General features: G+C 39.8%; 3 protein-coding genes across 3 annotated transcripts; all 3 read right to left on the reverse strand.

The window, feature by feature from the left end:
* Positions 1–3,227: 3,227 nt before the first annotated feature.
* On the reverse strand, positions 3,228–17,164 carry LOC117344033 (sterile alpha motif domain-containing protein 9-like). Its single transcript, XM_033906631.1, has 4 exons — positions 16,916–17,164; positions 16,617–16,712; positions 14,205–14,288; positions 3,228–13,217 (listed from the first exon to the last, which is right to left on the reverse strand). The coding sequence occupies exons 2-4, from the start codon at positions 16,681–16,683 to the stop codon at positions 9,208–9,210; spliced, it is 4,161 nt and encodes a 1,386-aa protein (XP_033762522.1). The 5' UTR covers positions 16,684–16,712; positions 16,916–17,164; the 3' UTR covers positions 3,228–9,207.
* Positions 17,165–24,823: 7,659 nt separating this feature from the next.
* Positions 24,824–58,040, reverse strand: LOC117344034 (ATP-dependent translocase ABCB1-like). The gene is made up of 25 exons (XM_033906632.1): positions 57,831–58,040; positions 55,885–56,314; positions 54,801–54,949; positions 54,094–54,390; positions 53,123–53,294; positions 52,612–52,736; positions 51,412–51,589; positions 51,029–51,253; positions 50,184–50,309; positions 49,202–49,405; positions 48,476–48,808; positions 47,378–47,405; positions 46,747–46,892; positions 46,010–46,180; positions 44,511–44,612; positions 43,824–43,901; positions 42,952–43,035; positions 42,235–42,438; positions 41,280–41,380; positions 40,810–40,950; positions 40,257–40,413; positions 29,756–29,953; positions 27,878–28,084; positions 27,527–27,673; positions 24,824–27,251 (listed from the first exon to the last, which is right to left on the reverse strand). Exons 2-25 carry the CDS (start codon positions 56,197–56,199, stop codon positions 27,048–27,050), a joined length of 4,092 nt encoding a protein of 1,363 aa, XP_033762523.1. The 5' UTR covers positions 56,200–56,314; positions 57,831–58,040; the 3' UTR covers positions 24,824–27,047.
* A 9,983-nt stretch (positions 58,041–68,023) lies between these two features.
* On the reverse strand, positions 68,024–72,062 carry LOC117344035 (sepiapterin reductase-like). The gene is made up of 3 exons (XM_033906633.1): positions 71,437–72,062; positions 69,752–69,904; positions 68,024–68,573 (listed from the first exon to the last, which is right to left on the reverse strand). Exons 1-3 carry the CDS (start codon positions 71,972–71,974, stop codon positions 68,455–68,457), a joined length of 810 nt encoding a protein of 269 aa, XP_033762524.1. The 5' UTR covers positions 71,975–72,062; the 3' UTR covers positions 68,024–68,454.
* Positions 72,063–106,130: the final 34,068 nt, after the last annotated feature.

Raw genomic sequence — 106,130 nt, forward strand, 5'->3', positions numbered from 1 at the left:
GGACATTAAAGATTACTCTCCCTTTAGACACTCATTTCTGGTATTTCGTAAACGTCTTATCCACATAAAGTGTCAAACACAATGACACTCTTGTTTTTTATTACCTCTTGTTGTATTGTGGGTTGTTTTTGGGAGAGTTCTCTTTATCACTTGGTATTGGTGATGTACAGTCCTTTCGCTTTGTTTTGTTAAAATATATGTCCAGTGAATGATGAGTATATATTTAGTTTGTTTGCATTGTTTTTTTGTTGTTGTTTTTTCGTTTTGTTTTTTTATTATTATTATTTTTGATTTTTTTTGTTTTTTTGTTTTTGTTGGTTTTTTACTGTTATCTTGTGGGGAAATATTCATAAATAGACAGAAATACTAATCTTAATAAAACTGTTTCCTATACATCTACATTATATACAGTGCAATCAGTAAACTTTCCTTACAATTCTATATTACTATCGATACACATCTTCCTCTCGCACCTGAAATCGTCCATCAACGTTGTCCTATTCTCTAACATAGTTTGTCTGTTTCATACCACTTTATTGCCTTTAAAGTTTCGATTAACTTCTGAAATATTTATTATAAAATATGTATATTTAACAATATTTTCGAGTTCATATTTTGTCTATCTGTGTTCAAATAAGTTTTTCTTTTAAAAGGATGAATTGTTTAGAGTTTGTTGTTGTTTAAGTGAAAATAATCTTAATTTTAACGGTGTACGAGCATTCGTTTGTGCTTATAATTCTGTGAGTCTATAGTTAGCTTAAAGAAAATTAGATTTCTTACACCATGTGTCAACTATTTAATCAAGCCAATCGGTCAACTTTAGTGTTAGATTCCAAGTGGACATAGTAGCATATACAAACAAAATGTCCTTATTTGGACATTTTTTCTTATTGTTATTGAATTATCTTTTAAATTATGGATTACCACAGATATTCATTAACCTGTCAGAAAAAATATGTCTATTAAAGCGTCCTTCTAGAAAAGGTTTTAAATACTTTTTCAAACTCTTGACCGTTATAAGTATTACAATTTTTCTTTACTATTATGCCCGAATATGAGTATCCATGCTCCATTGTGCTATTAGTTTTTTTGTTTTTTTTTTATCTATGTAAGCTTTATTGTTTTTATAAATTATTTCATATTCACCAATCCGTCTTCCTATTGGCGTTTTGCTTTGGTTTCTTGACATCCTAGCATTTTTTCAAATGATTTTTAATACTGCATAGTTATTCTTTATGCTTCGGTGTGTTTGTATTTAGTTTTGGTAAGGTAGGGAGTCGGTGTATTACATATATTTTGGCATTATGATGCTGTTATTTTAACCATGTGTGCATTGTCATCCAAATATATATCATGGCTCGTCAACATTCGTTTATAAGGCGGAGAATATTTATAAACGCAATATTTGTCTTAATTGGTATATTTTTGCTCTCATATAATGCCATGTGTAACTTTAGTTCTTATTTTAATGTCTAGCGGGGTATATCTACCCTGATTGATATGGGAACATGTATTATCTTCAAGGAGGTAAAACAAATAGGAAATGACTAAGAAGAAACATTGAACTAAAACACTTTAGCAACGGCAGTTATATATAAATGATTGAGCAAGAAACCCTACTCCTACTGGGAAATGACGAGGTATTTTATAACCCTTACCCTAATATCTTATACATTAAAACCTGTACTTGATGTCAGCATTGTGTAATGATCTACATCCAATCGTGTCCTGTGTTTAACAATAGAATACTGACACTCGTCTCTGAGTGCATGTTACATAACGATAGTATATTTAAAGAGAACTTTATTAATTTTATGAGTTGATTTAATGAATCATAAAGGAAAGATCAGCTGCTCAAAAAAGGTTTAATGCGACTCTTAATAGAATTGAAAGAATAAAAGCATGAAATTTATAGGTGATATTAGTCACATGCCTGGTAATATATACCACTGTATGATTGATATAGCAATAATATCCCCCAGACACTCCAGTACGACTGTCAATATTGACATTGCTGTAGACAAATACTGGGAGGGGTACATGATATATGATAGGGTAGGTAAGTTACATAAGATGACAAAAGTCTTTGATATAAAAAAATATATCGGTGATATATATGGGTTTAATTGATTGAGGAGAGTAGGGGAGGTTTAATGAGAAATATTTGGTCAAATGACGATTCCATTTAGAGACAAGATATTGCTACAGTCGTTGTATCGATGACGTCACCTATTCTTATGACGTTTGTTCCGCCATCAAGCCTCTTCCGTCCGTAACAAATTTACATTATAGACCTGTGAGAAGCGTCTGAAAATTTTGATGGAATTTTGCAGGAACCTTCCATGACCATCGATCAACATAACATTGTGAATAATAAGGTCTTAGATTGGTAAGAAAAATCACGTGGTCGGGCAAATGACCCCCTACCTTTTCACATTCATGAAAGGCAAGTGAATTACCACGTTGCTACGCGGCTATCATATATACAATCGAGAAAATCACCCCGAGAGTTTGCTATTTCTCTGTCACATCTACAAGGTAGGGGGTGACTATTTTTTCTCTCGTCATCCTATTTCAGTTGTTAAAATTTAAAAAAATTGTAATGCAACACAATTTTGATGTGGCGTAGTTGTATTGGCGACGAGAAGATATTAACTTCTTGCCGTGATGTCATTGAGTTTTTGCTGGGACCTCAGTATATCCACCACCTTCTATCTGCTATACCCCAGGTGGTGAAAGAAATCACACCCAATTGGAAGGCAGAGAAGTCTTGTAAAACGGGAGACCAACCGGGGTGGTGGGAGGAATATCAGCTGGCTGCCCGGCCCGACTGAGCAGTCAGGTCATGTGACCGATACACCCGTTTGGCCTGAGGACAGCTAAGTCAAACGTTGTTTTTTAAAGTATAGTTTCCTGACAATAACACAAAAAGAAAGTTCATAATTTTATTTTATTCATATATATCACTTGTCATCTCCATAGAATTTATAAGAAAAAATATCGCGTGTACAATGTACATCATAAAATGATTTGATTAAAACAGTTACAATTTGTAAATTATATTGACAACCAGTCAATATTGGCTTATGGAACACTAATCCGTATTTAGTATGACCATACTATACCTTTTATACCGTATTATATGTATAGTACGTACCTCTAGCGTGTAAACGTTGCATGCACATTACCTTTTATAAAGGATCTTAAATTAAGTTTTCATTTCATGAGATTTTATGGAACGTTTTTTTTTTTTTTTTTTTTTCGAGCCTTTGTGAGTGAAAATTAAACCTTCGATAGGAGGTTATTTAAAATCTCACAGAATAACAACAAATTGCAGATAATTTTCATCACATATCTGAAATTTTGACAGGTTTTAAAGTTAAAATGTGAAGGACTTAATCACAGTTCATGACGTCACATCATTGTCCATATGAAGTCATATTGGATGTCTGATTGGCACAGCAAATGATAAATATTCGAGAGTAATTGTTCCGAAATTTAGCAGTTGTGAAACAAACATAGTTATGTGATAAACAGTATCACGTATAGGTCAATCGTGACTTTTATATATACTCCAGACAATTAACGGTTGATTTCAATCAAATACATCAATGTCACGCATCAATTTACAAATAATATAACACACATAGAAATACCAATGACATCCTTCTGATGTCATCAAAAATGTTTGAATTATGAGACAATATATACTCGAATTATATTGCATTTAAAGTAGCAAGTGAAGTAAAATATATGCCTACATGCTCTCTCGCAGTGTCAATTCAATAAAATTGTTACCTGTATGAAAACAAATGTAAAAAAAAAAAAAAAAATACAAAAATTTTATCATTTCCATAATACAAACATACAACATATTCATTGTACATATTCCATTTTTTTAGATATATGGCCATGTAAATCGGTAATATAAGCATTGTTCTATATTAAACATTTATATTTTCACTATACTCAGACTCAATGAACCTACCTACAGTTGTTAGCTCAACACATTTTTCAATCAACTATATTAAGTGGGTGTGGAAATACAATTGTCATGCGTAAAGATGGGATAACCTCCCCTTGTTTCAAGTACTATTTGTACAATTCTTATTGATGTGCAGTTTTTGTATGAAAATTTATTTGATTAAAAAAATTCATTAAATTAGTAAATGAGTTAAATATATACATTAGAAAATGTCATAATAGCCAAAAACAATATACTGAAAAACAAAGTTACGTTTTTGCGTCATTTCGTTCAATAAAAATGTGAAGCATAGGGAAATTTGAGCTCCTCAGCGAAATACACGATGAACTTCTGATGAGCCTTCTAATGCTTTATGTTTCAATTGAAGAAACAATTGCAATATTTGGCACAAGGTGAAGTGGCTGAGGATTTAGTGTCAATGGTTGATATGGCATCTTCAATTGAAAAAAAAATAAAGAGGATCTGGGATTACCTAAATCACCAATCAGCCCAAAAACAGGCACCGTAGCTGACTCAAAAACATATGAAGACATGACAATTAATTTTTTTTTTTTTTTTTTTTTAATTTCTGGTTCAAGGTAATTAACCTCTTGTTGATAACTTGATTGATTTGTTGGGAGTTGCACAATGGAAAATACATTGAGTATGCCGTTATAATTTGAAATATTGACAATCAAAAGACCATTATCTTGTCAATATTGCAATATATAGGTCGGTTTAGAAACAATACGTTTATTTTTAAGAATTAAATATTGTGATGATAACAGGCTCATAAAAATGGGATTCTGGAATAAAAAATTTGATCGACAGCAAAATTTTAATTTAAATTGTAAACTAAACGTTTTCTATTAAACACAATATTAGACAGGTGAAAGATAAATGGTTACTTCAGATGCTGATGATTGGTACAAATCTATATGGAATGATAGTAATGATATGAACGATTACAAACTGAGAAGTTACAGGACTATTTAATCGGAGCTATTACCAGATTCATATGTAAGACTCGTTAGGCAAATGAGAGTACTTTTATATTTTAGATGTGGCTCTCTACCTCTAGCAGTGGAAACTGGCAGGTACGCCAAACCTGTGATTCCATTAGAGGATCGTCTTTGTAAGATATGTACAAATGTAAATAACTGCATAGAGGATGAAATAACTTTTAATTGAATGTAATGTATAAAATGGCATGTAGCAAATAATATAAGAAATGATTTTAGCAGTTTCGATAACACCGATAGATTTAAGTTTTAATGTCTAACGAGGAATTACAAATTCCACTTGCAAATAATTTATATAACATGTACAGAAGACGTAGCAGTCTATACTAATGATAATTCTAAATAGTGTCTTGTAAGCCATGTTTGGCTGATTATCACATATAATTCCATTTTCTTAAAATTGTGACTTTTTTACTTAATTTGTTAGATATAATAACGGGGTAAATCATTTTTTATTTCCAAACTTAATTTCACTACTATACATAACAAGAAACTTGTATATGTCCATGCATACTGATATATATATGTATATCTTTATTATGCATGTCTATATATTATATCCAATACTACTTTAAAGGCTTAATGTTTTAATTCAGTAATTGTAAAAGAAGTCATTTAATCATTATGTATATGGCAGTACGATTTCAGAGAGTTTAGTAGGTAGGGACTGTCCCAATCGCCTGCTCTCTGGACTGGAGTGAAATTTTTGAGTCCGTGACTGGTTTTATTCATCTAAAAAAGTCATGGTAATAGTTCTTTTTAAAATATCAATATTGCATATTCTATTATGGTTAAGTTGACTGATCCCCGATATTAAACTTTGTTTTATACTTTGTAACTATATACTTGTACCATGTAATTGTGATATATTAACACTTAGATAAACAAATTGATTGAATGATTAATTGATTGATTGATTGATTGAGTATTACAGGTGATAACGGCACATCAAAAAGTGCGAGACTGTTTGATAATATTAAGTACAATACAATTTACAATGAGTTGATAAATAGAAATATAATTAATGAACATACGAAAATGTTTTGAAAACATGGGAATACTGTTATCTAACATGAGTATACTTCAATATTTACTTACGCAAATCTGCTTATGTAAGCTAATTTCGAATAATAAAAAAAAGAAACATTAATGGTATTAATCACATCTGTTTCCTTAATCGGACTAGAAGGTCTGCAAAACATATATCGTTTGTTAAAGTGTGATACTTTCATATGCACATCGAAAAGGCTAGCAACTTTCGAAATACAGCGTGTTGTAAATATTTCCATTTTGTTCGTCTTCTCTAGTCGGCATTTCAATAGAATGTGTACAAGGTCCGTAATGAGAATAAAAATGCAATACTTGACAGGACTAAATAAACCAATGATACAATTACATGGTGTTATGTTGAGGTGTAGCAGATGACCCAATGGAATATTAATTGGTTTTACGAGTGTATAGCGATATACTTTGACTATGTACATACACTGCCATACCTCCAGAGTATCCTACACACAATAAAATGATGAACGAATACTCCTATCACACGTGGGTAAAATTATGAAGGATATGGGTCATCGCACCTTGATATTGAGATGATCATCTCTTGATATCTCTAGCACATCATATTGGTTAGGATAACAACTAGTCACACCATATCATAAACCCCGGAAATATGTGCGTATATCACCTTTATGAGATATAGCATTAATTTCTGGACCCGTTTAGACGGCACTGAAATATTTGTTACAGTCTATGTGTATATGAGTTTACCCTGGTGTGTGTAGCACATTTTCAGATGTTTTGGGGGCTAAAAATGAAATTCGGTAAAACTGATACCTACGTGGTGTTCTTGATGCACATAGTACGACTTTGTATCGAACTGAAACTGGGGTCAGTTGATTTCATTTCACGAAACTTAGACCCGGCATTCAACCATATTTAATCTTAATTCAAATATAAAGACAACACTTAAAATATAAAGTTTTAGGATGGATAATGCGAATTATAGATAACTCAAGAAAAATGTCCACATGTTCATGTGATCGAAACAATAAAAAATGATGAATCAAAATGAATCAACAGTCATTTCAAATTATTACGAATAAATGTAAATAGATAAAATTGTAAAATGTTCTAAAAATACAGATTTGGAATTGTACAAAATCCACAAGATATTAGTAATTGCAGCCTTAAACAGTGAACAAATATGAAGAATATTTTACCTGTGCTCAGTCATAAATACAAGGATACAAATTGAAGGTATTGGACTAACAACAATTGAAGCATTAAGTATATACATAGTAAACAAATATACAATACATTTCTGAGACCATCTTTGTGAAAGACTTACATCGTAAGACCCTTAGAGGTCTTAGATAATGTCAAATTAAATTATTGTCAAATAAATGTAGCAAATATGTATCTAAAACAACTATGTAAGACAATTATTGGAAACCATTAGTTTTATATCATTAAATAAACGATTTATGAATAATTGTGTACCAATGTACGATACGACGTATTTCAATGTACTATCTAGAGAATCTTGCTATTTAACTTCAATACATATGCATCTTGTAAATAGCAACACTAAAAACGCGTTAAATATACAAAACCAAACACGAAAAAATAAGGCTGTGATAATAGTTACTTGTCATCCATTATAATGCCATGCAGATGAATGTTAATTTGGTTTCGTTGTTTAAGTGGCATTTACCAGATATAATTAAAGAAAAATGTTATGCCATGATTGATACAAAAATGATTATTTCATTAAATCAATGTATACATTAACAGATTGCACGTGGAAGGTCTGGCGGCAACGGTGAAATTGTACATTTGCACGATCTGGGAGAATGGTTGATATTCAAAATGTGCACATATATATAGCACATAAACAACAGGCACGTCAGAAATGTACATAAAGGGGTTAGAATTAGGTAAATGACCCTCCCTCACTAAAACACTTTGTATTGATACATGTCAATTTTCATCCGTATAACGTCAATATATATGTGTGTGTATCCTACCTTATTATACAGTTAAAGTATGGGGTTGAGGGAGGTAGCAAGTTACTGATTTCTGGAGACCAGGTCTGGATAGGCATCGTCGATTGAAACCAGCATTGCTCAACACCATACTTTAACCGTTTTATTATACCGATTCAAACTGGAAAGATATTTTGAACTAAAAAATGCTTGTAAAAATGGGCTTGACAATGGAACCATATGCAACCAGGAGGAAATAAAATATACAGGCTGCGGTGAATTTAATTTTTTTTAATACCGCAAGAATAACTGGATGACTGGATTTGAAGTAGTAAATATTTCATCGTTGATGATAATCTGGTTTCGAATGGGTCCGAATACTTGATATTATAATAAATCCACCTTGATTCCAAGCGCATCTTTTTAAATGTGATACATGATCGCATTGATCAACCTAGCATCGTCTCTATTCTTTCAGAATAGCATGCAAATAACGTCGAGTTCGGAAACAACTCGCCCAAATCTCGTGTCGCTTGGCAACTGACGGCGTTTCCAGCGTGGTTTAGTTCAACAGGGATATGTAAGGTCTCAGACTAACACCGGACTAAAAAACAGCTAAGCGAATTTGAGCGGTATAACCGATTCAAACAGTTACTTAAATATAGAGTAAATAATGTAGCGGTATATTTATCATATATGTTCATGATATAGAGTATAGGTTTGGATCTATCAGTCATGCTCGTCATGCTCAGTATTCCTGTCGATATTTTCCAGTATGCTTATTTCGGACACTGCTGTCTTTGTATTGCAATCGTCTTTACACTAATTTATGTTACTTTATATTGCTTTGTTAAAAAATCCGCCCTAAAATGTATATGAACGGTCACTATGATGTGTATTCTTATAAACAAACAACTATATGATATAAGATTGGACAACAAGAGTCGTCAATAGAAGATGTCCTGAGGGTAGGGGAAAAGACTTGTACCGGCTACCCACACTGCATGATTCTGAAGTGAAAAAGTAATTGGCATAATCTTTTTTCTTCCTTTAACCAACATGTTTTCCTTAATTCTCTGTTTTGACACTGCTTAACTGTCCTTCACAAAAGGGAACTTCATGATTTGTCAGAGTGTTAAAAAACATGTACATGTATGAAAACATTATCTGCTAAATTGTTCAACTTTCCGCTTTATGAAAACTAATTTCGTTGAGCCAAATCTAAATCACATTAGGATGAGGTAGGGTTTTCAACGAGAGTTCCACAATTTCTGCATTTTCGAGCCCTTTCCCTGCTGAATATCTCAGTCTTCCCATCACAATTGAAACACGTTACTTTTGTCAACTTTCTAACATTGTATGCTTGTAAACCATTTTGTAAGGTGAACGCTAGCACGAATTCAACACGAACCCCTGCATTGCAATAGCCATACAGTTGTTCTTCTGTTCTGCTCGGATGGAAGAAAACAATAACTGGTACATCGGTATTCCCCTCTATGTCGAGAAGGATGTATCCCGTCCGTCGAAGCACGTTAGGGGTTTTTATTGTTCCTTTCAAGAGCTGTAAGTTCTCAACAGGTGTTTCACTATCAATAATGTCCAATGCCTCCATTCGTCGGAAGTTCTTTCCTGGTTGCAGACACCCGATCCCTTGTTTTTCCCCCAGCCATTCCCTGGGTGATTTAGAATGCTTGATTTTGGTATTTATATTTTGAAAGTCCTTACTTTTCAATGCCAGTGCTTCCTCAATGTAGGATATTGCATTTTCGTTGATTCCGTACACACAGAGGAGAATGAAAAGATAGAAAGATGAATATGGACTATGCAGCAGTTTGTACCATTGTCTTACCTGCCTCAGAACCTTTTCCACTGGGTAGAGTTTGCGTTGTTTCGGATGCCTGATGACATAAATCCAATCCAGATAGTCGAAGTCTAAGCTCACGACAGATAAAACTTCACCACCTGTTCCTCTGCCATCCTCTTCTAAATTCCTTTCCAATAGAAGAACTACGCGATTGACATCAGATTCATCTGTTATGTCGTCAACAGTGCCAAGATGATCAGACTTTCCGTACTTGATTTTGACAGCCGCCACGACCTCTCGTCGTGTTGCTATTGTATCCGGCACCTTGATGTGATCTATGTGCGATGTAGGCATCATTCCTTTGAAAATCTCGTTATATCGTTGGACTTGTGCGTAAAATTGGGCATCGACACTGTCGGAATCAACAACATTGTGACACTGTACGAACAGTTGTTGTATCTTGGGTAAACTTTCCTTGACAAATGAATAGATCAATTCATTCTGGGATTTGTCTAGAAGCTGTTGTATTGTAGTAAACATGTAGTGACCTTTGAGAAACCTGCATATTTTCAACCGAACATCTATCTCCCCCATGCGTCCAAATGATTCCTGATAACCTGCAAAGCTATGTTTACTGGACTCTTCAAATGCACGACAACCTGTTTCCGCCTCCACTGTCATTTTTCTTATTTCTTCTTGAAACAGCATTTCGTGTTGTATAGGTTTACACTTTTGTATCCGCATCTTGATTTTCCCCAGATAAAACATACCGTACATGTGATGTATGTAGCTGAGAACGTGATCGTTCTTTTCGTACTCACTAACAGACGCCGACGTAAACTGAGACTCTTGGTTGCTATCGCATTGGCATAAACGGAATGCCTTTTCAAAGAACTCCTCTATTTTCTCCTCTTCGCGCAGTCGAAAAAGTGCATATGCTCTTCCAAGATGAGCCCAGAAGCTCGGATTGTCTGGAAAGGAGTGTGCAATTGATTCTAATACTTCGAGACGTTCCGTAAACGGCTGTTCGGAAGGTATACTTTCTAAAAGTCGTGACAGACGAGAGGTATGGCTGTGGAGAGGATTGTCAGATTCGTTCATCATTTGGCGATCGCGGTGGATGAATGTTTGAAAAATTATTTCAAATACGGCTTTTGATACCAATCCGATATCATTTTGTCTGGATTTCAAATCCAAAATGAACTGTAGCACAAAAGGCTGAAGCTGCCGTTTTGCTACATCGCTTAAATCTTGACCTTTAGTGCTTGATTGATTCATTGAAAGCACCTGTTCAAGTATTTCTTTAGCTATGAGGAAATGACAAATTCTAATGCTCTGTCGCCGTTTATCCTCCATAACAACAAATTCCTGAACACTCTGAGGAAATTGTCCAAGACTTATCTTTTTATCCGGTGGAGTTCCCAACATTTTAGAAAATACCTGAATTGGCATTGCTACCTGACCAAAAACTTGCACTAGCGCAAGATATCCTAGGACTTTTTGGAAATTTTCGAGGCGCTTGCTTTTTTTATTCAAGCGAAGATATTCTGCTACATAAGCAGCAACTCCGGTATATTCTTCCAGATATGTCACCAGTCCAAACTCTATCAGGTGGTGTTTTTTTCCTTCTATAACCTCATCTAATAGGTGTTGAATTTGATCTCTCTTTGCGTTGCTATCACAAAATCGACGGAATTTAGGACAAATGCGTTTGGCTTCCTTCGGAGACAACGTGCCATGCAGCAAAAACTGATTGGAATGAAAATGACTTTCGTCCATATGATCAATTACTCTTTTGAGGAGTAGAAAGACTACGACGATGGTCTTCAAATGCCATCGAAGCTGATCGAAGACTTTTTCATCGGGTCCATCCAGCATCACAACAACAGGAAGATTCGTTGTCCTGTAAAGCGTTGCAATGTTATCAGCTATGTCCTGAATAGATGAAGATGTATCGGATCTTATTTGCATGCATGGCGTGCATTTATGTAAATCCCAAAGGATGTTTTGTCCAAGTGTGGTTCCTCCGGCCCCCGGCGCATGATACAACTTGATTGTACCAGACTGAATTTTTTCTAGGAAATCTCTCTTTATTGTGCTGAGAATGTCAACGAGTAGGTCCCTTGCTTCGTAGAAATGATCAGGACCATAGTCATAGTAAGCCTGCCAGCTTAAAGTCCCACCCTTAAAGAACAGCCGTTCCTCTTCTTCTGGTTTATTTAGATCAACCCAGTCCGTTCTGTAAGGGCTGTCACAGTACAAAACATGTAAGTTCTCTTTGAAACTGGCTGCCTGAGATTCACTGATATCGGTGACGAAGGTACCATCATCTGTCGGGAGTGTATATTGTAGCTGCTTTCCGCTTTGAACTCTACCTATGTTTGTTGACAAATCATGAAGTACATGCTCAAATTTTTCTTGAAGAAAATAATCGGGATCGATTTGATCAATAAGAATTCTATGTTCACTTGGTGGACTTCCCACAATAACTACATTTGGTAGAGGCCTAATGTGGAAATTTATATTTGACAAGACCTTCTCGAATTGGAAACCAGTAACTTTATCTTCTGGCCAAAATAAAACAACGGTTAATGGTAAGACCGTATCCAAATGCTCCGCCAGACTTTTGATATGCCCTGTTAATTGATCTTGAACCTTAAGATACCATTTTTTGCATTGCTGATGCGGTGTTTTACTCTCTGGATCGTGTGTTGAGCCTAGAACAAAACACCACTCAGTTCCGCATGATGTAATGTTCGGTTGATCTCTCCATGTACAAGTCATCAAATTTCGATGTTTTCTAAATGTGTCTTCCACTCTATCAAACAAACCATTTGAATGACTTTCAGGGTCGAAGTCAAACACACAGATCCAAGGTATGTTTGCTAGAGCGTTTTCGTGTTTTGTTTGGTATAATTTTGGAATCATCAGGACATATTCACTTTCGCTTTCCAGAAAATTACTAACATTGGCTAGAAAGTCATCAAATGCTGAACATTTATTCGGCTCAAACGGGTGATCTTTAATTTCACGCCTCGGCCTTTCAGAAGAACTTTTTTGGGAACGGAAAGTTCTGCATTTTGGTATCGTTCCCTCATATTGAGGAGAGGTCTTTTTATCTTGAAGTGGTTCATTTGATCCTGTTTTTGGAATCTTACCCTTTAACTTTACATCTGCAATTCCCTGTTTTTCATATTCAAGATCTACAAACCACTGATTGTTTTTATTTGTTAAACGTAATGACGAGTTTGTTCGCCTTAAAAAATCAAGCATAGAAATACCCATTACTTCTTTAAAAGGCATCCCTTTGCGTTGTTTGAAACATGTCTCTAAACTTTGTAATTTCATCGGAAGTTTTCTGGGGGTTTCACGACTCTCTCCATGTGATACCAGTATGTCTTTGAGTATTCCTAAGCATTCTTCTTCGTGTGGATGACCTGTCGAATATACACATACATAACGTAAGTATTGGTACAAATCAATATAATAATGTTATTCAAGTACAATAGGCGTGTGCACACGAGGAAAATATTCATTTACAAAGGACTATCAAATGTACAAATGCTACTAGCATTCTAATTGGTATATGTTAGACGTGGAAACTGCTCCCGTGATATCACTAGCCATCCACCTCTGGTCGCGAGTTCGAAACCCACTCGGGGCAGTTGCCTTATACTGAACGTAGTCCGAGTTTTTGTTTCTCCTAGTACTCCGGTTTCCCTCCAACCACCTCGAAAACCTGGCCTTAAATGTCCTTAAATGACCCTGGCTGTTAATAGGACTTTTAACAAAATAAAAACCAAACCAAAGCTCTCCGAACTATCTCCTCTCAAATACCATTACTAGGTCATACGTGTTATATGGCAATCGAATGAAGCAGACGCTAAGGATCCTAAACTACCATTGGTTGCTGTATGAAAACGTGCTATTAATAGATAGATATCACTAACTGTAATCGGTCAAGGGTCAAGTGAAGGGAATAACGTAGACTTCATGAAAGTGTCAACAACTGGACGACCCAACCTTCAAGATATCAGAAATTTTATTGACAAAGAAAAATAAGCCAATTGGGAGCGGCTGCAATTTAAGTGTAACAATACCAGTGATGGTAAAATATTTTTCGTGTGAAAGAACAAAAATGCAGGCAGGAATTACAAGGAACAAGGCAGCTTGCAACTTTGCAAAAAGACAAGACACTATATCAGCAAACAACTTTTCGATTCAGTAGCCATTTTATATGTTGATACATCATTCTGTATCAATATAGTTGATTGTTTAGAGGCGAGGTATCCGGAATAAACCTGAAGTCAAGAAAGAAAGTTTTGCAACATGAACGGTAAGTTAAATCACATGATAGTCTTAATAGTTTATGATTGGTTAATAGAGTTCGTATGAAATAAGAATATTATTAGAAATATCCATACCTGATTCCGACGAGGGACCAACTTGATTGATGGTTAAGTAGTTGTATTTCCCTATCATTACGACGCCCTCAGCTCCTGCGGATCCTGCAAAAGACAAAGAATTCTCTGGCGTGATTTCATAAATCCTATAGAGGATGGTAACCAAAATCACATAAACATATTGCTATAATTGACGGATAAATTTATTTTGACCCTAAGTATCAGGATGACTTGTTGCTATTGTGGTTGGTCTGTCGTCGTCTGCTACACGTCCATTACATCCACTGCCCGCATTGCATGATTTGTAAGAACTCTTTACATTGTATTCTCTTATTGCTAAACTATTTTCTCCCTAATGTCTCCCTTGTTCCTTAATTTTGCCTTAGGGTGAGCGTTCGCCCTTATGAGGAAGACCCTCTAACACAAACCAACGTTTATATAACTTGTTTCTATTTGAGTTAACATTCAGATTAAACTGGGGGTTACTTTACCTTGTGATTGCACTATTCAGGCCAAGTCAGTGGCCAAATCAATCGTGGACACCATTCTTAAACTACCCAGAACACAAAGTGGCTAAAGAGGTCATTTTTTCAACAAACATACAGAGTATTGCTTAAACAATACATGACCCCTACCGAATTCTGATGGCAATTATACTGTCATCATTTATAATGATATAGTCATTTGGTGTTAATTTTGAGAATCGGGAAAGTACACAATAAAATTATAACTGATTTTAATGAAATAATACAAAAATCAACCAAAAAGAAAGCATTTGTGTCCTGAACACAACAACCCTTCCACTCAAACTTGTCCGATATGTTATGGTCTTTTGTAAAGGTTGGTCAAAATCTCAAGGAAAAAAAATACTAGCGTGCTGATAATGATATAAACCAAAATAAACAATAGTAATGGTAACTGTGACCCAACAACTAAACTCGAACCTTATCGAGATATTATGGTATTTTGTTCTATTGTAAAAGTTGATCAAAAAATAAATGAAACCACGGGAGCGTTGGCAAGAATTTTCTAAAAGAAGTAACGGTGAACTTCACCTTGGCCAAACAACCCTGAACGTCGACGTAGTCCACGATATAATTGTCCATTGTAATTGTGTGAAATTTGGTCTAAATTCATCAAGGAATTAAACAGCTGACCAGGACATTCTAAAAACAGTAACTGTGATCTTGACCCTGACATGAACTTGTCCTAGATTTTATGGTCCTTTATATTTGTTTGAAGTCTGCAGGCATTGGTTTAATTACATGGTAAGGAAATAGATTTAATTATACAATACACTTACATATAGCATAATCATTACACATTACTTTGCAATGTAATTTATTAAATGACTCATTAATTTCCTTGTCAATCATCCAATATACCTTGCCCTTTGCAAAACCATGCAACTATTGTTTACTTACAATAAGCGCATACGAAACTTTTAATTTGCAATTTCTTGGAAGTGTGTTGATGTGAAACTGATATGAAATGTGAAATTGACATCAGATGTAAAACTGATCACATGTAAAACGGACATGAGATGTGAAATTGACTTAAAATGTTACTTTGAAATGAGAGTAGAAATTAACATGAAATGTGAAATTTACATTATATGTGAAACTAATATCAGTTGTGAACTGAAATTAGATGTGAAACTGATATCACATGTGAAACTGACATGAGATGTGAAATTGACTTAAAATGTTACTTTGAAATGAGAATAGAAGTTGACATGAAATGTGAAATTTACAATATATGTGAAACTAATATCAGTTGTGAACTGAAAGTAGATGTGAAACTGATATCACATGTGAAACTGATATCACATGTGAACTGATATCACATGTGAACTGATACCACATGTGAAACTGATATCACATGTACAGATATCACATGTGAACTGATATCAAATGTGAAACTGATTTCACATGTAAAACTGACAATAAATGTGAAATTGACATTATATGTGAAACTGATATCACATGTGAAATGACATCAGATCTGAAACTGAAATCACATGTGAAACTGACATGAAATGTGAAATTGACCTAGGATATGAAACTGACCCTAGATGTGAACCTGACAAGAGATAAGAAATTGACATTAGATGTGAAACTGACATGAAAAGTGAAATTTACATTATATGTGAAACTGATATCAGATGTGAACTGATATTAGATGAGAAATTGATAGCAGATGTGAATTTGGCATGAGATGGGAAACTGACATGAGAAATGAAACTGACATGAAATGTGAAATTGACATCCATATGTGAATCAGACTGATATAAGATTGGAAACTGATATCAGATGCGAACTAATATCACATGTGAACTGACCTTAGATGTGAAACATATATAAAATGTGAACCGACATTAGACAGGAAACTGATATCAGATCTGAAATTGACAAGAAGTTGACGTATGATTACCTGTTTCTTCGCCCAATTCTTCTGCAGGAGCATCGATCATCCTTACGTTTCCCTGCTGATCCTCCATTACGTCATCGGAATGAACATAGGGTACACCTAAACGATAAATAATATACCTTCCAAGTGTTTTCTTGTGTATATCATGAACATTTGCATATGACAAAATTAAATAAAAATACATAAATTGATTTGTCGAGGAATTTAATCTTATCATTAAAATAGACTCGGTGCAAATATTATCATGATAATAGATTTATTATAATCTAATCGATAATTATACATATTGTTTCTATACTTACTTCCACAAAAACAGGTAGATGCCAAGTTATCTAACCTGATCGACACCAGTACTTTGTCGTGTGGCGTCCCGCAGTATCATACCAACATCTTAGCAACACGTTCTGATGCATTCCTGATTCAGAATAGACATTTTCGAATTTTGTCACTTGTCCTTTTTAATAACCTTCAGAGCAAATCTCTGAAGGTCTTCCTCAAGACCACAAGTCAGTTTTTCGATTCATGCATTTGACCTTTTGCATTCTGGAATACATAATTTTTACAGAATATTTCTTATTTGCAACTCAAACGGAAGTTATTCAATACGATTGAATTTATTCGGTGGTCATGAAATATATTCCTTGATTTAGTGTATGCAACATTTTGATAATAAAATAATATATAATTACATTTCTACCAGTGAAATATGGAAAATTATTCATTTTAGAAAAGTGATATTCATCACTAGTGGAAAATATTTTTCACTAGTGAACGCACTCGTAAACAATATCAAAATATTCGTTACACTCATGAAATATAATTGGTATTACTGAAGACACTGTTAGATAACTTATATGGTACATACTTATATGTTAATCATAAAAAATCTTCTTTTGTTTAAGTATATTTGATATCGTGAAAAAAAAAATTAAAATCAATTCTAAAAAGACTTAAAAGAACGTACATCTTAATCATCTTTACCACTTTAGTTTAACGTAACAAACAGTTATTCGTTTGTTATCATATCAGTATATTACGTGTCGAATCCAGTCTGTATTCGACATGTCAAGTGAACATCTATATGTCTAGAGAACATCTACATGTCTAAAGAACATCTGTCTAGTGAACATCTACATGTCTAGTGAACATCTATATGTCTAATGAACATCTACATGTACAGTAAACATCTATATGTCTAGTAAACATCTATATGTCTAGTAAACATCTATATGTCTAGAGAACATCTACATGTCTAGTGAACATCTACATGTCTAGAGAACATCTGTCTAATGAACATCTACATGTCTAGTGAACATCTACATGTCTAGTGAACATCTATATGTCTAGAGAACATCTACATGTCTAATGAACATCTATATGTCTAGAGAACATCTACATGTCTAGTGAACATCTATATGTCTAGTGAACATCTACATGTCTAGTGAACATCTATATGTCTAGAGAACATCTACATGTCTAGTGAACATCTACATGTCTAGAGAACATCTGTCTAATGAACATCTACATGTCTAGTGAACATCTACATGTCTAGTGAACATCTATATGTCTAGTGAACATCTATATATCTAGTGAACATCTACATGTCTAGAGAACATCTACATGTCTAGTGAACATCTACATGTCTAGTGAACATCTACATGTCTAGAGAACATCTACATGTCTAGTTAACATCTATATGTCTAGTGAACATCTATATGTCTAGTGAACATCTACATGTCTAGTGAACATCTACATGTCTAGTGAACATCTACATGTCTAAAGAACATCTGTCTAGTGAACATATACATGTCTAGTGAACATCTACATGTCTAGTGAACATCTATATGTCTAGAGAACATCTACATGTCTAAAGAACATCTGTCTAATGAACATCTACATGTCTAGTGAACATCTACATGTCTAGTGAACATCTACATGTCTAGTGAACATCTACATGTCTAGTGAACATCTACATGTCTAGTGAACATCTACATGTCTAGTGAACATCTATATGTCTAAAGAACATCTGTCTAGTAAACATCTATATGTCTAGTGAACATCTACATGTCTAAAGAACATCTGTCTAGTGAACATCTACATGTCTAGTGAACATCTACATGTCTAATGAACATCTACATGTCTAGTAAACATCTACATGTCTAGTGAACATCTACATGTCTAAAGAACATCTGTCTAGTGAACATCTACATGTCTAGTAAACATCTACATGTCTAGTGAACATCTACATGTCTAGTAAACATCTACATGTCTAGCGAACATCTATATGTGTAGTGAAAATCTATATGTTTAGTGAACATCTACATGTCTAGTGAACATCTACATGTCTAGTGAACATCTATATGTCTAGTGATCATCTACATGTCTAGTGAACATCTACATGTCTAGTGAACATCTACATGTCTAGTAAACATCTACATGTCTAGTGAACATCTATATGTCTAGTGAACATCTACATGTCTAGTAAACATCTACATGTCTAGTGAACATCTACATGTCTAGTGAACATCTACATGTCTAGTAAACATCTATATGTCTAGTGAACATCTACATGTCTAGTGAACATCTCATGTCTAGTGAACATCTACATGTCTAGTGAACATCTACATGTCTAGTGAACATCTACATGTCTAGTGAACATCTATATGTCTAGTAAACATCTCATGTCTAGTGAACATCTACATGTACAGTGAACATCTACATGTCAAGTGAACATCTATATGTCTAGTAAACATCTCATGTCTAGTGAACATCTACATGTACAGTGAACATCTACATGTCAAGTGAACATCTATATGTCTAGTAAACATATTCATGTCAAGTGAACATCTATATGTCTAGTAAACATATTCATGTCTAGTGAACATCTATATGTCTAGTGAACATCTACATGTCTAATGAACATCTATATGTCTAATGAACATCTACATGTCTAGTGAACATCTACATGTCTAGTGAACATCTGTCTAGTAAACATCTACATGTCTAGTGAACATCTACATGTCTAGTGAACATCTACATGTCTAGTGAACATCTTCATGTCTAGTGAACATCTACATGTCTAGTTAACATCTATATGTCTAGTAAACATCTATATGTGTAGTGAAAATCTATATGTTTAGTGAACATCTACATGTCTAGTGAACATCTATATGTCTAGTGAACATCTACATGTCTAGTGATCATCTACATGTCTAGTGAACATCTATATGTCTAGTGAACATCTACATGTCTAGTAAACATCTACATGTCTAGTAAACATCTACATGTCTAGTAAACATCTATATGTCTAGTAAACATCTACATGTCTAGTAAACATCTACATGTCTAGTAAACATCTACATGTCTAGTAAACATCTATATGTCTAGTAAACATCTACATGTCTAGTGAACATCTACATGTCTAGTGAACATCTACATGTCTAGTGATCATCTACATGTCTAGTGAACATCTATATGTCTAGTGATCATCTACATGTCTAGTGAACATCTACATGTCTAGTGATCATCTACATGTCTAGTGAACATTATATGTCTAGTGAACATCTACATGTCTAGTGAACATCTACATGTCTAGTGAACATCTATATGTCTAGTAAACATCTATATGTCTAGTGAACATCTACATGTCTAGTAAACATCTACATGTCTAGCGAACATATATATGTGTAGTGAAAATCTATATGTTTAGTGAACATCTACATGTCTAGTAAACATATACATGTCTAGTAAACATCTACATGTCTAGTAAACATCTACATGTCTAGTAAACATCTATATGTCTAGTGAACATCTATATGTGTAGTGAACATCTACATGTCTAGTGAACATCTACATGTCTAGTGAACATTTACATGTCTAGTAAACATCTATATGTCTAGTGAACATCTACATGTCTAATGAACATCTACATGTCTAATGAACATCTACATGTCTAGTAAACATCTCATGTCTAGTGAACATCTACATATCTAATGAACATCTACATGTCTAGTAAACATCTATATGTCTAGTGAACATCTACATGTCTAGTAAATATCTATATGTCTAGTAAACATCTATATGTCTAGTTAACATCTATATGTCTAGTGAACATTTATATGTCTAGTGAACATCTACATGTCTAGTTAACATCTACATGTCTAGTGAACATCTACATGTCTAGTGATCATCTACATGTCTAGTAAACATCTACATGTCTAGAGAACATCTACATGTCTAGTAAACATCTACATGTCTAGTGAACATCTACATGTCTAATGAACATCTACATGTCTAGAGAACATCTACATGTCAAGTGAACATCTACATGTCTAATGAACATCTATATGTCTAGTAAACATCTACATGTCTAGTAAACATCTACATGTCTAGTAAACATCTATATGTCTAGTAAACATCTACATGTCTAGTAAACATCTATATGTCTAGTAAACATCTATATGTCTAGTAAACATCTATATGTCTAGTGAACATCTACATGTCTAGAGAACATCTACATGTCTAGTAAACATCTATATGTCTAGTAAACATCTATATGTCTAGTAAACATCTACATGTCTAGTAAACATCTACATGTCTAGTAAACATCTACATGTCTAGTTAACATCTATATGTCTAGTAAACATATACATGTCTAGTAAACATCTACATGTCTAGTAAACATCTATATGTTGCTGCTAAGGCATCATTTACAATGCTACCTACTCATTCTAGAGGGTATATCTTACGTCTATCTTGTTGCTAAGGAGAGGCCAAAATATTAGCAATAGTTAGTTAAAGTCTTGTTTCATAAGATATATACTTTATTTATTATTTCTATACAAATTCTGATGAAAATCGAGACCTAAAATGAAGAAAGGAGGTTATTGAACACTGTTTCATATTCATATTCCTCTTAAGAACAGTCGCATCATAAGCGGACTTAAAATGGTAACTAATTTTCAGAAATCGGGATGTTGTAAACACGCTATGATTTGATCTTGGTATGTATGACAAATTTGAAATTCCAGAACCTATATCAAACACGAGAAGGTTGATTATGGGAAAGAATGCAGTTGATTATTATCAGTCAGGTCTATGCCTTTCTCATCTCCCCCAGCAGATAGAGCGTATGTATTGTATCGTCTGGCCCAATTGAATAATTCGTATATTGCGACAAAAATTTAGGATCTTATCTTTTCTGTTTGCTAAACAAATCTCATCTCCATAATGTCTTCCTTGGCACTACCTCACTTTTTATCTTAAGCTGAGCATCTGAGTTCCTGTTAGGAAAAGTCTGTTTTGGTTCTGTCCCCTGACCGAAACATACCGAACGTGTACATTTTGGCAGTGCGACGACTATTTGTCAGTATAATGTAACTGAGAGTGGTGTTCTGCTGTGTGTTTGGCCGTTCAGAATTTATTGCGATCTAGATGATATGACTTCTTAATTAAGTGATATCACATATTCAAACATTATTCATTGATGAAGTGATATTACTGAGTCGAGTGAAATCACTTTAAAATGTCAAATGTGTGAAAGTTGTTCAAGCGAAATCACTTAAACGACTAATTGATATCATGTTCTTGTAAGTGATGTGGCTTAGGAAAATTAAGAGAGGGCCATCTATTTAGTTTTCTATTGTGTGAGCACATTTATACGTGATTTTAAGTACTGTATAAAGAATTGCCACACAGAATATTAGCATTCTTTTAACAAAAACTGAAAGTTAGTAAAACTAAAATAAACAATCTGTAGGTGTGTTTCATGTTTACAAAGTGACACTTGCCATCACACTCCTTTTATACATCAAAACAGAATATTTTGTTTTGTCTCAACCGTATTTTTATCGTTTTGCACGATACATGCTCATGTGAAGTGCTGCTGTTTTACAAACAAAGCTTAATACATATATGGTATCAGCAACTTGCTTAAATGCACTGTCCAGTCTAGATTTCTGATTCGTAACTTAGATCTGATTGTAACAAACTAAATAAATAAATAAACTTTATCGAACAGTGGTAGGCTTTTTACTGTATTTTTTGTGTTTACATGATGTTCTCGTGAGTTGTGCGATCCAAAACCTTAACAATACTACATTTTATATGAAAACATTAAGATTCCCTTGTAACATTTTCTTATTTGAAGGAAGTTTATTATATGTGCATTATGTATATCTGAAGGTGCAGTGTGTGTATGTGTGTGTTTGATTAAATAGGTTGTGGTAGTTGATTCCACGAAACAGAAAACGAAAGTAAAAGTGGCAATCTGGAACTTTCTTGAAATTCCAGTCTATCTATCGCTGGGTAACGAAACCCTGTATAGTAGATTCCTTTTTGTATATAGATATATATATTTGCAAACGTTTAAAGATTAAATGGATATGATATATAACATAAGTATGAAATTCAATTCGTGTATTCTTCAATGCAGTCAAAGCTGACCCTATATCGAAATATATATACATGTGTATATACATTTGATTCAGACCGTGATTCTAATCAAACACTAGTATCACTACTTTGCTTCATTCAGATTAGTTACTTTATAACTATGCAAATAAATCATAATAACATGTTGTTCATAAATTTAAATACCTCGTACAGATTCCTCTGGTGGTCTCGTCCAGAATGACAGGGGATTTTCAAACGTCATTTCCGGTTATGGTGCAACAAAACAAAATGAGTCATTGCACATATGTATTAAGTTGGGTTAGTAAACCTTATCACTTCGTTTTCTAGTTAAAGTATGTTCTATCTGAAGTTAACAGCAGCAAAAAAAATGGCAGAAACGGTGTTGGGAGAGGTCACAGATTGAAATTACGTGTGTAAATTTTAACTTACAATCTGGTCTGTTAAAGTGTTGTCGGTGACTTACATCGGATTTTGTGCTATGTTTAATTTTATGAACAATTAAATTAATAAAATTGCATTTAGCAACCCATTGACATAACGTACAATGTTTCCCACTTCGGGAAACATCGGATCTCACCATTCTAGAGCATGTTATCGTTATATTTACACATGTCATATTTGTATTTGTGCTGTTTATCTTTGATACATACCCATCTTCAATATGTAGTTCTTGGCGATATCAGTTAGTGGACGGCCTATCAATGCTTTACTTGAGGACCTTATTGAAAATAGGCTATATTCTAGCTTTTATGTGATATCCTATGTAAAGCTACGCGTTTTTTCAATGAAATACTGGAATTCTGTGATATTTTTCATTCCAACAATTTCAATAAGCAATCTTTAATAATCATGAGAAATCGTGTATGCATACTAGGATGTAACTGAATTTCAGAATATACTTTGCCTGAAAAAAAATATGAATCCTTTATCTATCGTGGTTTTAGAGATCTGTTTGATAGTAATCATTACTGTCTATAAGAGTTAAGAGACATACCAATACAGAGTCTGAGTAGTCCGCAGGGCTATTAATTAAATATCAAGTATTCTTACTTTTAATTAATATTATACGCCAGAGTAACTCGAGTGTTAATTAATGGCGGTTGTTGTCAGTGAAGGATTTGTTTCGGCTTTTAGCTACATCTTGTTATAATAATCCAGCTTTGTGGATGTGTCTAAGCCAGCGAAGTTTTTATATACATCAATCACAGAGGAAAGCGATCAAATATTTGCACAGAACTTACACCCTGCTATTACAAATATATTTATAGAAACCGCATTTAGTCGTTATAGCCGGACAATATAGAGTATCGCTGTCTGCATTGATTGTCCTGGTGTAAAAGGAAATATATGTTTGTGTTTTAGATAGGATACATATTGATTGTTGTGTTTGAACGAGATTTACTTTTCCTTTGATAGAGAATGCTGGGGGTTATTTCAACACTAACGCGTGTTAAACTGAGATGTTGAAAGCAGGAGTTGGGAAAATGATGAGTACGCGTCATGTCAATAAGGTATCAAAATAATGTTCATAATTGTACAGGAAACAGGGCTTTGTCAATAAAGACTTTTTATCAGTGAATGCACATAAATGTATTTTGGACAATGTGTTGGGATGTAGTACAGATATTTACATGATCAATAATGTGAAGGAATGTGGGCAAATAATTAATGGAAATATATAAAGACAAATTATAAATAGTGTGAATGGATGCGAGTAAACAATTAACAAGAATTAATTCGCTCTGCTCAAACTTTTGAACGACAATTCCATTATTGCAAAAATAAGAGAATCGAGATTTAATAACTATTTTTTTATTGTCTGATCCTGATTGGAATGCATACATGTATAAATAATGCATAAACATTGTACATTTGGTATGAAAATAAAATAATTTATCAAGTTCATATAAAACCCGTTCCCCATTTGTCTGTTCCACAACTTTTTCTGGATGTCTTGTCTGATTCTGTGAGAACTAACACACATTTTATTTGGAGGTTAATGCACTAGGTCCCCTTTATGAGCCTTGTTATCTGGGGTTGATTGATTTATTAATGGTGCGTAACGTCTTTGTTCCGGTTATAACCGAGCCTAGGACACTGTTCTCAAAGGATCGCCCTACATACATCCTAAATTTCAGAGTTGTTCAAAGGTAAGAGATTCATCGGTTCACAACCAATAATGGACGGGATAGGTCACCCTTCTCTCAGACTTCCTTCACTTGAATGTTATTTGGACAAAATGCGACTTGATAACTAGATAGATGATTTATACCGGTTTCCCCATCCTTTGCTTGAAAAAAGACTTTTATGAAACCTCACAATTAGTTTCCATTAACTGTTTATTGTTAAGTTTAAACATCTTTCCACATATGTGGTTAAGGTGTCCTGACAATTTATCACTAGCCTAAAACCCTTGGGTCACGAGTTAGAAATCATCTTGTGGCAGTTGCCAGATACTGACCGTAGGCCGGTGGTTTTTCTCCGGCTTTCCTCCACCTCCAAAACTAGGGACGTCCTTAAATGGCTGTTAATAGGACGTAAAATAAAATAAACCCAGGTTTTTACGGTTTAACCCCTTATGCGTCTGATAATTCATCTGATGAACCTCTTGGAGATTAGATCCCTGAGTAAATTTTGTGCATTTTCTTATCTCAACTGTTACTCACAGGTAGGTTTTAAGTTTGACAATGTTCCATACTCATTGGCAACCTCTCCTTTTTTGTTTTGTATGCAATCTCGCACTCGTCGCTTATGAATCCTGTTTAGATGTCATCCTAAATCAATGTGACTTTCAATACAAATATCCCGTATAGATGTATGTCTTGCAACTCAATATACTGCATATAAATGGTATTCTTTAAACATATAAAATTATAAAATAAGTTCCGAATCGTCAAAATTACTAAGCAATGCCCACCTTTATAACAGCACAAAACATTACAAATACAAAAGTTACATCACAGACAAAGAACATTAGGCAAGATTACATTACATATCTAGGACGTGTATTGCCGATACAGTCTTCGGCCGGTTGGATGAAGAAGAGTCTTTCAAATCATCAAATCACTATCTTTAAAGTAAAATATGGGAGATAGTTCTCCTTGTGGTCATTTAAAAACCTAACATAAACTGATGACATTTAGAACCGCTGTACAAACTGAGAATGTTCCCAGAAGATAAATCCTTTGATAACACACGAGAAGTGGTCAATTTAGAGATCAGCTAAAATCAGACAAACGCTGAAATAGCTTCTGAATATTTGAATTCTCACCTCGTATTCGCAAAGCAATGATCAATAAAGCTAGAGAAATGCGAATGATATTTTCAAGAACTTGTATGTACCATTATCCTTGAAGATTATACATTCGATGATAAACAAGGGTTTTTAATACGACGCAAGTGTTGATTTAAGCACACTGAAATGTCACCAGATGGTAGTAAATCTGTAAAACAATCATTTAACACAAAACAATAACTAAATAAATAAAATGAGGCCGATAGGGCTTCCATCACTGAATATGCTTCAACCGAATGCTTGAATGACTCAATGTGGCTATATTGCGTTCTTTATTCTTTTTATCAGCTCGAAAACTGGAAGAGGTAATCTACTTTTAAATAGTTCATAAATGATAAAAGACGCAGATCTTTGAACATTCTTTCAAATATAATCACACTTCTGACGGCTGGAAGATCGAAATATAACCAATGGACCCAATCTAGATATAAACTAAAATACATGCTAGTGTCTGTATATTGTTTAGTCCCACGACGATATCACACATGAGGACGGTGTCGGAAACTATAAGGCTTTTTCAAAGCCAAAACTGGTGTTAAATTTATAATTCAGATCTTTTCTGGACAAGGATTATTTTATGTACGATAAACAGCAACCGCTACAAGAAAGATGCGTCCCATTCGAAAGACTTCCTAGTGCCAACGGGACATTAAGGTTCAAAAGCATTGCACGTTTCCGTAGTAAAACCAAATATTGATCACATACTTATGATAAGCGTCAGATACTTATTCGGCCTTTTTGTTGTTATGCTGGCTAAGTTTGTAATATATTCCTTTCTGGGCGAATAATTCAGAATGACTACCAAGTTCTACAACTTCACCCTTATGAAGAATGGCGATGCGGTCCGAATGTTGTATAGTTGACAGCCGATGAGCAATGACGAGGCAGGTTCGTCCGGCCCTTGCTTTGTCAAGCGCTTCTTGAACGATCTGCAACAAATGTAAATATGTATTTACGAATGAAGTGTTCTTGAAAAACGAAAATGTATAAAGCTCGGTAATCCTATTGCAGGTAAGGAGTTCGATGTATGGAATGGTCTTATGGGTTATATCTAAATTAGTGAGGGCACTCGTGTTAAACTCGATTACCCTCCATGAATTACACATGATTACTCTCCCCGTTATGTACACGATTTCCCTCTATCATATACCCCAAAAAGACCCTTCCGTGTATCGTAAAGTAAAATAAGTATTTATTATATTACCCTTTCACTTTCTGTATCCAGTGCCGAGGTAGCCTCGTCCAGCAGTAATACTTTAGGGTCACGTAGAAGCGCTCTGGCTATGGCTACCCTTTGTTTTTGTCCTCCACTGAGTTGTATCCCCTTGTCGCCGACATTCGTATCATAACCCTAAGTATAAAAATATTTCCTGTATATCAAATAACATCTTACTACAACATCAGATAGAACAATTTAACCAAATTGGGTAGATACCTTTTGTGATACAAGTGATTAAAATCTTTATAAAAAAAATCGGGATTCCTTCTTCAAACATTTTGTTTCTTATAACCAATAAAAGATGTTTCATTAGGATTTAAAACACATTTAACTCACATTTGGTAAACTGTCAATAAATGTGTGTATGTTGGCTTTGCGTGCTGCAGTGATGATTTCGTCCATAGGTACAATCCGACTAGTGTCTCCGTAAGCTATATTTTCTGCAACGCTACAATCAAAAAGGCAGGGTTCCTGGGAAACGATTCCTATCTGTTTACGGAACCACTTCAGGTTTAAAGACTTCACGTCGTTACCGTCTGCTAGCTGTACAAATTTAGATCATATTGAATTAATTCATACTTAATCAGTGTATGTTATCACTTAATAGATATCCAGGGTGTCAAATCCATTCTTAATACCATGTGATAAAGAACACATCTCTCAATTTCAAACTAGAAAATGAATGATAAATGTAAAAAGATTCAACATAATCATACGTATTCACTGATAACGATTATGGCAGTGAAGGGAGGCAACCCTTTAACATTGACATCGGTATCCTCTGTTGGCAGCAAAGGGAGGCAACCCTTTAACATTGACATCGGTATCCTCTTTTGCCATTAAAGGCAGGCAACCCTTTTACATTGATATCGGTATCCTCTTTTGGCATTAGAGGGAGGCAACCCTTTTACATTGATATCGGTATCCTCTTTTGGCATTAAAGGGAGGCAACCCTTTAACATTGACATCGGTATCCTCTGTTGGCATTACAGATAGGCAACCCTTTTACATTGAAATCGTTATGATCGTTTGGTAGTAAATAGAAGCAACCCTTAAACAGTAATCCTCTTTGACAGGCAAGTATTTAAATATCAATTGTTGGCTAACAATTCCACGGGCTTTTCACCCATGTTTAACATACTTAAAGGCTTTACACTTTACGCAAGTTTAAAATATTGTATAGGCATACATCCATGCATTGGTTTCACCAATAGTTTAAGCTTATGATCTGATAGATTAACGAATTAAAAGTTAATACAAAGCAGTGTACTAGAATCAAGTTTTGATTTTCCTTTAATATATATCAAAGGACTAAAACCTCATTAAAAAATATACAAAATATTCCATATGTGACCGCTATGGTCTTGAAAAAGGAGGACGAAGATATCATATCCGTTTTAACAAACTCGACATCTGTGACATCTTTTATGTAAGTCAATTCAGCAAACACAGAGGCCAATGTCAAGACTATAGTCCTCGAATAAATTAGGAAGCAGTGTTTCAAAGTTTATTGCAAAAATATCACTTTTAAACTTCAATGAACAAATATGAATTTATTAGGCACGGCCCATGAAAATATCTCAAATAATGCAAAAACAGAAATGACCTCATGGTGGTCATTTTATTTTTTTCAAAGTCAAAATCATCACCGATTTGGAAGGACATCCGGGGAAACTTTCATACTCTGAATCTTTTTCTTTTTTTTATGTCACACATGTTTCAGAAGAGTAAGTTTAAACATAGTGTCAGCATTTTAAAGATGAAAAGAAATATTCTAACATGTAGTGTAAACGGGAAACGGTCAAGAATATTATCAAGTTCGTCGGAATAACATACTCAATCGAGTACATAAACATATTTTTCTAAAAATATTAAGAAAACAGTTGAAAAAATTGTTGAATATAGACCCGTTAGCGTTAATTCCTATTTGGTATTTTTTGTAATTACATGTAATGTGAAAAAACTATCTACAAGTGATGTAATTGCTGATATGATCATTTAAAGATTTTGACCAATACATTATGGAACTTTACCATCAAAATATTACAATAGCATCTTCATATCATAACCTGCATTATAATTGAGAGATTTTGAACATATCTGCTATAAAATCAAAAGATAAGGTTGCCACTAAATATGCCAGGAGAAAAAGTATAAGAAACGTGACAAAAACATGTTTTTCACCTTTGTGGAAATAGATTATATACAACTTACAATTCGTCCGCTTTCTGGGTCGTAGAACCTCTCCAGCAGCTGTACCGTGGTGGATTTACCACACCCACTCGTTCCTACTATGGCCACTGTCTCACCAGGCTGAATAGTGAGGGACAGACCGCGGAGGACCTCCACTTCCGTTCTTGTAGGATACCGGAAATGGACAGCATCTAGTAGTAAACTGCCGCCAAATTTCTCCTGAAATAGTTAAAAGATCCGGAGATAAAGTATACAGCAAGTAATGCTGAAATGTTTGTAAAGCCCCAGTGACTCTCTTGAAGTAAAGGATACATAATATTGGTTAATAGTGGCTATAAAATTCAAGTTAAAACTTACGATTTGTTAAACCAGTACACTAGTTTTTGCATGTAATCCTACTTATTTTATTGACTTAACAAACAAAACTTTTTTTTAAAATTTATTTGTAAATGTTAATGAGAAAATCATACGAGTAGATCATATACAAGTGATAGTGGATCGTCTGATAGTGTAGCCCCTTAACTTTTCTACATTAATATTGAAATTACTTGGTAATGATGAGAAGACAACTACTTACGGGTAATAGTATCTCATTCATGATGTATAAGAATGGCAAGTGGTTCATACAGGAAAGATATCATGTACGCAAGTCTTGTATGTATATTAAAAAAGGTCAAGTGCGACCTTTGACCTTTGAACTTAACTGATGTTCAATCAAAATTTAAGCAGGAGTAGAACTTGATGATGTGATGGTGTCTTAATCGTAATGATAAATTAAGACCAGCAAACATACACATGGAGTGACTCTTATACTACTTTTCCTCTTTACTTTGTTGCCACGTCTCCCCTTTACTGAGTTGTCACTTCTCCTCTTACTTATGTCGCCACTTCTACTCTTTACTATGTTGCCACTTCTCCTTTTTACTATGTTGTCACTTCTCTTTACTATGTTGTCCTTCTCCTCTTTACTATGTTGTCACTTCTCCTCTTTACTATGTTGTCACTTCTCTTTACTATGTTGCCACTTCTCTTTACAATGTTGTCACTTCTCCTCTTTACTATGTTGTCACTTCTCTTTACTATGTTGTCACTTCTCTTTACTATGTTGTCACTTCTCTTTACTATGTTTCCACTTCTCCTATTTACTATGTTGTCACTTCTCTCTTTACTATGTCGCCACTTCTCCTCTTTACTATGTTGCCACTTCTCTTTACTATGTTGTCACTTCTCTCTTTACTATGTTGTCACTTCTCCTCTTTACTATGTTGTCACTTCTCTCTTTACTATGTTGTCACTTCTCTTTACTATGTTGTCACTTCTCTTTACTATGTTGTCACTTCTCCTCTTTACTATGTTTCCACTTCTCCTCTTTACTATGTTGTCACTTCTCCTCTTTACTATGTTGTCCTTCTTCTCTTTACTATGTTGTCACTTCTCTTTACTATGTTGCCACTTCTCTTTACTATGTTGCCACTTCTCTTTACTATGTTGTCACTTCTCTTTACTATGTTGTCACTTCTCTTCTTTACTATGTTGCCACTTCTCTTTACTATGTTGTCACTTCTCCTCTTTACTATGTTGCCACTTCTCCTCTTTACTATGTTGCCACTTCTCTTTACTATGTTGTCACTTCTCTTTACTATGTTGTCACTCCTCTTTACTATGTTGTCACTTCTCTTTACTATGTTTCCACTTCTCCTCTTTACTATGTTGTCACTTCTCTTTACTATGTTTCCACTTCTCCTCTTTACTATGTTGCCACTTCTCTTTGCTATGTTGCCACTTCTCTTTACTATGCTGCCACTTCTCCTCTTTACTATGTTGCCACTTCTCTTTACTATGTGGTCACTTCTCTTTACTATGTTGTCACTTCTCTTTGCTATGTTGCCACTTCTCTTTGCTATGTTTCCACTTCTCCTCTTTACTATGTTGCCACTTCTCTTTGCTATGTTGCCACTTCTCTTTACTATGTTGCCACTTCTCCTCTTTACTATGTTGCCACTTCTCTTTGCTATGTTGCCACTTTTCTTTACTATGTTGCCACTTCTCCTCTTTACTATGTTGCCACTTCTCTTTACTATGTTGTCACTTCTCTTTACTATGTTGTCACTTCTCTTTACTATGTTGCCACTTCTCTTTGCTATGTTGCCACTTCTCTTTACTATGTTGCCACTTCTCCTCTTTACTATGTTGTCACTTCTCCTCTTTACTATGTTGTCACTTCTCCTCTTTACTATGTTGCCACTTCTCTTTACTATGTTGCCACTTCTCCTCTTTACTATGTTGCCACTTCTCCTCTTTACTATGTTGTCACTTCTCCTCTTTAGTATGTTGTCACTTCTCCTCTTTACTATGTTGTCACTTCTCTTTACTATGTTGTCACTTCTCCTCTTTACTATGTTGTCACTTCTCCTCTTTACTATGTTGCCACTTCTCTTTACTATGTTGTCACTTCTCTTTACTATGTTGTCACTTCTCTCTTTACTATGTTGTCACTTCTCCTCTTTACTATGTTGTCACTTCTCTTTACTATGTTGTCACTTCTCTTTACTATGTTGCCACTTCTCTTTACTATGTTGTCACTTCTCCTCTTTACTATGTTGCCACTTCTCCTCTTTACTATGTTGCCACTTCTCTTTGCTATGTTGCAACTTCTCTTTACTATGTTGTCACTTCTCTTTACTATGTTGTCACTTCTCTTTACTATGTTGCCACTTCTCTTTGCTATGTTGCCACTTCTCTTTACTATGTTGTCACTTCTCCTCTTTACTATGTTGCCACTTCTCTTTACTATGTTGTCACTTCTCTTTACTATGTTGTCACTTCTCCTCTTTACTATGTTGCCACTTCTCTCTTTACTATGTTACCACTTCTCCTCTTTACTATGTTGCCACTTCTCTTTACTATGTTGCCACTTCTCCTCTTTACTATGTTGTCACTTCTCTTTACTATGTTGTCACTTCTCCTCTTTACTATGTTACCACTTCTCCTCTTTACTATGTTGCCACTTCTCTTTACTATGTTGTCACTTCTCCTCTTTACTATGTTGTCACTTCTCCTCTTTACTATGTTGCCACTTCTCCTCTTTACTATGTTGTCACTTCTCTTTACTATGTTGTCACTTCTCTTTACTATGTTGCCACTTCTCTTTGCTATGTTGCCACTTCTCTTTACTATGTTGTCACTTCTCTTTACTATGTTGTCACTTCTCTCTTTACTATGTTACCACTTCTCCTCTTTACTATGTTGCCACTTCTCTTTACTATGTTGCCACTTCTCTTTGCTATGTTGCCACTTCTCTTTACTATGTTGTCACTTCTCTTTACTATGTTGTCACTTCTTCTCTTTGTTATGTTACCACTTCTCTTTACTATGTTGCCACTTCTCCTCTTTACTATGTTGCCACTTTTCCTCTTTACTATGTTGTCCTTCTCCTCTTTACTATGTTGTCACTTCTCCTCTTTACTATGTTGTCACTTCTCTTTACTATGTTGTCACTTCTCCTCTTTACTATGTTGCCACTTCTCTTTACTATGTTGTCACTTCTCTTTACTATGTTGTCACTTCTCTTTACTATGTTGCCACTTTTCCTCTTTACTATGTTGTCCTTCTCCTCTTTACTATGTTGTCACTTCTCCTCTTTACTATGTTGTCACTTCTCTTTACTATGTTGTCACTTCTCCTCTTTACTATGTTGCCACTTCTCTTTACTATGTTGTCACTTCTCTTTACTATGTTGCCACTTCTCTTTACTATGTTGCCACTTCTCCTCTTAACTATGTTGCCACTTCTCCTCTTTACTATGTTGCCACTTCTCTTTACTATGTTGTCACTTCTCCTCTTTACTATGTTGCCACTTCTCCTTTTTACTATGTTGTCACTTCTCTTTACTATGTTGTCACTTCTCCTCTTTACTATGTTGTCCTTCTCCTCTTTACTATGTTGTCACTTCTACTCTTTACTATGTTGTCACTTCTCCTCTTTACTATGTTGCCACTTCTCTTTACTATGTTGTCACTTCTCCTCTTTACTATGTTCCCACTTCTCCTCTTTACTATGTTGCCACTTCTCCTCTTTACTATGTTGCCACTTCTCTTTACAATGTTGTCACTTCTCCTCTTTACTATGTTGCCACTTCTCCTTTTTACTATGTTGTCACTTCTCTTTACTATGTTGTCACTTCTCCTCTTTACTATGTTGCCACTTCTCCTCTTTACTATGTTGTCACTTCTCTTTACTATGTTGTCCTTCTCCTCTTTATTATGTTGTCACTTCTACTCTTTACTATGTTGTCACTTCTCCTCTTTACTATGTTGTCACTTCTCTTTACTATGTTGTCACTTCTCTTTACTATGTTGTCACTTCTCCTCTTTACTATGTTGTCACTTCTCTTTACTATGTTGTCACTTCTCCTCTTTACTATGTTGTCACTTCTCTTTACTATGTTGTCACTTCTCCTCTTTACTATGTCGCCACTTCTCCTCTTTACTATGTTGTCACTTCTCTTTACTATGTTGTCACTTCTCCTCTTTACTATGTTGTCACTTCTCCTCTTTACTATGTTGTCACTTCTCCTCTTTACTATGTTGTCACTTCTCCTCTTTACTATGTTGTCACTTCTCCGCTTTACTATGTTGTCACTTCTCCTCTTTACTATGTCGCCACTTCTCCTCTTTACTATGTTGTCACTTCTCTTTACTATGTTGTCACTTCTCCTCTTTACTATGTTGTCACTTCTCCTCTTTACTATGTTGTCACTTCTCCTCTTTACTATGTTGTCACTTCTCCTCTTTACTATGTTGTCACTTCTCCTCTTTACTATGTTGCCAATTCTACTCTTTACTATGGTGCCACTTGTTCTCGTTGTTATGTTGCCACTTCTCCTCTTTAATATGTTGCCACTTCTCTTTACTATGTTGCCACTTCTCTTTACTATCTTGCCACTTCTCTTTAGTATGTTGCCACTTCTCTTTAGTATGTTGTCACTTCTCTTTACTACGTTGCCACTTCTCCTCTTTACTATGTTGTCACTTCTCTTTACTACGTTGCCACTTCTCCTCTTTACTATGTTGTCACTCCTCTTTACTATGTTGCCACTTCTCCTCTTTACTATGTTGTCACTTCTCCTCTTTACAATGTTGCCACTTCTCCTCTTAACTATGTTGCCACTTCTCCTCTTTACTATGTTGCCACTTCTCCTCTTTACAATGTTGCCACTTCTCCTCTTAACTATGTTGCCACTTCTCCTCTTTACTATGTTGTCACTTCTCTTTACTATGTTGCCACTTCTCCTCTTTACTATGCTGCCACTTCTCCTCTTTACTATGTTGCCACTTCTCCTCTTTACTATGTTGCCACTTCTCTTTGCTATGTTGCCACTTCTCTTCCTTACTATGTTGTCACTTCTCTTTACTATGTTGTCACTTCTCCTCTTTACTATGTTGTCACTTCTCCTCTTTACTATGTTGTCACTTCTCCTCTTTACTATGTTGTCACTTCTCCTCTTTACTATGTTTCCACTTCTCCTCTTTACTATGTTTCCACTTCTCCTCTTTACTATGTTGTCACTTCTCTTTACTATGTTGCCACTTCTCTTTACTATGTTGTCACTTCTCCTCTTTACTATGTTGTCACTTCTCCTCTTTACTATGTTTCCACTTCTCCTCTTTACTATGTTGTCACTTCTCTTTACTATGTTGCCACTTCTCTTTACTATGTTGTCACTTCTCCTCTTTACTATGTTGCCACTTCTCCTCTTTACTATGTTGTCACTTCTCCTCTTTACTATGTTTCCACTTCTCCTCTTTACTATGTTACCACTTCTCTTTACTATGTTGTCACTTCTCCTCTTTACTATGTTGCCACTTCTCCTCTTTACTATGTTTCCACTTCTCTTTACTATGTTGTCACTTCTCCTCTTTACTATGTTGTCACTTCTCCTCTTTACTATGTTGCCACTCCTCTTTACTATGTTGTCACTTCTCCTCTTTACTATGTTGTCACTTCTCCTCTTTACTATGTTTCCACTTCTCTTTACTATGTTGTCACTTCTCCTCTTTACTATGTTTCCACTTCTCCTCTTTACTATGTTGTCACTTCTCCTCTTTACTATGTTGTCACTTTTCCTCTCTACTATGTTGCCACTTCTCTTTACTATGTTGTCACTTCTCCTCTTTACTATGTTGCCACTTCTCTTTACAATGTTGCCACTTCTCCTCTTTACTATGTTGCCACTTCTCCTCTTTACTATGTTGTCACTTCTCCTCTTTACTATGTTGTCACTTCTCCTCTTTACTATGCTGCCACTTCTCCTCTTTACTATGTTGCCACTTCTCTTTACTATGTTGTCACTTCTCCTCTTTACTATGCTGCCACTTCTCTTTACTATGTTGCCACTTCTCTTTACTATGTTTCCACTTCTCTTTACTATGTTTCGACTTCTCTTTACTATGTTGTCACTTCTCCTCTTTACTATGTTGCCACTTCTCCTCTTTACTATGTTTCCACTTCTCTTTACTATGTTGTCACTTCTCCTCTTTACTATGTTGCCACTTCTCCTCTTTACTATGTTTCCACTTCTCTTTACTATGTTGTCACTTCTCCTCTTTACTATGCTGCCACTTCTCTTTACTATGTTGCCACTTCTCCTCTTTACTATGTTTCCACTTCTCTTTACTATGTTGTCACTTCTCCTCTTTACTATGCTGCCACTTCTCTTTACTATGTTGTCACTTCTCCTCTTTACTATGTTTCCACTTCTCTTTACTATGTTGCCACTTCCACTCTTTACTATGTTGCCACTTCTCCTCTTTACTATGTTGCCACTTCTCCTCTTTACTATGTTGTCACTTCTCCTCTTTACTATGCTGCCACTTCTCCTCTTTACTATGTTGCCACTTCTCCTCTTTACTATGTTTCCACTTCTCTTTACTATGTTGTCACTTCTCCTCTTTACTATGTTGTCACTCCTCTTTACTATGTTGTCACTTCTCCTCTTTACTATGTTGTCACTCCTCTTTACTATGTTGTCACTTCTCTTTACTATGTTGTCACTTCTCCTCTTTACTATGTTGTCACTCCTCTTTACTATGTTGTCACTTCTCCTCTTTACTATGTTGTCACTCCTCTTTACTATGTTGTCACTCCTCTTTACTATGTTGTCACTTCTCCTCTTTACTATGTTGTCACTTCTCCTCTTTACTATGTTGTCACTTCTCCTCTTTACTATGTTGTCACTTCTCCTCTTTACTATGTTGTCACTCCTCTTTACTATGTTGTCACTTCTCCTCTTTACTATGTTGCCACTTCTCCTCTTTACTATGTTTCCACTTCTCTTTACTATGTTGTCACTTCTCCTCTTTACTATGTTGTCACTTCTCCTCTTTACTATGTTGCCACTCCTCTTTACTATGTTGTCACTTCTCCTCTTTACTATGTTGCCACTTCTCCTCTTTACTATGTTTCCACTTCTCTTTACTATGTTGACACTTCTCCTCTTCACTATGTTGCCACTTCTCTTTACTATGCTGCCACTTCTCTTTACTATGTTGCCACTTCTCCTCTTTACTATGTTGCCACTTCTCCTCTTTACTATGTTGTCACTTCTCCTCTTTACTATGTTGTCACTTCTCTTTACTATGTTGCCACTTCTCTTCCTTACTATGTTGTCACTTCTCTTTACTATGTTGTCACTTCTCCTCTTTACTATGTTGTCACTTCTCCTCTTTACTATGTTGCCACTTCTCCTCTTTACTATGTTGTCACTTCCCCTCTTTACTATGTTGTCACTTCTCCTCTTTACTATGTTGTCACTTCTCCTCTTTACTATGTTGTCACTTCTCCTCTTTACTATGTTTCCACTTCTCTTTACTATGTTGTCACTTCTCCTCTTTACTATGTTTCCACTTCTCCTCTTTACTATGTTGTCACTTCTCCTCTTCACTATGTTGTCACTTCTCCTCTTTACTATGTTGTCACTTCTCTTTACTATGTTGTCACTTTTCCTCTCTACTATGTTGCCACTTCTCTTTACTATGTTGTCACTTCTCCTCTTTACTATGTTGCCACTTCTCTTTACAATGTTGCCACTTCTCCTCTTTACTATGTTGCCACTTCTCCTCTTTACTATGTTGTCACTTCTCCTCTTTACTATGTTGTCACTTCTCCTCTTTACTATGCTGCCACTTCTCCTCTTTACTATGTTGCCACTTCTCTTTACTATGTTGTCACTTCTCCTCTTTACTATGCTGCCACTTCTCTTTACTATGTTGCCACTTCTCTTTACTATGTTTCCACTTCTCTTTACTATGTTTCGACTTCTCTTTACTATGTTGTCACTTCTCCTCTTTACTATGTTGCCACTTCTCCTCTTTACTATGTTTCCACTTCTCTTTACTATGTTGTCACTTCTCCTCTTTACTATGTTGCCACTTCTCCTCTTTACTATGTTTCCACTTCTCTTTACTATGTTGTCACTTCTCCTCTTTACTATGCTGCCACTTCTCTTTACTATGTTGCCACTTCTCCTCTTTACTATGTTTCCACTTCTCTTTACTATGTTGTCACTTCTCCTCTTTACTATGCTGCCACTTCTCTTTACTATGTTGTCACTTCTCCTCTTTACTATGTTTCCACTTCTCTTTACTATGTTGCCACTTCCACTCTTTACTATGTTGCCACTTCTCCTCTTTACTATGTTGCCACTTCTCCTCTTTACTATGTTGTCACTTCTCCTCTTTACTATGCTGCCACTTCTCCTCTTTACTATGTTGCCACTTCTCCTCTTTACTATGTTTCCACTTCTCTTTACTATGTTGTCACTTCTCCTCTTTACTATGTTGTCACTCCTCTTTACTATGTTGTCACTTCTCCTCTTTACTATGTTGTCACTCCTCTTTACTATGTTGTCACTTCTCTTTACTATGTTGTCACTTCTCCTCTTTACTATGTTGTCACTCCTCTTTACTATGTTGTCACTTCTCCTCTTTACTATGTTGTCACTCCTGTTTACTATGTTGTCACTCCTCTTTACTATGTTGTCACTTCTCCTCTTTACTATGTTGTCACTTCTCCTCTTTACTATGTTGTCACTTCTCCTCTTTACTATGTTGTCACTTCTCCTCTTTACTATGTTGTCACTCCTCTTTACTATGTTGTCACTTCTCCTCTTTACTATGTTGCCACTTCTCCTCTTTACTATGTTTCCACTTCTCTTTACTATGTTGTCACTTCTCCTCTTTACTATGTTGTCACTTCTCCTCTTTACTATGTTGCCACTCCTCTTTACTATGTTGTCACTTCTCCTCTTTACTATGTTGCCACTTCTCCTCTTTACTATGTTTCCACTTCTCTTTACTATGTTGCCACTTCTCCTCTTCACTATGTTGCCACTTCTCTTTACTATGCTGCCACTTCTCTTTACTATGTTGCCACTTCTCCTCTTTACTATGTTGCCACTTCTCCTCTTTACTATGTTGTCACTTCTCCTCTTTACTATGTTGTCACTTCTCTTTACTATGTTGCCACTTCTCTTCCTTACTATGTTGTCACTTCTCTTTACTATGTTGTCACTTCTCCTCTTTACTATGTTGTCACTTCTCCTCTTTACTATGTTGTCACTTCTCCTCTTTACTATGTTGTCACTTCTCCTCTTTACTATGTTTCCACTTCTCCTCTTTACTATGTTTCCACTTCTCCTCTTTACTATGTTGTCACTTCTCTTTACTATGGTGCCACTTCTCTTTACTATGTTGTCACTTCTCCTCTTTACTATGTTGTCACTTCTCCTCTTTACTATGTTTCCACTTCTCCTCTTTACTATGTTGTCACTTCTCTTTACTATGTTGCCACTTCTCTTTACTATGTTGTCACTTCTCCTCTTTACTATGTTGCCACTTCTCCTCTTTACTATGTTGTCACTTCTGCTCTTTACTATGTTGTCACTTCTCCTCTTTACTATGTTGTCACTTCTCCTCTTTACTATGTTGCCACTTCTCCTCTTTACTATGTTGTCACTTCTCCTCTTTACTATGTTGCCACTTCTCTTTACTATGTTGTCACTTCTTCTCTTTGTTATGTTGTCACTTCTCCTCTTTACTATGTTGCCACTTCTCTTTAGTATGTTGTCACTTCTCTTTACTATGTTGCCACTTCTCCTCTTTACTATGTTGCCACTTCTCCTCTTTACTATGTTGTCACTTCTCTTTACTATGTTGTCCTTCTCCTCTTTGTTATGTTGCCACTTCTCTTTACTATGTTGCCACTTCTCCTCTTTACTATGTTGCCACTTCTCCTCTTTACTATGTTGCCACTTCTCCTCTTTACTATGTTGTCACTTCTCTTTACTATGTTGCCACATCTCTTTACTATGTTGTCACTTCTCTTTACTATGTTGTCACTTCTCCTCTTTACTATGTTGTCACTTCTCTTTACTATGTTGCCACTTTTCCTCTTTACTATGTTGGGTATAATAAGACTACAAAGAGTGCCAATAACTTAACGGACAGAAGCCCTGGCCACTTACCATGACTTTACCTTCCTCGCTGGCTGTATCTATTGTCGGTTTCATCTCCATTATTTGGAAGAGACGACTGGCAGCTATCTTTCCTTTGTTGAAATCTGGTGCATAGGAACTCTGTCTTCCAATTGACAAACCACCAAAAACGACGGCAACAAAAACTCTAACGATGAGAAAAAACAAGAATTCATCACAGAATTGGATTGCAAGGTATACCTTTCTAATCAAGTCTCTTACAACCATTGAGCTTAATTCAAACGGCTTTCATGGCTAATTTATTCAATTATTAGTTGATCAATGGTATGTTCTAAACAACGCGACAAAATACAAGAAAAGATAACAAATGAAAATACACAAGCACGTCTTAACTGCATCGCTTATGGATATGCATAGATATTCAACTGAAGAATAAATACTTCCATTGAAAACCAACGCTAGTGAACATGATATTGAGATATTTATTAAGCCCTACTGAACATAATATGGATATTTATTAATCCTACAGGGATATTCTTCGTTTTCTAATGATATTTACTGTTTATGGAAGTTTAAAGCTTACTTAAACACATTTTCGAACGGTAGGTTGTCGTACTGTACAAGATACCCTCCGTAAGTGAACGCGGCAGCGTAGGCAAAGAACATGACGGCCAATGACAAACCTGACATAGCACCATGGACAAAGCTACGCTTCCTACCATTTCTGAAAATTTAGCAAAGTTCTTAATTATTCTTATTCTACAATTATCTTCTAGTACATTTCGTGATAAACAATAGGACAGTTCGTCTTCAGGTAGCCGCGCTGGTGATGTGTGGACGTTAAACTCCGTAAAAAGTAGTCTCGTTAAATAACGATATTTCAATGTAATAATTAAATCATCAGTAAATTGAATCGAGCTATCAATCTCGTTGGTTAAAAAACAAAATACCATTTCATAAATATATGAATGTATAACGAATGAAGTAAATTTATAGAGTTGAAGTTATAATTGAAACTTCATGCAAGAAGGATTCAGTTTCTGTCATACTTACATATAGAGGACGTTTAAGAACCGCTCATACTTGTCAATAAAGGACTGTTCCCGGGTAAGGGACGCCACTGTACGTATGTTGTTGATGGCCTCGCTGGTCAGCTTTATGACATAAGAAAAGTATTACATTTCTAAGAACAACACCAATATTTATAAGCATATATTTAATGTGAAACTGAAACCAGTCCGAAGAATATGCGATATAAATTCCTTGTACTACGATGGGACCTGGCACTTATTCGGAACTCACGGTGGTCCATATATGTATTTCACAACACAAATACTATAATATTATCGACCGTGGGCTGAGAATTCGTGGCAGGTGTCGTAGTACACAGAATTGTACATGCAATCTTAAAGATAAAATGTTATCAATGTGTCTTTCTAAGCAATGAACACAGGTTTTGTTGTTGTTATAGTCGACATGGCCGCAAGATGTATGGTGGGCAAATGTCATGGGAACCCGCTAGGGATCCCATGTTGCATTTGCCCAATATACATCTTGTTTCAAACAACTTTTATACTCAGAGAATGGGACCCGTCTAGCAGACGACAAGAGTGGCATTTTTAGTAAATTTATTGACGAATAACGTATTGATATGGCATTTGCAGTATAATGTATACGTTTCATGGCAGTTTTTATTAGATAATAAATAATATTTGTGTAAATATCCATCAAGCGATACCTCGTTGTTGCCGGCAATATTGTTTGTTTACATAAAACAACCGTCTGTATTCCGACACCCACTGGGTGTTATAGCCTGAGGCACTCGGTGTTATAGGCGTATGGTGGCAACTGTTTCTTAGTTTTGTGCCAATGGGAAATATTTCCTTTTATTTTACAATAAATGTAAACCTTTTTTTTTTCATTTTAAACTAATCAGGCTTGTTGTTTTTGCCATTAAAAGCGAATTTGTTACCATGGTGACCAGTACGGTAATAATACTAAAATGTACCTTTCCTGATTCCTCAGCGACGGATTTATCTCCCTTAGAAAAGCCTGTCAGTTTTTTACCATGAATAACACCTGCTGCAATCATCAGGGGCATGAAGGCCAAAACCACAAGGGTTAGTTTCCAACTGTGTATAAAGGCGATGATGATAGCGACGAAAGCAGTCGATAGGGACTCCAGCACTGACCCCACCTTGTTACCAGCAGCCTGTATCAAGTAAAAATTATGACCCAATATATATAAAAATTTTATTTTCATATAAGTACAAAAATTGTAACACTTTCTATTTTTCTACAAAAACAACAGATGATATCCACATTCAAGCGAAATCGTAATTCAAAATCAATTTTGATGCAATGAGTTCAAACAAGATATGCATGAAGACCCTTGACAAAACATACAAAACCAGGTGTTCTGAAAGAATGTGCGGCTTGTGAGTCATCGAGGGCACTCGTCATGGGAATTATCCGGGTCAAATCCAGGTGAAGTCACATTGTCAAAATGATTAATTATTTGGAGATTAAGTCGCTAAAAGAAACATGCAACTAAACCTTTATTTACTATGTAATTCATATTTTAGTTTAATTGGTACAGAAATCACGTTCCAAACTAATAGCATGCAAAAATAGCCTGTCACTAAAGTTCTATGAATAACTCTGCACCAATCTCTATAAACAAAGACACTATTTCCCCTATACTTAGCTACCACCAGATACTTACCCCCTGTACCAAGTTACTATCTCGTGCCAACCTTGTTGTAAGGGTGCCTACTCGATTCTTGGGATCGTCAAAAAATGATATGTCCTATAAAATAATCACATTATCCTGATATACTACAGTTTAGGTGTAATAAAACTGTTTTTCATATATTTGATTTGTCTTGCAATTCTTTATAGTAATACTCATTTGTTCTGGTTGTAGGTTAAACAATTAAGAACATCGAGCTGTAAACAAATTTGTAAGATAAAAGAAACTACCAAATGAAAACAAAAATAGCTAAATTCGACTATGAGAAATAATTATACATAACCATTCATTATGGGTCAATTAATGTCTTTTTTAAAGAGCAATGACAAAAATGACATGGGTAGAAAGGGAGAGAATGCATTTTTAAAAAGTGAGATGATAACTGATGATATAATAATACTAATGATACAATATTGTTAGCTACACTTCCGATACGTACACCATTTTCACCAGAAATAAAACTTGTTATATTTCCGATACGCACACCTTGTCCACCACAAATAAGACTAGTTACATTTCCGGTGCGGACATCTTGTCCGCCACAAAAAAGACTAGTTACATTTCCAGTGCGGACACAATATCCACCACAAAAAAGACTTGTTACATTTCCGGTGTGGATACCTTGTCCACCACAAATAAGACTAGTTACAATTCCGGTGCGGACATCTTGTCCACCACAAAAAAGACTAGTTACACTTCCGGTGCGGACACAATGTCCACCACAAAAAAAGACTAGTTACATTTCCGGTGCGGACACCATGTCAACCACAGACATCATATAAAGGAAAGGGTTTAACTGTTTGTATTATAAAGTGAATAAATGCTTTGATAATCACATTACTTACCTGCCATATCAGAGATTTAAAAGCCAACATCCTGAAGCGGGCCGTTAACTTGGCACCAGCTGTCGAGTAACAGACACTCTGTAGGTTAATCAAACACATACATTTTACGTCTAAGTATGATAATTAGATTGTAATGCTTCAGAGTATCACATTATATAGCTCAAATGCCATAAAAACTATTTTAAGGATACGTCGAAAGTGTAGATGTTTCCTGTTATCTTTGAATGTATTGGGAGAGTATGTTTTTCCATATTGAAGTGTGCTGTGAAGTGTCTATTTCCCAACATTCCCAAGTCCCGGTTTCATCAACCTTTACCAAACCGAAAGTTTTTTTTGTAATTGTCCGCAAGAAAGCATTATTTGATTTAAGGGAAAATCTAAGCTAAGGAATTTTCATGACATTCTGTATTGCGTTCATATAGATGTTGGGTTTTTTTTTTAAGTTTGAGGGATTTCCTTATGTTGGTGAAAGTTGGACCAGGTTATAAAACATAAACAGTATTACAATCAATACTAAAACGATACAAATAGTAGAGTAGTGTCAACCTTTGGAGTCTGTACGTACAATGAGATAATCATTAGCGTTATGGTGTCTGGTCCAATGTACCATTAAAGACTGAGTGTGTTTGTTGTGGGTATGCGATAGTACGTCTGTGTAATGGAGCGGTTATTTAGGTAGTCGCTTACCATTCCAACACGTAACACAGAGTTGCCGACGGCGATTGCCATCACGATGATTACCAACAGGATAGACTGGTCTGTCTGGTCCTCCGCTGGCATCGTGAAAACCTAAAGCAAGTTTCAAAAACAAATGTCTTAGTCTCAATGGTCAAAATGATTAAAACGTATAAAATCAACTTACATGTAATTTGTTCTTTTACACAAATATAAGTTTATTACGCTTTGACTTTCTGACACCATACAATTCAGTACTCTATAGCCTTGCTTGATGTACGAAAGCTGTTTTCAGAAAAAAAAAACCCATTCTTTTGGTACTCATGCATACGCAAATACCTGAAATGTGCAGTACGTGTGAGATTTCCGGTCTGATGCCTAACACAATAAATATTTGCTATTTCCTGCTTAACCGTATGAATGAGTATGGTCTTCTCCTGTCTTATCCAATGAATGAGTATGAACTTCTTCTGCCTTATCCAATGAATGAGTATGGACCTTTCTTGCCTAACATACTGAATTAGTATGGACCTTTCCTGCCTTACTCAATAAATGAGTATTGACCTTTCCTGCCTTACCCAATAAATGAGTATGAACTATTTCCTGCCTTACCCAATAAATGAGTATGAACTATTTCCTGTCTTACCCAATAAATGAGTATGGACTATTTCCTGCCTTACCCAATGAATGAGTATGGACTATTCCCTGCCTTTCAAAATGAATGAATTCATATGGACTTTCCCTGTCTTACCCAGTGACTATGGACGATTTCCTGCCTAACCTAACGAATAAAGACTATTTCCTGTCTAACCCAATATAATGTACTGTGCTGTATTTCATTTGATAACATTAACAACATCGATGTACGGGGACTGATTGTTATGTTGTGAGCCTCGTATTAAAGGAGGTATTCAAGTATGTTCTTTTTTAAGTCCTACTATCCTCATACTATATAGGGCCATGTACCCAAAGACTGGCCTCATTTGGTTAGTTTATATCAACAATATTAAACAAGACAAGCGGCTTTTCTAAAACGGACAAAATCGGTGAAAGGGCAGTGATCCAATATACACGCAGTTACGGGCGTGTTATTCCATCAGGACAATGCTGCTGTTCCCAAGTCTTTCATTGCCATGGCTGTCATTCACGATTGTGGCTTTAAATTGATTGAGCATCCGCCTTATTCACCTGATTTCGCTCCATCACACTTTCATCTATTTCCAAAATTGAAAAGAGCTATTTCAGGCACCCACTTTCAGTCCGATGATGACGTCATACATAACGTGGATGACATTTTGAGTGGCCAAGAAAAGTATTTCTATAAGAGTGACATTGAGGCCATTAAACACCGCTCGCAGAAGTGTATAGATACTTAAGGGGATTATGTTGAAAAATAATACAATATGTCCGGCAAAACTCAAATCCGTCAATATGAGGCTCACAACATATCAATCAGCTCTCGTAGATAAATGAAAGTGAAGTTCATCTGTCTGGAAGTATTATGCACTTACATTAAGAAACTCTGAAAAGACAATGGCAAATGCAGGCTGTATACTACCAGCTAGGGTGGAGCATATACAGGCACAAACGATAAGGCACCATTCTGGAGAGTTCATACGCAATATTTTTATGAGGGACACATTTGCAGCATCATCATCTTCATTCTCCTCCTCCTCTTCATTCTAAATATGTAACATGGAAATTTGTATTAGAATAAAATGAACTGGTATATATGGCCTACCATAATGGGTTTAGCTCTTGCATTTTATTGGCCAACCTACCCTGTAAATCACGTGCAGATATCTTAATGGCCACACTACCCTGTAAATCACGTGTAAATATCTTAATGGCCACACTACCCTGTAAATCACGTGTAAATATTTTAGTGGCCAAACTACCCTGTAAATCACGTGTAAATATCTTAGTGGCCAAACTACCCTGTAAATCACGTGTAAATATCTTAGTGACCAAACTACCCTGTAAATCACGTGTAAATATCTTAGTGGCCAAACTACCCTGTAAATCACGTGCAAATATCTTAGTGGCCAAACTACCCTGTAAATCACGTGTAAATATCTTAGTGGCCAAACTACCCTGTAAATCACGTGTAAATATTTTAGTGACCACCTATCTTGTAAATCACGTGTAAATATTCTTGTAGCCAACCTACACTGTAAATCACGTGTTCATATTTTAGTGGCCAGCCTACCCTGTAAATCACGTGTAAATATTTTAGTGGCCTACCTACCTTGTTTTGTTTCTTGTCACTTCCTTGACTTAATACCGATGTCGTTCTTTTACGATCAGTTGATGGAATGATGATATTTGATGAGGACTTTGTACCATCCACATTATCATCTTCATCAAACATTTCATGCTCCAGCTCATCAGCCACTGAATTTGGGAAAGAAATGATCTGATAATTTTTCATTTTTCCATTTTACGTTTTAAAGTAGTTTGTTGTATTGTGGTTGTTTTCAAATAATGTGATTACCGAAACGGACAAAAAAAACTGTGCATATATCTCTCATCAATTTAAAATGGACAAGGAGAAAAGAACGACAACTCATAATGACCTACATGGAATTTTCCAAATTAGAACTATAACCCCTTTATAATCATACTTGTAGTTCAAGGTCAAATATATTCACAATCAATAATGCATATATTTGGACACATCGATAGTAATATTATCGGTGGACTTAAGTCCACCTTGCATTATAATTATACTGAAAGTTGTTCAGAATTGTTATCGCCATTTTTGTTGTGATTCACATACAACAATATAACAAAGAAAACCACACACGGAACAAATACAAGGACATTGTGAAATAAACAAAACACATCTTATTTTGATCAGATCTGTCTGAGTCACATACCGTCTTCAGTGACGTCCAGCTGGTGATTCTGAAACAAAATGTTAATTTGAATTTAGAATGAAATAAGGAATATATCAAATAATGAGACATAAGCTGATATCAGGGATTAGAGAAAGTCACAAATAAAGCAAGGTTGGCAACTTGCAGCTAATACACGGCATCTGTTAAGTTCGGTTTGCAGTGATATTGTTGTACATACTGTAAAGGTAAATTTTTTGGCGTGCTCAATTTTAGCGCAAAACCAACTTAAAACAGATTAGCGAGATGATTAATTAGCACACCAAAAATGATAACCACTGCACATGACTTACTATTACCGCAATTGAAATTTAGCGAAAGTCTTCCAGGGCGGAAATCGCTAAAATAATATAATCGCTAAAATATGTACGTTTACAGCATTATTATTGATTTATAAATTTAACGGGTTTTACGTCCGCTATTACGGCTTTGATAATATCATACTCTTTATATACATTTCATCATTCCACCTTGGGCTTGAAGAGACCTGTATTCAAAGGCGGTATATACGTGTCCCACTTCTGTACATTATCTGACAAATGTTTTGAGGACTACAGTCGCATACCTTTAACAATTAAATGCTTGGTAGATTGTATTTTAATTGTTATATTTACATTAAGATACGTTAAACTTCACTTTCTCTTTGCTAAATTTGGGGTTTAAGTTCAGCTATTCTCCTGTTTGTTCAATTGAAAGAACGGCACATCTGAAATCGATTTCATTGTAGTGCTTGGTTTGCATTCAAATTGATGTGTAATACAAAGCCTCGGTGTGACTATGATCAACAAAGCACCAAAATGACGTCATAATTACGCGATTGTTCTAAGTCGAAATCCTAGCTGGGTTTGATTCACCCGCAACGCATTGCCAAACATTTTTTTGACGCTGTCGGAAGTGACGTCATGTTATCTGGGCTGCATTTATACGGTGATCAATACCATCTGGTTTAACACAGGAGTAATGGGAGACTGTCACACAGAATGTAAATACAATATATTTATTAAGAGATGAAGATATTGGCAGTGACAATGCTTTCTCTGTTGGAACTTAATGTATTAAATCGTCACTTGTCAGTATTACCTGTTGATTAACGAGATGACTGTAAAGTCCATCATTCTCCATCAGTTCAGAGTGTGTTCCCTGTTCGACTACCTCACCGTCCTGAATGCCATAGATAATATCAGCGTTACGGATGGTCGACAGACGATGGGCAATAGCAATAGTTGTCCGTCCTTCCTGGGCCTTCTCGAGGGCCGACTGTACCACAGATTCGCTCTCGTTGTCCAGGGCAGATGTAGCCTCATCCAGAAGTAAGATTTTCGGATTTCTGACAAGGGCCCTAGCAATAGCTATTCTTTGCTTTTGTCCTCCGCTCATCTGGGCACCTCTTTCTCCGACTAATGTCTCGTAACCCTGAAGTAATGTAATCATGATGTAGTGAAATATAGAACAAAACCTACAATATCACTTAAATAAAAATTCATGTTTGAATAAAAAAAGTGGTAGCATATTGTTCGTTGACATGGTAGATCAACTAAGATACTTTTATAAATGTGATTTAATCACTCCATTTAAATTTGAACGCAAAAACAAAACTGTTGTTCCTCTATTCTAAACATTCGGGGAGAATGTTAATATGTTCTTATTGGTTTTAGGGGAAAACATAACCTTCAATGACTTAGTTCTTCGTTGTTACCCAACTACAACATGAGGTACTTTAATACCGATACCTAACGTGCGTGTCTTTTGTTTTGTCTAATTTAGTTAGACTATACATAATATGACAAAGTTGTTGTGAGTACTTACGTCTGGAAACTGAGATATAAAATCATGCGCGTTGGCTTCTCGCGCAGCAGTTACAATTTCCTCCATGGTGACCTCGACACGCCCATAGCGGATGTTCTCGGCAACAGTGGTGGCAAATAGTACAGGTTCCTGACTGACAACGCCTATCTGTCTCCGCAACCAATTTACGTTTAGTGTGTTTATCTCATTACCATCCAGCAACACCTGCAATACACCAATCCTTAAAACATACCACAACAGCTTGTTTGTATGGCACTGGACATCCCAGTAACAGTCAAGGTCATATGAGTCAGGTTGTAAAGGACATAGTCGGTAATGATACATGCAGTCACCAACGAAAGAACACACAGCACAGAAAGAAATAGAACAAACAGTAATTGGGTAAAGATCATTGCGATGGCTGGTGTAGATCCAGTATGACCTCTCAATGTCCCGCACAAAGTAGGCACAATGAAAACTACATAGTCGTTACTGTATAGTTGTTCAATTTTGCGAACAAATATTTCGCGTTTGTCCAAGGCGAAACTAGTTCGCGAAAATTAAATTTCGCGAAACGCCGCCTTGTACATATTCCTGTCGTAAACAGGCGAACAATTCTACTCGCTTTTTATAATTTTATGATTCAGGGAATATATATTCGTTGGGTATTTCTTTTTTTTTTTTTTTATTTCTTTTCGCTACATTGCATACTAATGGCCGCTGATATAGAGGAATTAAAATCTCCGCGAATATTGCCAACTATGCATTAGTATTAAAACATACCAAAACCCTAAATGAAGGGAACAACACATGATAACCACATAGATAGACTAACTAACGTCTTGCTTACAACAATGGAAGGAATAAGATTTTATGAATGACATACACCATACGTAGTAGAGTGGCCACAAGACATATCCTAGAGACCGAAGTTATACATCGAAGTTTTGATTTCTTAATTTATCAGAATTAATGGAAAACATTTCTGTTTGTTACAGCCTACCTGGCCTGCATGGGTGTCGTAAAATCTCTGCAACAATTGTATTACTGTACTTTTCCCACATCCACTAGATCCAACCAATGCCGCTGTCTGGCCCACACTGACCTTTAAGGTCAACCCACGCAGCACCTGCCATCATTATAAAAATCCTGTAATTTGTTGGCGATAAGTGAAAGTTATTTTCGTGTAAGTTGTTGGCAATAAGTGAAAGGTATTTTAATGTAAGATGTTGGCGATAAGTGAAAAGTATTTTCCTGGAAGTTGTTGGAGATAAGTAAAAGATATTTTCGTGTAAGTTGTTGGCAATAAGTGAAAGGTATTTTCCTGTCAGGTGTTGGCGATGAGTAAAGGTTATTTTCCTGTAAGGTCTTGGCGATGATTAAAAGTTACCTTCATGTGAGGTGTTGGCGATAAAGGAATGATATTTTCATGTAGGATGTTAGCGATAAATGAAAGGTATTTTCCTGTAAGTTGTTGGCAATAAGTAAAAGGTTTTTTTCCTGTAAGTGTTTGTCGATGATTAAAGTTATTTTCATGTAAATGTTTGTCGATAATAAAAGTTACTTTCCTCTGAGGTGTTGGCGGAAAGGGAAAGACATTTTCCTGCAAGATGCTGGCAATAAATGAAGGCTATTTACCTGTATACTGAGAGAGCCATTTTGTTGTGACATTCACAATTCACGAAGAAACGTTATGTTCGTAAAATGCCGTCACAATGGATTTCTGACTGGCACAACCACAGAAAAGTGTTCCAGGGTATATTACGCTAGTGACATATGCCTAAATACTACATGGGTGAATTCACTTGATATCAGTTCGATTATGAGATAAAATCACATTTATATTACCTGCGAATCAGGACGTGCGGGGTAGCTAAAGTCGACTTCTCTTAACTCAATGTTGCCCTCAAAATTCTCTGGTATCTTGCCTTCTGTTGAACATGAATCTATCTTTGAAGTCAGTTCGATGATCTGATATACTTTTTGTGCAGCTCCACGGGCGTTTCCAATTATCTCCAGAGTAGGGAAGGCGTTTCCCATGGACATGGATCCAATTATTATCCCAATGAACACCTTCAATCAACAAATGTTCAATTGTTAAACCTTTCTTAATCTTTTTAATAAACACTCCATTCTTTATAACATTTCAACTGAGATTCCCTATATACTAACTGCAAAGAAAAATATTGCACCACATGGTTATCACATCCAAATGTATATGAGAATATTACCGTGACTGTGCTTCCTGGATCAAAACCACTTTCTCGATCTTGTATTAGTTTGACTCCATACCAAAAGGCGACAGCAAAAGCTCCATACATACAAAGCCAGAAAATGCCGTTACAGAGACCTACAAGGATGCCCTTCTTGACAGACGAAGACCTGGCTGTAGTTAAGTGACTGTTGTACCTGTAAGAAAAAAACAGGATGTATGTCTGGGATGTAACTGTGACATCAAAACATTAGACTGATCGTGGATCGATGATTGATGTAACTGTGACATCAAGGAATTAGACTGAGCGTGGATAGAGAACTGATGAACCTATGACATCAAGGAATTAGACTGAGCGTGGATAGAGAACTGATGAACCTATGACATCAAGGAATTAGACTGAGCGTGGATAGAGAACTGATGAACCTATGACATCAAGGAAATAGACTGATCGTGGATAGGTGACTGATGTAACTGTGACATCAAGGAAATAGACTGAGCGTGGTAGATGACTGATGTTACTGTGACATCAAAGAAAATGTTGTCAGCGCGTTATCTCCTACACTTCTTTACTCTAGTACTTCATACCTGAGGCATGGGTTCACATAAACGGTGCAGTGTGTCATGTGCCAAAAGTAGGTCACTTTAACCCATTGTGTGACCTTCGAACAATATTAAAATCAAACTTTAGAACTACCATATTCTTGTTTCCATATATGTTTGTTATATTTCAGATATTCAGTTTCCATACAGTATTATCCTGATACATCATCTGTATACACATTTAAGGTGTAATATTTTCTTTTAAATACAATTTACAGGATTCGATATCATATATTTCTAATTCAGGAATCGATATCAACATAATACTTTTAAATATGTTAAATACTAATTTAAATAAGTTATATTGTCTATTAAAAAGGAAGTTGATTTTACGCCCTAGAATGGACGATATTATTGATAAAGTTAGTCACGTTGACTCTTTGAATTTTTCTTTTTAACATCTGAATCATCAGTATAAAATTATTGATATTACTTAAGTTCATACCACCAAATGCAATAAGATAATGAATAGGTGTCATCAGATCCAATTTCATGATGAAAGGACACCACTTATCAGTGTATTATCCCTCGGGATTTATTTGTCATCCATGAGTTCTTGGCGTATAACATTGAGTAGGGGACTGTAATTCGCTGATTTGTCTTGTTAGGTTCTTACCTGTCACACTCTTTCTTCTGTCCGTTAAAGGCCATAACAGTTCTGATAGCCCCTAGCGCCTCCTCTGCAACCGCCCCTGCCTTGGAATACGCCTTAGATTCTGCATTAGCTAAGTTTCGCATAAGCTGGAACATTTAAAGTTAGTCTGTATTCAATAACGTTCTAATTTCGATGATTTGCATTCTTAGAGAACTATGTTATGTGATGATTTAGCTCGTTAGCTGCAGACGAATAGGAGGCTTTAGTTTGTTAAAATTGAGACTTGAGAATATAGAAAATATATAAAGACAAAAAATATGCAACATCTAGTTAATGCTTTGCCCAAATTAAAAGTGGATGGACAGGCACAGTGCTAATTATCAGATGTTAATCTGGCAAAATCACAGAGAGAATATGGAATGTTTGGTTGCCATGTCATGAAGGTGTAAAGAAGATTAAGTAAATTACCACTACACGATGTAATGCCCTTCCTACAATATTAACAAGTTAGTGTACTCTAATATCTACATACCCTTACTGTGCACGCCGCAATTATCATGATAAGTGGACAGAAACCGACCGCTGACAGAGCAAGTTTCCACCCAGACACAAATGCTATGATATATGCAGCAAAGAACGAGGAGAACCATTGGAGCATTGTAGCAAATTTGTCGCCGATTCCATCTGCTATCAATTGTATGTCCCTATAACAAAAAGCGTCATATGAAGTTAATGAACATTGAAACTTAATACCAGAATTACATCATGGGGAAGAATGACAACCCATCAATAAAAACAAAAGCAAACAGAATAAAGAGCTGGAATGGTTGGCTTGTATGTGTAGTGTCTAATCAACAGATAATGCCAATTAAGGATGGACTCACTTGTGCGCGAGAAGAAATTATCTTTATTATAGACTCTGGTATGTCTCGGCCAGATGATTGAACGCAAAGCCTTCATCAATATTGTATTAAAAGTATGTAAATTCAAAGTCAGATAAAGTATAGCCAAGTTGAGAATGACATCATACAGCTGTTTCTAGGAAACGTCAGTGATGCTAAGGTCTTGATGAATTGATACTTCGAAGACGACGGAAGTTCCTACATTGCATGATTTGTAAAAGGCGAATAAATTTGGAATCTTTCCTTTTATTTCTATTCTTTCTAAATTACTTTTTATTCTCCCTAGCGTTCTGTTCCCTTGTTAAGAATAAGGAACGTCTATAAAATGGTTTCTTGCAACTCTCTGCTAAGGACCGGTTCTTTTTGTTTTGTTTTTGTTTTGTTTTTGTTTTTGTCCTTATGATGTGACCGGGTGAGGTGTCATGCTACTGTATCCAAATGTGGCATTCCAGCGGGATTACACTATAAACATATCGGTGATGGACCTACAATCTTTAGATATCGTCCTTGAAAGACTCCATTGCGTTAATGGGACATAAAGCAATACTAATCAGCGTCAGATAACAAGGAGAATAACGAGTACAAAATACCCTATACCTACTCGTTGAACCTTGAACTCAACTCTCCACTCTCATGGGTATCAAACCAGCCGATTTCCTGTCTCAGGATTGACTGAAAAAACAATTGACGAATCCTGTAGATCTGATGTTCTGCTGTTACACTATAGCACACTACTGCCAGAAATATAAAAGTAAAAACTCCCACGGCGAGCAGACAGAACCAGACAGCTTCGCCTCGCAATATGTTGAATATCTCCTCGTATTCTTTCAGTTCACCAAACGCCATTCCATTGGATGCAGTAGCGTTGTCCGGCGGGAACGTTCCATTAAAACTTGATCTACAATGTATTCGATACCAAGAGATACACAGTTGTAATGTTTTCTTATGTATATTTAGTTCCATGCAGATAATAGTATGTAATTTAGGACGTTCATATAATTCCATATTGAATTTGTTAATATTTCAATATCATTGTCAAAATGGATATTTATTAGTATCCTCATATTCATGAATTAATATTTCAATATTATCTTCATAATGGATGTTTATGAGTATCCATATATGTATATTTTAATATTTCAATATTATCGTCATAATTGATATAGATATGTATCTAAATAGGTGTTAAGTGGTAAATTATATTACTTTACATGCTAATTATAAGTATCTTCAAGGCGGCCGAAGCGTCCTATGTGTACACAGTATGATATAGAAGAGACAAGGAAACAAATAGTGTTTTATACTTACATAAAAGATTTGAATATTTGGTTTAAGATTAAAGCATTGGCTACCCTCCCATAGATATACAGGTTTAGTGGGAAACCCATGCCGGCCAGGACACCACAGAGCGTCCCCAAACATAGCAACACTTTGTCCATACATGTCGTGTAGCGGAACTGCAGCAAACACAAATGTTTATTTAACTTACAAAGGGTTATACCATGCATTTCTTACAAAATAATTCACTCACTGCCTCCGTAGAGGATACACATATATATTCCACATACTATCTGCATAAGTAAAAAAGAACCGAATCTGAGTCATGTATACTGTAAGCGTAGTTATGGCCGCTTTTGTACCTGTTCCATAACGCATTTGTCAAAAATAACACAAAGCGGTCGAATGGCCTTTGCGTATGAAGCGTAAATTACCCTCGAATAAATTTCCATGTTGTTTGTAGTAAATTAAAAACGATGTGATTTGCCCATGTTAACAAACAATGCTATTAAATTAGATAACATTTTATTCTCTGGAAATACGTTTTAAAATACATATTTTGAATGCCAAGGAAATGTTATCCTGATGTTGATTGGAATAGCTGACCTTGACTTTATTTGAGATATCTGACCACTGTAACCTTGAATGAAGGTCATTGTCGTATATTTCACACATATTTAAGTGGTAACACTCCATCCCTAGATATATAAACGGTAGTAACATAGGCCTTGATGCGTGGAAAATTGTGGAAGTCGGTCGATATCGAATCTCATTGACCTCAGTCCTTATTCACCATTTCCCAAATTGTGATGTGTAAGACAAAATATGCAAGAACATTTTATTTATAATATGTGTCCCTTCCTTATTTCATAATTCGGAATCTGTTCCAAAAATCTATAACATAATTTCCAAAATAAGGAATAGAACCTCATGTTATTTCATCCGGGACATTAATTAGGAATGTGTACCCTTTTGTACCAACACCTGTTATACCTTATGTTATTGCGACTTTGTATACGGTATTATTCATATTCCAACTTTGCATATCGTACTAAATAACATTCTAACTTTGTAAACGGTAATACATAATAGTCCAATTTATATTTCAACTTACCAGCCCAAAAATCCCGATGGTTGCTGCATCACCAGCATCCTTTTCCTTTTTCGGTTCTTTTTTCTTTTCTTTCTCAAACTCTACATCTGGAATGGTGACGTGTTTCTCTAAGCCATTCTTCCTTTGTCTATGTTCACGTGACAAACTTCCACTATTAGGTACTTCCTTGTCACTGTTGACATGTTGATGAGACTGGATACCATTGTAGGTCCCCTCATCCTCTTTGTTTACAGTGTATTTCCCATGTGAATCACCATTAAGTGCAACATCTCCCCCTCGCTTAACTCCGTTTAAATCAGATCTGTCCTTCGTCATGACGTCTTGTTTTGCTGATATCTCTATGATTATTTATCGCGGATAGGTATAATATATAGTATATCAGACTCAAATGGTAAGAATTTTGCTACACGGCCATAACGTCATCTTTCAACTGTGAAAAGAAATAAAGGTAAATTTAAACTAGACACTTATGAACAAAATGCTTCGTAGATGTTAATTACATTAACAGTTATCTACCAGGACCCAGTTGTTCAAAAGGTGATTAGCTTAATCACTTGATAAGTGAAAATTTCATTTGTTTCAAAACCTGTGAGTATGTCGTCTTTAAATTATGCCAGTTGGAAGAGAATTAAGAATTACAAAATTTCATTAAATTTTGTCAAGTTAGTTCTACCAGAAATTATTATTTTAGGATCTGAAAAATGTTGTTAAAATGTTATTAGCCTAATCACCTTTTGAAAAACTGAGCCCAGTTATCTAAATCATTTAACTTGTGCAAGCCCTAATATAATTGTTTGATTGTCTAGATTTGTCCACCTCTGTAAGTAAACTGTATACGTGATCGCCATAAAGGGTATGTAATCCAGCTATTTATAGACTAACATCCAGACAATAATACTAGAATTAGACAATAGTTGGATATAATTATTGTATCACGGATATATATGATGTGTAGATCACAATGATGAAATTACATCATTCTCAATTATTCATTTAAAACATATCGATCTAAAATTGTTCCTTGCGATTGAAAAATTGTTGATGTTTGATGATAGAAACATTATATATATTAGATAATATATACACGTGAATATGAAAATATTGAACCGTATAAACACATGTTCATTACCTATGTTTGGAAATGTGCATGCATTTTCAGAACTATCTCGGATTAATGTACAAATGTATTATAATAGTGTTTACTGGCATAGGCACTCAAGGTGAGGTCTGGAACATAAATCTTAATTTCATGATTTTATAATGAGCTTTCAAACTTTATTTACAGGGTATACTAAGTATTTTTACATGTTTACTTAATTATATCAATTTGTTTAATTTATCATAATTTTTCATTTACATAATTAATATCAAACTTACATCGAAATAAACAAGTTTGTCAACAAGACGTCATATGTGGTAGTTTCAGACGGGTTCGTGGTCCAATGATTCAGTAACAAATGTCAGTGCATTTAATGATTTTTTTCTGATATGAGAGTGGTTATATCCATCTGAACTAAATTAAGATAGAATCATGCCATACAGGTGATATGTAAGGTACAATATACACAAATCTATGTTATACAATGTACACATACACGTGTCATACAATCTACACAAATACGTGTCATACAATGTACAAAAACACGTGTTATACAATGTACACAAATACGTGTTATATAATGTAAGCATTTAGGTGTTTTACAATGTACACATACATGTGTTATACAAGGAACCAACTCTTAACTCCTGTGATATACAATGTACAAACACGTGATATACAATGTGCACAAACACGTGTTATACAATGTACACATACAGGTGTTATACAATGTACACATACAGTTGATATACTATGTAAACAAACACGTCTTAAACAATGTACAAACACGTGATATACAATGTACATACTATTGTGATATACAACGTACGCTGTGAATTTAACTTACCCAATATAATTGTAGCAGACTTCACTGATAACTAATAGCAGTACAATGGTAGCTAGCCTGTTTAGGTTTTCCTTTATAGTCTGTTCTTCAACTTGTCCTATATATTAACCTCTGTAATGAACAACGCGCTGACTTTATCAAATAACAACACCGAAAAAATAAAGCATCAGTGTCCCAGAAACTTTCCTACTTTGTTAATGTAATTGATAGTGAAGGTCAGAATCTAGAACGGCCAAATGTGTGTGACATGGGTGTATTCACCCAAAACAAGAATACTTTATGGGTAGAATGTAGGACGAATTGGACACAATATGTAGGAATGTCTGACCGATAATCACAAGGAAAACAAGCATTTCCTTTGTACTAATGTTGATACGCCTACTTACAGGACTTTAAAGTATAGAGAGTATTACAGCGCACATTAGAGTAAAGATGATGTAAATTATAGAGAGTATTACAGTGTACATTAGAGTAAAGATGATGTAAATTATAGAGTATTACAGTGTACATTAGAGTAAGGATGATTTAAATTATAGAGTATTACAGCGTACATTAGAGTAAGGATGATGTAAATTATAGAGAGTATTACAGCGTACATTAGAGTAAGGATGATGTAAATTATAGAGTATTACAGTGTACATTAGAGTAAGGATGATTTAAATTATAGAGAGTATTACAGTGTAAATTAGAGTAAGGATGCTGAAGTTTAAGTATATTTAGACACCAATTAATTTAATATTTAACATGCGAAATAAGTTTATTTGTTAGATCATATTTTAATTAAGATTAAGCTAATTATAGTTTAATTTCATATACGTCTAAGACATCCGAGTGTGTTTCCTCGTACATATGGGTGAAAGTATATTCATGTTAAATGAAGATTTACAAACACTACAACGTGGCGTGATAACCCGTATACGTTGATGTCATTTATATCTGCCATGAACAGCCGATATTTTTGCGATTTACTGCACCGTTAAACTCTTTCTTCGATATATCGTTGTGGTGAGGAAACCCATTTCAGTTTTGATTTCTGTATCAATGTATATCTGTACATATATATGTCTTCTTTTTTCTGTTCACGTCTTTCTTTCTCTTTGCTTCTAAATATACATTTCTTTTCCCTCCCTTCTATCTGATTTAGTCTGTGCTAGCTTATATATCTATCAAAGATATCAGTATTTACAAAAGTTTCCAACATTTTGTCGATGTCTTATTACATACGTGTTATATATGTGAAATTTTGTTGCAAAAATATGATAAATTTAAATCAAAATGGTGACATTGCAGAAACGGGAAACAGCCTACTACAAATTTAATACTTCAGTGGTAAATCCGGGGCTGTGTAGTAAAGACCAGTGGTTAACCCAGATTCTACATCTCACATTACACGAACCGTTACGGTCCTGTAAGCTTGTCATGTTGTAAACAGAACAAAAACTTAATATACATATTATGTTATGACAGCCCGTCTATATTCGTTAAAGGGTAATACCCTTGACTGCTGAGTTATGCAGTAAGAAGCAGGTATATGATTTTAAATAAATTTCAGTAAAGCGACAAAATTGTCCGTCCCCTATCACCTGTCAGGCTACGAAATACAATATGTAGTTCCTATATTGAGCTTGAACAATACTTCAATGTTCCATGAATATACATGTATATATAGAGCATGATTTGCATATTTTATCTGTGCCATCTCAGATTACTATTTACGCTGCTGTGTCTAGTGAAGTGAGACAGCCTTTTCATATTCCATACAGGGAACATGTCGCTTTTAATATCAAATGAGGTTACTGCATAAATCCAGGTAGGATGAAAATAAGGATGATTACAAATGAGTCGACTCTTTAATACACTAGAACATATAACATTTTTAACATAACTACTTTTTTCGCAAAATCAGGACCTCTATAATCAGGAGCTCTCTGCAAACCGGCCAAATTATTAAATCCCGATGGAGTCCGGTTTGGAGTCCACTGTGCATATCGCATACCTCTGAAAACATTTAACTCATTAGGATCGATAACTCATTAGAAATCGGTTATTCATCATGACAAGTCAGTTGTAGGAATCATTTAACACCATGCAGTACCTCCTCGGGATCAGGATCTACAACTCACCCACATCAAACTTACCATATATGGTGTTATCCGTCTAGAGCAATGATATGTAGATCCCCCAGACACAGGTTATCTTCAGTAAATATCATATATAATACAGAAGTGTTACAACCATGCTAATGATACCACACGGGTGCACCCAAGCTAGACCAGTGTAAAGGACTCAAACGAGGTCATAGCAATAAAGTTACTTTATGTTTAAAGTTCGGGTCAGAAACAAGGTACACCAAGATAAGGTAGTGGAACAAAGCCATACCCGTGTCACGTGTGTGTGAATTATCGGTTAGTAGGGATGGTGGAGGAGATGGGATGATGTTGCTGCCGTACGGACATAACTTGTGGTGTTAAACACACATCTCATACATATCCGAATTTTCCAAAAACCTGTTTTATTTTTCATCCGTTCTGAGACTTTAAAAGAACAAGCGCAGAAAGGGAGGGGGTATTAAAGTAACTTTCGTCGCCTATAGGCGACGGAGATATTTGACGGAATGAATCACGAATGCACTCCATACCTAAGTTGAGTGATAACTTAAATGGGTTTTTTTCAAAGCTGATAACAACAGGTAAATATTAATGTTGTTAGGGATTCAAGTCAGGACTGTCTTCTAACTATTCCACTGTAGCTGCTGACTATTTCACTGTAACTACTGACTATTCCACTGTAACTAATGACTATTCCACTGTAACTAATGACTATTCCACTGTAACTAATGACTATTCCATTGTAACTACTGACTATTCCATTGTAGCTTCTGACTATTCCACTGTAACTACTGACTATTCCACTGTAACTACTGAGTATTTCATTGTAACTACTGACTATTCCACTGTAACTACTGAGTATTTCATTGTAACTACTGACTATTCCACTGTAACTACTGACTATTCCACTGTAACTGCTGACTATTCCACCGTAACTGCTGAATATTCCACTGTAACTACTGACTATTTCACTGTAACTACTGACTATTCCACTGTAACTGCTGACTATTCCACTGTAACTGCTGACTATTCCATTGTAACTACTGACTATTCCACTGTAACTACTGACTATTCCATTGTAACTACTGACTATTCCACTGTAACTGCTGACTATTCCACTGTAACTACTGACTATTCCACTGTAACTGCTGACTATTCCACTGTAACTACTGACTATTCCACTGTAACTACTGACTATTCCATTGTAACTAATGACTCTTCCACTGTAACTACTGACTATTCCACTGTAGCTGCTGACTATTCCATTGTAACTACTGACTATTCCACTGTAGGTGCTGACTATTCCACTGTAACTAGTATACTGACTATTCCACTGTAACTACTGACTATTCCATTGTAACTAATGACTATTCCACTGTAACTACTGACTATTCCACTGTAGCTTCTGACTATTCCACTGTAACTACTGACTATTCCATTGTAACTAATGACTATTCCACTGTAACTACTGACTATTCCATTGTAGCTTCTGACTATTCCACTGTAACTACTGACTATTCCACTGTAACTACTGACTATGCCACTGTAACTACTGACTATTCCACAGTAACTACTTACTATTCCACTGTAGGTGCTGACTATTCCACTGTAACTACTGACTATTCCACTGTAACTACTGACTATTCCACTGTAACTACTGACTATTCCACTGTAGCTGCTGACTATTCCACTGTAACTACTGACTATTCCACTGTAACTACCGACTATTCCACTGTAACTACTGACTATTCCACTGTAACTACTGACTATTCCACTGTAACTACTGACTATTCCACTGTAACTGCTGATTATTCCACTGTAGGTGCTGACTATTCCACTGTAACTACTGACTATTTCACTGTAACTACTGACTATTCCACTGTAACTACTTACTATTCCACGGTAACTACTGACTATTTCACTGTAACTACTGACTATTTCACTGTAACTACTGACTATTCCACTGTAACTACTGACTATTCCACTGTAACTACTGACTATTTCACTGTAACTACTGACTATTCCACTGTAACTACTGACTACTCCACTGTAACTACTGACTATTCCACTGTAACTACTGACTATTCCACTGTAGCTGCTGACTATTCCACTGTAACTACTGACTATTCCACTGTAGCTACTGACTATTCCACTGTAACTACTGACTATTTCACTGTAGCTGCTGACTATTCCACTGTAACTACTGACTATTCCACTGTAACTACTGACTATTCTACAGTAACTACTGACTATTCCACTGTAACTACTGAATATTTCACTGTAACTACTGACTATTCCACTGTAACTACTGACTATTTCACTGTAACTACTGACTATTCCACTGTAACTACTGACTATTCCACTGTAACTACTGACTATTCCACTGTAATAACTGACTATTCCAAAGTAACTACTGACTATTCCATTGTAGCTTCTGACTATTCCACTGTAACTACTGACTATTCCACTGTAACTGCTGACTATTCCAACTATGCCACTGTAACTACTGACTATTCCACTGTAACTACTGACTATTCCATTGTAGCTTCTGACTATTGCACTGCAACTACTGACTATTCCACTGTAACTGCTGACTATTCCACTGTAACTACTGACTATTCCACTGTAACTACTGACTATCCCACTGTAACTAATGACTATTCCACTGTAACTACTGACTATTCCACTGTAACTGCTGATTATTCCACTGTAACTACTGACTATTTCACTGTAACTACTGACTATTCCACTGTAACTACTGACTATTCCACTGTAACTGCTGACTATTCCACTGTAACTACTGACTATTCCACTGTAACTACTGACTATTCCATTGTAACTACTGACTATTCCACTGTAACTACTGACTATTCCACTGTAACTACTGACTATTCCACTGTAACTACTGACTATTCCACTGTAACTACTGACTATTCCACTGTAACTACTGACTATTCCACTGTAACTACTGACTATTCCACTGTAACTACTGACTATTTCACTGTATCTACTGACTATTCCACTGTAACTACTGACTATTTCACTGTATCTACTGACTATTCCACTGTAACTACTGACTATTTCACTGTAACTACTGACTATTCCACTGTAACTACTGACTATTCCACTGTAACTACTGACTATTTCACTGTAACTACTGACTATTTCACTGTAACTACTGACTACTCCACTGTAACTACTGACTATTTCACTGTAACTACTGACTATTCCACTGTAACTACTGACTATTCCACTGTAACTACTGACTATTTCACTGTAACTACTGACTATTCCACTGTAACTACTGACTATTCCACTGTAACTACTGAGTATTTCACTGTAACTGCTGACTATTTCACTTTAACTACTGACTATTCCACTGTATCTTTCGTCGTCACCAAGGGGACATGGAATATTGATTACTTAGCTAAAAGCTTATGCCTTTATTACAAGTCCGGATTTATTTGAAGTATTATAATGTATCATTTTTGTTCTAATCTATTGTATTTGTTTTTGTATTCATCCAATTTCAAGGGCATTGTTTGTGTCTGGCATTGTTTATATGGTGCATGTAATACAATACAAAATAAAAATAAATGAAATAATCCTTATCCCAAAACTATTGGCGCATGAAAAAAATCAACAGCGTGCAGACGGCTACAACTGGTACAATACAGCACACCTGGTAAAGGTGTACATGTATTTGATATGTAATGTCAATGAGCTGAAAAGCATGGGTATAACAATGGTGCTGTATTATTGTGTTCATACAATCATGTTAACCGGTGTTTATTTATCTTTGTATGATTAAGACATGCCATATGGTTTTGTGAATTTATTCAAACAATCTAGGGTAGCTATCATGACTTCAGACTTAATATTTCAAACAAGTTTATTAACCCTTGTGGTTTTTGAACGGTTTGAAAAGATGGTTCCGGAAGCTCTAGATTACTGCGTCCGCCTGCAGTTGTCAGCTTAGGATTGATTTAAACAGCTCAGAAAAGAAGTACATCACAAACATACAAAAACACATTGTGGTCATGTACACATCACATTAAACAGATAGACACACACCCTCATACCCATACACATACCATCAGACAGGCAGACAGACACCCTCATACCCATACACATACCATCAGACAAACAGACAGACACCCTCATACCCATACACATACCAACAGACATACAGACAGACAGCCTCATACCCGTACACATACTATCAGACAGACAGACAGACACCATCTTACCCATACACATACCATCAGACAGACAGACAGACAGACACCCTCATACCTATACATATACCATCAGACAGACAGACAGACAGACACCCTCATACCCATACACATACCATCAGACATACAGACAGACACCCTCATACACATACACATACCATCAGACATACAGACAGACACCCTCATACACATACACATACCATCAGACAGACAGACAGACAGCCTCATACCCATACACATACCAACAGACATACAGACAGACAGCCTCATACCCATACACATACCATCAGACATACAGACAGACACCCTCATACACATACACATACCATCAGACATACAGACAGACACCCTCATACACATACACATACCATCAGACAGACAGACAGACAGACAGCCTCATACCCATACACATACCAACAGACATACAGACACCCTCATACCCAAACACATATCATCAGACAGACAGACAGACAGACACCATCTTACCCATACACATACCATCAGACAGACAGACAGACATCCTCATACCTATACATATACCATCAGACATACAGAGACACCCTCATACCCATACATATACCATCAGACAGACAGACAGACACCATATTACCCATACACATACCATCAGACATACAGACACCATCTTACCCATACATATACCATTAGACAGACAGACGCCCTCATACCCACACACATACCATCAGACAGACAGACAGACAGACACCCTCATACCCAAACACATACCATCAGACATACTGACAGACACCCGCATACCTACACATATACCATCAGACAGACAGACAGACACCATCTTACCCATATACATACCATCAGACAGACAGACAGACACCATCTTACCCATACACATACCATCAGACATACAGACAGACACCCTCATACCTATACATATACCATCAGACATACAGACAGACACCATCATACCTATACACATACCATCAGACAGACAGACAGACAGACAGACAGACAGACACCCTCATACCCATACACATACCATCAGACAGACAGACACCCTCATGCATATACACATACCATCAGACAGACAGACAGACACCATCTTACCCATACACATACCATCAGACAGACAGACAGACATCCTCATACATATACACATACCATCAGACAGACAGACAGACACCATCTTACCCATACACATACCATCAGACAGACAGACACCCTCATACCCATACATATACCATCAGACAGACAGACAGACACCATCTACCCATACACATACCATCAGACAGACAGACAGACACCCTCATACCCATACATATACCATCAGACAGACAGACAGACACCATCATACCCATACACATACCATCAGACAGACAGACAGACACCATCTTACCCATACACATACCATCAGACAGACAGACACCCTCATACCCATACATATACCATCAGACAGACAGACAGACACCATATTACCCATACACATACCATCAGACATACAGACACCATCTTACCCATACATATACCATTAGACAGACAGACACCCTCATACCCACACACATACCATCAGACAGACAGACAGACAGACACCCTCATACCCAAACACATACCATCAGACATACAGACAGACACCCTCATACACATACACATACCATCAGACAGACAGACAGACACCCTCATACCCATACACATACCAACAGACATACAGACACCCTCATACCCAAACACATATCATCAGACATACAGACAGACACCCTCACACATCCTATAAATACACATTCACCCTCATACACACCCTCACATCTCCCATACATACACACTCACCCTCATACACACCCCTACCCTCACATCTCCCATACATACACAGTCACCCTCATACACACACCCACCCTCACACCTAAATACATCAATCCTCATATGTATTGCTAGCTGCGATAACGTAGCTCTGGACGACGGACGGACAATTTCTGACAGATGGTTTCGTTCGAATGTATTACAACAATGCGGCTAACAGTATCGATCAAGGGGTGGTAATCCAGTTTAAAGGATTAAGAAATGCACAAAAATCTATATTGTAGTTTCAACATAAGATCAAACGCTGATTACCATGCATAAAATTACATTACGTCCTTCTCACAAAAACACACATAAAACATAATTGGTTAAACTCTTACAGAAGCAGGTTAGTGTCACATGAAGTACACTTTTTATGTCGTAATTACAACTTAGTATGTCGTAATTACGGCTCAGTTATCTCGTAATTACGACTTAGTTATGTCGTAATTACGACTAAGCTATCTCGTAATAACGATATACTACGTCGTAATTGCGACATACTAAGTCGTAATTACGACATAAAAAGTAAACGTCATGTGGCACTAACTGGCTTCCGTAAACTCTAGATCCATTGTAAACTAATGTAAAATAATATTGTTTATGAAAAAGATAAATTACATGTCAATTATAAATATTATTAACGTATAAATCAATTGTTCGTAGATTGAACATGACGTGCTGTATACCATGCATATTAATGAACAGTTAATATATTATTGATGATAATCGATCCTTGCAATCATTGGATTAATCTTTAACATTAGCCAAGTGCAAGGAAAGTACCACAGACTATATAATACTAATATACTTACATGTGCCTATACATCCAGATATATTTCATGCATGTTCTTCGTGGGATAGTTCATTCCTCATACAGATCAGAGGATAGCCATTGTATGATATATATATATATATATATATATATATAAACAAACATCATTGTTTTTTTTTGTTTTTTTTTTTAAACGTTGTTTTTTATCATTATTATGTGTTGGTTTATGCATATTGTATATGCTGTGTATCCATAGATTTGTTTACAATTATATTATCAAACATGTATATCAAATCACACAAGGTGTCACCAATAGGTCAGTTGATGTTATAATAAAACACATGCAATAGATAAACTATCTTCCTATCAATCTTAGTTCTCGTGGACTTCAAAGATGACAGTCTGGGTTTTATTTCACTTCAAAAACAACGGTCTGGGTTCTCTAGGACTTCAAACACAGCGGTCTGGGTTTTCTAGGACTTCAAACACAACTGTCTGGGTTCTCTATGACCTCAAGCACAACAGCTTGTGTTCTCTGGGACTTCAAACACAACAGTCTGTGTTCTCTAGGACTTCAAACACAACTGTCTGGGGTTTCTAGGACCTCAAGCATACTAGCTTGTGTTCTCTGGGACTTCAAACACAACAGTCTGTGTTCTCTAGGACTTCAATCACAACCGTCTGGGTTTTCTAGGACCTCAAGCACAATAGCTTGTGTTCTCTGGGACTTCAAACACAACGTTCTGGCCCGGCTCTCTTGGACTTTAACTGCAACAGCCTGTGTTTTCGTTTTTGTTTTTTTAACTCGGGCAAGAAATTTCATTGCAATTGAGCGTCCGTCTAAGTGAGGAAACTTAAGTCTATAGAAATGGTACATAACGTCCATCTTTAAAGTTAGCAGTCTGGTGAGGTCATTTAAATGTCACCAAGCGATACATCATTCATACACAAGACATTTCAGTGTGACTGTACTATAAACACGTCCGTCAATGGCCCCTTCATTTGTGAACACTGTTGTGGGGATGTAAACGCCTAGAAAAGAAACCAAGCCAAACTCGTGAATTGGAGCTTCCTTGTCTTGTGTAGCCGTAGAGAGAAAGTAAGGAGGTTATATCTTCCATACCATACGTGAACATCATAATAAACAATAGGATGTTACATGGTTGTAACTAAAGTGTCCACCAAACTATACATTAACATCCAATGATCAATCATTACCGATCGATAGTAGTTTCAATTGGAATATAAAATATTAGACATCGATGATGACTTTTTACTTTTATTTTCTGGCTAAACTATAGTATGAAGATTATATGAATCAAAAGAAAAAAGAGGGAGTATCATGCATTATACATTGTAAATAATTATTGTTTTAATTTACCCGAGTAAATATTTCAATGTTATTAAAGCTTAACACTTAATGCTGCATCTTTACCATGACAGTTATGCTAAGTCTCTCGGTATAAAATATCCTCTTGTTCTTCGCCGATTATGATGACATTCCATGTGATCACACAAGCACAATGTTCTGTATTCTGATTGTAATTTCCACCTCTAGATCGTAAATTCTACCTATGTTTCTAAACTATTGCAGGTTAAAAATAATTCACAATCATTTCCTTTTGTTTTCTGAGTTTTAGTCTCTACAATCGACAGTCAGAAGGATCGTGTGCGCATGAGAGTTCTGTCTACGGTTATTACAATGGGTCGTAGTACTCAACGTACTCGGCGTTCTTGAATGTGTTTTTCTTCAGGAAGGCAAGCATTTTTTCAGCAGAAGTGTCACATGACAGCACTTTACCCTCACTGTAAAAGCCTGCAATGAAAATAACAGAATAATCATACACTTATAATGTTCCGTTTCATTCAAATTATGCTACCAAATAGATTCATCGTACAATTTATCATCACGGAAATAAAAATTGGGGCAAAAAATTTGTGTTCTGCGGTTTTGTTTGGCTTTGGTTTTGTCCCGTCAACAGCTAACGGTTATGTGTCATTTACGAACGGCCTCATGGATGTCTTGGTGAAAGAGCGAAACTGATGCCGACTTTATAGTGCCTGTCTGAAGAATACTGCCGTGTTTACCCCAATATCACAACACGTTGGTTAAAGTCTTGGATATAGTAACATCATATATTTGTAAGAAGTATACTGAGTACTCCTAAAGCAATACATGTCCCCAACCGCTAAAAATAGCAACATTGACCTTAACCTTGACCGAAAAAAAAACCTGAAGCTCATACTGAAGTTGTATACCGTGAAACATTCGCCAACATACTGTACCTTGAAGCAAGTCCAAGAAAGTGTGGAAAACTGAGTGGACGGACTGACAAACAAACCGACAGATAGACTGGGAGGAAATCTTTAGCCCTTCCTCCCGACCCGGTTTCAATAGTTGGGGAGTTAATAATACCGAACCAAATTGCTTTTCTGGCGACATAGATAGCATGCATTATAAAGACGAAGCCTCTCCTTAAATCCACGAGGACATTACACACAGCGCTATATCTATATAAAGCCCACTCCTAATGTTGGCATTTGAAAAAAAAGAGAGTATTTTTTATGCGGTCAACTATTGGCGAAATTACGGTAATATTACAGTGAGGCACGGTTCATAGTCTCTACACTGAATAATCAAGCTAGCAAGATTACTCTCAATTGATTATAAATTAGAAATTAACTACTGTTACTATATATCAACGCTTCTAAAATTATATTTATAAAAGGTTGAAATAATTATTCCTAAATGAACATCATAGTTTTATGGATGTGTCAGTATGCATGGTATGATATTTCAGGATGACGGCACTATAAAAAAAAGTCCTGTTATCAGTGGATACCGTCTCCGCGATAGCTGTGAGCTGTTGAAAGAATGTCAAACTGCTCCCTCCCGACACAAGACGGACAACAGAAAATAGACACCGTAGAAACATAGGACCTCGTACTTGACATGGTGCTACCAAACACATAAACATGAGGTATAACCCTTACCCTTGAGTTCGCCTGCTAACTCCTGGCTCGAGCACGAGTCGCGAACACTGGCCAACAATTCAGTGTCACATGGTCCGGGTGAGTAGCTCAAGACCCGGATGGAAGGATCTTCAACCACAAGGACACGGAAAAATATGTCGCGTGCCGCCTTGGCTGTGGAAACAATGAAAACATCACTTTTTATGAATTAATGAAACTGAACGCAGATCATGTCGATAATCATTGTCATTCATTACATTTTCTTCGTCTAAATATTATATTTTCCAAAATAAATGAAAGACTATATAACAACGACATAGCAGTATACCAAACCGTATCATAACACGAAATAAAATGATGATCTGACAATATTCTCCAACTCTTCTGTGTAATGTTGACTAAAACACAATGAGTAATTACATCAGTATTAAAGTAAATATGGAATATTCTACCATGTTTGCTATGCAACGCCAGTTTTGATTGGTTTAAAACCATGTATTATTTTCCAATAATACACGCTCGTGCCAATAATACACGCTCGTGAGTCAAGGCTGTTACAATTTTATATATCTAATATTCACACACTCTATGTAAGGTTACTATAGTCGAGTGGGCTAATGGGTTAGTCTTTCGTTTCAATTTTTATCACGACGCGAGTTCGAATCCTACGAGGCCCCTTCCTTTTTTTTACTTTTCTTTTTTTTATCCCTTTTTTAATTTTCAAAATCAATGCCATATGATAGATGCTCTTGATCGTAGTACTGTAGTGTCTGTAAAGAAATGTATATTTCAGCAACAAATAATGCAATACTCAAGAAATAAATTACAAGGTTTTCCCGGGGTTTCTTTGCTGTTTTTCTATTAGAAAGAGGTCGATCTCAGAACTAAACAGTACATGGTGGAATAGAAATAATCAACTTTGACTCGCGTATTGTTGCAGGATATGCAACTCGGACTCGGATATTTTGCAATTTTAATTAATAACGAAGGCAGTCGGTAATAATTGATAGACAACTATACCCCCTCCCCCGGTAATTACATTTATAATAGTCAGTAATATTCATTAGACAATTATACCCCCTCCCCCCGGTAATTACAATTGTAATAGTGAGTAATATTGATTAGACAATTATACCCCCTCCCCCCGGTAAATACATTTGTAATAGTCAGTAATATTCATTAGACAAGTATACCCCCTCCCCCCGGTAAATGCATTTGTAATAGTCAGAAATATTGAATAGACAACTATACCCCCTCCCCCGGTAATTACATTTGTAATAGTCAGTAATATTCATTAGACAATTATACCCCCTCCCCCCGGTAAATGCATTTATAATAGGCAGTAATATTCATTAGACAATTATACCCCCTCCCCCCGGTAATTACAATTGTAATAGTGAGTAATATTGATTAGACAATTATACCCCCTCCCCCCGGTAAATACATTTATAATAGGCAGTAATATTCATTAGACAAGTATACACCCTCCCCCAGTCAATACATTTATAATAGTCAGTAATATTCAATAAACAATTATACCCCCCCCCCCCTACCAAGGTAATTTCACATCCCCCCACCCCCCACCCCCCACCCCCCACCCCCACCCCCCTACCAAGGTAATTTCACCCCTCCCCATTAACATTTTATCGCGTTTTTTGTGATTTATTAATTATTACCTATTATTGCGGATATTACACAATACTTACAAGCACAGTAGACACTCATCGATGGGTATGGTATTTTGGCGTTGTCCGATGTTATATTCACGATCAACCGACTCTTCATTTGACCAAAAGTTTTGAAGAAGGCAGAGTTAAGTAGGATCATACCAGTTACATTGATTTCAAAGAATTTCTGTACTGGCGTCACTTCCGTCATTTCCCAAGCATATTTGGACACATCTCCGACGCTCGCGCAGTTATGGACAATGACTGACTGCTCAAAATCATCAACTTTCAACCCATAGTCCTTCAAAACATCTACGAATAATGTATCGAATATATTCTGATCCAGGTTACCTTGGTCGAATGTACGGCTTCCAATCTGCACACCAGGGTATGACGTCATCAGTTCAGATGCAACGGCTTCTAGTGTAGCTTTCTTACGTGCTAGAAAGAGAAAGAATGACGAGCGTGGAAATGCCTCCACTAGTTTAGCAGATATACTTTTGCCGAGCCCGCGACTAGCCCCTGCTATAACTACAAAGCTCTTCTTCTCAAACAGAGACGGTGTCGTGTCTGCCATTGTATACAGTCGTGGATATAACTGAGTAAGTGTCCACCCTCCACACAATATTGATCTGAGCTGGCGTTAGAACCGGTGTAAGGGTAATCTGAAATCCCTTCAAATAATTACCCCAGAGCCAAGAGCTTGTTTTTCAACGAATTTCTACAATGGGCCACATAAAAACATTATCGTCCATGCCCTTTTCAATTATGTCAAGTTTCAATTCCTTAATCATTAAGGATGAAAAGAAGATTATTGTGAATTGAAAGTCGTAAAATGCATAAGTTGTTTCGTACGAGAGGTAATATTTCACTGCATACTCCGGTTGTGAGCATAAGTTTATTCAGATTCATGTCAAGTAAAGTCATACACAACGGTGATATTTACACAGTTGTTATGAGTACTGCTCTCAACGGTAACCGGTTTAGGTACAAGATGGTGTAATATGGACAACATCAAAATGTAAGGACAAGTCGTCAAACAGTCGTCGTATTACCACTATACTGTAAATTTGATTCAAGTGCTTGATATTCATAATAACCAAGAACTTTATAATTATTTATGTGTTATGGCTAAACATTACTTGATTTTTGTCGGAAAAAAAGTCTATATATTGTATATAATTATACACTTTATCAATTGTATTTTATGATAAACTAGATAAAATGTATATAATGATACACTAGATAAAATTTATATAATGATACACTAGATAAAATGTATATGATAAACTAGATAAATGTATATAATGATACACCAGATAAAATGTATATAATGATACACTTGATAAAATGTATATAATGATACTTTAGATAAAATGTATATAATGATACACTAGATAAAATGTATATAATGATACACTAGATAAAATGTATATAATGATTCACTAGATAAAATGTATATGATACACGAGATAAAATGTATATAATGATACACTTGATAAAGTACACTTAATAAAATGCATATAATGATATATTTGATAAAGTGTATATAATGATACACTAGATCAAAGGTATATTATGATACACTAGATAAAATGTATATAATGATACACGAGATAAAATGTATATAATGATACATCTGATAAAATATATAATGATACACTAGATAAATGTATATAATGATACTTTAGATAAAATGTATATAATGATACACTAGATAAATATATAATGATACACTAGATAAAATGTATATAATGATACTTTAGATAAAACGTATATAATGATACACTAGATAAATATATAATGATACACTAGATAAAATGTATATAATGATACACTAGATAAAATGTATATAATGATTCACTAGATAAATATATAATGATTCACTAGATAAAATGTATATGATACACGAGATAAAATTTATATAATGATACACTAGATAAAATGTATATAATGATACACTTGATAAAATGTATACAATGATACACCAGATAAAATGTATATAATGATTCACTAGATAAATATATAATGATTCACTAGATAAAATATATAATGATACACTAGATAAAATGTATATAATGATTCACTAGATAAAATGTATATAATGATACACTTGATAAAGTACACTTAATACCATTAGGGCCGATACTGAGCAAATCAAAGTACCGAAAGTACTGGGAAATGTCGATCGTGAACGCGAAACGGTAGATGAACTCAGGAACGAATCCACGGTTGCTAACTTGTGCAATAACTCATCACTTTCTTATGCAGAAGTTGTGCAGCACCCGAAAGACAGAACATGTGTTGATATGGCGAACGTTCTATCTGTTACTCTAAACGAAACATGTAATGCAAACGAAAATTCGAATGGCCAGCACAGAAATGTTACGTTCTTTGGCTATAATACTAAACAACAGCTGGGGTCGTCCGACGGCACTGCAACCCCGTACCAATTTCGCGGAGTGAAACGCAAACCACGTACAAAGCAACTTCTGATGTCAAGGATTATTGCCGATGCTTCGCAGGATGACGTTATCAGTTCAATTGTCACATATGCAGCGAACAATGGTGTAAAAGTAACATATATGAAGGTAATAAAGTACTGGGGTGGTAAAGAGCCCACTTATACGGCGAGACTCAATGTTCGTGAGCAAGACTTTGAACGAGCGACCAGGCCTTCATTCTGGCCAGAGAACGTTCTTGTACGCGAGTGGGAACATCGCGACCGATTCACAGGAAAAGCGCGACCTCACAACCAATCATCATGGCAGTGACAATACTAAAGAAATATCGATCCTCTATATTATTCATAATGATTTCGTTGCTCTCTTGGAATATTCGGGGCGTTATGTACGGAACCCCCTTGTTGTCACAGCTTTTAAATGAAACTGATATTGCAGTTATAACTGAACATTGGCTCCTCCCGGAGCAGATGAATTTCTTGAATACCATTGACTGTAATTTTCGAGCTTACGGAGTATGTGACGACCGTATATCCCTAGAACCCGAAAGGAGATCATGTAAGAGAGGTTTCGGTGGAATAGCTCTTTTATGGAGGAAAAGTATAAACGTTTCGCCGATTATTGACGAAGGCAACGATAGAGTTATATGTTGTTCTGTCCAGCTTCGCGACAAGTCACACATATTCGTTATCGGAGCACTGTTACCATCTACCAATGTTTCTATACAGATTTATATAGACACTCTCAGATGTGTATGGGATCTGTATGATCGATTCTCAGAGCAAGGACATGTTATTCTACTTGGGGATTTTAACGCTCAAATCAGCAAAGCATTTGGAACAAAAAATCATCTCGCCGCAAACGAAAGAGGTCTCCACTTAGAGAGCTTCATGCGTGATCATAACCTTGTCTCAATTAATTCTCAAGATTGGTCTAGCGGCGGGTCTGCAACGTATATGTCCAAAGACGGACACGAGTCGTTCATTGATCATATTCTAATCGAAAACCGTAAAGTTGATTGTGTTCTTGGCTGTACTATACTGGACGATCACTATTTGAACGTTTCTGACCATCTTCCGATACAATTGCATTATAACGTGCCTGCTCTCGCTACTAAACATGAATGCAGCGTATTCTCCGTTAATTGGAAGAAATGTTCCCCTGAACAGAAGTCTGATTATGCAAAATGCTTGAGTGTGAAGCTTCGTGACTCCAAAAGTCAACATTCTTCAACTGTTGATGTGGTATCTCTTGACGAAAAGTTCAAACTCATTGCAAGCTGTATACATGAAGCCGCAAAAGAAACGCTTCCGAGGAAAAAATACCGATCATTTTTAAAGCCGTATTGGAAATATGGACAAGTTAAAAACTTGCACTCCACAATGCGCGAAAAACGTTTGAGCTGGATTCTTGAGGGACGCCCTCGTGGAATGGATTTCCATTCGTACAGACAATACAAGCTTTCCAAACGAGACTTTGTAAAGGCCCTTACGGCTGCACGACGGGAATACGAGCAGGAACAACTGAATGAACTACAGAAAGCAGCAGAAATTGATAGCGGGACTTTCTACAAGGCGGTTCGTCCGCGGAAAATCCGGGGCCATGAGTCATCCGAGATACGCATTAACGGTACGATATCTCGAGACGTTGATGTCAACCGTACACTGTGGACGGAACATTACTGTAGGCTTGCTAGCGTGTCGGAAAGCGAAGACTTTGATGCTGTACATAAACAGCATATAGACTCCAATATTAATACGCTTTATGACAAGAGCCATCTTAATCTTAATAAGGTATGTCTTAAGAGCATCACTCAGCCAGAGGTGTCGAATGCCCTTAAGGAAATGAGTAACGGGAAAGCCAGTGGCCACGACTACCTTGTAGCGGAACACATTCGATATGGAGGTTTACAACTCTTAACACTAATTACCCGTCTTTACAACACCATATTTGACGTTGAAGACTACCCTGCGTGCTTCAAACATGGAATTGTTATATCGCTATTTAAAGGCGGAAAAAAAGATCGCTTGGACATGAACAACTACCGAGACATAACTCTTACTCCTGTCCTACAGAAATTATTTGAAAAAGTCCTATATCAAAGAATAGCAAAAGCGTGTTCAAAAATCGACTTTCCTCATCGCCTTCAACAAGGTTTTAGGCCAGATTGTGGAAGTATTGTTGCTGCCTTCACTGTGAAAGAAGCTGTATGCCATCACCTTGAACGCAACACGAAAGTATACGCGGCATTCTTGGATAACGCGAAAGCTTTTAACAGTGTCTGGATAAATGGGCTCCTCTCTAAGCTTTACAACCTAGGCTTCAATGGTAAAATCTGGCGAATTATAGCAAATTCTTTTAAAGGAGTCACGTCATGCGTACTACATGACGGTAAAACCGGAAGTCCATACCCAGTTGAACAGGGGGTAGGTCAAGGCCGAACTTTATCTGCGTGGTTCTTTCTGGTCATGATCAATGATCTAATTCACGAACTTGACTCATCTAGCCTTGGACTTACTGTTCATAACGTACATATACCAGCTATATTTCTTGCGGATGACACTTTACTCATGGACTGCTCCATTGGAAACCTGCAAAACCTCCTTGACACTGTCCATAATTTCTCCCGAAAATGGCGCCTAAATTATAACCCGGGAAAAAGTTCCCTAATGCAGTTTCAGTGTGGTTACTCAAAACGCGGTCCACGAATTGATTGTACGCTCGGAGGAAAACCTATTCCGTGGGTTACAACAAAAGAATATGCCGGGATAACCTTGATCCCAAATCTTCACTGTGACGAGAACATAAAAATAGCTTGCTCAAAGGGGAGACAATCATTGAACTCACTCATCAGTGTTGGTGTTCACGGGGACGGCATGAACCCGCTAATAAGCTGTAAGCTTATCAAAAGTATAGTACAATCGCGTGTGTTGTACGGATCTGAATTGTGGGCTAACCCTATGCAATATTCTCGACAAGAACTCGACATAGTTCAACGATATGCTGCTAGGAGATGCCAAGGGTTTGAGAAAACCTCACCAACAATTGTTACAACTCGTGCCATCGGTCTACTTGATATTCATGGCGAAGTCGATAAAAGAAAACTGTTATTTTGGAACAAGCTCTGCGCTGCAAGTAACAAATATGTCTGGAAAACTCTCTTCCTGATTAGGCTTTGCGCCTTCATATTCGGGGAAAAGATGCTTCAAGTGGAAAGTTTCATACCAGACATCTTCCTTACAGCGCTTAGACTTAATATAAACTCAGTTTTGTTCGATTTCATGTTTGACGGTTTCTGTCCCACACGCAGTTCATGGAGAAACTTCGTTAATAGGATTGTGGAAGACTATTATTTCAATAAATGGCGGAATGCTATGGACAACTCAATTGTGTCAAAAACTTATAGCAGCATTCACTCCGTACATGGTCCCAACCCTCTCTGGCTATTGAGTCTCCATTATCCTAATTATACATGGAAACTAGGTGAGCTTATCAAGCTATCATATCGTTATGAACAGAACACTGTAGTGTGCAGACTCTGTAAAAAACAAGCGGACGATATCACAACGCACTTTCTTATCCAGTGTCCGGCATTGTTCCTAAGTCGTGATACAATTTTAGACTTCCTGGTCAACTTTTTACACGTAACAGAGTATGTAAAATTCGACTATCTTCCAGACGAAAGACAGTGCCATTTTTTGCTGGGTAGCGTACAGGATATTCCCCTGGAACAAGATAGGTGGGCTGCGATGATGATCAACATTGCTGACTTGATTCCATCGCTGATTATGCAAATGAACACTCTTCTTTAACTGAATGAAAAGAGCCTTTTGATTTCATATACGAATCTAATCACTTAAACACTGTAAATTTGTAATAGAAATGTAAAAGACAAGATATTGTAAATCTCTGAAAAGAGGAAATAAAGAAAGTCTGTCAGTCTGTCTGTCTACTTTAGATAAAATGTATATAATGATACACTAGATAAATATATAATGATACACTAGATAAAATGTATATAATGATACACTAGATAAAATGTATATAATGATTCACTAGATAAATATATAATGATTCACTAGATAAAATGTATATGATACACGAGATAAAATTTATATAATGATACACTAGATAAAATGTATATAATGATACACTTGATAAAATGTATATAATGATACACCAGATAAAATGTATATAATGATACACTAGATAAATGTATATAATGATTCACTAGATAAAATGTATATAATGATACACTTGATAAAGTACACTTAATAAAATGCATATAATGATATATTTGATAAAGTGTATATAATGATACACGAGATAAAATGTATATTATGATACACTAGATAAAATGTATATAATGATACAATACATAAATGTATATAATGATACACTAGATAAAATGTATATAATGATACACTAGATAAAATGTATATAATGATACACTAGATAAAATGTATATAATGATACACTAGATAAAATGTATATAATGATACACTAGATAAAATGTATATAATGATACACTAGATAAAATGTATATAATGATACATCTAGATAAAATGTATATAATGATACACTTGATAAAATGTATATAATGATACACTTAGATAAAATGTATATAATGATACACTAGATAAAATGTATATAATGATACATCTAGATAAATGTATATAATGATACACTAGATAAAATGTATATAATGATACACTAGATAAAATGTATATAATGATACACTAGATAAAATGTATATAATGATACACTAGATAAAATGTATATAATGATACATTAGATAAAATGTATATAATGATACACTAGATAAAATGTATATAATGATACACTAGATAAAATGTATATAATGATACATTAGATAAAATGTATATAATGATACACTAGATAAAATGGATATAATGATACACTAGATAAAATGTATATGATACACGAGATAAATGTATATAATGATACACTAGATAAAATGTATATAATGATACACTAGATAATATATATAATGATACACTAGATAAATGTATAATGATACACTAGATAAAATGTATATAATGATACACTAGATAAAATGTATATAATGATACACTAGATAAAATGTATATAATGATACACTAGATAAAATGTATATAATGATACATCTGATAAAATGTATATAATGATACACTAGATAAAATGTATATAATGATACACTAGATAAAATGTATATATGATACACTAGATAAAATGTATATAATGATACACTAGATAAAATGTATATAATGATACACTAGATAAAATGTATATAATGATACACTAGATAAAATGTATATAATGATACAATACATAAAATGTATACCATGATACAATGCATAAAATTACATCAGAAGAAGTTATTAATGCCATTACTGTCTCCCTTCGCCACCCACCCTCACACTCGTAAATGTTTACACTCCCTTCGCCACCCCCTCTCTCACTGGTAAATGTTTACACTCACTCCGCCACACCCTCTCTCACTGGTAAATGTTTATCTTCACTCCGCCACCCCCTCTCTCACTGGTAAATGTTTACACCTCCCCCTCCGCCACACCCCCTCTCTCACTGGTAAATGTTTACACTCACTCCGCCACCCCCTCTCTCACTGGTAAATGTTTACACTCCCTCCGCCACACCCCCTCTCTCACTGGTAAATGTTTACACTCCCTTCGCCACCCCCTCTCACACTGGTAAATGTTTACACTCACTCCGCCACACCCCCTCTCTCACTGGTAAATGTTTACACTCCCTTCGCCACACCCTCTCACACTCGTAAATGTTTACACTCCCTTCGCCACACCCCCTCTCACACTGGTAAATGTTTACACTCCCTTCGCCACCCCCTCTCACTGGTAAATGTTTATACTCCCTTCGCCACCCCCTCTCTCACTGGTAAATGTTTACTCTCCCTTCGCCACATTCCCTCTCTCACTGGTAAATGTTTATACTCCCTTCGCCACACCCTCTCACACTCGTAAATGTTTACACTCCCTTCGCCACACCCCCTCTCTCACTGGTAAATGTTTACACTCCCTTCGCCACCCCCTCTCACTGGTAAATGTTTATACTCCCTTCGCCACCCCCTCTCTCACTGGTAAATGTTTACACTCACTCCGCCACACCCCCTCTCTCACTGGTAAATGTTTATACTCCCTTCGCCACCCCCTCTCACACTGGTAAATGTTTACACTCCCTTCGCCACCCCCCTCTCACACTCGTAAATGTTTTACACTACTCCTTCGCCACAACCCTCTCACACTCGTAATGTTTACCACTTCCCTTCGCCCCAACAACCCTCTCACACTGGTAAATGTTTACACTCACTCCGCCACACCCCCTCTCACACTCGTAAATGTTTACACTCCCTTCGCCACCCCCTCTCACACTGGTAAATGTTTACACTCACTCCGCCACACCCCCTCTCTCACTGGTAAATGTTTACACTCCCTTCGCCACACCCTCTCTCACTGGTAAATGTTTACACTCCCTTCGCCACCCCCTCTCACACTCGTAAATGTTTACACTCCCTTCGCCACCCCCTCTCACACTGGTAAATGTTTGTTTTCACTCCGCCCCACCCCCTCTCTCACTGTTAAATGTTTACACTCCCTTCGCCACACCCTCTCACACTGGTAAATGTTTACACTCCCTTCGCCACCCCCTCTCACACTGGTAAATGTTTACACTCCCCTTCGCCACCCTCTCTCACTGGTAAATGTTTACACTCCCTTCGCCACACCCTCTCACACTGGTAAATGTTTACCCTCCCTTCGCCACACCCTCTCACACTGGTAGATGTTTACACTCCCTTCGCCACACCCTCTCACACTGGTTAATGTTTACACTCCCTTCGCCACACCCTCTCACACTGGTAGATGTTTACTCTCCCGTCGCCACCCCCTCTCTCACTGGTAAATGTTTACACTCACTCTGCCACACCCCCTCTCACACTGGTAAATGTTTACACTCCCTTCGCCACACCCTCTCACACTCGTAAATGTTTACTCTCCCTTCGCCACACCCTCTCACACTCGTAAATGTTTACACTCCCCTCGCCACCCCCTTTAACACTGGTAAATGTTTACACTCCCTTCGCCACACCCTCTCTCACTGGTAAATGTTTACACTCCCTTCGCCACACCCCCTCTCTCACTGGTAAATGTTTACTCTCCCTTCGCCACACCCTCTCACACTCGTAAATGTTTACACTCCCCTCGCCACCCCCTCTTAACACTGGTAAATGTTTACACTCCCTTCGCCACACCCCCTCTCTCACTGGTAAATGTTTACACTCCCTTCGCCACACCCCCTCTCTCACTGGTAAATGTTAACACTCCCTTCGCCACACCCTCTCACACTCGTAAATGTTTACACTCCCTTCGCCACACCCTCTCACACTCGTAAATGTTTACACTCCCTTCGCCACCCCCTCTCACACTCGTAAATGTTTACTCTCCCTTCGCCACACCTTCTCACACTCGTAAATGTTTACACTCCCCTCGCCACCCCCTCTCACACTGGTAAATGTTTACACTCCCTTCGCCACATTCCCTCTCACACTCGTAAATGTTTACACTCCCTTCGCCACATTCCCTCTCACACTCGTAAATGTTTACACTCCCTTCGCCACACCCCCTCTCTCACTCGTAAATGTTTACTCTCCCTTCGCCACACCCTCTCACACTCGTAAATGTTTACACTCCCCTCGCCACCCCCTCTCACACTGGTAAATGTTTACACTCCCTTCGCCACATTCCCTCTCACACTCGTAAATGTTTACACTCCCTTCGCCACATTCCCTCTCACACTCGTAAATGTTTACACTCCCTTCGCCACATTCCCTCTCACACTCGTAAATGTTTACACTCCCTTCGCCACATTCCCTCTCACACTGGTAAATGTATACACTCCCTTCGCCACATTCCCTCTCTCACTGGTAAATGTTTACACTCCCTTCGCCACATTCCCTCTCACACTCGTAAATGTTTACACTCCCTTCGCCACACCCCCTCTCACACTCGTAAATGTTTACTCTCCCTTCGCCACACCCTCTCTCACTGGTAAATGTTTACACTCCCTTCGTCACACCCCCTCTCTCACTGGTAAATGTTTACACTCCCTTCGCCACACCCTCTCTCACTGGTAAATGTTTACACTCCCTTCGCCACACCCTCTCACACTGGTAAATGTTTACACTCCCTTCGCCACACCCTCTCTCTCACTGGTAAATGTTTACACTCCCTTCGCCACACCCTCTCACACTCGTAAATGTTTACACTCCCTTCGCCACACCCTCTCACACTGGTAAATGTTTACACTCCCTTCGCCACACCCCCTCTCACACTCGTAAATGTTTACACTCCCTTCGCCACACCCTCTCACACTGGTAAATGTTTACACTCCCTTCGCCACACCCCCTCTCTCACTGGTAAATGTTTACACTCCCTTCGCCACATTCCCTCTCTCACTGGTAAATGTTTACACTCCCTTCGCCACATTCCCTCGATCACTGGTAAATGTTTACACTCCCTTCGCCACACCCTCTCACACTGGTAGATGTTTACACTCCCTTCGCCACACCCTCTCTCACTGGTAAATGTTTACACTCACTCTGCCACACCCTCTCACACTGGTAAATGTTAACACTCCCTTCGCCACACCCTCTCACACTGGTTAATGTTTACACTCCCTTCGCCACCCCCTCTCACACTGGTAAATGTTTACACTCCCTTCGCCACACCCTCTCACACTGGTAAATGTTTACACTCCCTTCGCCACCCCCCCTCTCACACTGGTAAATGTTTACACTCCCTTCGCCACACCCTCTCTCACTGGTAAATGTTTACACTCCCTCTGCCACACCCCTCTCTCACTGGTAAATGTTTACACTCCCTTCGCCACCCCCTCTCACACTGGTAAATGTTTACACTCCCTTCGCCACACCCTCTCACACTGGTAAATGTTTACACTCCCTTCGCCACCCCCTCTCACTGGTAAATGTTTATCTTCACTCCGCCACACACCCCTCTCACACTGGTAGATGTTTACACTCCCTTCGCCACACCCTCTCACACTGGTAAATGTTTATCTTCACTCCGCCACACACCCTCTCACACTGGTAAATGTTTACACTCCCTTCCCCACACCCTCTCACACTGGTAGATGTTTACACTCCCTTCGCCACACCCTCTCACACTGGTAAATGTTTACCCTCCCTTCGCCACCCCCTCTCACACTCGTAAATGTTTACCCTCCCTTCGCCACACCCCCTCTCTCACTGGTAAATGTTTACACTCACTCTGCCACACCCCTCTCTCACACTGGTAAATGTTTACCCTCCCTTCGCCACACCCTCTCACACTGGTAAATGTTTACCCTCCCTTCGCCACACCCTCTCACACTGGTAAATGTTTACCCTCCCTTCGCCACACACCCTCTCACACTGGTAGATGTTTACACTCCCTTCGCCACACCCTCTCACACTGGTAAATGTTTACCCTCCCTTCGCACCACCCCCCTCTCACACTCGTAAATGTTTACACTCCCTTCGCCACACCCTCTCTCTCACTGGTAAATGTTTACACTCCCTTCGCCACCCCCTCTCTCACTCGTAAATGTTTACACTCCCTTCGCCACATTCCCTCTCTCACTGGTAGATGTTTACACTCCCTTCGCCACATTCCCTCTCTCACTGGTAAATGTTTACACTCCCTTCGCCACACCCCCTCTCACACTGGTAAATGTTTATTTTCACTCCCGCCACACCCCCTCTCACACTGGTAAATGTTTGTTTTCACTCCGCCCCACCCCCTCTCTCACTGTTAAATGTTTACACTCCCTTCGCCACACCCCTCTCTCACACTCGTAAATGTTTACACTCCCTTCGCCACATTCCCTCTCTCACTGGTAAATGTTTATCTTCACTCCGCCACACCCCCTCTCTCACTGGTAAATTTTTACACTCCCTTCGCCACCCCCTCTCTCACTGGTAGATGTTTACACTCCCTTCGCCACATTCCCTCTCTCACTGGTAAATGTTTACACTCCCTTCGCCACATTCCCTCTCACACTCGTAAATGTTTACACTCCCTTCGCCACACCCCCTCTCACACTCGTAAATGTTTACACTCCCTTCGCCACACACCCTCTCACACTGGTAAATGTTTACACTCCCTTCGCCACACCCCCTCTCTCACTGGTAAATGTTTACACTCCCTTCGCCACATTCCCTCTCTCACTGGTAAATGTTTACACTCCCTTCGCCACATTCCCTCGATCACTGGTAAATGTTTACACTCCCTTCGCCACACCCTCTCACACTGGTAGATGTTTACACTCCCTTCGCCACACCCTCTCACACTGGTAAATGTTTATCTTCACTCCGCCACACACCCTCTCACACTGGTAAATGTTACACTCCCTTCGCCACACCCTCTCACACTGGTAGATGTTTACACTCCCTTCGCCACACCCTCTCACACTGGTAAATGTTTACCCTCCCTTCGCCACCCCCTCTCACACTCGTAAATGTTTACACTCCCTTCGCCACACCCTCTCTCTCACTGGTAAATGTTTACACTCCCTTCGCCACCCCCTCTCTCACTCGTAAATGTTTACACTCCCTTCGCCACATTCCCTCTCTCACTGGTAGATGTTTACACTCCCTTCGCCACATTCCCTCTCTCACTGGTAAATGTTTACACTCCCTTCGCCACATTCCCTCTCTCACTGGTAGATGTTTACACTCCCTTCGCCACACCCTCTCACACTGGTAAATGTTTACACTCCCTTCGCCACACCCTCTCTCTCACTGGTAAATGTTTACACTTCCCTTCGCCACACCCCCTCTCACACTGGTAAATGTTTATTTTCACTCCGCCACACCCCCTCTCACACTGGTAAATGTTTGTTTTCACTCCGCCCCACCCCTCTCTCACTGTTAAATGTTTACACTCCCTTCGCCACACCCTCTCACACTCGTAAATGTTTACACTCCCTTCGCCACATTCCCTCTCTCACTGGTAAATGTTTATCTTCACTCCGCCACACCCCCTCTCTCACTGGTAAATGTTTACACTCCCTTCGCCACACCCTCTCTCTCACTGGTAAATGTTTACACTCCCTTCGACACCCCCTCTCTCACTCGTAAATGTTTACACTCCCTTCGTCACCCCCTCTCACACTGGTAAATGTTTACACTCCCTTCGCCACACCCCCTCTCTCACTGGTAAATGTTTACTCTCCCTTCGCCACCCCCCCTCTCACACTCGTAAATGTTTACACTCCCTTCGCCACACCCCTCTCTCAATGGTAAATGTTTACACTCCCTTCGCCACCCCCTCTCTCACTGGTAAATGTTTACACTCCCTTCGCCACACCCCTCTCTCTCACTGGTAAATGTTTACACTTCACCGTCGCCACCCCCTCTCTCACTCGTAAATGTTTACACTCCCTTCGCCACACCCCCTCTCACACTGGTAAATGTTTACACTCCCTTCGCCACACCCCCTCTCTCACTGGTAAATGTTTACTCTCCCTTCGCCACCCCCTCTCACACTCGTAAATGTTTACACTCCCTTCGCCACACCCCTCTCTCAATGGTAAATGTTTACACTCCCTTCGCCACCCCCTCTCACACTGGTAAATGTTTACACTCCCTTCGCCACACACTCTCTCACACTCGTAAATGTTTACACTCCCTTCGCCACACCCCTCTCTCAATGGTAAATGTTTACACTCCCTTCGCCACCCCCTCTCTCACTGGTTAATGTTTATTTTCACTCCGCCACACCCCCTCTCACACTGGTAAATGTTTATCTTCACTCCGCCACACCCCCTCTCTCACTGGTAAATGTTTACACTCCCTTCGTCACCCCCTCTCACACTGGTAAATGTTTACACTCCCTTCGCCACACCCCCTCTCACTCGTAAATGTTTACACTCCCTTCGCCACACCCTCTCTCACTCGTAAATGTTTACACTCCCTTCGCCACCCCCTCTCTCACTGGTAAATGTTTACACTCCCTTCGCCACCCCCTCTCACACTGGTAACTGTTTATTTTCACTCCGCCACACCCCCTCTCACACTGGTAAATGTTTATCTTCACTCCGCCACACTCTCTCTCTCACTGGTAAATGTTTATCTTCACTCCGCCACACCCCCTCTCTCACTGGTAAATGTTTACACTCCCTTCGCCACACCCCCTCTCACACTGGTAAATGTTTATCTTCACTCCGCCACACCCCCTCTCACACTGGTAAATGTTTACACTCCCTTCACCACCCCCTCTCTCACTGGTAAATGTTTACACTCCCTTCGCCACACCCTCTCTCTCACTGGTAAATGTTTACACTCCCTTCGACACCCCCTCTCTCACTCGTAAATGTTTACACTCCCTTCGTCACCCCCCTCTCACAACTGGTAAATGTTTACACTACCTTCGCCACACCCCCTCTCTCACTGGTAAATGTTTACTCTCCCTTCGCCACCCCCTCTCACACTCGTAAATGTTTACACTCCCTTCGCCACACCCCTCTCTCAATGGTAAATGTTTACACTCCCTTCGCCACCCCCTTTCTCACTGGTAAATGTTTACACTCCCTTCGCCACACCCTCTCTCTCACTGGTAAATGTTTACACTCCCTTCGCCACCCCCTCTCTCACTCGTAAATGTTTACACTCCCTTCGTCACCCCCTCTCACACTGGTAAATGTTTACACTCCCTTCGCCACACCCCCTCTCTCACTGGTAAATGTTTACTCTCCCTTCGCCACCCCCTCTCACACTCGTAAATGTTTACACTCCCTTCGCCACACCCCTCTCTCAATGGTAAATGTTTACACTCCCTTCGCCACCCCCTCTCACACTGGTAAATGTTTACACTCCCTTCGCCACACACTCTCTCACACTCGTAAATGTTTACACTCCCTTCGCCACACCCTCTCTCACTCGTAAATGTTTACACTCCCTTCGCCCACCCCCTCTCTCACTCGTAGATGTTTACACTCCCTTCGCCACCCCCTCTTACACTGGTAACTGTTTATTTTCACTCCGCCACACCCCCTCTCACACTGATAAATATTAAACCTTCCTCCACCATACCCCCTTCACACTGGTTAATGTCTACACTCACTTTGCCACACCCTCTCACACTGGCAAACATTCTTCCTCCCTCCGCCACACACCCTATCACACTGGTAAAAATGTTTCCTCCCTCCGCCACACACCTTCTCACATTGGTTAATATTGCTCCCTCTGTCCATCTCCCCATCCCCTCTCACACTGGTAAATGTTCCCCTCCCTCCGCCACACAACCTCTCACATTGATAAAACATCTCTCTCCCTCCGTCTCCACCACATCCCCTCTCAAACAGGTTAAGTTTGACCCTCCCTCCGCCACACCCCCTCTCACACTGGGTAATATTTCTCCCTCTCTTAGCCACTGGTTAATATTTCCTATCTCCGCCACACCCGCTATCACATTGGTAAATTTTTTCCTCTTCCTCTCTACCATAACCCCTCTCACACTGGTAAATGTTGTGTTCTGTCCCCCGCCACATCCCCTCTCACACTGGTAAATGGTGTTCCGTCCGTTTTCCGCCCAGCCCGCCCCCCCCCCCCCCCCGCCACATCCCTCTCACACTGGTACATAGTGTTCCGTCCACCTTCCCCCGCCACATACAACCCACATCTCACCACTGGTAAATGGCGTTTCAGCCCCCCCCCCACGCCCGGCCCCCCCCCCCCCCCCCCGCCACACCCCCCTCACACTGGTAAATGTGTTCGTCCCCCTCTCCCCGCCACATCCCCTCTCACAACTGTGTAAATGTTTTCTGTCCCCCGCCCGCCACCCCCTCTCACACTGGTAAAGGGTTTCCGTTCCCCCCCTCCACCCCCCCTTCTCCCTGTAATGTTTTCCCGCCCCCCCCCCCCCCCCCCCCCCCCCCCCCACACTGGTAAATGTTTGTTCCCCCCCCCGCCACCTCCCCTCTCACACTGGTAAATGTTGTTCGTTCCTCCCCCCCCCCCCCGTCCACATCCCCTCTCACACTGGTAAAGGGTGTTCCTCCCCCCCCCCCCCCCCCCCCCCACCCCCTCTTCACCCTGGTAAATGTGTTCCGTCCCCCCCCCCCCCCCGCCACATCCCTCTCACACTGGTAAATGTTGTTCCCCCCCCCCCCCCCCCACATCCCCTCTCACACTGGTAAATGTTGCTCCTTCCCCCGCCACATCCCCTCTCACACTGGTAAATGTTGTTCCTTCCCCCCGCCACATCCCCTCTCACACTGGTAAATGTTTTCCTTCCCCCCCCCCCCCCCCCCCCTCTCACACGGGTAAATGTTGTTCCTTCCCCCCCCCCCCCCCCCCCCGCCACATCCCCTCTCACACTGGTAAATGTTGTTCCGTCCCCCCGCCCCCACATCCCCTCTCACCTGGTAAATTTTTTGTTCCGTCCCCCCCCCCCCCCCACCTTTAATGTTTTTGGGCCTCCCCCCCCGCCACATCCCCTCCCCACACTGGTAAATGTTGTTCCTCCCCCCGCCACATCCCCTCTCACACTGGTAAATGTTGTTCCGTCCCCCCGCCACACCCCCGCCACACCCCCTCTCACACTGGTAAATGTTGTTCCGTCCCCCCCCCCCCCGCCCCACCCCCTCTCACACTGGTAAATGTTTTTCCGTCCCCCCCCACACCCCCTCTCACACTGGTAAATGTTGTTCCGTCCCCCCCCCCCCCCCCCCCCCCCCCGCCACATCCCCTCTCACACTGGTAAATGTTGTTCCGTCCCCCCCCCCGCCACATCCCTCTCACACTGGTAAATGTTGTTCCGTCCCCCCCCCCCCCCCCCACATCCCCTCTCACACTGGTAAATGTTGTTCCGTCCCCCCGCCACCCCCCCGCCACATCCCCTCTCACACTGGTAAATGTTGTTCCTTCCCCCCGCCACATCCCCTCTCAAAACGGGTAATGTTGTTTCCGTCCCCCCCCCCTGCCACATCCCTCTCACACTGGTAAATGTTGTTCCCTCCCCCCCCCGCCACACCCCCTCTCACACTGGTAAATGTTGTTCCGTCCCCCCCCCCCCCCCCGCCCCTGCCACATCCCCTCTCACACTGGTAAATGTTGTTCCTCCCTCCCCCCCCCGCCACAATCCCCTCCCCACACGGGTTAAATGTTGTTCCCTTCCCCCCCCCCCCCATCTCACCCTGGTAATTTGTTCCCCTTCCCCCCCCCCCCCACTCCCCTCTCCACTGGAAATTGTTTCCTCCCCCCCCCCCCCCCACATCCCCTCTCACACTGGTAATGTTTGTTCCTCCCCCCCCCCCCCCCACATCCCCTCTCACACTGTAAATTTTTGTTCCTCCGTCCCCCCCCCCTCCACATCCCCTCTCCACCACTGGTAAAGTTTTTCCGTCCCCCCCCCCTCCCCCCCCGCCACAATTCCCTCTCACACTGGTAAATGTTTTTTCCTTTTCCCCCCCCCCCCCCCCGCCACAATCCCCTCTCACACTGGAATGTTGGGTTCCCGCCGTCCCCCCCCGGCCCCAATCCCCTCTCACACGGAAATGTTGTTCCTGCCCCCCCCCCCCCAACTCCCCTCTCACCCCCTGTAAATGTTTTTCCTCCCCTCCCCCCCCCCCCCCCCCACTCCCCTCTCACACTGGTAAATGTTGTTCCTCCCCCCCGCCACATCCCCTCTCACACGGTAAATGTTTGTTTCCCCCCCCCACATCCCCTCTCACACTGGTAATGTTGTTCCGTCCCCCCCCCCCCCCGCCACCCCCCCCCCCACCCGGGTAAATGTTGTTCCCCCCCCCCCCCCCCCCGCCACATCCCCTCTCACACTGGTAAATGTTGTTCCGTCCCCCCCCCCCCCCCCCTGTTTTTTTCCTCCCCCCCGCCCCCCCCCGCCCATCCCCTCTCACACTGGTAATGTTGTTCCCCCGCCCCCCCCACACAACCCCCCCGCCACATCCCCTCTCACACTGTAAATGTTGTTCCTCCCCCCGCCACACCCCCCTCTCCCGGGAAAAATGTTGTTTCCTCCCCCCCGCCACACCCCCGCCACATCCCCTCTCACACTGGTAAATGTTGTTCCTTCCCCCCCCCCCCCCCCCCCCCCCCCCCCCGCCACATCCCCTCTCACACTGGTAAATGTTGTTCCTTCCCCCCGCCCCCACCCCCCAATCCCTCTCTCACTGGTAAATGTTGTTCCTTCCCCCCGCCACATCCCCTCTCACACTGGTAAATGTTGTTCCGTCCCTCCGCCACACCCCCGCCACATCCCCTCTCACACTTGGAATGTTGTGTTCCGTCCCCCCCCCACCCCCCTTCTACACTGGAAATTTTTTTCCCCCCCCACATCCCCATTTTTCCTGTCCCCCCCCCCCCCCCCCCCCCCCGGCGCCCCCCCCCCCCCCCCCGCCACATCCCCTCTCCCCCTTTGTAATTTGTTCCCCCCCCCCGCCACATCCCCTCTCCCACTGGTAAATGTTGTTCCGTCCCCCCCCCCCACATCCCCTCTCCACGGGTAAAGTTTGTTCCTCTTCCTCCCCCCCGCCACATCCCCTCTCACACTGGTAAATGTTTTTCCGTCCCCCCCCCCCCCCCCCACATCCCCTCTCACACTGGTAAATGTTGTTCCTTCCCCCCCCCGCCCACCCCTCTCACACTGGTAATGTTGTTCCTTCCCCCCCCCCCGCCACATCCCCTCTCACACTGGTAATGTTGTTCCTTCCCCCCCGCCACATCCCCCTCTCCCCTGGAAAATGTTGTTTTCCCCGCCCCCCCCCCCCCCCGCCACATCCCCTCTCACACTGGTAAATGTTGTTCCCCCCCTCCCCCCCGCCACCCCCCCCTCTCACACGGGTAAATGTTGTTCCTCCCCCCCCCCGCCACATCCCCTCTCCCCCTGGTAAATGTTGTTCCCCCCCTTCCCCCCCCCGCCCCCTCCCCTCTCTCACTGGTAAATGTTGTTCCGTCCCCCCCCCCCCCCCGCCACATCCCTCCCCATCACACGGGTTTAATGTTTTTCCGCCCCCCCCCCCCCCGCCCCCAATCCCCTCTCACCAAGGTAAATGTTGCTCTCCTTCTCCCGCCCACCCCCTCTCACACTGGTAAATTTGTTCCTTCCCCCCCTCCCCCCCGCCACATCCCCTCTCACACTGGTAAATGTTTTCCCCTTTCCCCCCCGCCACATCCCCTCTACCGGGCCTCCCCCGGCCACACCCCTCTCCCCACTGGTAAATGTTTGTTCCTTCCCCCCCCCCCCCCCCGCCAATCCCCTCTCACCTGTAATGTTTGTTCCGTCCCCCCCCCCCCCACACCCCCCCATCACCCAACTGTAATTGTTTTCTTTCCTTCCCCCGCCACATCCCCTCTCACACTGGTAAATGTTGTTCCTTCCCCCCCCCCCGCCCCCCCCCCCTCTCACCCTGGTAAATGTTGTTCCGTCCCCCCCCCCCCCCCCCCCCCCCCGCCACATCCCCTCTCACACTGGTAATGTTTTTCCCTCCCCCCCCCCCCACACCCCCTCTCTCACTGGTAAATGTTGTTCCGCCCCCCCCCCCCCCCACATCCCCTCTCACACTGGTAAATGTTGTTCCGTCCCCCCCCCCCCCCCCCCCGCCACATCCCCTCTCACACTGGTAAATGTTGTTCCTTCCCCCCGCCACATCCCCTCTCACACTGGTAAATGTTGTTCCGTCCCCCCGCCACACCCCCGCCACATCCCCCTCTCACCCTGGTAAATGTTGTTCCGTCCCCCCCCCCCACCCCCCCCCCCCACACCCCCTCTCACACTGGTAAATGTTGTTCCTCCCCCCCCCCCCACCCCCCCTCTCCACTGGTAAATGTTGTTCCTCCCCCCCCCCCCCGCCACATCCCCTCTCACACTGGTAAATGTTGTTCCGTCCCCCCCCCCCCCGCCACATCCCCTCTCACACTGGTAAATGTTGTTCCGTCCCCCCGCCACATCCCCTCTCTCACTGGTAAATGTTGTTCCGTCCCCCCCCCCCCCCCCCCCCCCGCCACACCCCCTCTCACACTGGTAATGTTGTTGTCCTCCCCCCCCCACACAACCCCCCGCCACATCCCCTCTCACACTGGTAATTGTTGTTCCGTCCCCCTCCCCCCGCCACACCCCCCCCCCTCACACTGGTAATTTTTTGTTCCTTCCCCCCGCCAAAACCCCCCCATCTCCACACGGGTAAATGTTTTTCGTCCCCCCCCCCCCCGCCACATCCCCTCTCACACTGGTAAATGTTGTTCCTTCCCCCCCGCCACATCCCCTCTCTCACTGGTAAATGTTGTTCCGTCCCCCCCCCCCCCCCGCCACATCCCCTCTCACACTGGTAAATGTTGTTCCGCCCCCCCCCCCCCCCCGCCACATCCCCTCTCACACTGGTAAATGTTGTTCCGTCCCCCCCCCCCCCCCCTTTTTTTCCCCTCATCCCCTCTCAAAACGGGTAAATTTTTGTTTCCCCTCCCCCCCCGCCACACCCCTCTCACACCTGGTAATGTTGTTCCGCCCCCCCCCCCCCCCCCCCCGCCACATCCCCTCTCACCCCCTGGTAAATGTTGTTTCCCCCCCCCCGCCACAATCCCCTCTCACACTGGTAATGTTGCCTTCCCTCCCCCAAACCCCCCGCCACATCCCCTCTCAACACTGAAAATGTTGTTTCCTTTTCCCCCTCCCCCCCACACCCCCTCTCACACTGGTAAATGTTGTTCCGTCCCCCGTCCCCCCCCCCCTCCCCAAAATCCCCTCTCAAAACTGAAAATTGTTCCTTCCCCCCCGCCACATCCCCTCTCCACTGGTAAGGTTGTTCCGTCCCCCCCCCCCCCCGCCACATCCCCTCTCACACTGGTAAATTTTGTTCCGCCCCCCCCCCCCCCCGCCACATCCCCTCTCACACTGGTAAATGTTGTTCCTCCTCCCCCCGCCAATCCCCTCTCACACCGGAAAATGTTGTTCCGTCCCCCCCCCCCCGCCACATCCCCTCTCACACTGGAAAATGTTGTTTCCGTTCCCCGCCCCCCCCCCCCCCCCCCCCCGAAATTTTCCCCCCCCCCCCCTCCACACGGTAAATTTTCTGTTCTTCCCGCCACAACCCCCCTCTCCCCTGGTAAATGTTTTCCGTCCCCCCCCCCCCCCCCCCGCCACTCCCTCTCACACTGGTAATGTTTTCCTTCCCCCCCCCCCCCTCCCGGGCCCCCCCCCCCCGCCACATCCCCTCTCACACTGGTAAATGTTGTTCCTCCCCCCCCCCCCCCCCCGCCACATCCCCTCTCACACTGGTAAATGTTGTTCCTTCCCCCCGCCACACCCCCTCTCACACTGGTAAATGTTGTTCCGTCCCCCCGCCCCACCCCCCCCACATCCCCTCTCCCCACTGGTAAATGTTGTTCCGTCCCCCCCCCCCCCCCCCCACATCCCCTCTCACACTGGTAAATGTTGTTCCTTCCCCCGCCACATCCCCTCTCACACTGGTAAATGTTGTTCCGTCCCCCCCCCCCCCCCGCCACATCCCCTCTCACACTGGTAAATGTTGTTCCGTCCCCCCCCCCCCCCCCCCCCCCCCCCCCCCCCCCCCCCCCCGCCAATCCCTCTCACACTGGTAATGTTGTTCCTTCCCCCCCGCCACATCCCCTCCCACACTGGTAATTTGTTCCGTCCCCCCCCCCCCGCCACATCCCCTCTCACACTGGTAAATGTTGTTCCCTCCCCCCCCCCTCCCCCCCCCCCCCCCCCCCCACCCCCCACACCCCTCTCACACGGGTAATGTTTTTTCCTTCCCCCCGCCACACCCCCCCCCCCTCTCACACTGTGTTGTTCGTTCCCCCCCCCGGAATTTTCCCCCCCGCCACAATCCCTCTCCACTGGTAATGTGTTGTTCCGTCCCGCCCCCCCCCCCGCCACATCCCCTCTCACACTGGTAAATGTTGTTTCCGCCCCCCCCCCCCCCCCCCCACATCCCCTCTCACCGGGTAATTGTTTCCCCCCCCCCCCCCCCCGCCCACATCCCCTCTCACACTTGGTAAATGTTGTTCCGCCTCCCCCCCCCCCCCCCGCCACCCATCCCCTCTCACTTTTTAAATGTTTTTCCCTTTCCCCCCCCCCCCCCCGCCACATCCCCTCTCACACAGGTAAATGTTGTCCCCCCCCCCCCGCCACATCCCCTCTCACACTGGTAAATGTTGTTCCGTCCCCCCCCCCCCCCCCCCCCCCCCCCCCACATCCCCTCTCACACTGGTAAATGTTTGTTCCTCCCCCCCCCCCCGCCACATCCCCTCTCACACTGGTAAATGTTGTTCCGCCCCCCTCCCCCCCCACCCCCGCCACATCCCTCTCACACTGGTAAATGTTGTTCCTTCCCCCCGCCACACCCCCTCTCACACTGGTAAATGTTGTTCCGTCCCCCCCCCCCCCCGCCACATCCCCTCTCACACTGGTAAATGTTGTTCCCCCCCCCCCCCCCCGCCACTCCCCCCCTCCACGGGTAAATGTTGTTCCGTCCCCCCCCCCCCATGGTTTTTTCCCGGGCCTCCCCCCCCCCCCCCCCACTCCCCTCTCACCCCGGGTAAATGTTTTTTCCGCCCCCCCCCCCCCCCCCCCACATCCCCTCTCACCCCTGGTAAATTTTTTCCTCCCCCCCCCCGCCACATCCCCTCTCCAACTGTAAATGTTGTTCCTTCCCCCCCCCCCCCGCCACATCCCCCTCACACTGGTAAATGTGTTCCGCCCCCCCCCCCCCCCCACATCCCTCTCACACGGGTAAATGTTGTTCCGTCCCCCCCCCCCCGCCACATCCCCTCTCACACGGAAAATGTTTTTTCTTCTCCCCCCGCCACCCCCCCCACCCCCTCCCACTGTAATTTTTTGTTCCTTTCCCCCCCCCCCCGTCCACACCCCTCTCCACTGGAATTTTTTCCCTTTCCCCCCCCCCCCCCCCCCCCCTCCCCCTGCCCCCGTCTCCTCCCCCCCCCCCCCCCCCCCCCCACCCCCCCACCCCCCCCCCCCCCCCCCCCCCCCCCCCCCCCCCCCCCCCCCCCCCCGCCACATCCCCTCTCACACTGGTAAATGTTGTTCCGTCCCCCCCCCCCCCACATCCCCTCTCACACTGGTAATGTTGTTCCTTTCCCCCCCCCACATCCCCTCTCCACACTGGTAAATGTTGCCCCCCTTCCCCACCCCACCCCACCCCCTCCACAACCCCCCCCGCCACCCCCCTCTCACACGGGAAATTTTTGTTCCGTCCCCCCCCCCCCCCCCGCCACATCCCCTCTCACACTGGTAATGTTTCTCCTTCCCCCCGCCACATCCCCTTCTCAACTGGTAATGTTGTTCCTCCCCCCCCCCCCCCCCTCCACGGGTAAATTGTTGTTCCGCCCCCCCCCCCCCTGCCACTCCCCTCTCACACGGGTATGTTGTTCCTTCCCCTTCCCCGCCCCCCCCCATCCCCTCTCACACTGGTAAATGTTGTTCCTTCCCCCGCCCCACCCCCTCTCACACTGGTAAATGTTGTTCCGTCCCCCCCCCCCCCCCCCCCCCCCCCCCCCTTTTTCCTTCCCCCCCCCCCCCCGCCACATCCCCTCTCACACAGGTAAATGTTGCTGCTTCTCCCGCCACATCCCCTCTCACACTGGTAAATGTTGTTCCTTCCCCCGCCACATCCCCTCTCACACTGGTAAATGTTGCTCCTTCCCCCCGCCACACCCCCGCCACACCCCCTCTCACACTGGTAAATGTTGTTCCGTCCCCCCCCCACGTCCCCACCCCCCCCCCCCTCTCAACCTCCCCACATCCATCCCCTCTCACACTGGTAATGTTGCTCTTCCCCCGACACATTCCCTCTCCCACTGTTAATCTGTTGTTCCTTCTCCCGCCGCCAACAAAGACCTCCCCCCTCTTCACCGATCGCACAGCGTTGGAACTAGTTTTCGCGATCCCCGCCCCCCCCTTCCACATGCAGCCCCTCTCACACACACTGGTAAATTTTGCGCTCCTTCCCCCGCCACATCCCCTCTCACACTGGTAAGAATTTGTTCCCTTCTTCCTTCCGCCGGCAGCACCACACCCCCTCTACAACACATGGTAAATGTTTTGTCCTTTCCCCTCCCCCCCCCGCCACGTCCCTCTCCCAAACTGGTAAATTGTTCCGTCCCGTCCCCTCCCCCCCCTCCACATCTCCCATCTCCACTTGTTAAAGGTTGTCCGTTCCCCCCCCCCCCCCCTCGCACCTCCCGCACCTCAAACACCCTTAGACAGTTGCTGCTTCGCCCCGGGCCACCTCCTCCTCTCACACTGGTAATGGTGTTTCCTTTCCCCGCCACATCCCCCTCTCACATGTAAATGGTTGCTTCCCTCCCCCGCCACACCGCCCGCCACACCCCCCTCTCACCTGTAATGTGTTCGTCCCCCCCCCCCCCCCATCCTTCCTTTCCCCCCCGCCCGCCCCCCCCGCCCCTCCCCAATCCCCGTCTCCGCCTCTGTTATTTTTCTAGCCTTTCCCTCCCCCCTGCCAGCCGGAAAGGGAACCCCCGAATCCGATTTGTATTGTGTAGTGTTATGGTTTTTTTAGATTGTTGTTATTTTGTTTTATTTAGGTGTGTCTATATTTCGTTTCGGGGCCCCCGCCCACCCCCCCCACCCCCTCCTCCCCCCCCACCCGCGGAATCCACCCACCCCCCCCCCCACGCGCGCATGCCCCACAGCCAGCGGCCCCCCCAGACGCTCCCCCCCCCCCCCCCCCCCCACCACCCCGCACCCCCCCGCACCCCACCCCCCCCCGACCCCCACACCCCCCCCCACCCTGCCCACCCCACCCACCACGCCCCCCCGCAACCCTCCCCGCAAGCCCTACCCCCCCCGCCATTTCCCACACCAAAACCCTCCCCACGCCGGCCCCCCCCCCCCCCCCCCCCGCGCCGCCCCGGCCCCCACCCTGCCCCCTCCCCCCCCCCCCTACGTCCCTGCTCCCCCCCTCCCCACCCAGCCAGCCCCCAGCCGCCCCTACCCGCCCCCCACCCCCACACTCACGACCGCCCCCCCGCCCGCCGCGGCCTACCCCTCCTCCCCCCACCCCGCCAAGCCCCCACCCCCCTAGCCCCCCCCCCCCCATCCGCGTACAACCAACAACTGTACATGTTTTTCCGTCCCCCCCCCCCTGCCACAACCCCTCTCCCCTGGTAAAGTTGCTTCGCTTCCCCCGCTCCCTCCCCCCGCCCATCCCCTCTCACACTGGTCAATGTTTGTTCCTTCCCCCCGCCACACCCACCCCCCTCAACACGTAAATGTATTTTTGTTTTATTGTTTTTTTTCCGTTCCCCCCCCCCCCCCCCCCCCGCCACATCCCCTCTCACACAGGTAAATGTTGCTGCTTCTCCCGCCACATCCCCTCTCACACTGGTAAATGTTGTTCCTTCCCCCGCCACATCCCCTCTCACACTGGTAAATGTTGCTCCTTCCCCCCGCCACACCCCCGCTCACACCCCCTCTCACACTGGTAATGTTGTTCCGGTCCCCACCCCCCCCCCCCCCCCCCGCCACATCCCCTCTCACACTGGTAAATGTTGCTCCTTCCCCCGCCACATCCCCTCTCACACTGGTAAATGTTGTTCCTTCCCCCGCCACACCCCCTCTCACACTGGTAAAATGTTGTTCCGTCCCCCCCCCCCCCCCCCCCTTCTGCCACATCCCCTCTCACACTGGTAAATGTTGCTCCTTCCCCTGCCACATCCCCTCTCACACTGGTAAATGGTGTTCCCCCCCCACCTCCCCTCTCACACTGGTAAATGTTGTTCCGGCCCCCCCCCCCCCCCCCCCCCCCCCCCCCCGCCACATCCCCTCTCACACTGGTAAATGTTCATCCTCACTCCGCCACATCCCCTCTCACACTGGTAAATGTTCATCCTCACTCCGCCACATCCCCTCTCACACTGGTAAATGTTGTTCCGCCACACCACCCCCCACCCCGCCACATCCCCTCTCACACTGGTAAATGTTTAAGTTCTTGCTGTAATCAAAGGTGATTGTGCGTGTCGCCATTCTGTCTAGCCAGCAGCTACGACAGACAGAACTTTACGCTGTATCCTTGTGCAAGTTCTGTTGTCATCTCCTGATTGATATTGATGAGGTAAAAATAGATCTATTATCCGAATTGTAAGTATGAAGCACTAAGAATCTAGTAACAGATATTTCATAAACAATAGCTTTCTGTATTGTTTCCACACCTGTCTCGGTGATAAAGTGGAATGCAAATAACTCGATGCAGCAGCTGTGGACTGTTTTCGTGGTAGATTTCTACACTCATCATCGCAGTGTGTAAATACATTAAAAGCACTTCACGTTTCAGAATTGTCGGACATCTTGTCTATGGGAGATCAACCGCTGTATTCAGAAAACGGGTACGTAAGACCTTTATTTTCTTTAATCAAAAAGGTTTGTCTGCTCGTCCAAAGTTATGTTGATTGTTAGTATTATGATACATAGTACCAGTATTCCAGATTTCTAAGATACGTAATTAAATTATGTGATACTTTCCTATGTTTTTTAAGATAAGGATTACTGATGAATCTAGGAGGGGGGCGGGGCGGGGCGGTGGCCGAGTGGTTAAGGTGTCCCGACACTTAATCACTAGGCCTCCACCTCTGGGTTGCGAGTTCGAAACCTACGTGCGGCAGTTGCCTGGTACTGACCGTAGGCCTGGCACGTCCTAAAATGACCCTGGCTGTTAATAGGACGTTAAACAAAAACAAACCAAATGATGGAACATGGGCCAGGTAGCTAGAGAGTATTGCACAAAATACCTCATATGTTCTAACGACAATTATGTGAAATTGCATTATAAAGTGGGTTAAAGTTATCCGAATTATGTTGGGCGCTGCCCGTGATATGTTGAAAAGAAGTTAAACAATACATTGATGCACAGAATATATGAGGGGTCGGGTGGGACTCACTTATGTGGTAAAATGACAATCAAAATACGTTTAACCTAACTCATCAGAACCCAACCTGGTATTAATTAAATTTTCAATTATTTTATTACTTTCGGCTGTACGGCCTATCAGTCAAAAACATTGTACATGAAATACATAAATTACAGCATGGCGTATACAACAGAACATAACATATAGAGAATGAGACATCATAACATCATTCTTACATAACAGTAGGGTTGGGTCACACCTGACTGATGACCAAGGTAGACGTTAACTGATCCACTGATGTATAGATTACCTGTCTACCATCAGGCACATTATGATGACTTTATATCTTGACAAGTCACAAAATAAATTTTCATGAAACATTTTTTGGATCATCTGGTAATCTATTAATGATTTTTAGTTTGTAAATGATCTCTACACATTGTAATTACTAGTCTAGATATGATGATGTAACAATTAACACTCTGCAGCTAACTGTGACTTGGTGCACTTATGTATATGTTATTAAAAATTTCAGGTCTTTTATAATTTACATACATCTATATTCATAAAATTTGAAAGTAATCCATCCAAATAACAAACTGAAAGTTATATACTTACAATTACATGTAAATGGATGAATGACCTTACAATCCTGATCTTATTATATAACAGTTGTAAAAGTTACCAATTAATAATTAATGTTAATACAAATTTGCCGTTTTAGATTTTCACAAATGATCAAACCAAAATAGGGTACTGAATATAATCCAATAAATATATATTTATTCTTAAAGAGGCTTACCCGCAGACGGACCGGTAAACGGCACATCTCCGATCACTAAATAAACTTCAGTACACGTTTCTATGTGACAAAATTAGAGGCTTTCCGACTTTATTTCTTGAAAACAATTACAGAATATGTATTTAAAAGACGTTTTAAAACTCAACCTGAGAGGGAAATGTATGGAATATAACGGCAAATCTTCTTTGTAAATCGCCGCTGCCTTTGAAGTTATCACTGTGCGGCACTGTGCACGTGCTTGTTTCTTTGATGTGTCAATCAAATTAGACTTATTGCGGGTTGCGATTAAATAAATAATATTTAAAAATGAGGTTTTAATATCACTTTTCAGCGTTTTATAAGGAAAATAAAATGAAAAACTCAACAATTCCAACAATCTGTCATGTGTAAAAAATCTTTTTCTATTAGCCAATTTTTCTGATCTCTCTGCGGGCAAGCCTCTTTAATCAAATATTATTTATTATCTTTAAATTCGTTTTTCGTCAACTTAATTGATTCAACCATGAAACAAATTATTTATTGAATACAGATAAAATACCAACTACAGTAATTAATATTTGATAGAATGTAACAATTTTATAAATTTTAACGCAATTTACTTATCCACACAAAACAAAAAGATATAATTGTTTACAATCTTTACAATATATCTTCCACTCACAGTGAAATGAAATATTCATCGGTATTTTACTAAATATAATAGGTAGGGGGCGTGATGTTGTTTTACCAAATAAAAGGGGCCGCGGTGGCCGAGTGGTTAAGGTGTCCCGACACTTTGACACTAGCCCTCCACCTCTGGGTTGCGAGTTCGAAACCTACGTGGGGCAGTTGCCAGGTACTGTCCGTAGGCCTGTGGTTTTTCTCCGGGTACTCCGGCTTTCCTCCACCTCCAAAACCTGGCACGTCCTTAAATGACCCTGGCTGTTAATAGGACGTTAAACAAAAAAAAATGTAGAAAAAAACATTTAGCAAAATAAGGATAGATTCGGAGGCAGACAGAAGATATTAGGGTTGCTGGAACTGCCAAAATGAATTCTGAAGAATTACCTGGAACTAGTTTTAGTGCACCACTCAACGTTTTTCTTTAATCCATCGACAGTGATGCCGAAGGCTATCAGCAAACTGCTAACTATTAAATCAATCATCATCATCATCATCATCATCATCATCATCATCAAATAAATTTCCGTATACATCTATTATGTCGATATCAAAATATACATGTTTTACATCACTCGTGCGTTATTAGCCTCAAATACATTTTTGTATACATTTTTGTATGTCTAGCGAGTGTATAAGATCGATTTCGCCAGTAATATGGTTTTACGTATTTTACTCTCAGATTATGATAATTCCTGCATCTCAAAATAAAATGATATTCGTCTTATAGGAGATATCAAATATATGTAACCTGACTCCCGAGTTCTGGATTTGTTCAAGGAGATCATTGATGAATATCTTATACAAGGTATATCACTTTGAATAGTTGCCCAGTTCTTTCCTTTAACTCTTGTCATAAAAATCTTCCTCTTTAGCTCGCAGGCGCTTGCATGGAATTTTTGCAGTGGTACCGTGTACTGTGGAAATCACAAGGTTGGCAACTCCGCCACGAGCTCGAAACGGCACCCCACCACACTTCAATCGACTAAAAAACTCATTTATTCAAACTGACACGGCGCATACTATATACTGCCGTCATCTAGAAACATTCATATTTAACCTACCGTGTTACTCAATACGGATTGTTGCATCCAAAACATAATATATTTTTTTCAAATACCTTCCAACTCCGTATGTAAATGAGGAATCTGGACAGGCTGAGCGAGAATTTTGAAAAATGGTGTCCTGAAGGAGGAATTCGCCGATGTTTGCACGGATTATTATGTTTTGGATGTAACAATTCGTATTGACTCTTGAAAGCTGATTTATTAACCTTGTTGGCGGCCAAAATATCCTGGTTTCATACGTGGTGTTTACCCCCTCTTGGCCTTACTAGATTGTGCATGTATGCATTTGGCAGCGTCCGAAATTGTCTCCGTGATCTGTGCTACTATGAGATCGTCAGATGGTTAAGTCCATTGGATATTCTGAATATGTTGACTTGGCTTTAACTGATAAGGTACAGAGTCCCTCTGGTTTCTTATTTCTTAACTTAGGCATTTCTAGAGAGCAGGCCACTGTTGTAGCCATAGAGATGTGGTCAGACGAATTATGTTCTAGATCGTCTCTCCGGCGAACAGGTGGAACATTTTGAGTGTATATAGTACACAGGCTGAATAGAAAATAGTCAATGGTGGATCGCTCTTGCCCGTTTGGGTGTTCAGATGTATAGTCTGTTATAGAAGTTGAGTAACCACACGACTTCATAAATTGTTTGCTTTTCCTTCTGGGCCCAGTTGTTCAAAAGGTGATTATTAGCTTAATCACTTCATTAGTGAAAATTCATTTCTCATTTGTTACAAAACCTGTGAGTATGTCGTCTTTAAGTTATGCCAGTTGGAAGAAAATTGTCAAGTTAGTTCTACCAGAAATTATAATATCAGGATTTGAAAAATGTTGTTAAAATGTGAGCCTAATCACCTTTTGAACATATGGAGTGACTATTGGTGGGCAAGTCACAGTTGAGATCTCCTCCTAAAATAATAGCAGGGGATGCTGTATACAATCTAGTGATTTCTTGAAGAATATCGAGGTTGTCTTCGTACTCCTTCTCACTAGTTCTATATTCTCTGCAAGGCATATACACGGACACAATTAAGATTGGTCTTTCTGCCGTCTGTAAGGAGATACCCTGTACATGTTATCCTCTCATTACCGTCATCAACAGGGGTCACTGAATGATCAATATATTTCTTCCAGATAGTGGCGGTTCCTCCACAACCCCTTGGCCTCTGGTTTGGGGGTATGTAACCTGCATATCAACTGATTTTCCTGTACTATGTATGTTTTCAGCAATTTGATTTAGAAAAAAGCCTCTGGTTTGGGGGTATATAACCTGCATATCAACTGATTTTCCTGTACTATATATGTTTTCAGCAATTTGATTTAGAAAAAAGCCTCTGGTTTGGGGGTATGTAACCTGCATATCAACTGATTTTCCTGTACTATGTATGTTTTCAGCAATTTGATTTAGATAGTCAAGCTCATAATGGAATAGCCAGTCTTCCTGTAGGCAGATAACATCATTATTTTCCATGAGTTGTTTAACACAGTCTGAGCTGTTGCTGACATTCTTGCAGTTAAATGTAGTAAGGTGTAGGGTATTCGCTTGCTTATCAGTACTAGCGACACACTCTGCTACTAGACAGGTGTTCTTCTTGGTGAGGCTCTGTGTAGAAAAGGATTGGCCTCAAGGTCTGTTTCCTTTGCAGGGATATCTACCGATTCTGGTGTGACGAGCATTTCCATCCCGATGGAAGCACCACTACTGCACACTGGCATTTTGCTCGGGTTGTCACTTGCTTTACTTTCGGGAAATATAATACCGTTAACGTAACTTGATTTAACTGGACTGCAACCTAGGTTCATCTGGGATTGGCTAGGCATGTGGTCATCAGGAAGGGAAATGCTTTCCATTCTAAGGATTTGGTTAGTACTTTCCAGTTCTTCAATGTTCCTTTCTGATCTAATAATGTAAGCTCTTATTCTGGTAGAGTCTTTCAGATCACTATCATGTTTTGTTTTGTCAGTTTAATCTGTTCTTCCCAAGACTTAAGTTTCCGCTCTCTCGCTCTGAGGGCAGCATGGTCTTTTCTAGGTGTAACTGTTGGTTGAATGCAGCTCTGATTTGAAGTCACAACTGAAGCTTGTTGCGTCGTTTGGCCGTTGTTCAGATCTGCTGTGTCTCAAGCTGGTTCGGTGGGATAGCCGTAGAACTAGTAATAGGTGTGTCAGTGAGGACTGCTTCCTCGCTAAGGACAGTCTTAGCAATAGATTTGGTGGTTCGACGTTTTGTCTTTCGTTGCACACCTCTACTGCTGGGCAGGAACAGGACATGCGAGGTACAGTTGTTCTCTGCTTCATCAGTAGTTTTAGATAGTACATGTAGAGGAATGTTGTTCTTGGAGACCTCGGTATGTGGCGAAGGGATATGTGTGATACTGTTCCTGAATACCTCAGGATGCGATGATGGGACATGTGAAGTACCTTCCGCAGATACATTAGTGTATATAGGTGGGGTATATGAGGCATTGCTGTATATTAGATACCTCTCTCCGTGGCAACGGAGAATGTTCTTCTCCTGGATACATCATTATGTGAGGATATGATCTGTGAAATACGGCTGCCCTTGTATACATTTGTGTGTACAGGTGAGGCATGTACAGGACTTGTTCTTGGACACCTCAGTACAGTGTATGTAAGGATGAGGTCTGTGAGATACTGTTCTTAGATACATCAGTGTGTTCGTGCAGTGTGACGTAATCAGAAGCCTTGGCTAGCGAAGATGATGTGGGGTATGTCAAGTCTTATTGTCCTTGGATACATGACAATTTGACGAGGTGACATGTGGAGTAAACTTGTCGTTAGGTACATCTGTATAAGAGACAGGGACATGCGAAGTACTATTGTAGATACAGCAGTGTGTAAGAGTGCCTTTGAATGTTTACCAGAGTGAACAATAGTGCTTGAACTTCAAGTGACCACAAAATTTAATTCGTTATACAAGTAGTTCGTTGTATAGAAAGAACGAGTGGGGATGAAAATTGATACTAATTTCGTTATACGTTTTTATTGAATAGTATTAGTCAAGATACGGTAAACCTCCGGTCAGTTCGAATCGGCAAATATTTCGAATATGAAAACAATATTGTCTAACTAGTCTTACTTTGAACTCTGATGGTTTATAACTGACATTATATCAGATAGTCCGAACTTGTCAAATGATCTGTCAAGTGAAGAGCGTAAAGCAACATATTTTCGGCAAACTCCGTTGAAAGCTAGCGGCAATCGGCACCGGAAACCCACTGTGTACATAGTGGTGACCGTAATATATACTACGGTCATCAAAGATGAATGCAGGCGAAATCGGTGAGTTTCGGTTTTTCACCGAATTTGCTAGTTTATGATAACATTGAAAGTTTCTGAGGCGAACCGTAGGAAGATTTTAACATGTTGTTTCGAAATATCATATAATATATTCTTGGCAATAACCCATTTAAACGTAAGAAGCGTTGGAAAAATATCTCCGAGATGACCGTAATATCAAACTATGATGACCGTAGTAATTGAAAGGGATGACCATTAGGATGACCGTAACAACAGAAAACAAAATCAATAATTTACTCATTTGTTCCAGGTAAGTAATTTCATGAATAAGCAAATCATAATACATATACACATTTGTTATTGGTTCACTGTTGCACAATCGAACATAAACATTCCAAAACAATAAAAAGAAACAATATTAAATAGTAACCTATTGATATGAGTGACGTCCTCGTGAGTTTTATTAACCATGATGAGTAAGCTACATGTATCAGAAAGACCCTGACATAAGAATTGGGTACCTAACGGACGGATGCCTGTTTAGGCTCCAGGACTTGGACTAACACCACAAATATATCCTTATGTCTAATAGTTGGGCGGAGTAAGCTCGGGCAACACCAGACAATTAACCGAAAGAATGTTGAGGTTCGATGTTCGGGTCAGAGGAAACTCGGATAACAGCAAAACATTGATATGTAAGAATATCTTAGTCTGGTGTAAGGGCCATAGGAACTCGGGACTAAATGTATATATGCACTATACACACAACTAAAATATCTGGTAAAACGTTGTCATTGTGATCTTTTCTTTATTATACATGCCGAATAGCCTACATATTTATAATGTATAGTATAATTTCACTTCTGTGCATAAATGAGAGGACATTTTATGTCACACCTACAATATATGTATGTATCATTTGTTAACTGCAAACGAACGCAACAAAACCAAATGGTAATTTTCAAGTATGAATAAACAAACACACAAAATACAAATTCGTAAAACACGAAACTGAAATTTGATCAATGATTCAAAGAAATATAAACAACATGAACGAATAATAGCTTCAATGTTTACCTGCGTTCATGTCGCTGTCGTTCGCCTACATGTAAGATATTCTATTAGCATTGAAATCATAGTAAATAAACAAATTGTTGCACGTTGTAAACTGAAACAATAACGGAACGTTAATATCTCATCATTATCATGTACGTTGTTTCTATTTCATAAGGTTTGTTCGGCATAGCCGTCTAATTTGGTTTTGGCCCCGGATATGACGCGACAGGTGGCGTTCTGGTCAAGATGAAGTATGTGATTGGTCAATGTAGCGGTCAATGCAAAATGCTGAATATGCAAATGTTGTGACATATACGGAAACAAAAATGGCTTCCAATGTGAATCGACTGCGGTTGAAAACTATAACAGCTTCCGCAATGAAGAGAATAATAGGAAAATGGGTCAAACACAATCCTAGAATTAAACTTGGGAAGCAGTACAATAGATTGTAACAGTTCAAACATGAAAACAGCAG

The sequence above is a fragment of the Pecten maximus genome, chromosome 15 (genome assembly GCF_902652985.1).
Source record: "Pecten maximus chromosome 15, xPecMax1.1, whole genome shotgun sequence".
NCBI lineage: Eukaryota > Metazoa > Mollusca > Bivalvia > Pectinida > Pectinidae > Pecten > Pecten maximus.

Coding starts and splice junctions, on each gene's coding strand:
- LOC117344033 (XM_033906631.1), bottom strand. CDS start 16,683: ATGGAGGATCAGCAGGGAAACGTAAGGATGATCGATGCTCCTGCAGAA. Junction 14,289..16,616: donor AGAATTGGGCGAAGAAACAG/GTAATCATACGT, acceptor TGTCTTTTGCAG/GATCCGCAGGAGCTGAGGGC. Junction 13,218..14,204: donor TGGTCCCTCGTCGGAATCAG/GTATGGATATTT, acceptor TATATTCGACAG/GTCATCCACACGAAGAAGAA.
- LOC117344034 (XM_033906632.1), bottom strand. CDS start 56,199: ATGACGAAGGACAGATCTGATTTAAACGGAGTTAAGCGAGGGGGAGAT. Junction 46,181..46,746: donor GTGACAAGAAACAAAACAAG/GTAGGTAGGCCA, acceptor TTACATATTTAG/AATGAAGAGGAGGAGGAGAA. Junction 41,381..42,234: donor TCGCTGAGGAATCAGGAAAG/GTACATTTTAGT, acceptor TATGTCATAAAG/CTGACCAGCGAGGCCATCAA.
- LOC117344035 (XM_033906633.1), bottom strand. CDS start 71,974: ATGGCAGACACGACACCGTCTCTGTTTGAGAAGAAGAGCTTTGTAGTT. Junction 69,905..71,436: donor GATGAGTGTCTACTGTGCTT/GTAAGTATTGTG, acceptor TTGTTTCCACAG/CCAAGGCGGCACGCGACATA. Junction 68,574..69,751: donor GTTAGCAGGCGAACTCAAGG/GTAAGGGTTATA, acceptor TTTTCATTGCAG/GCTTTTACAGTGAGGGTAAA.